General features: G+C 35.5%; 11 protein-coding genes and 2 long non-coding RNA genes across 18 annotated transcripts; 5 read left to right on the forward strand and 8 right to left on the reverse strand.

Moving 5' to 3' along the window:
- Positions 1–418: 418 nt before the first annotated feature.
- Positions 419–20,012, forward strand: LOC127787923 (uncharacterized). Its single transcript, XM_052315995.1, has 5 exons — positions 419–781; positions 11,296–11,397; positions 16,937–17,078; positions 17,239–17,282; positions 19,404–20,012. Exons 1-5 carry the CDS (start codon positions 692–694, stop codon positions 19,620–19,622), a joined length of 597 nt encoding a protein of 198 aa, XP_052171955.1. The 5' UTR covers positions 419–691; the 3' UTR covers positions 19,623–20,012.
- A 309-nt stretch (positions 20,013–20,321) lies between these two features.
- LOC127787921 (mitogen-activated protein kinase homolog MMK1) lies at positions 20,322–37,882 on the reverse strand. Its single transcript, XM_052315994.1, has 6 exons — positions 37,484–37,882; positions 37,271–37,400; positions 32,385–32,522; positions 25,393–25,725; positions 23,983–24,163; positions 20,322–20,842 (listed from the first exon to the last, which is right to left on the reverse strand). Exons 1-6 carry the CDS (start codon positions 37,741–37,743, stop codon positions 20,670–20,672), a joined length of 1,215 nt encoding a protein of 404 aa, XP_052171954.1. The 5' UTR covers positions 37,744–37,882; the 3' UTR covers positions 20,322–20,669.
- A 1,851-nt stretch (positions 37,883–39,733) lies between these two features.
- On the reverse strand, positions 39,734–47,548 carry LOC127787881 (uncharacterized). 2 transcript variants are annotated; one of them, XM_052315948.1, is made up of 8 exons: positions 47,215–47,548; positions 46,163–46,232; positions 45,890–46,049; positions 44,673–44,754; positions 43,564–43,780; positions 42,497–42,561; positions 40,720–40,981; positions 39,734–40,167 (listed from the first exon to the last, which is right to left on the reverse strand). In XM_052315948.1, the coding sequence occupies exons 1-7, from the start codon at positions 47,308–47,310 to the stop codon at positions 40,727–40,729; spliced, it is 945 nt and encodes a 314-aa protein (XP_052171908.1). In that variant the 5' UTR covers positions 47,311–47,548; the 3' UTR covers positions 39,734–40,167; positions 40,720–40,726. The 2 variants fall into 2 exon arrangements, with proteins under 2 accessions (XP_052171908.1, XP_052171909.1); XM_052315949.1 differs by having other exon boundaries at positions 45,890–46,057.
- A 1,445-nt stretch (positions 47,549–48,993) lies between these two features.
- On the reverse strand, positions 48,994–50,011 carry LOC127789122 (uncharacterized). Its single transcript, XM_052317909.1, has 2 exons — positions 49,564–50,011; positions 48,994–49,481 (listed from the first exon to the last, which is right to left on the reverse strand). The coding sequence occupies exons 1-2, from the start codon at positions 49,692–49,694 to the stop codon at positions 49,241–49,243; spliced, it is 372 nt and encodes a 123-aa protein (XP_052173869.1). The 5' UTR covers positions 49,695–50,011; the 3' UTR covers positions 48,994–49,240.
- Positions 50,012–50,597: 586 nt separating this feature from the next.
- LOC127789121 (60S ribosomal protein L5) lies at positions 50,598–54,750 on the reverse strand. Its single transcript, XM_052317908.1, has 9 exons — positions 54,659–54,750; positions 53,623–53,692; positions 53,452–53,543; positions 53,195–53,321; positions 53,002–53,081; positions 52,789–52,902; positions 51,849–51,983; positions 51,592–51,761; positions 50,598–50,919 (listed from the first exon to the last, which is right to left on the reverse strand). Exons 1-9 carry the CDS (start codon positions 54,659–54,661, stop codon positions 50,805–50,807), a joined length of 906 nt encoding a protein of 301 aa, XP_052173868.1. The 5' UTR covers positions 54,662–54,750; the 3' UTR covers positions 50,598–50,804.
- Positions 54,751–61,200: 6,450 nt separating this feature from the next.
- LOC127788626 (endochitinase EP3) lies at positions 61,201–62,445 on the reverse strand. Its single transcript, XM_052317122.1, has 2 exons — positions 62,001–62,445; positions 61,201–61,707 (listed from the first exon to the last, which is right to left on the reverse strand). The coding sequence occupies exons 1-2, from the start codon at positions 62,437–62,439 to the stop codon at positions 61,295–61,297; spliced, it is 852 nt and encodes a 283-aa protein (XP_052173082.1). The 5' UTR covers positions 62,440–62,445; the 3' UTR covers positions 61,201–61,294.
- A 3,139-nt stretch (positions 62,446–65,584) lies between these two features.
- Positions 65,585–68,197, forward strand: LOC127788627 (uncharacterized). The gene is made up of 3 exons (XR_008020437.1): positions 65,585–65,870; positions 67,169–67,295; positions 67,405–68,197. It is a non-coding gene; the product is annotated as an uncharacterized LOC127788627 (long non-coding RNA).
- An 18,574-nt stretch (positions 68,198–86,771) lies between these two features.
- Positions 86,772–107,326, reverse strand: LOC127788721 (uncharacterized). The gene is made up of 10 exons (XM_052317316.1): positions 107,054–107,326; positions 106,244–106,452; positions 105,997–106,105; positions 96,525–96,849; positions 95,834–95,903; positions 95,602–95,669; positions 93,546–93,661; positions 93,341–93,447; positions 91,955–92,094; positions 86,772–87,420 (listed from the first exon to the last, which is right to left on the reverse strand). Exons 1-10 carry the CDS (start codon positions 107,132–107,134, stop codon positions 87,167–87,169), a joined length of 1,479 nt encoding a protein of 492 aa, XP_052173276.1. The 5' UTR covers positions 107,135–107,326; the 3' UTR covers positions 86,772–87,166.
- Positions 87,419–95,352, forward strand: LOC127788722 (uncharacterized). 2 transcript variants are annotated; one of them, XR_008020447.1, is made up of 3 exons: positions 87,419–87,624; positions 91,298–91,454; positions 94,836–95,352. It is a non-coding gene; the product is annotated as an uncharacterized LOC127788722 (long non-coding RNA). The 2 variants fall into 2 exon arrangements; XR_008020446.1 differs by lacking the exon at positions 94,836–95,352 and adding an exon at positions 91,577–91,961.
- A 676-nt stretch (positions 107,327–108,002) lies between the features above and the next one.
- On the forward strand, positions 108,003–119,668 carry LOC127788888 (protein THALLO). 4 transcript variants are annotated; one of them, XM_052317552.1, is made up of 17 exons: positions 108,003–108,158; positions 108,352–108,528; positions 108,969–109,060; positions 109,177–109,261; positions 110,070–110,215; positions 110,449–110,595; positions 110,750–110,889; positions 113,924–114,011; positions 114,407–114,586; positions 115,734–115,871; positions 115,985–116,071; positions 117,400–117,569; positions 117,651–117,789; positions 118,548–118,783; positions 118,962–119,028; positions 119,133–119,201; positions 119,328–119,668. In XM_052317552.1, the coding sequence occupies exons 2-17, from the start codon at positions 108,417–108,419 to the stop codon at positions 119,457–119,459; spliced, it is 2,028 nt and encodes a 675-aa protein (XP_052173512.1). In that variant the 5' UTR covers positions 108,003–108,158; positions 108,352–108,416; the 3' UTR covers positions 119,460–119,668. The 4 variants fall into 4 exon arrangements, with proteins under 4 accessions (XP_052173512.1, XP_052173515.1, XP_052173513.1 ...); XM_052317555.1 differs by having other exon boundaries at positions 115,985–116,062; XM_052317553.1 differs by having other exon boundaries at positions 108,006–108,158; positions 108,382–108,528.
- Positions 119,669–120,198: 530 nt separating this feature from the next.
- On the reverse strand, positions 120,199–124,259 carry LOC127788890 (54S ribosomal protein L51, mitochondrial). The gene is made up of 4 exons (XM_052317556.1): positions 123,925–124,259; positions 121,736–121,815; positions 120,873–120,979; positions 120,199–120,786 (listed from the first exon to the last, which is right to left on the reverse strand). The coding sequence occupies exons 2-4, from the start codon at positions 121,813–121,815 to the stop codon at positions 120,614–120,616; spliced, it is 360 nt and encodes a 119-aa protein (XP_052173516.1). The 5' UTR covers positions 123,925–124,259; the 3' UTR covers positions 120,199–120,613.
- Positions 124,260–127,108: 2,849 nt separating this feature from the next.
- LOC127787827 (uncharacterized) lies at positions 127,109–134,528 on the forward strand. Its single transcript, XM_052315855.1, has 7 exons — positions 127,109–127,444; positions 129,907–129,978; positions 130,060–130,127; positions 131,795–131,942; positions 132,026–132,109; positions 132,622–132,717; positions 134,147–134,528. The coding sequence occupies exons 1-7, from the start codon at positions 127,148–127,150 to the stop codon at positions 134,150–134,152; spliced, it is 771 nt and encodes a 256-aa protein (XP_052171815.1). The 5' UTR covers positions 127,109–127,147; the 3' UTR covers positions 134,153–134,528.
- Positions 128,019–128,947, reverse strand: LOC127787828 (uncharacterized). Its single transcript, XM_052315856.1, has 2 exons — positions 128,637–128,947; positions 128,019–128,491 (listed from the first exon to the last, which is right to left on the reverse strand). The coding sequence occupies exons 1-2, from the start codon at positions 128,881–128,883 to the stop codon at positions 128,274–128,276; spliced, it is 465 nt and encodes a 154-aa protein (XP_052171816.1). The 5' UTR covers positions 128,884–128,947; the 3' UTR covers positions 128,019–128,273.
- Positions 134,529–142,910: the final 8,382 nt, after the last annotated feature.

The raw sequence follows: 142,910 nt of genomic DNA on the forward strand, positions 1-142,910 counted from the left end.
TAGGCTCGAAACAATATCATTTCTCTAAGTTTAATCGATTTAATTAATTCAACTATTTCTAACTCACAAATTGAAATGTCAAAAAAAAAAAAAAAAAAAACTGAACTTTCACAAAAATCAAATTGATCAAAAAATTTGATTGATTTAGTTTAGTTAAATCAAAGTTTTGCATGACACTATATATGGAGAGAGAGGGACATTAATTAATGGGAAATTTACTTTTATGGCTATAAATTTTTTAGGTTTATTTATATTTTTTAAATTTCAAGATAGAACGTTAATTATATGAGTGGCACTATATTATCGTACTAATATCATCTCGCATATGAAATAAAAATTTCCCAAATTTTGTTGGTGAGCTCTCAATCTCTTCAAAAATTTCCCAAATCCTCCCAAATCCCAAATCCAATCCAATAATATTATAATATGATTGGATTAATAATATACCTTTTCAACCGAGGCTTCTAGTTTTAGCCCTCTTTCAAAACCCTAATCTCCTACGCAGTTGGCCGTTCGTTGTCTCCAAGTCCCAACCTATAAATCCGATCTTTCCCGTGGACCTTTGCATTGGGTTGTCAGGAAAAACGAATGCGATTCCAAGGATTTCCTTCTGTTTCCATGCTGAATTTCCCGTTGAATTGAATTTTCTGGGTCATTTTCTCTCGTCGGGGGTTTTCTCCAAGGTTCAAACATGGGGAAAAATCAACAGTACAAAGCTATGCAGAGAGCCAGGCTGGGAGCGAGCAGCTCGGCCCCCACTGAGCAGATCGAAGACGGCATGGTTCGTACCCTTTCATACTAACGCCTCTTTGTCATTTGAATTTCGGACCCGACATCTTTGCTCCGTTATCTTATTATTTGCCTGTAATTGCTTCCGTCATTGTTATCTTTAATCAGAGATTTTTGTTTGTCTCCTTGAGTGAAAATTAGGGGCCGTAATGGGGGAGCTGGACAGAATGCTAGAGTAAAATCAACTCGTGTAATTTTGCTTGCGGTTAGTGAGCGTGTTGGGTCTTCGTGTTTGATTGATTGGTTCTATCAGACTTGTGAAACCGTTTAAAGACCCTTTACAATTTTGAATTTGTTGGCCCATTATCTTGATGAAATCGTGAATTGCTTCTCCGGAAGTCTCAAAGAAGTGAATTCTGAAATCTATAGGTGAAGGAATGCTTCTGATGGTTGTTGCATTCAGCATAATTGGTCTTCTTGCTGGTCACCCATGAGCGTACCATGCTTGTGGTCACAAGTTATTCACCGGGCAATATGCATAGGGTATTTTTTTGGGTTAAAATTTATCTTATAGACTGATTATACCAAACTGGAGCCAAGGAAAGAAAATTCTCAATCTCGGTGTGCTTTGTTGACTATAGGACCGATTATACACTCAATAAATCCCACTTCCTCTTAGCCAATTCACAACCAATAGAACAGAAATAGACTGACAGATATCAGAGGAAATCAAAACAATAACAGAAAGTAAATGAGGCAAGAAGACTTATCCTGGTTCAAGCACTCCCTTAGGATAATATGCCCTACATCCAGACTGCCGAAGACCTGACAGAATCCACTAGAAAGCAATGGAATTACAGAACTCCCTCTCACACACACTTGGCTATCAACTGTAGCCTTCCCTCCCGCGAATACAAGGACCAAGCATAGCTCTCTCTCAATTCTCTCTAGAGACCGTGCAAGACGTAGAAAAGAATGAATGAATGTGCTGATCGGGAACCTATCCGCCTCTATTTATAAGGGATAGAGGTGGTTACAACTGGGGACTAAAATGCAAATATAAGAAATAATGGGACTGCCGGTACTAACTTATAAAAGTTAGTTTCCGTTACATTTTAGACTCATAAAATATAAACATACAAAATTATTCCTAACTACATTCTAAGACCCTCTCCCGAGAATTGAATGCTAACTAATGCAAATCCTAACATGCTTCTTGACTTGCGTTTCTGAGTGGTGAGGTCAAGCTGAACTTTTGGTTCCATTGAACTTTCATTTATTTGGTGACTTGCAATTCATCTTGTAGAGAGCTTGGGTTGGAATTAGATTTGAACTGGTGGTTCAAAGTACAACTTAAATGGAGGCACTGGATCTATAAATTATATTCCTTGGGAGGGACTAGATTTGGTAAAATCAGTCTGCGCTCCTTTAAAGGTATAATGGTAATAGTTTTTTTAAGCAGATGTGTTAAGGAAAGGTTTCTCCCACTTGCTGCATATCGATGTAGTTGATCATATTGGTACTCATTGAGAAGTGTAGCGCACTCTTTGTTTTGATCCCAGTTTATATAACAGTTAATATAGTTCATCCAAGTGTTTTCCTTTTCTATTTAGATGCTCAATAATCAGTAGATGACAAAGTCAGTTAATACGTTATTTCTAATTGATACTCCTTAACCTTTACACTTTTATCATCCAATCTCAAGGTTGTTTGCTGGTATATTTTATTTGAGTTTCTGATCTTCCTTCAAATGTTTAGAGTAGTGTTCTTGGAGGTAAATGCTTGATATTTAGTTTATTTTTGTTGTCTTGTTGGTACTATATCATTTTAGTGCTAATTGCTGATGAGTCCTAGCCGCAACAATGTAGAGGCAATGCAATGGAATCATGCTATTTAGTGTTGTATGGGCTTACAAGGTTGAACAATGTTGTAAGAAGGATTGCCATCTTGGTAGTAGTATCTTTCTTCTAATTGCAAATGATTGTTAGAAAATCTCATGGCCAACAAAGAAACATACTATTCCCCAATTTGAAATTGTACATCTTATATATTGAAAAGCACATACAAAGATATGGATACACACATATATGGATATATACATTGGAGATAAAATGACGTGAGGAAAAACTTGAGGATACGAGTACTATTGGGACTTGGGAGAAAACGATATTTTTATTAGTAAGCAAATTATAGTTGGAAATTGCATAAGGCACAACACTAATATAATCATTATCATCAACTGCACATTATCATAACCAATTTAATGTCGGTGGCACGACATTCATAACGTCAATTGACTTCTAAAAGTCACATTGACCATACAAATCCATGTGAAAGAACAATGTGGCAAAAGTTTATGCTAGATGCCCTTCCTAATGCAACCCTCTAGCGAGGGAATGATGAGGTAAAGTTCTAACACCATCTTTATATTGGATAGTTTCATGAGATAGTGGTGAATGAAGATAAATAACATGGTCATGTTTAATCATATAGTTGATATTGTAAAACCAATCTATGCTATATGGAAACACAACTTAACATCTATTTCATATTAAAAAAGATAAATTCATATGAAAAACATTTAAGTTAATGTATTACTACCATTAAAAAAAAAAAAAAAACTAATTGTCATCAATTGTTTGCAAAAAATGCTAAAATAATAAGTATTCTATGTTTCACTTTCAAGTAAACTCAATTTTATCCAAATCATCACCCTTGGAAATGTCTTCTAGTCTGTTTAACATATATTTTGATGTTTCCTCAAGTCATCATCAGTGGACATGTCACATGGTGTGCATAACATCAACTATTCACCAAAAAAAAAGAACTATTAGAAAAGGTATTCTAAGTTTCAACTTTCAAGTAAACTCAATTTTTAACTAAATTATCACTCTTGGAAATGTTATGTGGTATGCTAACAATAGCATGTAATTATGATAGTTCCCACTTCCCTCAAGTCATCACTAACGAACATGTCAACTGTTGAATCCTTTAGATTCAGCAAGATGTTCTCTCGTTTGTATAGAGAACTTGGCGGGAATTATGTAGGAGAAGAGGTGAATTAGAGAAGGAGGGGGAAAAATTAGAAAATGAAATGAGAGGGAAAGAGAGAATAGAGAGGGAAATAGAACAAAAAATTGTCAAATGATATTCGTTGCTCTCAATGTGGTAGGCCGAGTGTATATGTACTCGGCCCTAGCGGAAGTTAGCGCCAAAAACGATTGCCACTTTTGCATGCAATCAGTCTCGAATCTTCACAATTACAAATCCCTACTAGCTTCTATTGTTTATTACAATTATACCCCACCCCCTTCGGTACACGATAGTTTCCCCTCCCCTTAAGCTAATTATTGTCCTCAAGAATGCTGAGCAAGCTGGCCGCGTTTGGGAACTGTTGGAGGAACTCTGGTAGATACTCCCAAGTATTATTGTTGGAATACAGTGAGGACCACTACACCAACACTTGGGTGATTGGGGCTCCTTGCTGAAAAATCACCCGTTTGTCTAGGATGGCTACTGGAGTGATGGCTGGTTCTTCTTCCCTGAATGGAATGGGAATGGTTTGATTGGCCACTTGGTTCCCAATTGCTCCCTTGAGTAAGGACACGTGGAACATGGGGTGAATGTGTGTTCCCTCGGGCAGTTTTAGCTTGTAAGCGATTGGTCCCACCTTGGCAATAATGGCATATGGTCCAAAAAACTTGGGGCTTAGTTTAGTGACAGGCTGCTTCGATAGAGTTTTTAGATGGGGTTGACTGAGTTTGAGGTATACTTTTTCTCCTACCTCAAACGTTCGCTCACTTCTCTTTTTATCTGTTTGTTGCTTCATCCGGTTTTGAGCCTTGGCCAATTCAGTTTTCAAAGTTTGTAGGATCTCTTGCCTGTTTTGTAGATAGGTGTCTGCGACTACCACCAGTGTTGGCTCCCCCATAGATGGTAGTAGGCTGGGCTTGTATCCATATAATGCTTCAAATGGAGTCATCCCGATGGACCGATAGTGGCTGGAATTGTACCACCATTGCGCCAAGGATAACCACTTATGTCACTCATTGGGCTGCGTAAAGCAGAAACACCTTAGGTAGGTCTGAAGGCACTGGTTAACTCGCTCAGTTTGGCTATCAGTTTCCGGATGGTAAGCTGTGGACAGATGGAGCTTAGAACCCAAGGATTTCAGTAACCCTTGCCAAAATAAACTAGTAAACACCTTGTCCTTGTCAGAAATGATTGTTTGAGGCACCCCATGTAACTTCACTATATTGTCCAGAAACATTCTAGCCACCTCCTGTGCCGTGAATGGGTGGGCCAAGCTGATGAAGTGGCTATACTTGGTTAATCGATCCACCATGACTAGGATGCAGTTCCTCCCCTCTGACCGCGGTAACTCTTTAGCAAAGTCCATAGTTATATCAGCCCATGCTTGATCTAGAACCCCTAATGGTTGCAGAAGACCAGGCTTAGCTACTGATTCATGTTTACACCTCTTACAAGTGTCACACTGCATTACAAACTCCATTACTGATTTCTTTAATCTTGGCCAATAAAACACTTGGTTCACCTTGCAGTAAGTGTTTTGGATGCCTGAGTGCCCCCCTAAAGGTGAGTCGTGCATGGTTTGGAAAATCCTTTTCTTCAAGACATTGTAGTCTCCTATCACCAATCTGCCCCAATACCGTATCAAGCCATACATATAGAGTACCCTTGCTTGCTGTTGTTGTCCAGACTTAGCTGTTCCAGTAACTCCCTTGTCCACGCTCCTTTAGCATAGCTTGCTGTCACCTCTTGGTACCAATGTTGTACTGGTTGCACAATCTCCCTCCTCATAACGCCTGGATAAAGCATCGGCAGCCACATTTTCTTTCCCTCTTCTATATTGAATCACAAAATCCAGCCCCATCAGCTTGGCCATCCCCTTCTTTTGCAAGTTAGTGTGCAACTTTTGTTGAGTAAGGAACTTGAGGCTCTCATGATCTGTTCGGATTATAAATTGCCCCCCTTCCAAATTGTGTCTCCATTTTCCCACTGCCATCGGCATAGCTAACAACTCTTTATCATATGTGCTGGGCCCTTGATGTCTTGGGGCTTAAGCGTGACTCATGAAGGCTAAGGGTTGACCCTCTTGAGATAACATAGCTCCTACGTCGGTTCCACATGCATCGGTCTCCAGGAAAAACGACTTACTAAAATCAGAAATACCCAACACAGGTACTTCGCACGTGGCTTGCTTCAACTGCCCAAATGCATTTTCTGCCTCTTCATTCCATTTGAAGTTATCCTTTTTTAATAATTCTATTAGAGCTTGCTTATCATCCCATAATTCTTCACAAAATGCCTATAGTAACCCCTTAGCCCCAAGGACCCCTTCAAGGATTTGATGGTCGCGGGTTTAGCCCATGCTACCATAGCTAAAATCTTCTTGGGATTAGTGCTAACTCCAGCACTGGAAATCTCATGCCCCAAATACTCAACCTGCTTCTGGGCGAAGTCACATTTGGACCTTTTAATGCATAGCTGATTGAGTTTAAGGATGCTAAATACAATTCTAAGGTGTTTAGAAAAAGTTGGGCTGTAGATTAATATATCATCAAAGAATACTAACACAAACTTTCAAAGATAAGGCTCAAAGATGTGGTTCATTAGGGTTTGAAAGGTTGCTGGTGCGTTAGTTAATCCGAAAGGCATTACTGTAAACTCATAATGCCCATGGTGGGTTCTAAAGGTTGTTTTGGGTATATCAGTTGGGTTCATTCGGATTTGATGATAACCGGATCTTAGGTCGAGTTTAGAGAAAACAGTTGCATGGTATAGTTCATCTAGGAGGTCTTCAATGATGGGAATGAGAAATTTATCGTTGATTGTGATGTGGTTAAGTTGGCGGTAGTCGACACAAAAATGCCATGTTCCATCCTTTTTTTTAACTAAAAGGACGGGGGATGCAAATGGGGTTTTGCTGGCTCGGATTATAGAGTTGTCCAGCATTTATCTTATTAAGTTTTCAATTTTTGTTTTGAGCTTTGGTGGGTACCTGTAGGATCTTATATTCACAGGTTCAACATTTGGTTGTAAAGGGATAGAATGATCTAACGGTCTTTGAGGAGGTAGGTCCTTAGGTTCTGCAAATAGATCCCTAAACTCCATAAGTAATGCATCAAGGGAGGCCAGCTCATGTACCTGCCATAGGTTTGTGGTTGGCTTGCTGTTGGCTGTTAGGCACTGACCCTCTTGTTCTCCTTGTTCCTCCGTATTCTCATTGGTCTCGATCAAAAATAATTGAGCCACTTGGGAAAACTTACACTTCAGCAATTTTTGCAGCCTCTTTCCCTTAATCAGCTTGTAGGACCCCGTTTCCATATTCCCATGAAGTGTAACTCTCCTGCCTCCCTTTTCCAGTGTAACCTTCATCTTATTAAAGTCAAAACTGATAGGACTGATCCTCTCATCCAATCAACTCCCAAGACTATTTGGCACCCCCCCAGCTTCAGCAATCTCAGGTCGGCTTCAAACAATTCTCCTTGCATTGTCCAATAGAACCCCGTGCAGGCTGATCTGTTTAACACCCTGCTTCCATTAACCACCGTAACTGCTAAAGGTTGAGTGTTAGATAACTCGCATTTCAATTTTTTAGCCGTCCCTTCGTTAATAAAGCTATGGGTACTCCCACTGTCAATTAGGACCATGATTGTTCCTTCTTGCACCGTTCGTTCCACCTTGATTATCTTGTTACTCGCCACTCCTTTTATGGCATGGAGGGATATCATGTCGTTGTCTTCCTCCTCCCAATCGTCCCCTACGGCCATCGCTTCTTCTCCTGCGTCTTCTTCAATCTCCCCTCCTTCCAACAAGAGCAATTGCCTCTTGCATTGGTGTCCGGGGAAGTACTTATCCCTGCATCTGTAACAAGCCCCCGAGGGTCTCCTCTGTTCATTGCCTTTGCTTCCTTGCTATCCCAGATTATTAGGTGGTAGTGGTGGCTTTGGGACTACCCTCTGCTTCTTTGTTGCCCCAGATTATTAGGTGGTAGTGGTGGCTTTGGGACCACCGCCTGCTTCCTTGTTGCCCCAGGTGGTAGTGGTGGCTTTGGCATGGTCCCACTCCTATACATTTCCTGTCGTATACATTTCCCTTCCTGGCAGTGAGGAACCCAAGCCGTTGCCCCTACTCTGACTCTTCTGTTTCTTTATCAATGCCTCCACATTTAACTCCTGAAACAGAACACTCTCCACTGCTTCCTAGACCGTCCTGGGCCTTGTCATCTTAACTGCTGATCTGAGTTCCTCTCCCAACCCGCTGATGAAACTTGACACGAAATAGTGTTCGGTCAAATATGGATTCCTACTGAGCATCATCGATTTGAGCTCTTCAAACCAGAGCTGATACTCCTGCACTGATCCCCTCTGTTTCATTTTATTAAACTCCTCAACTATATCCATAGTCCTCTTCTCGCCGAACCTCTCACATAATCCCTTCATGAAGTCGTTCCAGCTACATTCTTCTATCACTCTTGACTATCCTTGATACCATATGTCTCCTATGTCATTCAAGTAAGCCATCGCCAGATTAATCTTCTGCTCCTCGGACACTTGATGTATTCCGAACAATTTTTCACATCGTTGGATCCACCACCGTGGCTTGGATTCATCAAACACTGGAAGTTCCAATTTCAAAACTGGAAAGTTGTGGTGGTTAGAATTGACCTGGATCTCATGTCTCCTATCCGCGCCATTGTTCTCCATTGCCACTGCCCACCATCCTCTGTCCAGAGTGCCAACTCCCGGCAATATCGGTTCTGATCTCTCTCGCAGGGGAAAATCTGGAGACATCTTCATCTGCGCTTGGCTCGAAAACATGAGCATGAACTGCTGCATCTGATCACGCAACATATTGTTCTGTTCTCTCATCTCATCTTTGATCTGATTGCGCATATCCCCACGCAATTGTTCTGAGGCTTTCTCCATCCTTCGGTCCACCACCACTCCAGTCAAATCCTCTATCGATTCAACTCTAGCCTGCACGTCCATCACCGTGGCCGTCACTTGCTGAAGCTGTAGTTCCATTTGCTTCATACGAGTGTCATCCGCCATTAATGAAACTTGTCAAAGTTCGGGGGCCAAGATCAGTGCTCTGATACCAATTGTTGAATTCTTTGGATTCAGCAAGATGTTCTCTCGTTTGTGGAGAGAACTTGGCGGGAATTATGTAGGGGAAGAAGTGAATTAGAGAAGGAGGGGGAAAAATTAGAAAATGAAATGAGAGGGAAAGACATAATTGAGAGGGAAATAGAACAGAAAATTGTCAAATGATATTCGATGCTCTCAATGTGGTAGGCCGAGCGTATATGTACTTGACTCTAGCGGAAGTTGGTGCCAAAAACAGCTGCCACTTCCGCATGCAAACAGTCTCGAATCTTTACAATTACAAATCCCTACCAACTTCTACTGTTTATTACAATTATACCCCACCCCCTTGGGTACACGACATCAACATGGTTTGTTTGACATGTACTTTACATGTGCAATGAGGATGTATTTTGATATGGATTTGACACCCATCTTGAAATGTCTTATGGTTCAAAGCATTAGTCCGTGTCAAAGGAACTATCTAATTTCATTTCAAATTGCTAAAAACATAAGTCATGAAAATTGTTTATCATGGGAATTGTCCACAAATTTTGTTGGTTTTGCATCTTTTGAATAACAATTCCTAGTACTTTTTTGGCTTTTAAACGATTAGGATGAAGAGTGCTTTACTACAAAAATCATAAAAGTGCCACTTAAATTTTCTATTAATACATCAAGTTTTTAGTGCAAGGATTGTCTTCTTTAAATTCTATGAAGCATGAAAGCTTCTATGGAGGGATTAAGAGCTCATTAGACACTTCCAAATGTGTTGGACTTTTGTTTAGACATGTTGTATCGGTTGAGAGTAAAATAATAATATAAAAGATAAGTTAACCTTCTATCTACTAGCATAAGCTTTTACATGAGATGATGGCTAACAATTTAATATGGTATTAGTGTGGGCAAAGATCTTGAGTTCAAACCTTACCACTAACTCAATACTTCATTAGTTGCACGTGTTTTGGACTAGTTATGTAGTGAAGCTAGACCACATGCGAGGGGGTGTGTTGAGGTTAAAATTAATAACATAAAAGAGAAGTTAATTCTCTATCTACCAGCTTAAGGTTTTAGATGAGATGGTTAACAATTTTATAGTATCATTTCAATTTTTCTTGTCAAATGGACACTTCATAGACACTTAGCACAATTTCAACCCCCCCCCCCCCCCCCCCAAAAAAAAAAAAAAGAAAAAAGAAAAAAAAGAAACGGAGTTGAAAATCAAATTATAAAATAAGAATAATGCCAATTTCACATTACTAGCCCTCTTTCCTATCTCACTTTTTAGTTTCAAGGATTTTGAATTTCATGACTTTTGCCTTGTTTATGAATAGAGTTTTTTCAAAATATGTATTCCTCCTTCCTATTTCACTTTTTAGTTTATGAGGATTTTGAATTTCATGACTTTAGCTTGTTTATGAATAGAGTTTTCCAAAATATATTTTAAGAGTTTTAATCACACTTATTCACACTTACTTCGTATTATGTACAACATGGGTTGTTTTGATATGTACAAATAAGATACATAATTTGTTATTGGACTAATTATTGTCTATCCCTTTCTAGTTTAGATTAAACACATAATTTTCTTGTATTTACAAAATTCAATTCCCTTTTTCTTTGTCTTGAAGTAAAACATAAAACAGATTTTTTAAGATTTAATGGCATGTGTTTCATGCACGAATTTGATCCATCAAATATTTAAACCTTAGGAGGGTCATGCGTTTCTTGTGAAAATTATAGGGAAGTTAATTGTCAAGTTTTTTTCTTTTTTGGTCTTTTCCCAATTCCGTTGAGGACCATTAATATTACACTTTGGTCCAATCTGTAAGGGTTTTGTGTCTTGGCTTTTCAATTACATGTGGATTATGTGTTCTCATTCAAATATAAGGGGACATTTTTTTTTAAAGTTATGCTTTTATAATTTGACATACTTCTGTCAGTCATGTCTTAATATTTTTTAAAATTGTCGTGTTTGTGTTTTTGTGTCTGTATCTATGCATCTTAGCATTCAATTAATTTAAGTAGGAGCTTATTGATTAGAGTTCTAAAGAAATTGACATTGAAAGCCCTTGGCAAATAAATAAGTTGTTATACTGTCCTAAATAACTGCTGTAGGCTGTTTAGTTGTCTTTTTACTTAATCTGAGAAAGATCTGACTATTTCCTTTTTTTTTATATTTCAATATAGGTATTCTAGTGATTTTCTCATTTGCTTTCTTCTTGTCTTTTGCACTTTGTAGTAGGAGTAAAGTTCATCTTGCTAAATAGTTCACCATGCTCTTATCTTATCTAGAATTTAAATTATATTTGTTGCGCCTATTTTGTTTTCCATTTCCTCTAATTGCTAGCTTTTGTTGCCGGTGGACTGGATTAGGTGATATAAATGGATAACTAATGTAGTTGTAGCCTAGATGCTTTCTCTTCTGTGCTTTTTCTGATGAGGACTGTCACAGGTGGATGGTTCTTTTCATTCACCAGAGTGGCATGCTGCTCGATTGGCCAGCCTCAAGACTTCTCACACAATTACTTGGGAAGAGTTCAAAAAGAAGCAAAAGGTATAATAAAAAAGTATTTTTGGCATGGTTGTTCTGCTGGTATCCACATTCTGAACCCACTTACTATTCTTGTTCTTCAGTATGAGTAGTCTTTCCTAATCTCTGAACTATTCTTGGAAAAGCTGTACTTAGTTGACTTTTACTTTTAAGTTTCTTCTTCTTTCCTTATTATTATATTTTTTGAAATTCCTCTCTTGGAAACTCACGTCATGTCAGTTGTAAAATGGATGTTTGACCATAGAGCTTGAAACTTTTTTGATCTGGCTCGTTGGATTTGCTGCTTTGGAGCTGTTAAATGTGATCATTCTGCAAAGGAAGGTGAAATATTTGAAATAGAAATAAAGGAATTCTTTTATTCTGTTTAGAATAACTACATAATTGCATGAAGATAGCATAATATCACATCCATCAAAAGGGACTCATCTTTTCCAAAGCATCAACTGCAATTTCATCTTCCTTGAGCAATGAGTTGGTCACTGCTCACTGGAAGCTGTGCATTGTTTAGATTTATTTTTAATTTTCTTTGACAGTTATTTGGTAATTTATTTTCCTTCTAGGGGGCCTTTTTATTCTAGAGAGGGAGGCTTTATTTAGGTGCTTGCAGATATTGGAAGGCTCTCACATGATTGCCTACTGCCTCTTTTGCAGATGGTTATTGGCTTAAGTCTAGGTTTTTGACACATGCTATTGTGCTGTGATTATGAAGCAGTGCTAGATTTGAAAAGTTTGATGATGGAACCATTGGTTCTGTTTGGATGGTGGCTGAAATTGGTACTTTTGACTGCTATAGTGGGTTGTAAATGTGGTCCTTTACCATTCATTCTTAAATCCTAATGGGCTCTCCTTTTGAAGTCAAGCCTATCTAGGATTTTGATGTTTGAGAGAAAATCTGTGGGAAGGAATTGGAACATTTCTCTACCGGTTATCTATTTACTTCTTCTATCTTGTTGGGATTAAGGCTTGTAATTGTTATTGCTGTATCTTGTTGGGTGGGGAACTATGGAAATACAAAATCATGCTAGAGAGCCACCAGATGTAGTGGTCTCTAGCTCTATGGTTGTTATTAGTACAAAGAGGAAATTTTGCATTGTGATTTCTCATTGGAAAAATAGGGGGAGGATTTCAATTCATTGCTTCAGGATGCATGCAACTGCTGGTGCAAGAAGTGTTTGGGTCTTCAACTGACACAGCTAGCTTTGGCAACACTGAAGAGGTGAATATTGTCAAAGGGGTTCCTTGTAGATATGGACTTTTAAGGGGTAAAATTGGACTCTTGAGGTTTGCAGATTTAATGAAAACTGTTCATGTAAGGAAATTTGGAATCTCTCAAAAGATTTAAGATTATATTGTGGATGAGTGGGGTAATGAACTTTTTGCATGAAATTTGGTATGTGGAGGTGCCTGCAAAGATTTGTTTCTCAATTGCACTAAGTTGAAGTGACAATTTCTTAGGCGTCATGAGCCAGAGCAATGTGAGATGTCATTTGTTTGTTTGTTAGTTATGTTATTTTTTTTTTTTTTCTGGGTGGGGTGGGGGAAGGTGGAAATTACCTGCTTGGGAGGTGAGTCTTTTAGGCCTTTCTTATAACTTCTTTACAGGAGTTGCATGTCTGGGACCTTTGGAATTATAGAGGCATGCAAATTTGATATGTGGTCAATGATTTCTTTTTATCATATGGGTTACTGAAGTCCTTAAAATGTTACTTTCTTGTTCAGTAAGCCAAATATGGCAAAACATAACAAAGATAAGTCGATCAACAGGGCCGAGTAGGAATTGGAGTTGACAAGACAAATTAGAGAGGAGTTTTAAGGGAAAAAATGTACGACTTCCTCTTTTGGGTCTTTGCTTCCATTTGGTGAAAACTGAAAAGGAAATAGGGGATGTTACCGTAGAGGAACATAGTTGGGTTTTGGGTAATTTTTAGTCTCTTAGTGTTTGTTTTGTGGGCTTTACATTTTCCTGTTTTCAGTTTCATTTTCATTACTTTGAAAACAAAAATAGGAAATGATGTTTGGGTTCTTATTTCATAAAATTTGAAAACTTCTCAAAAAAAAAAAAAAAAAAAAAACAAGAAATAGGTGTTTTTACAATTTCCATGCTGTTGTCGTTTTCTTCCCCCTCTCAACCCTCCCACCACCAGCTGCCAAGATCACTTGGAAGTCTGCCAGCCACTCGCATGAGAGTCACTGATGATTATGGAGGCCACATTGCGACTCTCATATGCACATTAGAAAAGGTTTTCCTGCTTGTCATTCCATGAACAAAAACATTCTGGTTGCATCTTTCTTTTTAATTTTCAGGAAAACACAAAAGACATTTTTACATTTAAAGTCCCATTTGGATTGTTTGACCAGTAGGAACCAACCTTGGAGTGTCCATCCCCTGCAAATACATAAGGTGCCCAAAAGTAGAAAGAAATCAAAGGTGGACATCGCAGAGCCCAGCAATTTTCAATTTGCAGCATTCGGTGATTCAAGTGGGAAAAAAATCTGTGGCAAGTCAAGGACCAAAGAAAGGGGTTCATTCTACAAACTATGTTCAGAACTCAAATTGGGAAAAAAAGAATTCCAGGTGACATTCCGGAAAACGATGGATGAAACCAAGCAGCAATAGCCATGGGTTTACGTGACCCCTTCATCTTCTGCTCAAATGGTGGATGTGGTGCTTGATTCCCAGCAGTGTGGGAGTTTGGTGACTAACTTTGCCTTTGGAGTCTCCAGTCACAATGATGTGAGCTACTCCTTCGGTGACTTGGGTCACTAGTGACAAGAAAGGTTATGGGAGGAAACGTGAAAAAATAAACAAACTAAAAACTGAAAACAAATAATAGTTGTCAAGCATTGTAGTTTTCATTTTCCTAGATGAAACCAAAGCTGGACACAAAAATTAAAATTGAAAATTGAAAACTAGAAACTGAAAGCTTTGTCAAATGACCCCTTATGTAGTCATCTCTATGGGAGAACCAAGTGATTGATTTCTTTGCATCTTCTATATTGAAGACATTACCTTATCAAGTGGGTTTTTTTTTTTTGGTATTCTCCATGTTAATCTTGAACTTCTGCAGTTGTACAAAAATATATATATTTTTTATTGACTATGATTTAAAAGAGGGCTTCCATGATCTCCAGATTACCACCATGTTAGCTGATGCTTATTTAGTCCCATACAACTATGGGCTCTCAAAAGAGACAGTGATCTTGAGATTGTTACTATTCGCTGATTTTCTTTCCCACGCTGACAGGCTTGACATGGTGGAGGGATTACAGACAGTTGCCAAAGTTAGGCTATGTATAATCTAGTGGGTAGATAAATATGAGAAGTGAGATTTGGAATTAAATCATGGTTTACAATGGCAATATGTATGTGACTTCAATCTTAGTTTCATTTACATAAAGCTATCTCCTCTCACCTTGTTGGGCTGGAAAAAGGAGGGACCTGTCAAGTCCTGTAACTTGCCATACTATGCTTGTCATAAAATTTCATAACCAGCTTACTGGTTGGGTTTTTGAGCACCTGGTTCAACTGAACTCCTGGCAATGAACCTGTTGGGGTTTTGTTATTTGGAACTTATTCTTGTCACCTAGAAAGCTTATTATTATTTTTAAAATTTTTCCTTTAATATCAGTGACACCTACTATTAAGCTATAGATTGGTATGCCACTCTCCCTAGGTAAGTATTAAATTTAATCCTTTACTCACCAACAACTTCCCCTGTAGCTAAGAAGCTTTGAGCAATAATCACATGATCTCATTAATTGCTAAACCTACACTATTCATGTTGTATGAAGTGATTCCAGTTTTAGAAAATCCAGGCCCTTGCTATGTAGTATATTTCTTTGTGCTCATGGTAAATATATTTTTGAACACAAATCCCTTAACACGTCTCTGTGATACTGACATTTAATGCATATTAAAGTTTCCATTAGAAAGTTCCAAAGAATTATAACGAGTACTATCAGAAACACCAATTGCCTCAAAAGTTGATAAAGGGCAAACTCTTCCAGTGGTCCATCATTTTCAACCACATCTTCGAGAGCATGTAACAACCTTTCATTTGCATACTTAGGTTTATGGAACTGTAGATGTTATACATAACTTCCCCATTTTTATTATATATGATACTCCTTTCTTCATTGGCTGACACTTTTAGTCTAGTTGGTTTCTAAGGAAGTATATCTAATGTGGTTATATTTGCATGTAGCTAGCTGAGAGTACCTATATCATAGATGATCAGCTAAAAAGTGTTAAACCTGTCCTCCGTGAAGAGAATGAAGCCAAGACATTAGCCTCCTTTAAGTTTCTTCAGCAGTTCATTTAATTTTCTTATAATATATTCATATTTTCTTCCTTGCTATGTAACCCGATAGTTAAACTGGTGATACCCACTCAGATAAACCATGGCTGTTAATATCATTTTCCGGGCCTTCACTCACCATTGCGTATATGAGGGTATGTACTTTGTAATGGATTTGAAACAAACCAAAAAAACAATCAAAAGGCTTGATTGGTTTGTATAGAAACATATGAGAAATTTATACATAATACACCCTAACTTTTCTCCTATAAATTAGGAGAGAATTTTGGTTCTTTATCCCCTGAAAACTAGGGGACCTATCTCCTAACTTTTAAGAGTAGATTTAACTTTAACTTTTAAACACTTAGAATTATCCATCTGTTTTCTACAACACACGCCTCCTCTCTTTATCTTCGGCCAATTCTTCCTTTTTAACTTCAAATCATCCAACAGGATTAAATCATTAAATCAGTACCTTTTTAGTAGCATTGACCATGATTGGTAAAACATGTTGAATGAGTGGTCATGATTGTGCTGTGTAACCTAGATATGCACAGAGTTCTCCTGTATGGCCACGACTTTACTTGCACACGATCATGGATATGCTTGGCGAATTTCTTAATATGCCAGCACTAAAAGTCTTAGTCAATGAATAACACAATAATCCATACTAGGTTGCCGACATCCTTGTGTTTGAGGGATGTATCATACAGTAGTTTCTTTCTCTATCTATATCTTGAGTGGGCCATACATGCATATCTTAATGCATATGCATGCTACTTTTCTGTCTATGCACATTAGTGGTTCTTTCAGCTCTTGGGTTTTTTGGCCTTGAACCGATACATGTTTCTTCTGTGAGCATTGAAATGTTATAGAATGGATGGAAAATATGATCCGAGCAGCTGGCTACATATTCTTTGTTGAGTTGAGCAGTGCTCAACTTGATACTCCACAAGCACTTTACTTCAACAAGTGTGGGTGGTATACTGGTACTTATGGCCAAATACATGGGGATATATGGAAATATTTTCTGATATTTTATTTTTAGAAATTTAATTTGGCTTATACTTTCTTGGAAAACAATTTTATGATATTTATGTTTATTTTGCAGCAAGTTCCAACACACTCCTTCTGTCCGTGTTCTAGTTTTTCTGGTTTAAATATTTTGCATATTATTTTTGTTTTGATAAGTAAATGCGGTGCTTAGGATATTTATTAGTTCCCTTGGAAATTTTATTTTTCAGGAAGATGAAATGAGAAAGGGGGAGTTAGAAGCAGATAAAGATAGAATGATGCGGGAATATAGGGCTCAGCTAGATGCTGAAAGGGCTGTCAAGCTTGCCAAGGGTCGAAATCATTCAAATAGTAAATCTAGTCACAAAAAGGGTACTTGTAGAACATTCTTGAAGGAAAAGTAGAACACTTATAATTTTCCCCTCCATTCTCTCTTGTTTCTTGCTCTCTGGTTCCTCTCATATACGTGCATGCATAATACATACATATATATATGTCTTCTTCTTTTGACTGTAAATTGTTCTGTGGGCAGATAAAGATAAGGACTTGAAGAAACGTAGCAGCAAAAAGAGAAAGGTGCCGTCAATATCTTGTTATTTATATTTATTTTCCTTGTCTTTTCCAGGGAAGCAGATTAAAGAAAAATTTACATAAATATCTTGAGGAATGGTAATCCAAAATTCATGTGTTTTACAAACATTGTTGTTGGGAATACTTATTAAAAGAGCATCTGTATTTTAAAGTTCCTATTATATTTTTTTAAACATCCAGTTATAACTACTAATTTCATGGTTGGTCGACTATCAGTAGCAGATGGAATGGACCCATATTTTTGGGCTAGATGGCCTGCCCCTTCTCTAGTAGTACTGAGATGGAATTATGTTTAGGGTTAACTTAGGAGGGATAGCCAGATAGGGTGGGCATGTTATTGCCTAGTAAGCCCCAGCATTAATTTTTAGGTAAAACAAGATTTATCATATGCTTGATGTACATATTAAACATGTTTAATTGCATAAACTTTATCATATTTCATATTTTTTGAAGGGCTTGCTTTCTCTGTGTTTTCCTGCAGAATGCCCATATTTTTATATAGGGTTTATGGCTTGTTAAATTTCTGTGCTGGTCTCTACCAAAAGAATTGATGAATAAACCACCTCAGTCCAGTCCAGTCAACTCATTGTAAATCTGCCATTTAGTCCAGTCCAATTCAGGTAAACAAACATTTTACCATGCACAGTCTGGTGCGATCAAACAAGAGATGGTCCATACTGAAGTCTAGTCCCCGCCCACTTAATCAATTCTGGCTTATTCATACCCTCTAACTAGCCTGGGTAAACTGTATCCTATGATGTTTTTCATATCATATGAAGAAAATTCCTACTTTCTGCGTTGTTTACTTGAGAAATCATTATTGCTGGAAGCTATCCTGCTTTCACTGTTCTGTTTTGCATATGTGGTGGGGATTGCAAAATTTACCTTCTAGCGTTGGATAGGCAATTAGCCTTTTCGTGTATGCATTGAAATGAAACTAGAAGCACAGCAGATTTGATGTCCCAAACAGTAGATGCCCAACAAGTCTCATTCTCATCATGCCCTGTCTTGCTCATGCTGGTGGTGTTCAGTTGGGCATGGATTTCCTCTCAGGGGTGTTATTGGGAGAAGATTTGCAACCTGACCCACTTGATTGTCATTTGATAAAAAGTTTTTTCTGCATGTATCATGCACTTGGATGTCTCCTTTTAGATCCATTAAGATGTGTATCATTACATCTGAATGATTGCAGCAGTGGAAGCTTACTTCGACATGAAATATGATGTTACCAATTTCTAATGTTCTCCTTACATTCTAGAATCATGGAAGTGGTATTAGGGAATTTTTATTTGAATAATTAAAAATGGCAGCTGTAGAGTGAATAACAAGCTAGACTTCATGTAGCCAACCCCGCCTAGCAGGGTGAGGCTTGATATGTAGTTGATTAAAGATGTAAACCTACTGCTAAAGGCTCCTGTTTTTTGTAGGTTATGAGGGACACAGCCTCATCCTGTTAGACAGGCTGTTCTTGAATTTTATTTGAGTCAGTATTGCCATTGCTTTTTTTGTATTGACCCCTTTTTCAAGGGAAGAATTTTATTGCTTACCATGATTGAACCTATAGCAGCTTTTTGACTTATGACACTGGTTGCCTCTGCTGAGTGCTGGAAAAGTATTCTTACTTGCATGTGATGTTATCATCCTATATGACTAAGTTTATGTCTTTTGTTCGCTCCTCCCCCCCTCTCTTCCTTTCTCCCTCTCTCTCTTGATGGACTGTTTTTGCACGTGCAAATAAATGTATTCTCAGTGTACTTGTTATACATTGCGCTTATTAACACAAAATGCTTGGCAAAATAATAAAGCTCTTATTTGTTGTATTACTGGGTTCTGGAAGTTAAAAAGTGAAATGTTTTGGAAGTTTCTCTGTAATTGCTCGCATCCTTATTTCCATGGACTAGTAGAAAACAGAGCCCCTTGTGAAAAACATTAGTTGGTTAACATAGTAGCTGTCCTATCTTTTAGATAAGTTCACCTATATCTAGGTAAGTGATGTCTTCTTATTCCTGCTTTGTTTGTTTTCTCTAGTCTTTTTCTGTTATATTACACAAAAGAGACTTGTTTTAGGAATATAATCTGGACTCGCATTGGAACTTTTCTTTGCAGCGTTCAAGGCGGTCTTCCGATTCAAGTTCTTCAAGTTCCTCCTCAGAATCTTCTAGCAGTGAAGATGAGGAGAGGGAGTCAAAAAAATCAAAATCAAGGTCGAAGAGAAGGAAGAAGGAGAAGAAGCGCAGGTCAAGATCCAAACACTCTAGCAGTGATGCGGAAGAAACCGGTGGGCCGGTGCCGCTTTCGAGATTCTTTGGAACTTCCAAGGGTTAAACGTGTGTGCCTTGTGATGTTGTATGTGTTGGTGGTCCTCTTGCCGAAATGTAGACAAGGGATTTTTCTCAACTCACTGGAAATTCGTCGCAGTTTCTTCCCTTAAAAAGATTCATTAGGTCTCTGTTTATGTTACAGTTTCTTTTACCATGAGAGAGGATTTATTTAATGCGTTATGGCGTTGTCTTGGCCTGGCAGGGAAGTTGTCTCATTCGTTGTCCCTGGACCAATGGTAGACGCGGATGGTGTAGTGAGAGTGGGGAGGGAAGAAGTTAAAAAGCTTAGTAGAGGGAGGCAGAGAGGCAAGAGGCTTTTGCCCTATCCTTGAGAGCTCTTGCTCATGGTAGAATTTGATGTTTCAATGCTCTATTTGGTTCTAATTGCAATTTCCATTTTGACTTTTACAATTACAAGATAAAATCTCAATTAAGCAGCTGTCTCCATTGTAGTTTAGCCAAATTGAGTAAAGATGTAAAAAAGAAAACATATTTCTGTTGTTTGTTATTGACATACATTTGCCCCTTTGGTGAGCAAAGCTTGTTTGTTAGTATATACAAATAATACGACTGCGATGAGTCAAGTCTCCTGTGTTGGCGTTGGCCCTTTTCTTCATTAGTTCTTCAATGACTCCTCTGCATTAAGATTTTATCCCTCAAAACACACGACAATATAATTTAATATTGCTAAAATAACAAACAATGAAAGATTAGGACCCCAAGTAGGGTATTATTTCGATCCCACTGTTCTCAAAACTCAAATCTCATCTTCTAGAGACAAACCCAAACACAACATATCAGTTTGATAAAAGATAGGGGTTTGAGCTTGGAAAAGCCCCCAATACAATCAATAGACCAAGTCAGATGTCCACAAGCCTCTAGAGTTGGGTCCGTTATGGAACATTTTTACTTTCAGAGCCATCCATTCATGTTCTGAAGGGGAACACATATGTACATTTAGAAGGGGATCGTAGAATTCATGTAGACGAGGGACACCAACCAAACCACATCCATTGAAAGCACAAAGGAATGTGAGTCAAAGTTTTCGGATCTACTGCTGATAGTCTGGGTTGAATGCAAGTGCTTCCCTGTAAATCAGCTCCTTCATTTGTTCCTCGCTTAGCGCATGCTGCTCAAAGTCGAAGCTGAAAGGAGTTATGCAGGTTGGCTCATCACTTACGTCGTGGAGAGACGTCAGGTAGGGATGTGCCAGTGCTTCCTCCACTGAAACCAAAAACATAAGAAACCCACCCATGGATTCAAAACCATTTTACTGATTCAAGTAGCAATTCATTGAAAAAGTAAAATAAAACAGATAATAGACATTTGCAAATTTAACAACCTTAATGCCGAATAAGGCGACTTAATAGGGGAAAAATAAATGAAAAAGAGTACCAACGAAATGCCAACTATAGAACTGTCCTTTTCAACTTGAGGATTGTGTTTTACACATCTTAGACTACGAACTTAAATGACGTGGGATATCTAGGGAAATACATAGTATCAGTAGTGAAGAATTTTATTTGGCTGTCTTAAATTGTATTTGGGACTAAAGTGGTTGGTTAAGTTTGGCTTTTGTCTGCGTCCGTGAATATGAGTAACAATTGACTGCTGCTGTCAGAAATTTTCTCTCTTTTCCAGACAGGTAAGGTAAATATACAGACGACGAGATGAGGCAGCCTTTAGTGTGCAACAAAAATCTCAGAGAAAACTAAAAGACTGTAGAGAAAGGAATGCCCTTTCTTGCCAAGGGAAAGAGGAATCAAAGAATAATTCCTTCTCTAAGCCAAAAAATCCAACATTTCTCAAATGTCCTACAAATCATTTATTGCCAAATGTGCCACATACAAACGAAAAGATGGAATACTCATTTATTGCCAAATGTGCCACATACAACAGATGGAATAGACAACCAAAGGTGGACCGTATCCTACTTGGGCTTGCCTGCCCCCTTTAGTACAAAACTCTATCGCAGTTCCTTCACCCACTTAACTCCAAAAATAAGGAATCTGGAGAACACTGACGTGGAGAATTTAGTCCATTGCCTGTGGAGAAGTAGGAGTCCAGGTGGCAACTGCTTTTCTCCATAACCTCCACTAAAATTATCTCCCACCCAGCTTGAAAGCCCTCTCTGAAAAGAATCACACCAAGTCTCCAAAGCTGTCTTCTCCCTCACAAAACAGCAGCAATCATTATCTTCAGCCTGTGGGAAACTCCAGCAGCCCGGCTTGAAGTCTGGTAAGAGAAACTTGGCTGCTTTGGATCATAAAAAAATGTTTGGCTCACTTTGAACACCTTTCCTTCGAAGCCTACCACTCATATCGATAGTGCCTTTTCATTGGAAAGACCAATCCAACTTCCCAGGTCCAAACTGGTAATCTTGGGCCCTTGAAAAGGATCAGACCTACCATAACCATGCATTGTTATTTCAACCTCCAATTTATTTGGATTCCTTGTATCCTTCTTTATCCACTATTTCTGCATTTGGCTAGGAAACCTAGAAGCATGTCTCCCCATACCTGTCCCTTTCCAAAGAACCTAACCCCCCTAGATCTCTTTAATCAGGACTGAGGTGTGCAATAATCAGTAGCAGTCTTCTTTGCTAACTCCGGGTGCTCTGCACCCAACTGCTCCTTCAAAATGTAAAACTGCAGCCTTTTTCACCCAAATTGCCTCCTCAAACAAAAATCTACTTACTATGATCTTAATAAAAGTTGGCACCTCATTGGAGCTTACATGACAAATTCTACCCCATCTGAGATGAGCATTGTATTTAGCAACATCAACTCTAATAAAATCTTTGTACTGGTTCCTATTTTCCTTCAACACACAACAGTTCATAAAAAGAAGCTGGTAGCCCTAGAACCCTGATCCACACAAAAGAATCCACCTTGGAGTAGTTTGAACAACTTGGAATCTCACTCCATCTTTCCAAGCTCAGAACATGGCCTATTCCTGAGATCTAATATAATCAGTTCCGCATTCCACCATGAAGATGAATAAGCAATGTGGGCCGCACAGATCATAAATCTTGACAACTGTAGGAGGAACCTCCCACCCAACCAACCAATCAAACTGCAAGACCCAGAATCAACAATTTCCTCTTAAGACTTCAAGTTGCAACCACTATGTCTGTTGCCATCAGAAATCTTGGCATAACTCAACCATTCTGGTAAATTGCAGCTTCTGAAAAAGTTATCCCGGAGACCATACCACTCGCTTGACAATATCACCTGAGAGAATCTCCCAGGCATACCTTACTGCACTCCTCCAGCCATCGCTCTTGGCTTTAGGAAATACATAAATCTAACCACAGGCACCATAGCTAGGTGTCTTTCCTCTTGATTTGGAAGCTGGAGAATCTTGGTGGACTTGAAAGCCGTTCAGAGAACATCCTGCAACAACCCCAGTCTCCACTGAGAATTGGAGATCTCCTCAAAAGCTTTTGAGACCTAGGCATCTCCTACCGAGAGAGACTTATTGAAGGGAAAAAAAAAAAAAAAAAAACTTCGATTGAGATAAAAAATGAACAAACTTCTCTTCTCCTTTCTATGACCAAAAATCAGCTTCTTCTTGTCCTCCAAAAGGTTGGATCTCCTTTGATCAGAGATGAAAATCTGCTAACAATCCTTTCTCATTTCTCTCCTTTCAATAGGTCTTCCTCTCCTTTTCTCCATCTCTCTCTGATTAATGAAAGAGGCATTCACAGTGAAGAAAATAGGGGGTCGCTGGCTAAAGATCTGCTCAGCTGAAGGAAAAAGGGTTTCATTCTCTCTACTGGTATCACTTAAACTCCAGGAAGTTTTCTGCAACCATCACGCATTACCTTTTGATACATTTTGATCAATTATTCATTTCATCCTCTCATGCCTCTGTTTAATGTAATTTTTTTCATTATTGCCCTTGCAGCTATTGGATGCTAAAGTAATTCAAAGTGCAACAGATCCATTTATACAATGGAAATATTCAAAACAATAAAATGACAGCTTGATTTTTAGGGGAATACCAAATTGTTCTCCCTTTATATATCAGTATAGAAAAATTGGAAAAGAAAAAAGAAATGAAAGCATCAATATGCTTTCTTTAACTAGCAAGTGTAAGATATCTTGAGGGTATCACCTCATTACACCTATTATTTAAGTGTGGAAAGTTAAGCGGATATTCCAGGCTATTTTACCAGGTTTAAGAGCATCCAAAGGAATAATCCACATGTTGATGTTAAAACTATCATATAGAAAGCATGTGAACACCTACAACTATATTAAAAGGCATAAAATTCAATCACATACTTGCACATAAAAGCTCCTTAAAATGAACCTCAAAATTAGACTTCAACATGTGATGGGGGCTTCAAAAACTCATACCTGTAATTCTCTTTCTAGGATCAAATGTTAACATCTTCTCAACAAGATCAATAGCTGCGGGGTGGACATGTGGGAACTTTTCAGTTAATGACTGCCGGTTGTAAGGTGGAAGTTGCCTAATGCATCTCTTTGCATTTTCATTTAAAAATCCCAAATCAGCCTCTGATGGGGTGCCAATCAGCTGGAGGTTGTGGCAATCATCAAACATGCATAAAAGGTGAGCAGGCATTAAATTTACTAAACTATGGTGGCTTAAATTCGAAGACTTTAATGATGTAAAACAGCTTGCAAATTGAAGATTCCTTATCTATTAAAACATAAATAACCATCCATCCATGAAAATCTATTTAAAATGTGCTGGCAAGAAGAAGAATCAATTTAAGATTTTGTTACAGAAATGATGCTTGTCCACTAGAATTCTGAAGAACTATTGCAGTCCATGATCTGCCTCATTTTATTTTCTAGTTGGGACAAAAAACAAATCTGAGTCAGACAGAACAGAGGCTTGATCTTGAATTGGATCCTAAATTGATGGGATCTAGTGAGCTTATCCATGTAGTTATGCAGATTTCTATGTATTTTCACCCAAGGTGAATAAATCCAAAAATAATGACTTCATCAAACATAGGGCAACCAAAATTGGCAAAGAAAACATCTTTCTGCTAACATGCCAAAGAAGTTGAAGGGCCTTCACTGCCAAAAAGGAGAAGAAAAAAAAAATGATTTTAGAACATGAAAAATCAAGAGCAAGAACGAAACAATGTGCTGTGACAGCAGAAGATCCTTAAAAGAATATACTGAAACAAGATCTTTTTGGGCGTATTCTGCAAATTCTCATGTTGCAAAATAGATTTCAATATAAAGCATGAAGAAAAAAAACTATCGATCTTGACCCCTTTCTTATGGTAATTACCTTGGCATAAAATTGCATATATTAAACTTCTTGCAGCAGGATTAATTGAATAAACATGCCATGTCTAAGAAATTCATAATTAATTGCACAAGAGGTCTCTAAAGCCTGAAGAAAATGAATGAATGCAAACAGATTTGGTGATTTTTGTCTTCTCTTTTTTAATTTGGGAAACATGTTTGTGAAAACTGATGCCTTTGCTTTTAACATGTATACATTTCATAATGGAGTCACCAAACATTATTAAAAAACACACTATAAGACTGATTTAGGGAAGAATTGTGCATTGCTAAATATTTTTGCATTTTAAAAAAGTTAAAGGAAAGACAAGCCACCAGTAACAATTTTTTTCCCAAAAAAAAAAAATAATAGCTTGTAATCCCAGATGACAATGGAATAAGTAAAAGGAAAGAAAGCCATCTGCAACTGAAATGAGAGAATCAAGAGATAATAATAGCTTAATTTCAGATGACAATAGAACAAACTAAGAATACATTTACCTCCATAAGTAAACGTAGCTGGTGCACATGATCTCTACCAGGAAATAAAGGCTTCCGATCCATCAATTCCATGAATATGCAACCTACTGACCATACATCAATTGCAGTGGTGTAATCTGAAGAGTTCAACAACAGTTCAGGTGCCCTGTACCATCTTGTAACAACATATTCAGTCATGAAATCTGATTCAGATGTGACACGGGCTAGTCCAAAATCACATATTTTCAAATCACAATTGGCATTCAGTAGAAGATTGCTAGGCTTTAAGTCCCTGTGCAGAACATTTGCAGAATGAATGTACTTTAACCCTCGGAGGATCTGATACAAGAAATACTGCATGGCAAGATTGAACTTGTGATCAGAGATATTCAGGGTTACTAATATGGTGACTCTCAAAAGTATCAACCACAAATATATCATAAAAGAGGAGAGGGGCAAGGAAGCAGAAAAATAAGGAAAGGGGAAGAGAGGAGGGAGAAGAAAATAGCCAGAACAGCATGGGATAATTATATAGTTTATAGAATGGGGACTAATACAATTCTGGAGGATATAATGTTTCAATCCTATGAAGTATCTATTATTACTGGAGAATTGGGTGTCTTTGAACTTCAAGTACTCATGCACAATAATTTGGCAAATAATACAAGTTTTGGGAAATAGCTTCTGCTGTATTATATGGGATAAAGTATAAAAACCTTGTTATTTTAGGACAAATAAATGTGGTCAAGTCAAGAACAAGCAGGGAACAACTTTTTGTCTCTTTTTCATTGAAATGACCAAAATGTTTCCATTTCCTTGTAATTGACCCATACCTTTCTTGAGAAAACTGATCTTCTGCTACTTACACAAAGCATGCCAAAAACTCACCAAAACATTATGAAGCAATGGATTTGTTCAGCAATAAGAGGAAAATCTAATGACAGTAATTTTTGACCATTTTATTATAAGAATGTAGTCAATCACTGTATACAAATTAAAAATTCTGAGAAGATGAAAAGTAGAGAATAGAAATAAACAACAACATATCAAGCTTTCAATCCCACTAAGTGAGTGACATAAATTCTAGCTCACCAATGATCTCTATCTATGGTCATATCTTCTGTAAGGTTCTTGTGACTTGTGTCATCCTAAGAGTTTTCTATCAAGTTTTTCATGATCTTTCTATACCTCTTTGTTAAAGACTTGTTCCATTCAATACACTATCCTCACAAAAGCCTCTGTTGGCCTTCTTCTCATATGACCATATCATGTTTCAGGCTTCTTATATCTTCAGTAGGAACCACTTTGATTTTACCACAAATAACCTTATTTTTTTATTTCTATCTTGTATGCCTACTATAACACTTGAATGGGGGTTTCCAGAGGAGTTGGATGAACGTTGAGGGAAGTAGAGAAGAGAAATCATTGGAAGAAATCCTGCTGTCCATTTCTTGTTCATGGCATATGGATAAATCCTTATTCTCTGTTCTTATTATTTATCTTGTTCCATTTTTCTCTTCAAATTGGTTTATTCATCATATTTTAATCTTTTTCTAATTATTGAATTAGCAGGACTTCTTTAGTAGCTCATGAGATAGACATCAAGGCAGTCTAGTTTCTCCCTAACTTCTATAGTGGCAGAGGACCCTAAACAATTTCCATTCTTGGGCAATTGTAAAAGAAACAAATGCACCAGGCAAGCCCCTTCAGTTTATATATCCAGTGGCTTGTCAATAAAAACTTATAAGAATGGCTGCAGCAGCACCAGTTTCAAGGTATCGTCAGACTTGCATTGCTTAAATGGCTAGACAATAAAATGAATGATAAGAGGAACAAAGAAGGTATGGTAAGTGTCAGCAGATATGGTTTCCAATATTATAGATTATGATTGATTAATTTATTTATAAGGAAGAATTTTATTATCCTTCTTTCATGACATGGTATTAGAGCCATAGAAGCGCTAATCCAGCTTCGATCATAGCCTGTTCTTCCAATCTTCCTTTGTCAGATCGTCCCTCTTTCTTCTCCTTCTCATCATCATGTCTGTTACGCATGATCCTATACCCGAATCTGGAGATTCTAGCCATGCGATTGAGGTTCCATCTATTGAAACTCAGTTTGCTGGGACTCATGGCAGTGGTATAGGGGGAGAATTACAAAACCTTCAAATAGCTTACCGGTTGAACGGTAAAAACTACTTAAAATGGTCCTAGCTAATCCGCACCTTTCTTAAAGGGAAAGGGAAACTCAGCCACTTGTTGGGAGCAGGGCCTAAGGAGACAGATCCAGCATTTGGAGCATGGGATGAAGAAGACACCTTGGTGATGTCTTGGCTTTGGAACTCAATGGTTCCAGAAATCAACGACACGGTTATGTTCTTGACTATGACTAAGGATATTTGGGATGCAATAAATCTCACCTACTTTAAAGTCCGTGATGCAGCATAGATCTATGAAATAAGAGCGAAGGCAGCAACAACTAAACAAGGAACAAGGACCATCACCGAGTATGCTAACCTGCTGCAAACACTATGGCAAGAACTTGACCACTACTAATGCTTGGTGAGGATGCAGCTCTACACAAACGATTTGTGGAGAAAGAAAGAATCTATGATTTTCTAGCCAACCTCAACCTCGAATTTGATGCTGTAAGAGTACAAATCCTCGGTAAGGAGGATTTATCTTCCTTGAATGAAGTTATATCTTTGATTAGAGCAGAAGAAGGGAGAAGGGGTGTCATGCTAGAAACCTCTTTTGGAGAAGGTTCTGCCCTAATCTCCTTGAAGACTAATAATCTTGGTAGAGGGCCTAGAGAAGAAAAGAAATCAATAGATAAGGACTCTTTGTGGTGTACTTTTTGCAAAAAAAACCTAGGCATACCATAGATAAGTGCTGGAAGCTACATGGAAACCACCTAAGGGAGGACCGATGAGAAGTTCAATGCAGGGACAGGGGTACATGGCCAATTCCTAGTCATCTGAACCAGGAGATTCATAACAAGGAGAGGTTCAGGAGCTAAAAAAATCAGAAATTGACTGACTGAGAAGTTTCTTGGGATCCCTTGACAAGAAGTCTGACAAGGGCACCTGTTTTCTTGCTATCACAGGTAATACTTCTTCTTATTATTCTCTACAAGCTTCAGAAATTATGCACCAGAATTCTTGGGTCTTAGATTCTGGTGCCTCGGACCTCATGACTCATTTTCCTCATCTATTTATCTCCTATTACCCATGTCCTAGTTCTAGAAAAATCACAATGACAGATGGTTCTCTCACCACTGTTGCAGGCCAAGGGAATATTTTCCTTCATGAAAATCTTACTTTAAAAAATGTTCTTCATGTTCCCAAGCTGTTCACCAACCTAATATCTATCCAAAAACTCATTGAAGATACTAACGGTCATGTCTTGTTTCATTCAAATATCTGTGAGATTCAGGAGTAGGGCAAAAAGAGGATGATTGGGCTTGCTAGGGCTAGAGAAGGACTCTATTATCTTGAGGAACCTGATGGGCAGGACAAACAAGGATTTTTCTCTTGGGTGTCATGCCTAGTTCAGTCCAATTCAGATCAGTTTTGGTTACACCATTATAGGCTTGGTCATCCTTCTTTTCATACCCTTAAGTTGATGTTTCCTGATTTAGCTAGAAATCTAGAAATAAAAAACTTTCACTGTGCTGTGTGTGAGTATGCAAAACATAGAAGAGTGTCTTTTCCCTTGTCAAATAAAAAATCTGATTCTCCCTTCTCTCTAATCTATAGTGATATTTGGGGTCCATCAAATGTCCCCAACATTTCTGGGGCAAGATGGTTTGTCATATTTGTTGATGATTGTACTAGGGTTGTTTGGCTTTATTTGCTGAAAATAAAATCTGAAGTTAACCAAAATTTTCCAGCATTCTATAACATGATTCAAAACCAATTTGGTGTAGGGATAAAGAGATTTCGATCTGACAATGCTAAAGACTTTTTTAATCAATCCCTCTCACTATTTTTTCAGAAAAAGGGTATTATACATAAATCCTCTTGTCCCTATACTCCCCAACAGAATGGAGTGGCAGAGAGGAAAAACGGACACTTATTAATTGTGGTTAGAGCCCTTCTTTTTCATCATTGTGTCCCTAAATCCTAATGGGGGGAAGCAGCACTTATTGCCACTACTCTCATTAATAGGCTTCCTTCAAAAGGCCTAGCATTTTGTAGTCCAATTCAACTCCTGATTGATTATTTTCCAGATTTTCACACAACTAGTCATTGGCAATCCAAGATATTCGGGTGCACAGCCTATGTCCATATCCTTGCTGTCAATAGAGGAAAGTTGGACCCTCGTGCCCTAAAATGTGTGTTCACAGGGTATTCCCCAACCCAGAAAGGGTATCGTTGCTATCATCCCCCTACCAGAAAGTTTTTTGTGTCTGCTGATGTGACCTTTGTTGAGAATGAGCCTTACTTTAAAAATTCTTCTGCTCAAGAACAACATTTTAATCTGTCCACTGAGGAGTATCCTTTCATTCTCTCAAACCAGGACGTGTTATCATCTCTTCAACCACCTACTGATCTGCAGGAATCTCTAGGACTGACATCAGGAGAAAAGTCCCCAAATACTCCTAGACCACTACAAGTATACTCAAGGAGGCAGAGGCCGGAACCTAGTCCTATGCAAGCCTCAGCATCCACTTCTAACTCTACTCCAGTTATAGATGAGAAAGGCACTGACAAATTAGTCTCTTTTTTGGAAACCTCTCCAGGTAATTCCATCTCTAACTCCTCATCTGTTTCTGTTTTTGATAAAGTTAACCCTATTTCCACAACTGATACATCTCACAGTGATCTTGATTGGCCTATTGCTCTTCGAAAAGGGACAAGAACCTACACTAAACATCCTCTACATCTTTTCCTCTCATATTCTAAACTCTTCTCCGCTCATAAAACCTTTCTTAGCAATCTTCATACCATTCTCATTCCAAAAACTTTTTCTGAAGCCATAAGGGATAAGCATTGGAAGGATGCCATGGAAGCTGAGATGGCTACCCTTGACAAAAATCAGACGTGGGATTTAGTCCCATTGCCTAAGGGGAAGCATCTGGTGGGGTGTAAATGGGTTTATACTGTGAAATACAAATCTGATGGGACCTTAGACCGATACAAGACAAGATTGGTGGCCAAGGGATATACACAGGCGTATGGAATGGATTACTTAGACACCTTTGCTCCAGTAGCTAAGCTCAACACAGTTAGAGTGATTCTCTCATTGGCAGCTAACCTAGATTGGTCTTTACATCAATTTGATGTCAAGAATGCATTTTTGCATGGAACACACCAGGAGGAAGTCTACATGGACGTCCCACCAAGCTATTCTGCCACTACAAAAGACCTTGTTGTTTGTCGCCTCAAGAAAGCCCTCTATGGCTTAAAACAGTCACCCAAGGCATGGTTTGGAAAGTTTACCGGTGTGATGCTTCGTATGGAGTATCAGCAAAGTCAGGGAGATCACACTCTTTTCTTCCACCACTCGGCCACAAGGGGAGTCACAGTTCTGCTTGTTTACGTGGATGACATAGTAGTCACCGGTAACAATGAAGAGGGCATACAACAGCTACAAGAATGTTTGGTAAAAGAGTTTGAAATTAAAGATTTGGAGAGGTTGAAATATTTTTTAGGGATAGAGGTGGCTCATTCCAAAGAAGGTACTTTTATCTCTCAACAAAAATATGTAGTGGATCTCCTCAAAGAAACAGGGCTTCTCGGTTGCAAAGCAGTGGAAAATCCCATTGATCCCAACCATAAGCTAAGTGAGGCATTAGAGGATGATTTGGTTGATAAAGAGGCCTACCAAAGGCTAGTTGGGCGATTGATATACTTGGCTCATACTTGGCCAGACATAGCATATGCCGTGGGAGTTGTCAGCCAATTCATGCATACCCCAAGGGAATCTCATCTTAAAGCTGTCTATAGAATCCTACACTATTTGAAGGGCACACCTGGGAAGGGCATTCTATTTAAAAAAAAGTGAAGCTATGCTACTAGAAGCATACACAAATGCTGATTATGCAAGATTTGTGGTGGATAGAAAATCAACGTCTGGCTATTGTACCTTCCTGGGGGTAACTTGGTCACATGGAGGAGCAAGAAACAGAATGTGGTTGCTCGGTCAAGTGCTGAAGCCGAGTTTCGATCCATGATCCTAGATATGTGTGAGCTATTATGGTTAAAAATATTATTGGAGGATCTCAAGGTTGGGTGGACAAAACCTATGAGACTCTATTGTGATAACAAATCAGCCATTAGTATCGCACACAATCCAGTTCAACATGATAGAACAAAGCATGTTGAAGTGGATAGACATTATATAAAAGAGAAATTGGATAGTGGGATGATTTGTACGCCCTATATCTCCTCGGGAGATCAGCTTGCAGATATGCTAACCAAAGGCCTTCCAGCAGCCATGTTTAAGAAGATGACAAGCAAGATTGGGATGACGGATATCCACTCCCAATCTTGAGGGGAAGTGTCAGCAGATATGGTTTCCAATATTATAGATTATGATTGATTGATTTATTTATAAGGAAGAATTTTATTATCCTTCTTTCGTGACAGTAAGAAAAAACTCATCTCTAGAGAAACTGAGTATTCTGGCTGTTGAAGGAAGAGTTATCCATGGAATAAATACAGTGTTAGAAGACCAAGAAGCTTCTTGTTGCAATTACCGAAAAAGATAAGACCTTTCTTTTCAAACTAAAGTTGGTATAAAAACAGAAAGGTTAAAAGACATGGAAGTACAGAAGATAGGATGGTTCTCTCATTTATCAGAAATAAGGCCGTGGAGAGAGCACCATGCAAAAGTTAGATTTGCATGGAAAGCCACTGTTATTTGAGATTAATCTTCTGTTCAAATGTTTATTCCATATAGATGTTCACAATTCAAACCACATCAAACCTCAAGCAAGGCACTAAACAATTATCATATTGAATAAATCAAGATAGAGCTTCTGAAAATGCTACACATTGCAAGTAAAACCTGGCAGTGCTCTTCTGATAATGCTTGAGTGGAACGAATAATTTGATGGAGATCAGTGTCCATAAGCTCATATGCAATGTAAACATCATTAAATGATTCCCTTTGGGGAGGTGGTATTATGTCTCTGATTGCAACAACCTGCATGGCAAGCAAGGGGTAATAGTAAAAAAGAAAGTCCCCATTTTCTCTTCTTCGCAATCAGATTCTAACAGAGTTGCATCAAGCAATAGCATCTATAAATTCCATCCCAGTAGCCCAGAAATCATACAGAATAACCATATTGCTATGGTAAGAGTTTCTTTTCCCAATTTCTAGTACGCTAAGGAGGTGAATCTTACAAGTGAACATAAATAATAAAAAAGACACCACCATTCAACAAATCAGTTCAAGTATCATAAGCATTCATACAGTAATTGTTATGTAATGAATTAAGAGATGAGGCATCCATATTATACACCAAAAACAATCCCATTAGATGTCACTGAAAGGTTGCAGAAGTTATAAATTGATTTCCTAAATGTGTATCAGAAAGAAATTCAAATACCAGTTAGTGGATCAGATTATTATCTGCATGAAAAATTGGGAAAGGTTGTCTCAGAATAAGGATGCTTGAGTTGTTTAATCAAGCACTCTGAGGAAAATTGCTTTGGCAATATGCTGGTAAGAGGGGCAGATTTAGGAAAGGATGGTAGTTTCTAAGAATGATCACATGTGAGGAGACTGGGATTCCCTGGAGGTTTCACTATCTAATGGAGTGGGTTTCCTGAAAGGTATTTGGAGGTGTGTAAGGATACCGTGCAATTCTTCTTTAGCATTGGAAATGAAAACAGTCCTTTTTAGGAGCCATTTTTAGTATGAAGAGGCCTAGAGGTTGTCTCCAACTCTTACTGGCTCTGTGATCAACAAAGTAGCTTCAGTAGCAAATTATATTAGAAGAGCAGTGGTGAAGAACCAGATTGAGAAGAGCAAAACAGAAGGCAAAGAAGATAAAAGACCCAAGTAAGGATGATGCAGGAGCATATTCCTTGATTTATTAATATTTTTATTTTTCTTATTTGTTTAGCTACAGTTAGTATTTATATTATGAGCTTTAATAAGTAGTCATGTGCCTAGCAAGTGACTTTTTAATAAAGATGGACGGTTAAGATTAGAAAGCTTCCTTGTAATCAACATTTGGGATTTACGACTGTTGCACCACTAGTATGAATACTCTTTTAAGACACCTTGTAGACAGCTATATTATTCTAATTTCAATATTTTAGGTTTTCTTAAACCCTCAATTCCATATTATTTTTCCAACTTTGGTCTTACACAGTTTTTATCCCTAAATCTGCACTTGTTTTTCTGTCACTTCATCTCATACTAGTACTAGATCAAAGTGGTATCATAGAAAAAAGATCCTATAGTTGTGTTAGTTTTAGCTTGATAGCTATGGTTGGATATGATAGAAGACATGGAAAAGGCAATAAAAACCCATAAACAGAATTGGTTGATATGCATGTACAATTGAAGATTCGTCACGAGCTTTAGCCATATGAACATGTGGGAAACCTATGGAGAATTTGGTAGGTGGCCACAACCCTTTTGACATGACAGATGGTGGTCTTGAGGTGAACTTGAAGATGGAGATAATGAATCCCCTTTTATGATTAATTTTGTGATACCACTTTGGTCTTGAGGGTGGCATTTTGTGGTACCACACAATGAATTTTCTTACAATTATTCAAGGAATAGGAGCACTACTAAGACACCATTCAAAGTTGCATATAGGTTGAAAACTCAACAACTGCTTGGCCTAGTGCCTTTATCACATGAAGCTAAAGCAAGTACTGATAGGAATGCTTTTGCTGAACATATTTGGTGGATCCATGAAAGGGATAGAGCAACTTTAAAGGACAACAATGAGGCTTCTTCTTCAGCTGCTAATCAACATAATTGAGTAAAGGAGTTTAAAAAGGAAGACTTCATACTTGTGCACTTGAGGCAAGGATGGTTCCCTCAGGTACTTATCGCAAAGTCAAGTCACAAAAATTAGGGCCATGTGTCAGGGATTAAGGAAAATAAGCTCTAAGCCTACAAATAGACTTTCCATATGATTTACAAATCAACCCAATCTTTAATATTTTTAACCTTTTTCTTTATAGGGATTTGGTGGTAAAGTGATTATGATTGAAGATCAAGTGCAACACTAACCAACAATGAAAGAAAATGTTATTAAAGATGTGTTGGATGTCAATGAAGAAAAGTCAAGGAGGGAAAATCGATGTAGAAGATTTTTTATGAAATGGCTAGGTACACCAACTAGTGTAGTACTTGTGTTATAGATGATGAATTAAAGAGGATTGATCCAAAAATTGTATGTTGAAATTGCCAAAATTTGTTCATTGGAGTTGAGTTTCTTTTCAACTTGAGGAGATTGATGCAAGAGCTTATTCGTTGATTTTTTAGTATTATTATTTTATCTTGTTTGCTTATCTATGGTCAGTATCTATATTATTTTCTAGTAAGTAGTCATGTGACTAGCATGTGATTTTTTTTAAATACAGGTGGGTGGCTAAGATTAGAAACCTTCCTTTGTGATTGACGGCTGGGATTTATGACAGTTGTAACATTAGTATAAATAGTCTTTTAAAACACTTTGCAGGCAGTCATATTATTCTAATTCAATGTTTGAGGTTTCTTAAGCCTAATTCCATATTATTGTTCCAACTCTGATCTTACACTAGTTTAGCCATAATTCCGCATTTGTTTTGCCATCTCTTTCTTTCACACTATATTGACATCAAGGGACCAACAGGGGAAGAGAAGAAGAAAGACAAAAGAACAGAGAGAAGAACAAAGAGAATGTGTTAGAATTCACATTGGTCAAAGAACAAAAAGAAAAAAGTTAGATACCAGTGACATGCACCAACTAGGATAATAACACCATGAAATAGAGATTCAAAGGTGATAAAAGAACAAGAAATAGGCTAAAATATATACACTATTTGTTAAGGCATATGTAGCATTTGCAATGGCCTCAACAAAAGATTGTTTTGAGTGAGGCAACTAAAAAAGAAATAACTCCAAAAGTTTACAATATGTGATTGTGATGATGACTAGTTAGTTAAATTAAGTATGCTAATAACTATTCAAAATCTATTCTAGATAACATACTCCTTCATATTATTCCTCTATTACACAAAGATTGGAAGCTTTCCCTTTTCATTTGCCCCAAAAGTTTGTCCTTCAAAAAAGATAAAACATTAAATTTTATGCCTATTCGTGGACAAATATAACAAGAGAGAGCTGGTGAGCATATAAATCAAGATAATACTACAGAGTGATAAGATATCTAGGATCATGAAGTATCACACTAATTCATTAGTTGCAAGTCAAATATCTTGATAAAACAACTCATGCGTGAGAAGGCAATATGACTAAGAACATTATCATTACTAAATAACAGATAAGATTCTGTATATATCTCTTTGAAAGGGGATCAAAATCTTCTTCAATTATCATGACTTAACTTGCATTTACAATGTGATGATATAGGAATAGCTATTGTAATAGTAGAGAAATAAGGCACTAACCTAGGTAAATGGATGAGGGTTTCACGCAAGAAAGGAATAGCGTAGCTTTTGAGGGCACTAAGTGCTATCCATTGCCCTAAAGGCGCTATCTTCTTTCTTTTCTTTTCTTTTCTTTTTTTTTTTGTGTGTGTGTGGTGCTCAATGTTTGTTTCATTTCCTTACTTCTTTTGTTATTGTCTTAATGAGTTTGTTTCAGTTTATAAGCTTCTTTTCCCCTCTTGTACAAAGTTCAGCCCTTGGTAGTGCTTCATGATATGCACTCTTTGTTTATCCAAAAAAAGAAGATGAGCATGTCTTGGCAACAAGTGCCTTGCTCAAGGTCACGCCATGTAGACAAATAAAAACTTTAAAGAATAAGGTGTGTCTTTAGTTGAAAGGTGGAGTTTTAGGCATTAGATTGTATAGTTCAGAATGTAGGGCAGATAAGTACCAACATGTGTAAGAAAGGGAAGTTTTTAGAAAGGGCAGACAAGACTTTTTCATGGAAATCTGGAAACTGCAGTATCCTCTCAGGCTTACATTTTCAATCTGCTCTACTCTCCCAACGCCATCCCCACATGAATCATTAGTGTAGGAGTCTTGAATTTTTCGGGGCGCTCAAGCTCTGTTCCATCTTCTTATCTTCCTTTGCTCACTTTGTTGATCTTGATAAGTTGTTATAATTTGTAAGCTTCTTTTCCCCTTTTATATATGGCTTGTCTCCCGTTGGCAGTGTGTTTCATGGCATATACTCTTTGCTTATCCAAAAAAGAAGTATGTGTGTCTAAGCTAAAAGTGCCTTAGTGAGGTTATGAGGTTATTCACTTGTGATAAATGAAGAATCAAAGTAGTCACATCCATTTTGCAATCTCATAGAAAGATGCAAAATTAGGAGCTCACTCTGCAGGCAATTCACATCTCATGTTCCTATCAGCAGGTTAAGGCATTGATTAAGGTCAGAATCAAGTAACTAACGATTGAGAAAAAAATTGTTGCTTTATTTATCAAGAAGATACCACATAGTGGGATAAAGGCTGGATATGTTGTTGTATTTATCAAGAAGATTATTAAAGAATCCAAGATTCCCTCCCAAGTCACGTTCACTTGAAAACTTGCTAACTCGTTCTGCTAAGAATGATCCCAGATAGCTAATACACACACACACACACACACACACTTTTATCCAAAGATATTGCCTAGGAAAGCCCCGGCTACTCTTATGGAAAATCGAATTTACGTCCCATTATGACCTTTAATTCCTAAATAGCAAGCAAACCGAAATAGAGTTCCTTTAGCAGAAAACGCGAATGTAATTAATCATCACTCACTAACGTTTTCATGATCCATGTGGCGAAGAAGCTTGATCTCGCGGAGAGTCCGCTTTGCATCGACTCTGTTATCAAAAGCATTCGCAATCTTCTTAATAGCAACATGCTCGTTCGTCTCCGAATTTAAAGCCGAACTGATCCAAACAAGGACATAAAAGATCACACACGAGTAGGCCAAATTCCCCCCAAAAGGAAGGCAAATCTTTTAGAGGAATACCAGACTATGCCGTAGGCGCCCTTTCCGATGGGCATGATGGGAGGCTTGTACTTGGAGGTGACCTCGAAAATGTTGCCGAAGATGTTGTACTGGATGAATCGTCCGCCGTGGCTAAACGCCGCCTGGATGTGCTCGATTCCAGCCGGCTGAGGCTGAGGCTGAGGCTGCGGCTGCGGCTGCGGCGGCGGGTCAGTGTTGGGAGGAGGCGGCGCCGCCTCTGACATGACGGTGTCGTCGGAAGGCTGATCGGAAGCATCCATTTCCGAGCCCTAGCTTCACTCTCTCCTGGCTTTGGCTATGGCTGCTGCTGCTGCTGCTGCTGCTCTATTTTCTTCTGGTTTGGAGGGTCAAAACAAACAGATCCTAATTCTGCACAACTGGGAATACTCACCCACCTCCCTCCCCCTTATTCTTTCTTTCTTTATTCTGTTAGTTTAGTTATTTTATGAGGATACGTTCTCATTATAAAACAATTTTCTTAATTCCAAAAATAAAAAATCCACTTCTGTATTTTTTACCATGTATTTTTAATTTTTTTTATGATAATTTAAATTTTTTATTATTTTAATTATACTTTTAAACATACATTTTTAAGTTAAATTAACCCATTATACTTTCGACTTTTTTTTTTTTGTAGTAATCTAAAATTTTTATTATTTCGATTACATATATTGACCTATATTTTTAAGTTAATTCAATTTCTATATTTTAACGTGAACAAAATATAATATGTATTTTATCATATTTATCTTTTTTTATATACATAAAAGTACAATAATTAAATTGACTCGATAATGCAGATGTAAGAGTGTAATCGAAACAATAAAAGATTTATATTGACACACGAAAGAAAATGTTAAAATATAGAGATTAAATTAACTCTAAAATCAAGTTCAAATATTTAATTGAAACAACGAAAAATTTAAATGAATACAAAAAAAAAATCATAAAAGTATTAAGGATAGAAATACAAATTTGGGCAATAAAAAATAAATTGGAGTAATTGTTTTTTTTAATAAACTATTTTATATGATACAAATATAAGCAAATTGATAGAGTTAATGGTGAATTACAATTCATGTTAGTCAACTAAGAATTGAGACTAAATATGTCATTATTATTAATATTTGTGGCAATACTATACATCGGTATCTTGCACTTTGTGTTATATCAATATAAATATATAAGACATTAATATAATATGTCAAACTTTAGTGTTTAAATAACATTTTCGATATAATAAAGACTATTTTAACTTATTATCTTTACTTTTTTTTTTTAAGTAAATATAAATAATTGCAAATGATAATAAAAGTAATCACACAAGAATTCGTGCGTAACCTTAAAAGAGACTCTAACTGAAGTCCTAAAAGAAATCATTTTATTCCCTTTTCACTAGATTGACTTCCACCGGTTATTAGCATTTTTTTAAGTAAATTATATTTGGTACCCTTGAGATTTAGTTAAATAACAATGTGTGCCCTTTATGTTTTAAAAATTATACTGACATCCGCACTATAAAATCTTTTTGTAATCTATAATTATATTTTTGTTCCTAAAAAAATGTCTGAAATGGACAAATGATTGTGTGTAACCCTTGAGGTAGCAAACTCATGTATGCAAGCATAAGTCAAATGGAAATGTCAAAGTGAAGACTAATAATTGCATATTAAGTGAAATTTTTTTATTAAAATAAAAATTATTTTTATAAATATTTTTCAAAATAATACTTGCCCTAAGTAATATCAACTCTAATGCGATGAGGTGAAAATAATTAAAAGAATTATCCAATCAAATTCTAATTCAATTAGAAAGAATACAATATATAATGTGTTAAATTATTCGCGTCTCAAAATTAGGTGTTAATAAATCCATTGAACTATCCATATGACTAAGAGCCATTATAACTCAAGTACAACGATGCAATTATTAAGGGCGCGCTCTACCACTTAGCTAATAATTCGTCGTCCGAGCCTCCCATTAGGTGCCTATATTATATATGCCAAAAATGAGAAAAACCCCATCTATTTACATAGTTTTTTTTTTTTTTTCCTCTAGTTGAAAAGCACTCTTGTCAAGAGCATTTGTAATGCAATGGGATCGATGTCAGTGCCTAAACCTATGAACACCCTGCCTAGAGTGTGTTTAGTTCAACTTTCGTGCCAAACTAAAACTTGACACAAAGACCAACATGCTTTCACCTGTAGGGGATAGTACACAAGAAGCAAGCAACAAACTAACCAATAGACGTCACCAACAACAAAGCAATCTTGTATATGAACCAAAACATGCACTACATGAACAAAATATATTGCAAAGAGGTACCCCTTACAATATACATGAATAATGGAAAATTTTATTTGTACTTTTACCGAAATTCAAAAGAAAAATGTCAAATGGGTGGGGGTCGCCCTTGCCTGGCTCACCATACGAGCATAATGCCTGCCTGCACCTATAATCGTCTCAAACAGCACAAACATATCATGGTTGTACACTGAAAATTTATGAAACATTACAACTTAACTACATAACTGGTAAATTGTTACAAACTCGAGCATTGCAGGTTTAAGCCTCATTACGCACACGCGTGCGCCTCAATCATCTCGACCACAGGACTGCCGTAAGGCCATCTCAGTGGAGTTGAGATTGTTGGCAGAATTTGAACATGCAAACAGTAGTCACGCCTGTTACGAGAATTAAGCATCAGCTTAAAACAGCAGGAACAACAATAACAAGCCTCAATCCTACCACTAGCTTACGTCAGCTATATGAATTCTAGATCTCAAATCATCTCTATCAAATATCAGCTTATATTTTTCTAGGACAAGGTCAAATCACAACTTATAATTGTGTCAAACCAATATTGCCCCCTATCACCACCAAGCAAGCTAGAAAAGATGCACTTAGCACAAACAAAAACATGGATGCTGGAAACCAAATCTTTTGAGGTTTCCCTAATGTGGTTGTCCATTTAATCAGTTAAGAAGGTTATGTTATCTAGAAAAAGAGGGTGTGGTGTTCAAGGCGCACAAGGGTTGTCGCTTTGCAAGAGTCGGGGGAGAGTCAAATTTGTTCACAGCCTTCCGTTGTTTCCACAACTCAAGCTGTGACCTTATGGTTGGAGCAACTTTTACTTTCCCATTGTTACCAAGGGTCACCCTCTTAAGAGGTTATGTTCTCTAATTAATTAAATTCATTGAGTCAATTAGGGCATACGAGGAGATTAGACTACTTACCGGGAGACTACCATATAAATGCAGGTAATACATAAGATGGAAGGGCATTGTATTTAGAAGCAAGAGCCTGGACCGAAGATAAATCTGCTTCTTCTCCAAAGTCATTAATTCCAAGTTCAGTTGCATGGATACCACCGGTTATAAATGCAGATTGTATCCCAGCTATATTAGCACCCTTTATGTCATGGTGAAGTGAATCGCCCACAGCAATACAATCAACAGCATCCACACCAGCCATGGCCATAGCTGATTTATAGATTTTCTGGAACATAAAGACAATTGGAAGAAAAATAGTAAGCAAGGATAATGATGACAGATATTCTAGCTAAAAGCCAAACATCATTTCCATGTACGGTCCTCCGTTTTTCTACCTCCAAGGTCAAATTTTCACTGAATACATGATAATAGTGATGGAATCTCTTAACATTTTCTCAAAAATCTTAAGTATAGGTCACCTTTACAGACTCAAGAGTATATTGTTCAGTTTCCTCAAGAGCCCCTCAACTAGAGTCTGTTTGCCTGTCATCAAAGACAGCTAGAAACACTTTCATTGACGACGTAGTAGCAGATCTTGATTAATAATAAAATTATGTGATCACAAAAAGCTATAGATAAAACATAAGGTACAAGTTAGACAAATTTTGAGAGATTAATATTGAAAATAAGAGCCACCATTGAATGTTATTTACAGTCTGGTCACTGTACCAAGGATAAAAAATATCATTTACAAAATCTGAAAATGCACGGAACTATTTGAAAATAAAACCTAAAACTCAGGGGACCTCCCCTCCATTTTGAGAAATTACAATGACCTTTGCTTTTTAAAAAGTAGAATGACTATTTTACCCCTGCATTTTTCACTTCTCTCTCACTTCAGAGAAAATAATAAAAAAGAAAAAGAAAAATAACAGTAGTAGCCAACAACAGCCAACCACCACCATGAGCGTCGCATCACTGCGTGAACCCTAGCAATCCCTGGAGCTCACTTGCATGAACCCCAGCAATTGTTGGGGTTCATCTTTGAGGGGTACAGCGATGAACAACCCCAACAATTTGCCGGGCTTCGTAGCAGATCGCTATGGTTCTTCATCAATGAACCTAGGTTCAAGTTCAACCCAAGAATTTATTTAAAAAAATAAAAAATAAATAAATAAAAAACTGAGAGATGGCAGGGGGAAGGAACCAAGATGAATCTGGGTTCCGTCCGTGGAGGAACCCAGAACGGAAGTACCCAAGGATCTGGGTGAGAGAGAGCAGCCGCAGCCCGCCGGTGAGGGGAGGTTGCTAGAGAATGTGGGGGGGGGGGGGGAGGGGGGCAGGGCATTTTCCAAAATTTTACGGCAGTTATCCAATGGCAGAGGGTTAAATGTACTGAGTTTTAAACCTTAAGAGAGTTTGTTATAATTTCTTAAAATAGAGGGGAGGTTTCCTGAATTTAGCTTTACCTCAGGGGAGATTACTATAATTCACCCTAATTTTAATTCAAAAAATTTTCAAGGATTGCTGATCATAAAAAAGAATAGTATTACAATTGTCACATCCGTTTCACGGCAGCAACAAGGCCATTGTAAAAAAAAAGAAAAAGAAACATTTAGGAAGAGTTATATTGGCTATTTGCATTTGTTTTTCACAAAAAAAAAAAAAAAAACTAATTTGGGTGAAGGGATACAATTGGAACCAGTTGGAACCAATTCATGCATAAGCCTCAGAAAATACTTTCAGATCTTTAAGAAGAATAACATAGGATCAAAATAATGATATGATCTGACGAACTCACCTCATCAGGCTTGCCCATCCATTTTACTTCCCCACCAAGTTTTTCATACTTTGCTGCCAATGTACCTACCAAATATGATTACATTTTTTCATCAGGAACAAAATTTTGTAGGGGGCAGGGGAGGGGAAAGAAAAGATACTTTAACATGCAAGAACTGAATAACAAAGAACTGAAAGTGCCTTTATTTTTATCTTATTATGATGTGATGCATGAAGTTTCTGTCAGGTCTTAGGATCTGACAAGGCTAATTTGGGTGAAATTCAAGAGAAATTAGAAGTAGAGAGAGAGTTGGGTAAAGAATCGAGAGAGAGAGAATGAGAGAGAAAATGAAAAGAGGGAAAAGATTCAATCTTCAATTGCCTGAATCCCCATCCTCTTACAACTACCCTCTTATAGGGTCCCTAACTACTCTTCAGTTATAGTAACTGAAAAGCCAAACAGCAATGTACCCGCCAGTGCTTCTAACTAATTCACAACAGTAGGGATAACTGCCAACCACTTCTAACCAATCTACAACAATAAGCAACCCCCCAATTACACATTTACCCTTCCAGAGAACATTCATCACAGACAGCTAGGGTTGTTAGCCGGCAATTAGCCTAGGGTTGTGACAGTTTCTTCTTTTCTTTTTCAATTTTCTTTAGGGTTTACCTTAAGAAAAAAAAAGGGACTTTCGAAGTTCTAACTTCCAGAGAACTACTTTTTCCCATTGGCACATATGCATGTGTATATATATTATATAACACACACATATATATAGATGAAAGAAAAATAGAGATTTGTCAGATGCACAACAGAACTGTGATGATGTGCTTTGAACAACACTAAGGAGGTAAACTGGCAGCGACAGAATGTGAGTCCATAAAATGACAAATAATTGTGATCATTTCCTATGAGTATCATAGATTAGGGGAAAAAATGGTTTCAATAGATTGTTAGTTATTCAATAAATAATTGCATAAGAAGACACTTGGATGGGTGAGGTGAAGACTATCGTGAGACATTCATTACTTTCTAACTCTATAACAGAAAATTAGAGATTCCTCGAAAGAACATAATTGCTTTACCAGGCATGACACGTAGAGCTCTAGCCTCAACTGTGACAAAATCTGGATTGGCCACAACCATGGGGATATTTTTAGCTGCACACTGCTCCAATATTTTCTCAAGGGCTTCAAGTTTCATGGGAAGGACAGTTCCAGAAGAAAGGCCCAAAGCTTCAGAGCCATGGGCCAAAATAAACTCAGCTTCTTCAACATTTTCCACTACTCGTAAACCAAGGTCCTAAAGCAAGAAATTTACATGGGAAAATTGTAATTAGTAACTCACATCTCCAAGAAAGCTGTCAATGTTGTAATTTGATCATTCATTTATTCTTAAGTTGCTGAGGTACTTTTTATTCTTTGGCATATTCTTTGCTTATGTTAATCAGAACATGCAAATGACGCTTCTTTCAGTATCCTACGGTGCTTATAGTCCTGATGATTGATGAACTCAACCTTCTGCACGTTTGAGTGACATCGGGCAACGCAAACAAAAGAGATGACATAGATGGATCTGTTTGAAGGCATACTTACATTGTTGGGGTTCTTTCCTAACAGCATTTGACTTTGGGAACAGTGGCAAGTTAATATAACAGCTCTGGTTCCAAAAGGTCCTACAATCAAGTTCTTTTAATATGTGTTTATTACCATTTTTCATTTGTCGGGTGTACTATACAGTGCACCTTTATTTAGTATATACACTACACATGAGGGACTGTTTGGAAGCCTGATATATATCATTGGTCTCCTTTTCTAACAGTTTTTAAGTATTTGGGACCTGCAGTGACCTAACAGCATTCTTCTATAAAATGGACCATGTGGCCAATCAAATTTAACCTGAATGATAAGAGGGCAACTTTTCTCTCTCTGTTCCATAACAGGACAACTGCCAATACGTTGTTGCTATTTCCTTTAGTTTCCCAAAACTGAGTCCCAAATTTTTAGTTAGCCAGGCTTTATTTATTTTGAGAACTAGGCTAAACAAGAAATTGGGGCCAGCAAGCTTCTATAAAGAAGCGGGTAGCTTAACCTAAATTGTCATGGACCTCTAAAGAGTATTGATCCAACAGTTTACCCACTGTAGGAATAGAGATTCTCTAAATATTATCTGAAAGGTCTTCCATTCACCATACCTCAATCGAGATAGCACCCCGGTCATTCCATGTCATATGAATGCAGGACTGTCCAAGTGCTGCAAACCAAGCATCAGGTCTCCTGTCCATGGTTATTGCAAGGAGGAGTCAAATGCAAATGAAAAAGTACTACTCCAGGAAATATTTCACAGAAATATTATTGTTCAACAATGTGAGAGTGAGCCCATAATTCATTAATAGATTCTCAGATACTAATGAAAGCAGTTTTTCCTTACCAAAACCATGGTATTGCACACAAGTTTAGTGGTCTGGAATTATGCAATTAAATATCCACAAAAATTAAGACAAGTTAAAGTTGAAATGGAGTTCAAATTTTTTGACAGGCTGATCTTTCAGAAATAAATGTGACAGAACTGCTTTCCTACTGAGAATATGCCTATTAAATTTGAGGTTGATAATTTTTTCTGCAAATGAATAAGCATATTATTAGCATTGGTATGAGCAGAATAGCAGTAATGCGTAAGTGAAAAATATTATATATCAGAGTTCAACGAACTCTAGGACAAATTGGACTGACAGAGAATAAATAAGAATTAGAAAAGGGAGAAGAGTTGTTTAAACTTGTATTTAAAGATACTTTCTTTCAAGTATATAATGGTATCAGTATTACAAATCAATTTTTTTATATCTTAAAATCTATCAATAGCATAATCTTCAGGTGTTTGTGCATTGATACATATGCCTATGGTATGGAATTTTGGGGCAGTTAAACCTAGAAAAATGAATGAAACTGATATGAGAATGTTAAGGGGGATGCTAGAAAAACTAAGATAGGAATAAGAACAAACAAAACTATGACATGATAGAGTTTGCATCCATTGGAAATAAAATGAGAGATGTTAGATAAAATGCTTTGAGCATGTATATGAAGAACAATTGATGCCACGGTTGAGATAAGCAATAATCTTCATGTAATTGGTTCCTCAAAAGGGCCAAGAAAAAACAAAATTAACTAAGCAGAGATCACAAAGAATGACACAACGCATTCTGGCTCAACCAAAGTTATTTGATAAAGTGAAATGGAGAATAGGAATCCAAGTATCCAACCAAGTAGCTGATAAGGGTTTAGTTGAGTTGAGTTACAGTAAGAATGTAGGCAAAAATACTCCTTTATACATAATTATGAAATATATGACTGTCACTGGCAAAACAAAAGGGATGACAGTGGCAATTGTGATGATAATATAATGCCTAACCTTTGAAGGTACTGATGGGTCAATTCTCCACTTGTGATGGCTCCAGAAAACAATGAGGGATCAAACCCAAGGCTTTTCATCTTTTCCATGGTTACTGATGCACGTCTTGAGGAATTGCTGATTATCACCATCTTGGCACCAGTAGTAGCTAACTTTTCCACTGTTATGCTAACATGAAATATCAAAGTTAAAACAATTTATGGAGAAGAAAGCAATTGACAGATACCTGAAACAAACTCACAAAAATGCTAAAGCTAACAGATGAGAACATACATGTTGAAATTGCGCCTGGATAAGGTTGTTTCCCATCGTGAAGAACTCCAAACTGGTCTAGAAACCATGCCTGCAAGTCCATCAGCATAAAGAAAATGAAATATCAGTACAAGAAATCATATTAACTGCAGTATGCTCACAAGCAACCATATTTACCCAAAATACATATACAGTTGTCGAAGATGAAAGACCCTGGGAAAAAATCACATGATGGCATAGAACAATTTACAATAAATTTTGATTTGCTAGGATTTGACGGAACAAAAAATAAAATGAATCTCTTGATATGCATGAAAAGCAGTCAGATTTTGAAGGAATTAATAAAATAAAACTTAATTATTTTACTTCCCATGATGATTTTTATTTAATGTGTTTGCTTTATAATCTCCAACGGAAGACAACTACTGTCAACCTATCTCCTGTCTCATGTTCAACAACCATCATCAATTATCAACTTAATTGGAATCGATGAAAACGTTAGTTTGGTTGAGTGATGTAGAAAATTAGATTCAGATGTGGTTTCCTTGGTCATTGTCTTTTTATTGTACTAAAAAAAGAGCTAAATATGTAACTTGTAACCTATGTTTCATATTATTATCTTTGAATGTGACATATGAGTTCATTTAAATTGATATTACATTTACTAATGGAAGTATATTTTCGTCTATTTAATCAGTAGAACTCTTCAACATACAGCATTGCAGATAAAGTTTCGCTTTTAAGAATCCCCATTAAACCAAACAAAAAAAACAAAATCCTTTATTCTGAATACAAATTAGTTACAAAGTAAAAGATAATTCCTCAGAAATCATTTTTTGTCCTATTCCTAAATCCAATTACACAATGATTAAACCAAATCCACAAATTACCCCATCAGATTGAATTACATCAGGAAAATGCCCTAACTTAATACTTCAACGGGACAGAAAACAAAAGCATGCCAATCACAGACAATGGAATGAGCTGCGACCCAAAATCTGCAGAAACAGAAAGGCATGTATACATATTGAGGCATTGATTATCTGGGAAGATAAATATTGCCGAGCTTTTACCTTGAAACGGCGAGATTCAGCAAGTTGTTGAATCCCATTCAAGTTCTGCAACAGCTGGGCCTCTTTCGGGGATGAAATCCAGCCTCGCGCCATCATTTTTCCTTTCTTTTTCCGAGGAATTTACTCCAATACAGTTAGAAACAGAGAGGATTCGGAAGAATTAGTGAGAACAAAGAGAGAATAACAAATGGCGGTGACTGTTTGATAACAATCCTCTCTTGACGTGTGCAGTAAAAGAGGCAACTTTATTTCCGTTCTAAACAAAATTTCCGTTCTTACTTCTCCCCTGAGGCCTACGCTTATGGTTTGTATGTCGGTCTGATTGATACGTGTTCCGCCCATCAGGTTACATGTAGTAGGCCCGTATATAAATAAGAAAATATTATTTGTACAAATAATTAGATTATTAATAAGATGGTCGAATATATCAAATGATAAAAATACCTCACTTAATTTATAGATTTACCACCCCTACCCTTTGTAGCCTCCTCTCCCTCATCTACCATGGTCACCTCCAACAAACTTTGTCTCGCTTTATCTCATTACCGACCATCGATGCATCATCTCGTCACCTTATAAAATCGTCGCTATATCTTGTTGTTGCCTCGCTTTAATGCCTCACGCAATCGTCGTTGCATCATGTTATCGCCTCCCACACAACATCTCATGTCAATCGTCGTTGCACCATCTCATCGCCTCGTCACTATCATCTATGGATGAAGCTCGGACTTCTTCCATCTGCTCAAACTTCATTCTTGATCATCAAGTTTGTCATTCCATCGATACAAATAATACGGTCCATGCAAGTATTGCTTACCCCCTTGTGATTGTTCCAAGTTCTCTCTAGCATGTGGTGAAATTTTGTTCCATGTACGTCTACATGATAATTTGCATTGGCTCGGGAGAGTTAGTTGAATTCAACATCAAATAGGATCCTATGTTACACAAAAAAAAAAAAGCAAAAACCCGCCTAAATTAAATCATTATTTGCACTCATACTTCACAACTGCATTTATATAGTGATTTGCAATTAAAAAACCTTTCTCACCTAAATCGAATAAAAGAACCCCTAACGGCAGAGTATGTGATGTGATTGGAACTCTAATTTTTGGGGGTTAGGGTTTGATTTAGAGCAAACTTAACTTAATTAACAGAATATAAAATATTGTTAAATACCATTTAGACAATATTCATTGCAAAAGCCAACGTAATCTTAAATTAAAAAGTATAACAATTTATTTAATTATTTTAAAAGCAGAATAATTAACTTGACTCCTAATCAAATTATACAAGCTAATTTAGTCCTTTTTGAGAGTAAAGTAAATATTTGGTGCATTTATTCGTATTTTCAATGATAATTAATCTCTAACAAATAATATAAAAAACCCACTCACATAATCACTAAAGAAAACTATGGACTTGATTTTGATAGTTTCGTCGTTAAATTTTTAATTATTTATAGGTGAAATAGCAAATTTATAAAACGATTGACACAAAACGATCTTTTTAAACATATAATAGAAGAAGGAAAAAAAAACTATTATCCAAAGTTATTCAATATGATGTATATCATTGTTATTTCCCTTATTCTTAAACATATGAATCTTATTGATGAATAACCACTTAAAACAATCAAATGAGGTAAAACTCAATTTTGAAAAAAAAAATTATTTGGTGTCCTTAGAGAGGACATGATAAAACACATGTCATATAGTACGGTTATATCAATTATTTTTCATTCGTTCGTTGGTCACCCACCATCTCATAAAGCATTTCAAATATTGAAATTTTATCTCATTATCCACTTGGTAAAGAATTCTATTGTTTGTAGCTTTGCATAGATTTATATTGTCTACATATAATTTCTAAGAGGGAATTAATATTACAAACCCTAACTTAAATAATATAAGATAGATACATTAATGATAAGAATGTAGATAACGATTTATTGTCATCTCATGAATCTAAACATAATAATAATAATAATCATAATAAATCATCTAACGTTGGACCAAAATATATATCATTATTCATTGACGGTAACAGGCTTCCCTCTTTCTCTAAGCTTGGCCACCTCTTCCTTCAAGGCCTCCTTCCGCTTCTTGCTGGCCAACACTTTCGCCTGAAGCGCGCTCAAGCTCAGGTCCTTCTTCTCCTCCGCCGGCGGCGGCGGCGGCCTCCTTCCGGCGGCACTCGCTCTCTCCTCCCCGCCATTAACAACACTGTTCAAACCCAGAACTGCTCCGGCCAGGCCCCAGGCGATGCTCCTGCACGCAACACCCCAGACCCGACACATAATAAACTTAATTCATCATATGATTTCGAAATACGAAATGCGAGTGAACCTGCCTGCGGTGGAGGAGCGGTGGAGACGGGCGGAAATGGGCGGCGCCCTTAATCTTCTTGGTGGACGGCGGCGGAGGGGCAGTGGAGATGGGCGGGGCCGCAGCGGCAGAGGCGGTTAAAGATTGGGCCATCATTGAATATGGGATTGATTGAGGTAAATGGCATGAATATATGTGATGTGGTGTGGTGTGTGTTGCTCCCCCAACAACTAACTGGATTTGACCATTTTGCTCAAGTCAGTGAGATGCACATGCACTGTGAGGGGGGGGATAGAATAGGAGTTGAATTCATGGAAAATGAGATCGCGTTGTGGAGAGCCGATTGGTCAGCCCCAGATAAGGCTTTGCACTGGTGGGACCCATCCTTCCCCGCCATCTGATGGCTTGCATTGAGTAGATTGTTTGGAATCTGATAATGGATTTTAAGAATATGCTACTACTTTTTGCTCCCACCCCAACCCCAGCACCCCCCAACCCCATCAGATTGATCATCACTCCCACCACCCATGTCATAATTGCCAAACTACTATATACCCATATGTCCCTGCCCTCACTACTCAGCCATCATGGACCAAAGGAGCTTTTATTCATGAATCTTGTATTCTATTAGTTGTGGAAAAGGAGGATAAGAACCAGTTAAAAAAAAGAAAGAAAAGAAATAAGAGTTATAATTGAAAGTGCACTAGTTGGTTACATCATTTACCCTGGATCGGATAGAGAAGACTTTGAAGATGAATTCACACTTGGCCCTCTCTTCAACAATAGAAATGGCCACCAACCTTAACAAGATGAAACGGAATTACAGGACTTACTAGTCACCGATCTGATCTGGGTTGAGATGGAAGAAGGCCAATGAACGGGAGAGGGACTGGGATCAAAGGGCTACAACAACCCTAACAAGTTCTAAGAATTTTGATGTATTAACATCAATATTAAAGTGTGCAAATAGCACGTAGCTATGACAACAATTACTAGATAATTTCCTACATGTGCATGTTTTGCATAGCCTACCACCAAGGATTCAACTTGGGCAAAAAGTCCAACAAGAAATTGCATCGCATAACTCTTAAGAAAGGAATCCATGTCTAGTTACCATCTAAATAACCAAAAAAATTCAATCCAAGCTGCAAAATTACCCAAAGGGAAAACAGATAAAAACAAAACTTGTTAGGTTTCACAATAATCTCAACGAGCACTAGCATTGGCACCAACACATGTTTGGCTTTTATCTTGTGAGCGCATCTTTCACTCATCGTCGTCATCATCGTCCTCGTCACCTCCTGCTGCTGAGTTGAGGGCATTCAGACGTTCAATCAATCTAGCTTTCCTCTCCTCGTATGTCAGCTTCTTCAAGTTGTATCTGCAACACAAGGAGCAATCACTTAAATCCTGTGGTGGACCATGAATCATAGACCAAACTAAGCTCTTAACACTAACTGAACCAAGTCAAGAAAGCTCTCAATCTTCACCCAAAGGGTTTGGGGAAAAAAAAAAAAACTCCCAATCTTCTGGAACCTACAGGGGAACTGCTAGCTTAACAGCCAAACGAAGATTTCCCAATTTTTGCATAGCTTTGGATAGTTGAACAAAAGATATAACATTAAATAGAGCACAGGAACCCAGGGGAAATCAAGCAAATTCAGCATCAGCACCAGAAGAAAGGAGATTTGGATTAAATATCTTTTTGTTAGAATATCTTTTTGATAGAACGGGGTCAAGGAATTTTCATTTTATCAAACCCACTAGACATCGAGTGCAAGTTAGTTAAACGAGGACAGTAGCCATTGGCCACAATCATTGCCAGAATTGATACCAGCAAACTCAATTTTCCAATACCGAGAAAAATAATCACACAGCCAACTACAAGAAATATAAAAACACAACTTTTAATAATGCAACATTGACATTATTGGATTTATGAGTTTTTCTTTGATGAATGAATAGATATAAATGAGCCACACTATTTTGTATGAAATTTCTAAACAAAAGAATTTTTTTGTATAGCATTAACCAAATTATAATTTATGCTTACCTCTTGTGCTCCTTAGGTGGCTGTTTCTCAGACTTTTTCTGAATGGGGTCTGCCCGGATGGCAGCATGAACTTTCTTGTACATCTCCTCAATACTATCTGCCTCAATTCCCCTTTTAATGTATTCACTAAAATGAGACTGGTACTTTTCTGGCTCGTCTTCCATCAAAGTCTACAAACAAAAATCAAAACATCAATTTCAAGACTAAAACGAAGCCTCATTAGAGAGATGCACAACTTCTTCGTATCTCAACCCTACCCTCATATAAGCAGCAATATGCCCACCATAAATATACTTGCGGTGGACTTCAGCATCAAGCTGCTTAGAATCCTTAGAGAAACCAGCAAACCTCTTGTCACTGTGAGGAATATCTAAACCACCGTCCAATGCTCCCTGGAATTACAAGTGTCAGTACAGCAACAAGCAGAGCAGGAAAATACAGGGAAAACACACAGGGATAAACATTGAACAGCAGCAGTAGCATTATACTGAACTACCAAACAGAGATGCATGTCACTTAAACCAAATATTGCTGCAAGTAAACATAAATGCAAATTTCTGGAAGCTATAGCCAAACATTCAAATCAGATAACAGTAAACATTAATCATGAAATGGCAAATGTAAAAATAACACCTAAGGAGTCCAAGAACGGCTTAGGACCATAGAATAGAGGCCTTGATCAGAATACAGTACAACTTATTGAAATGTGTCTTACAAAATTGAAGGAAACTGACTCCATAAAACTGTCAGGTCATACTAACTAGTCAAATACAGAAACATAATATGAAACAGGAGAGTACCATGACAACACTTCTGTGATGCAACCTTTCAGAGATGACAAAATAAGCATAAATAAATTTTAACTTATTAGAAAATGATATAATGCATGAAGGATCAGCATGATCAATTATATGTTTATTCAAGAAAAGTTAAATTAGATGACAGAGGAGGCCTCCATGGAACTCTTAGAAAAAAATACTCAAAAGAAAGGAAATCATATGACAAAAAAATAGCAAAACCCATGGTGTAATAGATGCAACATGTACAAAAGACCAAAAAATGAATCAAGAGTCAACGTCAGCATTTTGTAATAATTATAGAACTATACACATCACGAAAAACAAACACATCTTGAAAATATCATTTGAGTTTAAATACATTAGCCACAATATTTTGCACCCATGGGCATGAAAATACCTTCAGAGCCCCAAAGACACGATTCCCAGTTGTCGTTTTAATTAGACCAACATCAAGGAGAGCACGGAATGGCCTCCTATCTGCTGGCTCAACTGAGTAATCCTCTCCAGTTGCCTAACAACATTAAAATATATGCCACAGTAAGTTTCCTATAACAGATAGCAACAAAGAGCAACATGGACGTATCTGGTACTGCATGCACATCAAGCATACCTCCACATTGCCCTCATACTCATCATCCATCTCGAGCATCTTCAAGACACGGCGGGCCAAGAGAAGTCCAGTGCAGTAAGCTGGACAAATCAGTTGCCAGTATCATCCCCAACAACAAGAATCAAGAGGCCAATCACTCAAACATACATAGGAACACACACAATAAAATGAGGATACAAGTAACTTGCAATACCTGCAGCATAATTAGTAAGACCAACTTCAAGACCATAACAAGGGAGCTCACGGGCATATGCAGCAGCAAGAACCACATCTCCAGCAATGGTAGCAGACGTTACTTGGGCAATAATATCCTTGTTTGTCTAACAAAATTATTAAGACTGAAACATGGATTATATGGGAAAATACAATCAACACCAAAAGCAGAATGAAAAAATAAACATGCCAATAACAAATAATAGCATATCACAGCCAATGCAGAATTAAGGATACAAATCGCACTACAAAACGGTATTTTGGAGTGTTATATTTGTTCTTATCCTGATTAATAAGGCGAATCCTGGCTCGGTAATCAGTCTTCCCCTCTGTAAAAATAGTTAGTTAACATAAGAAATACCAATTCCGGAACCCATTTTAATTAATTTACAATGAAAAAATTAGTACCTCTCCTTCTCTTAAATTTGACTTGAAACCGCTTGAAGTATGCCTTTGACTTCTGAGCTTTGACAAAAGCCTGAAAGGATGAATAAAAGTAGTTGAGCATTCTTTTGTATTGACGTACGCAAGAAAACAACACTTGCAAGAGTATGGAATTGTTTCCCCAATGAAATGAAACGTTCATAAAAGGAAAAACTATATACAAATTGAACACTGAACATAATGTAAATGCACTCATTGGTAACATAATGTAAATGCACTCATTGGTAACAAAACAGTGATGATGAACACTGATTATGAATTAAACACAACTGCACAAATGTTGAAAGGTACAATAACATAAGCAGAAATCCTATAAATACAGGAAGAGTCAAATTCGGATTTTGGACCACTTCAAAACAATTTCCTCTTCTTTAAAAGCAGATTTAAAGTATTCTCATCTAAATATGTGGCAGAAAGAAAAAGGGCAGACAAAAGCATAAGAATACTACAATCGAAGTCTGAAGATAAATTTCTGATTTTTTTTGGGTTGAGCCCAAAAATGATAAAAACGTCAATTTTTTGGGCAGGTTATACAATGTGGAGATGCAAGTAATTTCATTTTTGTTGACATATCAGTTCCAAGGACAGTACTAAACAAACAAGTAATTATAAAAAATGAAGAGGCACATCACTAAGTTGCATCAAATCAGAAAAGGAGAGAACAAAATGGACAAATAAAAGCCAAAAATAAATGCCCCAAACCATGGTTAAACCGGCAAGACAGATTTGGATTAAATAAAAGGAACGAACACAACCCATCTTTCAACTACTGGAAAACAGCTTAGTGTTTGGGTTTCAGGAAATCTGAGGAAAACAAACTCATACGCATACAACACCACGCGGAAACATACGAGATGGAAACCCTAAACCCAACTCCGGTTCCGAAATCCCTCGACTAAATAAAAAACATAGCATTAATCCAACACGATTCCATTCGGAAACAACGAAGCAAATGAACAGATATGGAGATTAACAGCGACAAATGATTCAGAGAGCTCACCATCGTGCAGAGAGACGCGGATACTGCGAACTACGCACAAAGAAGAGAGACAGTGAGCCGTGAAAATATATATATATATAGGCAAAACCTAGGTTTGTTTGAACTATTAAATGACATAAATACCCAAGATAAAATTTAATATAACTATTTTGTCCAAGCCCATGGACTTGGGCGATCCAAGTCCGGATCAAGTGGGCCCAAGCCCATCAATCAAACGTGCAATTCAACCAATTTGTAATTTCTCAAAATAAATTATAAAGTAAGAGCAAATCATTCTAATTGTAAAAATATACTTTTTTATAATTATTGAGTATAATTATACTTATTATATAAGTAAACATTATGATTTCGTGTTATGAAGCACTTAAATGCCTCAAGTGTATCATTTCGACGTTTTAAAAATATTTCTTATATCAAAATGTTGAGAAATATTAAAAAAAATATTTTTAAACCGTTTTTACAATTTCAACAATATTTCAAGACTGTTTTGTAATATTAAAAAAAATGTCCAAAATACATTTCAAATTTAAAAATATTTTTCCATCCACGAAGATATTAGAGATTGAAATAATTTCGTCTCTAACTATATTATGTTTAATTTTTTAAAAAAAATTAATTAGTAAATCACATTTCATAAATGATAAAAACTTATATTTATGTTTGTTGGAATATATTATAGAATTTATGTTTATTTTTTATTAAATAATTATTTTTATATTTTTTTAATTAAAAAATATAGTTTCAAAAAAGTCATTATAATTTTTTTTTATTTACACGTTTCCACATGTTTTTATTTTCTACTTTTTTGAAAAATGCCATTTCCATACTTTTTTAAAAATCATGATTTTATTTTATATAGCACATTAAATAAAAAATATAAATATAAATATTATTTAGACACTCAATTTTGATATTTTTATAAACACTTTATATTGATATATTGTATTGTATTCCTATCAATACAAATATACAGAATATCAGTAAAAGTGTCAAACCTAAATGTCTAAATAGCACTTTCAAAATAAATAAATAAAGACATTTTTATGGAAACGTCTCTAGTAATCTCGAAACATTTATTTTTTTGGATAGTTCAGTTGATTCTTTGCACATGTTGAAACATTTATTTTTTTGGATAGTTCAGTTGATTCTTTGCACATGTTGGAGAACTTGAGAGATCGTGAAGTCTCATGGATTCGATTTTGTCTTCGTACGAAATTATACATCAAGTGTGTGACTGCACTCTCACCCTGCAATTAAAACATAATAAGAACAAATCATAATAAAACTTTTATATTTTTTTTATTTTAGTGAGAGGTTTATACTCGCCAGTGTACGAGTGCAGTTGTAGTCCAAATTTAAATTTATATTTTCTGGATGAATCCAGGTCGTCCACTAAGAGATTTATTTATGGCAAAATAAAAAGAATGTCACACACACGCACACGCATTTGGACAAATTGGCAACAAGATTTTTTTATGAGTTTTTTTTTTTAGACAACAGATACTAGAAAATAAAGTAAGGTAGAAATTGAAATAAACATTAAACGTAAAAATATGAATTTGGATAGTGCTTGAGTTAAGACAATTTCAGTACCAACCCGTTGATTCCCAAATTTTAGCATAAAAAATTAGCAACATTAATTTAATTTCAGATATGAGGGTTTGTTATTAAATGCAATTAAAGATGATGATAGTTCTAGGTTAAGCAATCCCCATACATGATATGCGAGATTCTAATTTAAGCAACCACCATAAATCCAATTGCAATTAATACACAAAACAACTAAATTAATCATCTGGGTTTAGGTATGATAGCATTTCCAGTTCTAGTAACTCTCATACATGGCATGAAAGCTCTGAGTTAGGCTTACGCTCTAATCCAAACCTAGTGATTTTTTAATAATTAATACACACTCATACTGAAATTTAAATTAATGTTACTTATTTAAAGCGCAGCTTTCTTTGGGAATCATTGGCGTTGGACACTGTCCTTGCCTTAACCCAAGATTAGATTTAACTACTAATTTTTATTTGAAAGTTAATTGACATAAATTTAAATGACGTAATTTAAATAATAGAATTTAAATGACAAGAAATTTAAAGGCATAAACTAACCGGCCATTTAGGCGGTGGATAATTAAATGACAAGAATAAAATTACAGAAATTTAAAGGCATAAACTAACCGGCCATTTAGGCGGTGAATAATTAAATGACAATAATTAAAATTGCAGAAATTTAAAGGCACAAATTAACCGGCCATTTAGGCGGTGAATAATAAAGTAATAATAAATGACATAAGAATTTAAAAGAAGAAAGAAAAAAGTAAGATTATAAGAGAAAGTATTAAAGAAATTGAGAAAGAACAAGAACAATTCTCAAAGAGATAATTATAAAAAAACAACTAAACTTTTATTCAAGAATAATAATCACACTTACAAATGCAATCAAGTGATCTATTTATAGGCCACAAGATGCAATACAAACCACACAATTTCAATTATTCAACTAGACATAATTATATCTAATGGGCACTCACACACTTAAAGTTAAATGGATTTTAGCTATAATACACACCTAATATTAAATGGATTTTAGCTAAAATACATACCTAATAAAGCATTCATAAAGTTAAATGGATTTTAGCTATAATATCCACCTAATAGTTAAATGGATTTTAGCTAAAAAACACACATAATAAAGCTCTCACATAAAAAATAAAAATAGATTTCTATAAATTGGTTTTTAATCTTCATTAGGATTAAAAATAATCCTTGGGCCTTCTCCAAATAATATCTTCCATGGATTGCTCAAATTGGGCCTTAATTCTTCATGGGCTTGAATTCTTCATGGTTTTGATTTCTTCATGGATTTGAATTCTTCATGGACTTTAAATCTTCATGGGCTTGATTTCTTCATGGATTTGAATTCTTCATGGACTTTAAGTCTTCATGGGCTTAAATTCTTCATGCCTAAAAAAAAATAATAATAATTTAATGTTATTAATAAATTATATATTATATATATGTATTACACATGGCACATATATATATATTATATTATATATATATATTATATGTATGCATATAATGATGTATATGTATTATATATAATTTTATATATTATTATTATTATTATTAAATTTTACTTTAAAATTTCATTTCATTCATTCTTCAATTTAAACTTGCATATAACTATAAAATATATATTAATATCTAATTTAAAGTATTTTTAAGATCAAAAGAAGAGTATAATTATAACAAATTTTTTATAAAATTAACCACTAATCAGTGTGTCTATCTAAAAAGACAAATCTTGAGTTTCGGCCCTCATCTGACTTCTCAAAATATTAGGTTGCGTTCTCTTTACTATTTTTAAGTCATTTTTAGTTTTGAATTTTCCAAAATAATGAAAACGCGTTCTCTTCGTTGTTTTTAAAAATATATTTTTGAAAATAAAAAAAAAATTGTAAAGAAAACTCAAAACAACAAAAAGTTATTTTGAGTGTTTTCATTCAAAACAAACTCTAAACTCAAAATAAATTTATTTATTTATATTTTATTATTATAATAGGAAAAAATATTACAAAATTTATTAACTTTAAAATGTATATATTTTTTAATAATATATTAACATTAAATATTTATAATTTATTGAATAATTAAATTTATTGAATAAAATATTATTAAAAATTATTTTTAGAATTTCAAAGAGAACGCGTTTTCAAATTTTCTATTTTGAAAAATAGTTTTTTAAAATGATAAAAAAACGTGTTTTTAATTTTCTAAAAATAGACTACCAAAACAGAAAACTAAAAATAAATTCAAAATTCAAAACTAAAAATTGAAAAGTAAAGAGAACGTAGCCTTAGTTTTTAATTTAGAATATAAATATTTTTTGTGTTTCAATATTGAATTATTATTTTTACGATACATTTAGTCACATAAAAAAATAGATAAATTAGAAAGATAAATTAATAAAGTCATATGAGTCAAAAGGAAAAATTCAAATTCCCACGCACGTTATATAACTTTATTTTTATCTTATAATATAAAAATATCATTCTAATACAAATAAATTTATCTTTTATAATTTTCTCCTTGACATTTTTAAATATGTTGTATTAAATATTGAACCATTCGTGAGGGGTTTAAAATCATTTTCATGCACGACAAATGCAATATATGATTCTTATTTTAATTATTTTTATTTTTTACCAATTCTATATTTTTGTTTATCGACTTTTACTTCTTTTTTTTGTCTATAATTTTTTAGTCAATTTAACTTGTGTACTTTAAATTTTTTTTCTTGTATCAACCTGAACTTTTTGTTGTTTCGATTATAGTCTTTAAATTGCATTTTTGAGTTAATTTAATCGTTACACTTTTATATATAAAATATATATATATTAAGTGAGGTGACAAAGTACACCTCACACTTAGTTCACGCCAGATATACAAGTGTTAAATTGACTCAAAAATATAGATCTAAGCGTATAATTTAAATAATGAAAAGTTTAGTTATCGTATGAAAAAAAAAATCAAAGCATATGTATTAAATTGATTAAAAAATGTAGGTCAATGGATGTAATTAAAATAACAAAAAATTCAAATAATCACACAAAAAAAAATATAAAATTATTGGGCCAAATATATAGGTTTGAACTTTTTTTTTTTTTCAACATGCGGTTCATACCCTCAAAGAATGAAACAAAAATTTTGATCAAAATTGGTCAGAATTGTAAAACAAATAATTAAATTTTAATTGTATTGCTATATGTATGTATATACAAATTTAATAGGATCGGACAAGACTAAACTAGTTTAATTTAGTTCAATCCCTCTCATATATAGTTCGGTATTCAATTCAAAATTTTGTCAATTTCAATTTTGATCTAGTCCAAATAAGGGTTAGTTTGTTTAGATGGGGATTTATTGAACACCCATCTAAACAAAACTTAAGTGCTAATTATTTATAAAACAAGAATTAAAGTGACAAAAGATGATCTTATAGGATAAAATTAAATTTTATTTAAAATTTTATATTTCTTAAATATGTTACAATTGATTGCATTCGATAGTTGTTTTTAATTTTGAGTTTATTTAAAATTTGTTCGATTTGTAAGAATAATATTAGTTTATCGATATATTATTCGACGATCAAATCGATCTTAATATTAAAAATAAAGTAAAATAATAATATATGATAAAATGACTTACATATCTTTTAAAATTTGCACATTTATATAAGTATGTTATGAGACCGGAAAGTATTATAATTGTATTAAGTGGACAGTCAAAATTCAACCAAGCCAATCAAGAAAAGTAAAAACCCAAGTCTTTATTTTTAATTATTTTTATTTTTTGTTTCTATACTTTTGTATTTTTTTGTCTATAATTTTTTATTCAATTTAACTTGTGTATTTTATTTTTTTTTTCATGTGTCAACCCGAACTTTTCATTGTTTCAATTATAACCTTGAAACTGCATTTTCGAGTTAATTTAACCCTTACACTTTCATGTATAAGAAAAAAAAAAAAGAAGATTAAGTGAGTTGACAAAATGCACGCCACACTTAGTTAAAGTCAAATATTCAAATGTTAAATTGACTAAAAAATATAAGTTTAGGCGTATAATTGAAATAATAAAAAATTTGGGTTATCGTATTAAAAAAAATCAAAATATATGTATTAAATTTATTAAAAAAATATAGATCAATTGATATAATTAAAGTAACAAAAAAATGCAAATAATCGCATGAAAAAAAAAATTATAGGGCAAAAAATATAGGTTTGAACTTTTTTTTTTTCACACCCTCAAACAATGGACGTAAAATTTTGATCAAAATTGGTCAGAATTGTAAAATATATGATTGAAATTTTGATTGTATTGCTATATGTATGTATATACAAATTTAATAGGATCGGACGAGACTAAACTGGTTTAATCTAGTCAATCCCTTTGATATATAGTTTAGTATTCGATCCAAAATTTTACCAATTTTAATTTTAATCTGGTCCAAACAAGGGTTAGTTTGTTTAGATGGGGATTTATTAAACACCCCTAATTAAAAGGCCTTTGATTGTTATTAAAAAAATATAAATTCATTTATATAAAATGGTCCAAAACTTAAGTGCTAATTATTTTTAAAACAAGAATTAAAGAGACAAAAGATGAGTATAAAATTAAATTTTATTTAAAATTTTATATTTTTTAAATATGTTACAATTGATTGCATTCGATACTTGTTTTTAATTTTGAGTTGGACAATATTGATCTCTCGATATATTATTAGACGATTAAGTCGATTTCAATATCAAACATAAAATAAAATAATAACACATGATAAAATAATTTATATATCTCTTAAAATCCAAATCCCTATTGAGATGAATTTCATCTTAATATAAATATCTTATGATACATATTGTCTCTAAAAACATTAAAGAAGAGTATTTTTATCGTTTGAGACAAAGTATTTCAACAACAAGTTTTGAGGTCATGAGATAAAATTTTACTTATTTTTTAAAACGAAATATATAAAAATTATTTTAAATATTTATTTTATTGGTATAATTTTATGATAATAATAATAAAATATTATGCATGTGTGTATATAATAAATTGTAAACCCTAAACCCTAGCAGTAAAGATTAGCGCCCGGATCTACGCCGAGTTGGTTGCAGTAATCCTTGAAATAGCCGACGCGAGCGTTGACAGTGTCCGGGTTTGCGCCGTCGCACTCGAGGGCGCCGTTGATGGCTCGGATGGTCTCGCCGAAGCCTTTGCCGGAAACAATGGCGGAGTGGCAGTTGTTCATCCAGAACCAGAGGGCCGTCTTGAAGGAGATCAGGGGATCGTTGGCGACGAGGTCGGGGTTGTTGAGGCCGTCGAATCCGATGCTGTTTCCGGCGGGGCCGTAGTTGAAGTTCCAGGAGAGCTGGATGGGGCCTCGGCCGTAGTAGCCCTTTCCGGCGACGCAAGGATACTGGGTGTTGGTCTCGTCGCAGTAGTCCTTTGAGGCGCCATCGATCTCCTCTATATAGCAGAAATCTGCACGTAATTGTTAATACATACATTAGTGGATTCTTAAATTTATTTTAATTAATTTAATAAATATTAAATATCAAAACCCAGGAAAAAAATGACCTTATTTGCGTTTTAATTTTTTTTAATACGAACGTCGGACTGAATTGAAATAATCAAAATTTATAAATTGAAAAATTGAACCAAACCATCCTACAGTTTGAATAAAATCGAATTAGTAATTTTAGTTGATTTAATTTAATTATTATTTCGGTTAGGACAGGTAGTGATAGAAGAGAGTGGAGGTTGAAGAGACTTACGTCCGGTTTCATGGGTGACATGAGCGAAGAAGGCGGCAATCTCACGCTTCGAATCATCCACAGATCCCTCCCTACCAAACAGACCGTACGAATCCGTCGCCTCAAGGAACGTTGCTCGGCTGTAGAAGCTTTTTCCGGCGCAACTCCCGGCCGCCTGCCCGATTATCCCGTCAAAGAATGCCTGCGTCACGATGTCCGACACACTCACGCCGTTGCCGGCGCTAGGCGGCGACTGACCAGTGCAAGGCCCCTCCTGACACCCCTTCCCGCAGTAGTCCTCGCCAGTGCCGCAGTACCCGTACTGGCTGCAGCACAGGTCGGCGGCGCAGCCACAGTTCTGGCCAGCTGCCGGCTCCAGCAGTGCTCCGGCCAGCAGTCCGGCCACGACCATCACTCCGAGCAGGCCGTTCATTTTGGTGGGATGGAGTAGACGGTGCATTTCAGTGTGTGGTTGGAAGCTCCGAGTGGAGAGATATTTATAGTGTTAGAAGGAAATTAATATTTTTTATAATTTTAAAAAATATTTATTAATTAATATTATAATAATTGATGCATTAATAACTAAATCTATATTTTTACGTTTTTTTTAATTACTCGATTTTATTATTATTTTAATTATATTATTTAACTTAATTTTTAAATTAATTTAATTAAAAATATAGTTTTGGGTGTTGATAATAAATACATAATGTCGTTGAATTAAGGGTGTGTTTGATAATATGAAAAATATATAAAAAATGTCATATCTAATGAATTGAATTTTATTTTGAGTGTTTGATATATTATATTTTTTATGAAATTAAATTTTATGGTACAATCATTAAAATATATTTTATAAAAAATTCTATCTTAAAGGAAATAATTTTTATTTTTCATATAAATTAAAAAATATTTTTTTTTTTTACCTAAATCCTATCAATCACACCGCACCCTATGAGAACTGAAGATGCCGAAGATGCATGTATCTTCTTGTCTAAGGTGGGAACGCGTCAGTCAACTTTGGGCGCGCAGTCAATGTAGTGGAGAAAGGCTAGGTCCGGTTCACAACTCAAAAGGTCGAATTTGACTAAGTCAACCCTGTTGGTTTCTAGAAGAATATGCACTTGGGGGTATTTTAGTAATTTTAGTAAGAACAATTGTATGTGTGTATATATAAATATTTTTTGTAATACAAGAAATTTGAAAAGTCATTATTATACAAATAGCCTTTAACTCAGAATATCTTACCATATCTAAAACTAACAATCCTTTTATATTCTAATCAGTATAACGGACAAGTTCAAATAGAATGAAAGTTTGAAGTTTGGCCCCTAAGTAATTGTACATTTTTGTATAGATGTTTGTCATATGTGTTCGGGAGTTTGAAATATTTTAAGATTGTAGATTCGATTTTGTCTTCGTATAAAGTTATGCAATCTCATGTGTTTATTTTAAGGGGTTAGGTTCCAAATTTTGACTCACAAAAAATTTGTCCGTATACCTAGATTAGGTCAAGGCAGATCATAAATTTTAGATAATATAAGATGATGTGAGATAAAAATTTTCTATAAGAAGGGACCTCTAAAATTTTACATATTACAAATATATATATATATATATATGTTGACGCAAAGCCGACCCTGGGCCAGGGCTACCAGGGCCACAGTCCAGGGCCCACAAGTGAGGAGGGCACAATTTTATTTTTAAAACTTATGTATATATGTGTATAAAAAAATAACAAATGAAGTTGCCACTTGTACCCTGTCAAAAGAAGATTTCATTGCTATTTTTATTTTGTTGGTACATGTGATGATTATTTTTACTTCGATTAATTATGGAGGATAAAAGTAGGGATGTCAATGGTTCGGATTGGTCCGGTTCTATAAGAATCTAGTAACTGAATCATTACATATATAAAATCAAGCTATGACCAATCCATCACACCGGACTGGTTTCAATTCGATTTCGGTTCTATCTAATTAACATTTAACTTCTAAACATTTTCACAAAATATGAAATTACAAACAAATTTGTTAATTAAAATAAACCCAAAACTTCATTAATGCTTTAAGTCTTGAAATAAAAGTAAAACAAAATAATTCATACACTATCTCATCAAATGAGATTACATCGATTATTTAGTATAACAATAGCGCATAAAAGGTTATAAATAAAAAAGTTCATGAATCTCGCTAGTCTCGTAAGAAGTGATACAATTTATGCATATGTATATATATATACTTAAAAATTTATAATATATATATAAGTATAATATTGGTTTCGGTTCGAACCATGGTTTGAAAAAAAAAAAATCAGTAACCAAACTAAATATATTGGTTCTTAATTTTTTAAAACCAGAATCTAACCATTGAACCAATCCAAAAGGCATGATTCGGTCCCATTTGGTTTGGTTTGGTTTAGTTCACCGATTTTTTGATATTTTTTGACAACCCTAGATGAAATGAAGATTGATCAAATCAAGAAATGCTTACGGAGATTCGGGAGGAAGTATGTAGACTCAAATATGTTGTTTTCGTTTTTTAATACAATATTTACAATGCAAGGTATTCTTTTTTCTTCATTTGGGGTTTTGTCCAATTGAATTTTCCCCAAATAAGGATTTAATGAGGTCCCAAATTATTTTTTCTTATCTTTTGTAAATTCTTATAATTTTAATAAAATTTATTAATTAATATTTTTTATTTTTTTATTTAATTTGTATAAAAGGGTACACTTGAAAAATTTTGACCCAGGCCTCCGAAAAACCAAGACCGACTCTGTGTTGACGTTTAGAATTAGTTGATCGTGATTTGTAGGCCTGCTGTGAAGAAATTAACACACCAATGCAAAAAGGAGGAACAAATGCAAAGACAAATGATAAGTAAGACAATACGCAGGGGAGTTTTTACTTGGTTCGACTAGAACGATGTTTACTCCACGACTATTCTTCAGGTATTTCGGCAGAGTATCAGTATTGTATTCCTCTTGTCCTCTATTTACCATGAAATTTTGATCCCTATTTATAGTAAGGGGTGTTTACAATTACACAAAATCCGTGAAATGGGAGGATAATGACAAAGGGGACAAAAGGTCCTCATAAATTCCATAAAAATGAGAGTGGGGCTCCGTATTACCAATAATTTGGTTTGCTTTACATAAAGTAGATAGGTCTCGGTCTCTGATTGTTCCGTGGGTTTGTTGTTATGCGAGTTGAATGGTTAGGCCAACGAGTTGTAAGTATCGCTAGGAGCTCGGGTTTCAGCGAGATGTGATTTTGCTCTAGCAAGGTCGGCCTTGGGCTTGTTGGGCTTTGGGCAATTGGACTGATCTACTGAGCCATGCCCAGTGTATAAAAAATAATGCGAAAAATACTCATAATAATATAAAAAAAAAAATAATCAAATGTGGGGACTTGGAAGAAATGGATAGAGGTTTGGTCGACTGGCCATTAAACCTTATGAAATGTATGATTTGAGAAAAAGTCAAATGCATTTAATCAACTTTCTCCATCACCCATCCTATAGTTGCTTTTACCTTTTAAAAAATAAATAAATATTCAAGTAGAAATTACCATTTCAACATTTAGAATACATACAATTTGTAAAGATCCCAAAAAAAAAAAAAAAAAAAAAAAGAAACTAAATTAATTAAATTAATTAAATTATATATATAATAATTAATTAAAACAAAAAAAAAAAACAAAAAAAATATAAAAAGAAAAGGGGGAGGCGCTCGGCAGCCCCCCCCCCAAATCAGAAAATCTCTCTCTCTCTCTCTCTTTTATTTTCTCTTGATTTCCTCTCGGATTATCTTCGATTCCAAGCGATCCGGCCGTTCGATCGTTGATCCGACTTCGCTTTCACCGTTAAAGTGCCCCCGATCTACAAGGAGGTAAGTGTTTTGGCTTCATCCTCTCTGTTTTGCTTGTTGTTTTCGTGAAATGAGGCTTGAGGCGCGATGGGGCTTGTTGGCCGAATGTTTGAGGTTAGATCTACGAAGATCCAACCGTTGGATTTTTGTGATTCTTGGATATGATGGTCGGTTTGCTTAAGAGGGTTGGGTGGCGGTCTTGGATCGCTGGAAATCGCCGGCCACGGTGGCCGGCGACGTTGGCAGTATTTTTTCTCTTTTTGGCCGAAACTTCGACTCTAGATCTACGAAGATCTAGCCGTCCGATCTTTCTCATTTTTTGGTATGTTGCTCTCCTTAGTGTTGCGCACCTCGGGGTAGTTTCTGATCGTCGAAAAAATGGCCGGCGGCCGGCGAACGGCGACGGCCAGATTCGCCCCTATTTTCGGCCGAAAATTAAATCTCAGATCTAGTAAGATCTGACCGTCCGATGGGTTTCATTTTAATATATGTTGATATTCGTGGCGAGGGCTTCGTATCGGTATATTGGTCGGCCATTTTTGGCCGGCCGGCGGCGGTCGCCGGCGGTGGCAGTGTGTTGGAAAGAAAAGAAAAAAAAAAAAAGAAAAAGAAAGAAAAGAAAAGAAAAGAAGAGAAAAGAAAGGAAAAAGAATAAAAGGAAATAAAAAAAAAAAAAAATATAAGGAAAAAGGAAATGAGGGCTTTTGGGGTTGGGCATGTCGGGTTAGGTTTTAGCCTAGGATGGCGGGGCCCGATTGGGTTTTAGGATGGCCCAATGTGTTGGGCATGACTGACCCAGTTGTGGCAGCCCTTGGGCTGGCCCACTCGGCTTGTTCTCCCTTGTCGCTTGTCCGGGAACCTAGGATGACTTGGTTAGGTTGGTCCTACTCGGGATATCGATGTTAGTTTAATTTGGGTTCTCTTTAGGTCTCCTAGAATTGGCGATATGATTGGCGAGTCATTTTGTTGATCGGAGTCCTAAGGATGAAGCCCTATTAGACGACTCGAGGCCGAGTAAGACTGACCCTGAGTGCGTTCTAGGCTAGCCTATGATGATGACGTGGGTTTATTTCGAATCCTGATTTCTGATGGATTCCTTTTATCTGAGGCTAGAATATTGCAATTTATTCCTTTTAAACCATTTATTAAATTATTAATTAATTATTAAGTTTTCAAGAAAATTTATCAATTTAGTTATAAATATATATATGTATGTATTTTTGATAAAGGAGGAATTTAGATAAAAAAATATATTATCTATATTAAAAGAAAACTAGTTTATGGGTAAATATATATATATATATATTATGATATTGCAGCCTATAAGTGGGTGTGTAGTTCCACTATACACTTACGCGTAGCAAGCAAAGCGAGACATGATGACGTAGTCGATGGCTTAGCTCGACGAATTCCATGACGCCAGATTTGAATATTGCGCGGGCCAAGGTACCAAATAATCGATTTAGGGTGTTAGGCAATGGTTAGGATTTTCGGTAATTTCTTTACGTCGTTATTCTTGTTACCTAAATGTGACACCCCATTCTATTTATTGTAGGCTCAGATTCTCAGGATTTTGTTCGATCTTCTCCCCAGACTCGGACTTGAGTCATCATTTCCCAGGCGAGTAGACAGGATATGTTATGATTACCTTATATTATGCACGTATATACTGTTTTATTCATAAATATTATAACCTTGTATAAATTTTTATATGCATAACTCGTACATGATTTTTATATGCGGATCATAGAAAAATACTCTTAAATGTTTCTAATTTGCATGAAATATTTTCATCCTACTGGGAGAGACATAAACTGAAAGATACCCTAATTGATTTCTTGTTTTGAGAATGTGAATTATTGAATGATATGGTGTATTTTAGGCACCACATGAAATGATAAATGATTATGACTTGTGCATAAATTAGGGTATTATTTGCATTATTATTAGAGGACTATCTAGTAGATTCCCTGGTGACTCACAGCAGGAAAAGATCATGGTACTGTGAGGCTTGGCATGCCAAGGCCATGAGAGACACGGATAGTATGTTTCAGCACTGCTATCACGTGGGCCTTTATGATGATATTGTGTGATGATGATGTATGTGCCGATATATATACTTGTGTGCATGTGTATATAGGCGTTAGGCCAGTTTCTACTAGTGTGTCCTCAGAATCAGTGCATGCATCTCATACAAGAGTATAGGGGACTTGGGTGGTTAGGGAACAACTTATGGGGGTTGTCTTTAAGCACCTATTTTTCCTACACTATGTTTTCCTTTGAAATCTCAAATTATTTAACTTATGGTTTATAATTCCACTGTTTATACTGTTATTACGTTATTATACTCATGATGATCATCCTAGCATTTTATTGTATACTCTCCTAGTGGGCATGACATACCTTATACTCGCGAGTCCACAAGACTCACCTCGTTTTATTAAAAATATTTTCAGGGAATTCTCCTTTTGATTATTGGTCCAGCAGATCTTCTGGTATGATGTCATACCCTCTTTTGATTTCGGATGTATTATAGGATGCTCTGTGGAGACATACCCATGTTGTAGAGTCTGATGTTTTGTCTTTATTTTTGTTGGCACATAATTGTGCCAAGGGCCCGAGATACGGGATCGGATATGTATTATTGACAGCAGTGTGATAGATATTCTTATTTTGTACAGCTGCTGTATATGAAATATTGAGATATTATGTTAGAAGGTGAATTGGTATTTTATTCATGTTCTAAATCTTGTCAGTAATATTGTTTTATTCAAATCGAGCTAGAGAAGAGGCTTACTAGTCCATTTTGGGGCCGCTGGGCCTAGGGATTAGTGCCGGTCATGACATACCAGATTTCGGGTCGTGACACAATTACTTAAGTATTTGAGTAAAATAGCGACGAGATAAAATTAATGTTAAAATAAAAAAGTGATGAAATTAAATAATTTCATCTCATATTTGATTAAAAAAAAAGAGAGTATAATCTAAAATTATACTAATCCCACGATTGATATATTAAATTGTAAATGAAGTATTATTACAAATTAATTTTGTAATTTTATGAAAAAGATTTTTGACCATTTTAGAGCGTCAAAATTTGTCGAATTTTAAAATTTTTCACACAATGAACATATATATAAATATATATTATAGAGATTGTACATATTACATAAGTATAAAAAATTAAATAGAAATTCATTAAGTGATGTTTGACAAATATAATTTATTTTTCAATTTTATTAAGAAAACTAATTGAATATTGATAGTAACATAAAATTAGGTATTTGTCCATCACGAAAATTCAGCGAGATGTGATTTTGCTCTAGCGAGGTCGACCTTGGGCTTGTTGGGTTTCGGGCAATTGGACTGATCTGCTGGGTCATGCCCAGCGCATGAAAAATAATGCGAAAAATACTCATAATAATATATAAAAGAAAAATAATCAAATGTGGGGACCTCGAAGAAGTGGATGGAGGTTTGGCCGACTGGCCATTAAACCTTATGAAATGTATGGTTTGAGAAAAAGTTAAATGCATTTAATCAACTTTCTCCATCACCCACCCTACACTTGCTTTACCTTTTAAAAAATAAATAAATATTCGAGTAGAAATTATCATTTCAACATTTAGAATACAAACAATTGCTTAAGTATTTGAGTTAAATAGCGGCGAGATAAAATTAATGTTAAAATAAAATAGTGATGAAATTGAATAATTTCATCTCATATTTGATAAAAAAAAAGATGGTATAATCTAAAATTATACTAATCCCACGATTGATATATTAAATTGTAAATGAAGTATTAGTACAAATTAATTTTTTAATTTTGTGAAAAAGATTTTTGACCATTTTAGAGCGTCAAAATTTGTCGAATCTTAAAATTTTTCACACAATGAACATATATATATTATAGAGATTGTATATATTACATACGTATAAAAAATTAAATAGAAATTCATTAAGTGATGTTTGACAAATATAATTTATTTTTCAATTTTATTAAGAAAACTAATTGAATATTGATAGTAAGATAAAATTAGGTATTTGTCCATCATGAAAATTCAGCGAGATGTGATTTTGCTCTAGCGAGGTCAGTCTTGGGCTTGTTGGGTTTCGGGCAATTGGACTGATCTGCTGGGTCATGCCCAGCGCATAAAAAATGATACGAAAATACTCATAATAATATATAAAAGAAAAATAATCAAATGTGAGAACCTGGAAGAATTAGATAGAGGTTTGGCCGACTGGCCATTAAACCATATGAAAGGTATGATTTGAGAAAAAGTTAAATGCATTTAATCAACTTTCTCCATCACCCACCCTACAATTGCTTTTACCTTTTAAAAAATAAATAAAAATTCGAGTAGAAATTACCATTTCAACATTTAGAATACATACAATTGCTTAAGTATTTGAGTAAAATAGCGACGAGATAAAATTAATGTTAAAATAAAAAAGTGATGAAATTAAATAATTTCATCTCATATTTGATAAAAAAAAATAGTATAATCTAAAATTATACTAATCCCACGATTGATATATTAAATTGTAAATGAAGTATTATTACAAATTAATTTTATAATTTTATGAAAAAGATTTTTGACCATTTTAGAGCGTCAAAATTTGTCGAATTTTAAAATTTTTCACACAATGAACATATATATAAATATATATTATAGAGATTGTACATATTACATAAGTATAAAAAATTAAATAGAAATTCATTAAGTGATGTTTGACAAATATAATTTATTTTTCAATTTTATTAAGAAAACTAATTGAATATTGATAGTAACATAAAATTAGGTATTTGTCCATCACGAAAATTCAGCGAGATGTGATTTTGCTCTAGCGAGGTCGACCTTGGACTTGTTGGGTTTCAGGCAATTGGACTGATCTGCTGGGTCATGCCCAGCGCATGAAAAATAATGCGAAAAATACTCATAATAATATATAAAAGAAAAATAATCAAATGTGGGGACCTCGAAGAAGTGGATGGAGGTTTGGCCGACTTGCCATTAAACCTTATGAAATGTATGGTTTGAGAAAAAGTTAAATGCATTTAATCAACTTTCTCCATCACCCACCCTACAATTGCTTTTATATTTTAAAAAATAAATAAATATTCGAGTAGAAATTATCATTTCAACATTTAGAATACAAACAATTGCTTAAGTATTTGAGTTAAATAGCGACGAGATAAAATTAATGTTAAAATAAAATAGTGATGAAATTCAATAATTTTATCTCATATTTGATAAAAAAAAGAGAGTATAATCTAAAATTATACTAATCCCACGATTGATATATTAAATTGTAAATGAAGTATTATTACAAATTAATCTTATAATTTTATGAAAAAGATTTTTGACCATTTTAGAGCGTCAAAATTTGTCGAATTTTAAAATTTTTCACACAATGAACATATATATATATATTATAGAGATTGTACATATTACATAAGTATAAAAAATTAAATAGAAATTCATTAAGTGATGTTTGACAAATATAATTTATTTTTCAATTTTATTAAGAAAACTAATTGAATATTGATAGTAACATAAAATTAGGTATTTGTCCATCACGAAAATTCAGCGAGATGTGATTTTGCTCTAGCGAGGTCGACCTTGGGCTTGTTGGGTTTCGGGCAATTGGACTGATCTGCTGGGTCATGCCCAGCGCATGAAAAATAATGCGAAAAATACTCATAATAATATATAAAAGAAAAATAATCAAATGTGGGGACCTCGAAGAAGTGGATGGAGGTTTGGCCGACTGGCCATTAAACCTTATGAAATGTATGGTTTGAGAAAAAGTTAAAATGCATTTAATCAACTTTCTCCATCACCCACCCTACACTTGCTTTACCTTTTAAAAAATAAATAAATATTCGAGTAGAAATTATCATTTCAACATTTAGAATACAAACAATTGCTTAAGTATTTGAGTTAAATAGCGGCGAGATAAAATTAATGTTAAAATAAAATAGTGATGAAATTGAATAATTTCATCTCATATTTGATAAAAAAAAAAGAAGGTATAATCTAAAATTATACTAATCCCACGATTGATATATTAAATTGTAAATGAAGTATTAGTACAAATTAATTTTTTAATTTTGTGAAAAAGATTTTTGACCATTTTAGAGCGTCAAAATTTGTCGAATTTTAAAATTTTTCACACAATGAACATATATATATATATTATAGAGATTGTATATATTACATACGTATAAAAAATTAAATAGAAATTCATTAAGTGATGTTTGACAAATATAATTTATTTTTCAATTTTATTAAGAAAACTAATTGAATATTGATAGTAAGATAAAATTAGGTATTTGTCCATCATGAAAATTCAGCGAGATGTGATTTTGCTCTAGCGAGGTCAGCTTTGGGCTTGTTGGGTTTCGGGCAATTGGACTGATCTGCTGGGTCATGCCCAGCGCATAAAAAATGATACGAAAATACTCATAATAATATATAAAAGAAAAATAATCAAATGTGGGGACCTCGAAGAAGTGGATGGAGGTTTGGCCGACTGGCCATTAAACCATATGAAATGTATGATTTGAGAAAAAGTTAAATGCATTTAATCAACTTTCTCCATCACTCACCCTACAATTGCTTTTATCTTTTAAAAAATAAATAAATATTCGAGTAGAAATTATTATTTCAACATTTAGAATACAAACAATTGCTTAAGTATTTGAGTTAAATAGCGACGAGATAAAATTAATGTTAAAATAAAATAGTGATGAAATTGAATAATTTCATCTCATATTTGATAAAAAAAAAAGTATAATCTAAAATTATACTAATCCCACGATTGATATATTAAATTGTAAATGAAGTATTATTACAAATTAATTTTGTAATTTTGTGAAAAAGATTTTTGACCATTTTAGAGCGTCAAAATTTGTCGAATTTTAAAAATTTTCACATAATGAACATATATATATATTATAGAGATTGTATATATTACATACGTATAAAAAATTAAATAGAAATTCATTAAGTGATGTTTGACAAATATAATTTATTTTTCAATTTTATTATGAAAACTAATTGAATATTAATAGTAACATAAAATTTGGTATTTGTCCATCACAAAAATTCAGCGAGAAGTGATTTTGCTCTAGCGAGGTCGGCCTTGGGCTTGTTGGGCTTCAGGCAATTGGACTGATTTGCTGGGTCATGCCCAACGCATAAAAAATGATGTGAAAAATACTCATAATAATATATAAAAGAAAAATAATCAAATGTGGGGAGCTGGAAGAAGTGGATAGAGGTTTGGCCGACTGGCCATTAAACCTTATGAAAGGTATGGTTTGAGAAAAAGTCAAATGCATTTAATCAACTTTCTCCATCACCCATCCTACAGTTGCTTTTACCTTTTAAAAAATAAATAAATATTCGAGTAAAAATTACCATTTCAACATTTAGAATACATACAATTGCTTAAGTATTTGAGTTAAATAGCGATGAGATAAAATTAATGTTAGAATAAAATAGTGATGAAATTAAATAATTTCGTCACATATTTGATAAAAAAAAATATAATATAAAATTATACCAATCGCATGTTTGATATATTAAATTATAAATGATATATTCTACAAATTAATTTTGCTATTTTGTGAAGAAGATTTTTCGACCTTTTCAGAGTGTCAAAGTTTGTCAAATTTTAAAATTTTTCACATGATGAACATATATATATATATATTATAGAGATTGTATATATTATATACGTGTAAAAAATTAAATAGAAATTCATTAAGTGTTGTTTCACAAATATAATTTATTTTTCAACTTTATTAATAAAACTAATTGAACATTGATAGTAACATAAAATTAGGTATTTGTCCATCATAAATTCAGAAGAAAATTAAGCACATACCTACCATGGGGACCTCACAAAAAGTGGATAGATGTTTGGCCAACCTACCCATATTGAGACCTTAGAACAGGTTTGGTTTGGAGCCAAGTCAAATGTATTTATGAGATAAGATTAACATTATATCTAAATAATATATTAAAATATAAAAAAATATTGAGAAGGGAGAGAGAATGATTTTATTTGTTTATATATGTAGGGATAAAATTATCCATATAATCTAAATGCTTAATTATGCTAAAATGAAATTATATAAAACATCCTCCATATATTTCATATAATCCACCAAATATAATATCATCTTATCCTATATTGAATGAAATATTAAGTATAATATAATCACATAAGAGGACAATACCATATTTTAGAACTCATACCAATCAACCATTAGTTATTTAAAACACTTGTGAAATGCATTAGGGGCACAAGCACCCTATTTATCAAGAGAAATAGTTGGTAGATTGATATATATAATGGAAGTGTATCATCATAATAAAATACAAGAAACACATAGTTTAATTGGTATATTATCATACAAAATGAAAAATATATATATATTTTCCTAACACATACAGACACTTTTGATTACAGCAACCAGCACTATTGATGTTGATGATATTTCAACATTATGCAACTTCAAAATCATTGGATCCAAAAGAGCTCAACCTCTCCACTACCCACAAATGCATGCTCTCTTAAAATTGAAACTAAATATTCAAAAGGTTGACTTTGACTAGTCAACCCTGTTGGTTTCTAGAAAAATATGCACTAGGGGGTATTTTAGTAATTTTAATAAGAATAATTATATATGTATGTATATATATATATTTTTTGTAATGTGAAAAACTTAAGGGGGGCATTAGTACATAGTGGCCGCAGACTTAGACTAACTCACAATCATTAAAATTCACAATCTTTCTATACCTTAACTTATAAAAGCGACAAATTTGAATGGAGCAAAAGTCTAAGACTTGGCCCCTCAAATAGACAATGACAGCCGTAGAGTTTTGTATAAAAACATAACAAAATTCACGACATTGCAATATGTGTGACGAATTGTATGTGCTACCCCCACAAGATTTAAGAACAATGATATTTGTCCAAATTAATAATCTTATGAAATATTTAATATCTTGTTTTAAAGTAAACACAATGTTTTAGTCTTATAAAACTCTATCTGTAAGCACCCCCGTCCGGATATCCCAATCACTCGGTCTATCCGAACGAAAGCGGTTACATAAACGAAGAGAAATAAACACAAGACAAAAATACCCTGGCATGCATACATAAGAAATAAAATACAACAGTGGAAGTAAAACGATATATATGCACGCCCACAAGTACCCCGCTAGAACAGCGATCAAGGAGTATATAAAAATATACAGACACCTGTGCCAACAAATAAAAGATACAAGGAACAACCCGGCACAGTAAAAAATGAGAGACAAAACTCCTAACAAAACATCAGAGACAACGGGGGCAAGCTAAATGTATACCCTACCGACACGGCTGGCTACTAGGTGGAACGATCCTCGCCCTCGGCCTTCGCTTTACCCTTACCTGGAATGATGGAAAGTAAGGTGAGTCGCAAGACTCAGCAAGTTATAAGAAAATGAAGGATATACAGTAAATAGAGGAGAATGTCACCCCAAACACCGTCCCACACATACACACAAGTCATGAGACGCAACAATACAATAATGCAGCATAATAAAAACACATACCGGTCCTTGGGGCACACAAAAGACACCTGGCACCCAAGTTCCATACCAACCTGCCGATGTCCTGAAAGGCAACATAAATCTCCACAAACCTGTGCGTGTTGTCCCGGGTCGGTACTCCCGACACCCGGGCCATAGGCTCCCTCGGAACGGTACTCTCGTCCGAGAACTAAATACTACCAGTAACCATGCAATGCACATAACAATGCAATGACGTAGTAAGCATCAACGTGATACACTGGCGCCCATACATCCAGGCATCAGGCCATGCTCCGCCCATATAGTAAATCACACGCGATGCATATGCCCGTGCTGGATGCATCATAGCCAAACTAGGATGTTCGTGACCAAGCATAACCAGATCATAAAAACCCCAACATGCAGCTCGTACCCTTGTGCACACCAAAACATGCAACAAGAATAAAATGATACTAGTCATGCTATAATCACGTAATGGCAGAGCTAGTCAATAGTGTTTGGCATCGGTCAACGGTCAGTGAATAGGAGAGACCAGCCAACGGCCTAAGATAGATCGTACAATAGTCACTCCGTCACCGAACAGCCGATCCTTGTCCCCATTGCTCAACCGCTCTAGCCTATGAACAAGCAAAATCCATAATAATACCCGACAACTAAAAACCTAGCCCCGGGTGAGTACGACATCATTCCCACAGGCATGGGGGTGGCACAAACCCCCGTAGGTAACCAACGAATAAAATCCTCGAGACTAGTTTAATAAATCAAATTTTAAAACAAACATTTAAAATTTCATAATTAATTAACGGCTGAAACAAGCAAAGAGAGGTCAAATAAATTGACAACGAAAGAAACGTTGAGAAAGGCATAAAGAACTTGTCTTTACGAAGATATCCTTAGGCTTGATTTGACCCAACGCGGTAAAAATTATACAAACTGCAATATCCCAATAATTTGCCAAAATTAATAAAATTGGACACTAAACAAAATTTCGACCGTACAAAATAGTTATTACTAGCTTTTCTACATACTTGACAATTTAAATCCTCAATTAAACTGGATTTAATCTGAATTTTCCACCCAAAATCTCACAATTTCACGATCACGCACGCACTGGCTTTTCCTAATTTATTTGCTGCTTCTGCTGGTAAAAGAAACGCCCGAAATCAAGCTTAAATATGGGCAAAAATGAGCAGAAGGGGCGCGGCCACGTGGCAGCGCTGGAGTAGCTGCTGGGGAGGCCACCGCCTCACCGAAACGACGTCGTTTCAGACGCCCAGAGGCTGAATAAAATCAGCCTCGCATGCACGCAACCCCCCCAGCGCGGAATCGATCCCACGACCGCCCCCTCGCCCGTCTCGTGCGCGAACCACTTGCGCCCACACTCACCTTTAACCATATCGCGCAACCATTAAATTTAAAGGGACCTTTGGTCCCTTTTCCTGAAATCGCACCAGCCCCTCCAACTTCCATTATTTACACACTCACTCCCCTTTGTTAATTACACTGACGCCCAAAACTACCGAAAATCACACAATTTAATTTATTTCAAATTTTTTTCTTATTCCAAAAATATTCTAAAATATTATTTAATTACCTTAATTTCTTATTTTTTTAAAATCACATAATCTATTATTATTTATAACAAGAAATTATTTTAATATTCATTTTAATTTAGATTAACACAATAACTCAATAATTAAATAAATTTGCTATTTACGGGTCGCTACAAATCGGTGTACATTTAGCTTGCCCCCGTTGTCTCTGATATTTTGTTAGGAGTTCTGTCTCTCATTTTTTACTGTGCCGAGTTGTTTCTTGTATCTTTTATTTGTTGGCACAGGTGTCTGTATATTTTTATATACTCCTTGACCGCTGTTCCAGCGGGGTACTTGTGGGCTTGCATGTATATCGTTTTGCTTCCGTTGTTGTATTTTATTTCATATGTATGCATGCCAGGGTATTTTTGTCTTGTGTTTATTTCTCTTCCCTTATGTAAGCGCTTTCGTTCGGATAGACTGGGTGGTTGGGATATTCGGGCGGGGTGCTTACAATGTTGGTATCAAAGCGTCATTGAATCAATTTGGAGGACAAGTAACTATACACTAAGGCTGTTAAGTAGTGTTAGGTTGCGTCTTTAAATTTCGAAATGCGTTTTAATTAATTTTGGTTATGTAGGACTCATGGACGCACGCTGTGGACGAGGTCGTGGTAGATCGCTGGCACGAGGTAGAGGGCACCTTGTTCCTACTCCTAAGGTACCGGCGACAGGTACATGAAATGAGAGACAACTAGGGCCTCCGGACATGTATGAGACATTGGCAGGTATCTTACGGGCCCTGGATGTACCGACGACATCACAATTACGTCAGAAACGCAGTCATGATGGTAGGACCACTACGGCCCAGGCGTCACATTCAGGTATGCCGGGAGCAGTGGCTGCACTCTCATCCTGCAATTAAAATACAATAAAATTTTTATATTTTTTTTCTTTATTTAGGTGAGAGGTTTATACTCGTCAGTGTACGAGTGCAGTTGTAGTCCAAATTTAAATTTATATTTTTTGGATGAGTTCAGGTCGTCCACTAAGAGATTTATTTATGGCAAAAGAAAAAAATGTCACATACACGCACACGCATTTAGATGGATTGGAAACAAGATTTTTTTTATGATTTTTTTGATAATAGATACTAGAAAATAAAGCAAGATAGAAGTTGAAATAAATACTTAATGTGAGGATATAAAATTGGATAGCACTTGAGTTAAGATAATTTCAGCACCAACCCGTTGATTCCCAAATTTTAGCGGATAAGGTTAGTAACATTAATTTAATTTCAGATATGAGAGTTTGTTACTAAATGCAATTAGAGATTATGATATTTCTAGTTTAAGCAATCCCCATACATGATATGCGGGATTCTAATTTAAGCAACTACCATAAATTCAATTACAATTAATATACAAAACAACTAAATTAATTATCCGGGTTTGGGTATGATAGCGTTTTCAATTCTAGTAACTCCCATGCGTGACATGAAAGCTCTAAGTTAGGTTTACGCTCTAATTCAAACCTAGTGATTTTCTAATAATTAAAACACACTCATACTGAAATTTAAATTAATATTACTCATTTAAAGCGCAGCTTTTTTTGGAATCATTGGCATTGGATACTGTCATTGCCTTAACTCAAGATTAGATTTAACTACTCATTTCCATTTAAAAGTTAATTGACAATAATTTAATTAGCGTAATTTAAATAAGAGAATTTAAGTGACAATTAAAATAGCAGAAACTAACCGGCCATTTAGGCGGTGGATAATTAAAAGACAAGAATTAAAATTGTAGAAATTTAAAGGCAGAAATTAATCGGCCATTTAGGTGATGGATAATAAAGTAACAATAAATGACATAAGAATTTAAAAGAAGAAAGAAAGGAAGTAAGATTACAAGAGAAAACAAGAGAGAGAATAAGAGCAATTCTCTAAGAGAAACTCTAAGAACAAAACTAAACTTTGATTCAAATAATAACAATCTTCTCACAAATGCACCCAAGTGAGCTATTTATATCCCACAAGATGCAATACAAACCACACAATTATTCAACTAAACATAATTATATTTAATGGGCACTCACAAAACATTCACCTAACTAATGGAAGAAAATTAGGTAAAAAACAAAAAATACCAAAGACTTTAGGTGGTGAACTACTCATAAGAATACAAAAGACTTTAGGTGGTAAATCACTTATAAAAAAAATACAAAACAAAGAAAAGTCTTCTACAAGTTGGGCTTTTGTTGGGCCTTTGTGGTCTTGGACCTTTGGTTGGATTCTATTTGATAGTTGGACCAATTGCACTTGAAACATCTTCTAGACTCCATAATTGGCCTTTGAATTTGAGCAATAAAAATGGGTAATCCAATGTCTTCGATTATGCCCCTAATTAATTGTAGAAGCCAACTTCCTTGCTTCATCTTGAAATAATATATAATACGAATAATTATTTACTTTAAACATAAATATAAAGCCAAAATAGGGATATAATTCATTAGGATATAGGAAATATTGACCCTTATCAAGCATGGGATAGTTTCGATGCTGTGTTGCTTAAAGATTTTATGGCCCTACGTCCACCAGAGTTTAGTGGAGGCGCTGACGCGACAGAGGCCGAGGATTGGCTACTGGTAGTGGAGAAGCATTTGCGATCTATAGGCTGTGCAGAGGCCCGTAGGGTTCGACTGGGGACCTTTCTGTTACAAGGAGATGCCGAGCGATGGTGGGAGACCACCAGACAGCGATATGGTGATGAGGGCCCGACATGGGCATAGTTTGTCGTGGCATTCAATAAGACTTATGTACCTTCTTGGATCAGAGAGTAGAAGGTGTTTGAGTTTATCGAGTTGTAGCAGGGGAGCAAGACAGTTACACAGTATGAGACTGATTTTATGGCATTATCTCGTTATGCTCCAGAGTTAGTGACCCTTGAGTCTCGCAGAGTCAGCAAGTTTTAGAGGGGGTTGCGATCAGAGATTCGCCATGCCATGGCTGGTATCGAGGCACCCGACTTTCCTACAACTGTCCAGCAGGCCCACGCGGTTGAGCGGGACCGATTGGAGGCTCGATTGAACCAGTTAGTCATGAAGGGCGCATGGAGCACCAGTAAGAAGAGAAAGTGGGATGCGGACGGTAAGAGTTTAAGGCTTCCACCGTGCCGACAGTACGGGCAGAGACACCAGGGATAGTGCCACGATGTACGTTGAGTCATGTGTTATCGCTGTGGTCAGCCGGGACATTTGAAGAGGGACTGTCCACAGGGGCCTAGATTGGCTACACTGGCCTCACCAGCTACACCTGCCACAGGGCAGTATATCATTTGCTTTCGTTGTGGACAGAAGAGCTATCGAGCGAATGTGTGTACCCAGCCAACACAGATTGGAGGGCTACGGACTGGAAGTGTAGGGTCCAGGCCAGCTCAGAGACAGTCTACACCTAGGCCGCAGGGTCTAGGAGCACCATTACCCCTACCAACAGCACAGCGCCTAGGGCCTACAGAGAGAGTACAAATGCAGGGGAAGGCGTTTGCGGTAATAGCTGTCGAGGTGGTTGAGGGCAGTGACACTGTACAAGGTATACTTTCTCTCTATGGTCACGATGTACGTGCCTTATTTGATACAGGTTCTACCCACTCTTTCATAGCACCCCATATGTTGCATAAGATCCTAATCCCGTGTACCCCCTTACCATATGATTTGTCTGTTTCGACACCGGGAGGGGCGGTATTGTTAGGAAATGAGATGGTCAGGGACTGCGAGATAGGGATTCATGACCAGGTATTTTTAGGGGATCTCATTGTTTTGGCGATCCAGGATTTTGATTTACTGTTGGGGATGGATTGGCTCTCACGGCACTATGCTCGAGTTGATTGTCATCGGAAGGTAATTTCATTTGAGTATCCGGGGAGACTAGCTGTTACATACCGGGGTGTGAAAACAGTGGTGACTATGCCGATGATATCAGTTATGCACGTCGAGAGGCTTATACAATATGGGTGTGAAGTCTATTTTGCATTTGTGATCATGATAGCTGGGGAGAAGAAGGAGTTGGCTGCCTATCCTGTGGTGCGAGACTTTCCAGATGTGTTCCCAGATGAGTTACCGGGAGATTGATTTTGCGGTCGATCTGATACCAGGTACGCAGCCCATTTCCAAGACTCCTTATCGCATGGCTGCCAATGAACTAAAGGAACTTAAGGTACAGTTACAACACCTTTTGGATAGAGGTTTTATTTGACCGAGCACCTCACCATGTGGGGCCCCAGTATTATTTGTACGTAAGAATGACGAGTCTATGCGACTGTGTATCGATTACTGACAGCTTAATCAGGTAACAATTAAGAATAAGTACCCCCTACCTCGTGTGGATGATTTACTGGATCAGTTGCGTGGTGCATCGATGTTTTCCAAGATAGACTTGTGGTCAGGTTATTATCAGGTGCAAGTCAGAGATGAGGATATTGCGAAGACCACATTTTGTACACGTTATGGGCATTATGAGTTTGTGGTCATGCCATTTGGGCTAACCAATACACCTGCAGTGTTTATGGATCTGATGAACAGAGTGTTCAAGGAATATCTAGATTCCTTTGTCATAGTTTTTATTGATGACATCCTGGTCTACTCACCGAGCCTTGAGATACACGAGGTGCATTTGAGCATGGTTCTGCAGAAGCTCAGGGATGAGCAGTTATATGCAAAGTTTTCTAAATGTGAGTTTTAACAGACCCGAGTTGTATTCTTGGGACACGTGATCTCAGGTGAGGGTATCTCAGTAGATCCAGAGAAGACCAGAGTCGTGATGGATTGGCCGAGACCGATGACAGTGACGGAGATTTAGCGTTTTCTTGGCCTTGCCGGGTATTATCGATGATTCATAGAAGGCTTTGTACGGCTTGCATCACCCATGACGAAGTTGACAAGGAAGGGCGCCAGATTTATTTAGGACGAGTCTTGTGAGAGGTCATTCCAGGAGTTGAAGCGGCGTTTGACTTTGGCGCCAGTACTGACGATACCCAGAAGTGGTGAGTTATTTACTGTATACAGTGATGCCTCATATGCAGGGTTGGGATGCGTTTTGATCAGGACGGGCGAGTGAATGCGTATGCATCTAGACAGTTGAAGAGGCACGAAGAGAATTACCCTACACATGATCTGGAGTTGGCGGCTGTAGTATTTACGTTGAAGATTTGGAGGCATTATCTTTATGGCGAGAGAGTCCAGATTTACAAGGATCACAAGAGCCTTAAGTACCTCTTTTCATAGAGGGAACTCAATATGAGACAAAGCCGTTGGTTAGAGCTGCTTAAGGATTATGACTGTGAGATCCTCTATCACCCAGGTAAAGCTAATGTGGTTGCAGATGCATTGAGTCGCCATGGAGCATGGAGCATCAGTTGCAGCTATGATGGTGTAAGAATAGTTCTTACTGGAGTAGATGAGTGACCTTACCATCTCAGTGACACCAGACAATCCTACACTCTATTGTGCTGCCATGAGTATCCATTCGGATCTAGAGGATCAGATTCGTGATCGACAACGACAGGATGTGGAGCTTGGCGAGATCATGGCTGATATGGAGAGATTTGGGCCATTGGGGTACAACCAGAGGGACAATGGCTTGCTATTGTTCCGTGGACGGATTTGTGTGCCGAGTGACAATGATATCAGGCAGAGGATCCTAGAAGAAGCTCATCGTTCTCCCTATACTATCTATCCTAGGGCGACGAAGATGTATCAGGGTTTACGGCGTTAATATTGGTGGAGCGGCATGAAGAGGAGCGTAGTAGAGTTTGTATCGCGATGTTTGGTGTGCCAGTAAGTCAAAGCTGAGCACCAGAGGCCCGCGGGATTGTTTCGACCTTTATTTGTGCCGGAGTGGAAATGAGAGCGTATAGCTATGGATTTCGTCTTGGGATTGCCGTGATCCAGTCGGGGATTCAAATCGATATGGGTGATTATCGATCGGTTGACTAAATCAGCACATTTCCTACTCGTCAAGAAAACCTATCCTATTCATCAACTAGCTAAGTTATATATTGACGAGGTGGTGAGACTGCACAGAGTACCAACTAGTATTGTGTCAGACAGGGATCCTCGGTTTACCTCACGATTTTGGGAGGCATTGCAGAGTGCTATGGGGACCTAGTTGACTTTCAATACAGCCTTCCACCCTCAGACCAACGGGCAGTCGGAGCGGATCATACGAACTTTGGAGAACATGCTCCGTACCTGTGTACTGGATTTCCATGGGAGTTGGGATGATCATCTGTTGCTAGTGGAGTTTACCTACAATAATAGCTTCCAGGCCAGTCTTGGGATGGCACCTTTTGAGGCGTTGTACGGGCGATCGTGTAGATCATCGCTCTGCTGGACTGAGATTGGAGAGCGAGCATTGCTTGGACCGGAGTTGGTACAATAGACGACAGAGAAGATCCAGTTGATTCGGGCTAGGATGAAGGCAACTCAAGACCGTCAGAAGAGTTATGCGAACAGACGACGCCGGGATTTGGAGTTTGATGTGGGTGATCATGTTTTCCTTCGAGTCATGCCGATGAGGGGTGTTCGGTGCCTTGGAGTATCTGGCAAGCTGAGTCCTCGCTATGCGGGACCGTTTGAGATATTGGAGCGAGTCGGATCGTTAGCTTACCGGTTAGCTTTACCCCCTCAGTTAGCCCACCTACATGATGTCTTTCATGTCTCGATGCTTCGCAAGTACGTGGCAAATCCCGGGCATGTTATTGATTACCACTCACTCGTGGTGCAAGAGGACGCCTCGTACATCGAGTTGCCTACTAGTATTGTGGATCGGAAAGAGAAAGTGCTCCGCAACGGTACGATTCCCTATGTGAAGGTCCAGTGGCAGTGACATACCCCTGAGAAGACTACTTGGGAGCTAAAGGAGGACATGAGGCGACTTCACCCTCAGTTATTTGCCTAGCTAGGTACGAATTTTGGGGACAAAATTCTTTTAAGGGGGGGAGGATTTGGAGCGACCCGTAAATAGAAAATTTATTTAATTATTGAGTTATTGTGTTAATCTAAATTAAAAGGAATATTAAAATAATTTGTTATTATAAATAATAATAGATTATGTGATTTTAAGAAAATAAGAAATTAAGGTAATTAAATAATTATTTTGGAATATTTCTGGAATAAGAAAAAAATTTGAAATAAATTAAATTGTGTGATTTTCGGTAGTTTTGGGCGTTAGTGTAATTAACAAAGGAGGGGTGAGTGTGTAAATAATGAAAGTTGGAGGGGTTGGTGCGATTTCAGGAAAATAGACCAAATGTCCCTTTAAATTTAATGGTTGCGCTATATGGTTAAAGGCAAGTGTGGGCGCGGGTGGTTCGCGCGCGAGACGGGTGAGGGGGCAGTCGCGGGATCGATTCTGCACGAAGGGGGGCTGCGTGCACGCGAGGCTGATTTTATTCAGCCTCTGGGCGTCCGAAACGACGCCGTTTCAGTGAGACGGTGGCCTCCCCAGCAGCTGCTCCAGCGCTGCCACGTGGCCGCGCCTCCTCCGCTCATTTTTCCCCTATTTAAGCCTGATTTTGGGCGTTTCTTTCACCAGCAGAAACAACAAATAAATTAGGAAAAGTCAGTGCATGCGCGATTGTGAAATTGTGAGATTTTGGGTGGAAAATTCAGATTAAATCCAGTTTAATTGAGGATTTAAATTGCCAGGTATGTAGAAAAGTTAGTAATAACTATTCTGTATTGTCGAATTTTTGTTTAGGGTTCAATTTTATTAATTTTGACAAATTATTGAGATATTGCATTTTGTATAATTTTTACCACGTTGGGTCAAATCAAGCCTAAGGATATCTTCGTAAAGGCAAGTTCTTTATGTCCTCCTCAACGTTTCTTTCATTGTCAATTTATTTGACCTCCCTTCGCTTATTTCGGCCGTTAATTAATTTGGAATTTTAAATGGTTTGTTTTAAAATTTGATTTATAAAACTGGTCTCGAGGATTTTATTCATTGGTTACCTATGGGGGTTTGTGCCACCCTCATGCCTGTGGGAATGATGTCGTACTCACCTAGGGCTAGGTTCTTAGTTGTCGGGTATTATTATGGATTTTGCTTGTTCATAGGCTAGAGCGGTTGAGCAGTGGGGGCAAGGATCGGTTGTTCGGTGACGGAGTGACTGTTGTACGATTTATCTTAGGCCGTTGGCTGGTCTCTTCTATTCACTGACCGTTGACCGATGCCAAGCACTGTTGACTAGCTCTGCCATTACATGATTATAGCATGACTGGTATCATTTTATTCTTGTTGCATGTTTTGGTGTGCACAAGGGTACGGGCTACATGTTGGGGTTTTCATGATCTGGTTATGCTTGGTCACGGACATCCTAGCTTGGTTATGATGCATCCAACACGGGCATATGCATCGCTTGTGGTTTACTATATGGGCGGAGCATGGCCTGATGCCTGGATGTATGGGCGCCAATGTATCACATTGATGCTCACTATGCCATTGCATTGTTATGTGCATTGCATGCTTACTGGTAATATTTAGTTCTCGGATGGGAGTACCGTTCCGAGGGAGCTTATGGCTTGGGTGTCGGGAGTACCGACTCGGGACAACGTGAGCAGGTTTGTGGAGATTTATGTTGCCTTTCAGGGCAGCGGCAGGTTGGTATGGGATTTGGGTGCCAGATGTCTTATGTGGACCTCAAGGACCGGTATGTGCTTTTATTATGCTGCATTATTGTATTGTTGCGTCTCATGGCTTGTGTGTATGTGTGAGACGGTGTTTGGGGTGACCTTCTCCTCTATTTACTGTATAGCCTTTCTTTTCTTATAACTTGTTGAGTTTTGCGACTCACCTTATTTTCCATCATTCCAGGTAAGGGTAAAGCGAAGGCCGATGGCGACGATCGTTCCACCTAGCAACCAGCTGTGTCGGTAGGGTGTACATTTAGCTTGCCCCCGTTGTCTCTGATGTTTCGTTAGGAGTTTTGTCTCTCATTGTTGACTGTGCCGGGTTGTTCCTTGTATCTTTTATTTGTTGGCACAGGTGTCTGTATATTTTTATATACTCCTTGATCGCTATTCCAGCGGGGTACTTGTGGGCGTGCATGTATATTGTTTTGCTTCCTTGTTGTATTTTATTTCTTATGTATGCATGTCAGGATATTTTTGTCTTGTGTTTATTTCTCTTTCTTTACGTAAGTGCTTTCGTTCGGATAAACCGAGTGGTTGGGATATCCGGGCAAGTGTGCTTACACTATCAATAAGGTATTTTTTTAAATATTTTTTATATATTAGATAAAATATAGTAATTAATTATATTAAAAAAATATAAATTCATTACCTCTAAAGAATAACTAATTTTTGAAATAGTTTAACCTTTAAACCAAAACTCACCTGTTTAAAATTTTATCTAAAAAAATAAAATTTATATAATTATTGTTAAAAATCATCTAATAAACTTTAAGAGATGATATATTTTATATACGTATAAAAAATTAAATAAAAATTAATTAAGTAATATTTGACAGTTATAATTTATTTTTCAACTTTATTAGGGAAAATCAAAAACTCTAATTGAACATTGATAATAACATAAAATTATGTATTTGTCCATCACAAATTTAGAAGAAAATTAAGCACATCCCATGGGGACCTCACAAAAAGTGGATAGATGTTTGGCCGACCTACCCATGATACCTCAGAAAAGGTCCGGTTACCATATCTTAGGACTCATACCGAGCAACCATTAGTTATTTAGAGCACTTGTAAAATGTAGTAGAGCACAAAACACTATTTATCAAAGAATTAATTAGTAAATTGACATATATAATGGAAGTGTATCATAATAAAATACAAGAAACACAGAGCACAATTGGTATATCATCATACAAAAAGATAAAAACAAACATAGTTTCCTAAACATACAAACACTTCTATTACAGCAGCCAGCACTGCTGGTGCTGATGACATTTCAACATTCTGCAGCTTCAAAACCACTGGATCCAAAAGAGCTCAACCTCTCCACTACCCACAAAGCTCTCTGAAAATTGAAACTGAAGATCTAAGTATTTAGTTTGCTTCGCTTGAGAAAGAAAGAACAAACCTGCATTCTCAAGTATTCATTATTCCTCATGTCATGACATGAATCAATTGCTTGGAGTAGCTCCCACTGCCAGACACATGTATATCTACCCAGTTTTCTGATTGCTTTTCTCATCCTCATACCCCGATGCCTTCCCAGTCCTACCGATGAAAAATGGCTCCGGCATGGCTTTTTCACCTTTAATGTCGAGACCCTGAAAAGATCGGCCAGCAAAGTATTCTGCCCCGGATTTAGGCGAGCCCTTGACCACAGATCGGGGATCCTTACCAGCCACCCAAAGAGCCTTCTCTGTTGTTTTAGCTAAAGCAAGAGTTCCATCTTCATTTTCTTCCATAGTCTCTGAGAAGCAAATGCACATTCAAATATCTGGTATTAGAGATTCTTTATAAACGTGTAATATGCCTAAGAGAATAGCTACGGTTTCAGAGCAAGCGATCAGCTCAGCATGACAAGCTAAAATTGGGCGATGTAGAGTTTATCTTCTACTTACGGAAGAAAGAGAGGGAAAAGGGTTGTTCATTGAACAAATTTCAGCATGTGAAAGTAAGGCTTTTGCATTTTCCTAAGGAGTGATATTGCTGATGGATGATTGTTGAGTTTGTTTTGTTAGTGGCGTCAAGTTCAGCTTTTATGTGCATGGGCAGGACTTAGCGCCCTTTACTTTCTTCTAATTTAATACATATAGGACTGGAGATTGTCCAAGTGACCTAGGTTGCAAAGTATTGTTTCTTGGCTACTTCCTTTTTTTTTGTTTTTGTGGATAGTTTTAATTTATTGAGGTGGTGTGATCGGATTTTCATTTGGGATTGTGTATGCTAAAAATTAAAGGGAAATCAAATTAGCAGGATCATTTACAGTAAACAAGATTCTCAGGAGAGAGATGAAAGGAGAGATGTGAGACAATTGCTGAGAAGCTTAGGCCTCTTAAGAAAGACATAAAAGTGGAATAGAGAGGTATATCAGGAGATAAAGATGAGAGTTCATATTCAATTGGAGGAGATAGACATTTGGTTGGGAAGGAAAGGAGGATAGTTATTCCCAAGAAGAGGAGAAGGGGATGGGAAGACCAAAGGAGAGGTTGAATGTGGTGGTTTTTGTTTTTTTTTTGTTTTCTGTTTTGGGAGAGAGAGAGAGAGAGAGAGATCTCACATCAAAGAGCCAAATTCTTTCCAAGATGGCAAACACACAGAAGATCCAATCACATAGGGAGTCCCTCAATAGGGAGGAGATGACAAGAGGATATCCCAGAGCTGGTTGTCAATTTCTATAAGCATTTGTATTTTAAGCCAGGTATCAATACATTGTTGGAGGGCTTGAGTCTTGTCAAACTTTGGAGAACAATAAATGATGGGATGAGCAACCTTTTCAAGAGGGAGGTGCTTGATGTGGTTACAGGGAATTAACACAGAAAGAGCTCCGGGTCATAACAGTTTTATGATGACCTCCTTCCAGCACCGTTGGTGCATTGAGAGAAGTGATGTTATTATGGCCATGATTTGTGATTTATCAGAACAGAGAATCTGAGAGTTCAAATGCTTCTTTTAAAGCTCTCGTGCCCAAGAAAGGGGCAGAGGTGGAATGGAAAGATTTCAGACCTACTAGCTTCATTGGATGTGCCTATAACTTGGCCAATCCTGCTTGATGAGGTCAGAAATTGTGATCAACTATGGTTTCTAAATCCACAGGAAGCTTTTGTGGAGGGCTGCCAAATCCTAGATGCAATTTTGATGGCCAATGAGAGGAAGTTCTAGGATGAAGAGTAACTTTATAATCATTTTCCATTGATAATTGATAAGATGATGTGGTGAAACTAAAATTCAAGATTACTTTTGGCAAAAATGGCCACCATCATGTTCCAAAAAGGGAAGAACGGATAAAAGAAAGAATTTTTTATGAAGAAGAATTCAATTTTTTTTTTTTTTTTTTTTTTGTTTAGGACAGAAAATGCTCAGTTTCTGGAAAAGGGGGATATAGGATTAATTTGGTTTCATCGTGATTTTATTTGAAATTGGAATTTGGTCTTCCTCAAGCAAAGCTAAATTCTTATTAGCAATCATGGAGGACAAGTATGCTAATCTTTACCAACCTGATATAATAGAGGTTCTTGGAGAGTTTTTGTTATAATAGAATTTCAGATTGCCTTTTATGCCATAATTTATTAATTTTGCAATTTTTGGCATTTGCCAGGAATTTGTTTGGGAAATTTCCAGTCCAGGTTGGTACGAAAAGAACCATATCCAAGTATACATCTTCAGCATGACAGAAAGTTCAGCATGACAAATACGACATTGAAAAGAAGAAACATCTTGAACACATTAGGGTCAAACAACTGAATATAATTTCTATAAGATATGCCGCTCACTCTCATAAAGCATATAACTGTGGCAGGAGCAAGTCATGTGCCAAGCAGCAAGCAGTTGGCATCAGTTGCTGACAGGATCAATTACCACAACTTCCTGGAATAGGGAGTTGCTGAGTTGGCTTTGTCTGCATTTGCAAGGCAAATGGTCATGTTGAGGATGAATGTCTCCCAAATGTGGGGAATTGCCCCTAAAAGCAGTTGGGGGGTGTCAACTGCTTTGAACTTCCATGCAATTGTAGGTTTGTAGATAGGGAGGAGAGAAAAGCCACAGGATGATTCCTTGAACATTCTACAGGGTCAACTCTTGTGTACTTTGGATGAGTTTCCTACATATATGCTTGTGTTCCTTATCTGTTGCCATTCGTGATAAGTGTGCAAACCTCATTGGTTGATTGACTAAGTGCAGATTTACTGCCATCACAGTTGAAAATTTTCAAGTGGAAAAAGTAGCCTACGACACTAGGAGACTTTCTCAATTATCTTATCAGCCATCTTCTCTTTGTGAAAAATGCTATTTTATTCTATGGTACTTACCAGTTGAAGTCAAACTATCTCATGTGCATGTAGTTATGCAAGTTGTTTCGAGGTTGTAGGCTAATCTGGGGAAAATAAGATCATTTCAGGTGGGGAATGTAGAAGAGCCGAAAGACAACCTTAGGTATAGGATCCGGTCCTCTTAGACTTGTTAGTTACATTTGAAATTGGGTTTTGCTCCAAAGCTAGAGCAGTTGGTCATGGTGTTAAGGGAAGCCAGAGCAATATGTCTGAAGAGGGAAGATAAATTGTTTTCAGTGTTCTCTTATCCTTCCAACATATACTATGCATCTTTCTCTTATCCTTCCAACATATACTACGCATCTTTTTCCTTCCCGTCTGTCCCCCAATGTATTGCTAATATAGTGAAGAAGTTTCAAAGGAATTTTTTTTTGGTGGGTTCAGTCAAGTATTTAAGTATCATTTCATTGGGTGGGGCAAGGTTTTAGTCTCTGATAGTGAATTAGAGCTTCTCTTCTATCTTTGGAATTCAAATCCTTGAGGAAGCTACTTGACTTTCTGCAAAACCATCCAAGATTGAGGCAGGGGGAGGACAGATCAGTCTGGAAGCTGTCAAGTAACAGATCATGTTCTGTTCGCTAGTTCTATGTGGTCCTTAGTGACAAAGTTAGGCTTTCCCTTTGCAATTATTGTAGAGAAATAAAGCTCCTCCTGGGGTCTTGTTTTATGATTGAACTGCATTGCTTGGCTTCATTCTTACATCTGATAATTTGAGCAAATGAAGTCTTAACTGGTGCTTTCTGTATAAATGGGATTAAGAGTCCGTAGATCATTTACTTCTGCATTGTAAAGTGGCTCACATTTTTTGGAGTTAATCTATTTTGAAATAATAGTGGGCAATGCTAGCTTCAATGAAATTTTTTTTGAAGAACCATGGAGTTGAGCCTGGTATATAGAAAGGCAGGCTTGAGCTTGGAAAAGTATTCACTTTTGTATTATGTGACAAATTGGCAAGAGATGAATCTGATAGCCTTTGAGGGTGCTGACACTCAGATTTGTCACTTTAATAAAGCTGTTCTAGCTTCCCTTTTTTCATGGCTTTTCCCTTCCTTTATACTGTTTTGTGTTTTGTTCAATGACCCTTCTCAGTATGTAGATTGCTTTGGTTCCTTGAACATGGTCCACCACCCTTTATGGTGGTTCTTTTCTCAATACATTGTCACTTATAAAAAACAAAAAGGGTGGCGTTCTTGCCTACCAATCACAGCGGTGTATGCATTACAGATTTGAAGCTAATTTGACAAAAGAAGTGGGGAACTTTTTTGTTTGCTCATCTAATCGATCCTTATGCGGTCACAGGGGCCTTCATTTCTTTGGAAAGGAGTGTGAAGAACCAAATGCTCTTCTCAAGGAAGCTTTCTTTGGGAGGAAGGAAGCTTAGAAGGCAACTATCATTATGATACTCCATGAAAGAGGAAGAAGACCATTCTAGATTGGTGTTACACAAAGCAAGAAGGTAAGACTATTTTTAACATCATTGCTTTATTGTCCTAGAGCAAGGCAGCTGAGGAGCATTCTCTTGCATCTCTGTGGAGTTAATTGGTGATGTAATCTTTGGTGGTTGCACTTGTATTGTAGGAGTTGGAATTGTCCGATGTGCAAGTTGAGGAAGTTTTGGAACATATGTAAAGTATCAACTCCCATTCTTTGAACCAACCTATGCCCAAACAAAAATGAGTTCATCACTATTTTAGGGAGGGAGACAAGTCCTATAGCTATCGATAGAGAGGAGTTCCCAGTTTTCCTGGATGTTGGATTTTATTTTATTTTTTGGGTATTGTTTTGTAGAATTTTTGGATGACTTGCCTTAACAGTTAGGAGTTTTGGTAAACTTCTAGATGTACATGGTTTGGCCCCTTCTTAAGGCAATTGGTCTATTGCTTCCCTACATAATCACTTACCCACAAAAGGGAAAACACTGCCGCAGAAACTATGCCAAAAGAAGACAAAATTTACCTTCCAGGTTAATGTCTTCTACATATCCACCTCGAAGGAATGAGAAACGTGCTTCTTCCATAGGCTGTGTTTCTTCCACAGGACATGAAGTCATTAAATCCTGAAAGTCCATTACATAAGTTCCCGTCCATTGACTTCCCCTGGGGAATAAAAATTAAAATAAAGAATAAGAGGAAAATATACTTAGCTAGATTTTGATGAAATACAAAAAAAGTACAAACAAGGTAAAATATCAACATGAGTTTTTGGAAAAACACCTCCCCGTTCCCCAGGGCCATGTAATCCATATATTGTTTAAGGCCTATATTCCAGTCTCCAAGTTTGGCTCTCCAATCAGGTTTCAACTTTTTATTTCATTGTCCAAGAGAGTGCTGACATGAACCACTGGAAAAGCCATCTATCATTGTACCATTAGCCTCAGTCTAAGGATCAGAACCTGATTCCCCATTTTCACTTTGATTTCAGATATGCTATTCTGAGCATTTTGCAGATTTTCTAAGGTTTGTCAGGCTATTTGCAAGGCCTTACATGTGAATTAAACAAATACAGGCCCTAAATGAAAATCACCATAACTCCACTGCAATAGGAATTAACTTTTGAATTTCAAATACAACCAAAATCATGGACACAAAGATGTATCCCAAAATCAGAGTAAACAAACTTTTAACAGAACAAATAGAACAACAAATCAAAATAAGCAGATAGCTAAGGAACTCTAACCATGAGCCAGACAATCTTGTAGTAGTTCATGTTTCTTATATTATCAATTATGTATATATCCAGATTCAACAAACTATGCTGACCAACTTTCGTTTGTCAAACCACAGCTTTCCAATGCCATGCATAAAAGCTCCGAGTTAGTTTTTAAACACCATATTATGTGATAATAGAAACATTTCAGAAATATGAAATTTAGCCATGCCCCAGAATCCTTAAGCATTAGAATTAGATGTATTCAGCCCTCACACATGCCTGCACCCAATAATCAGAGCCAAGCCCAAGAAACATAGAGCCACTTCATAGATTTCTGGAACAAACATATCTTCTCCAGAAGTTCTAGGATGTAACATCCCTATAAGGGTTTTGGCTCCCAATTAGATCAAATTAGAGAAATATGAAGGAGGAGTTGTTGGCTTCATTCAGATGCTTGTGGAAAAAAAAATCTAAATAGAAGACTACTGCCAATACTGAGAAGGCTTATCAGATCCGGCAAATCCACCATGCACTAATTCCTATTTAAGAAACATTACACTTATAAGCAAGCCCTAGTCAAAATGATCACAACAAAGCTGCCAATATACAGTTCAAGATAATGAATGGATTGAATGGAAGTTAGCAAGAGCTAACTGATTGTTTAAAGTACAACATGGATCTTTCTAGCAGTACCTGCTGAAAGCTAGCATGGCCTCAAAAGGAGTAATAACAGGAGCTAAGAACTCTTTGCTATCCAAAAGAGCAGTTTGTGGACAAGAAACATAAACAAAAACATCACACTGTCAAATGCAGAAAAAATGGTCAGTGGATGCACTAATATTAACATAAAGTCAAGTGAAAATAGAAAATTTATCAGTCACGCTGCACCAACGTCTACCTCAGGAAAGTTGGCAAGTTTTGCAGGATTTGGTCTTCCCATAACAAGAGTATAAGCCTTCTTCCCAGCTCTTGTGATCAACTCTTTCATCTGATGAATCATGTGCAAATAACCAGCTACATAAAGAGTTCCAAATATAAATGTCACTCCATATGCATAACAAGAGAGATTAATAGTCTGAACTGAACTAACCAACTAAAATGACAGATTGAGTAAGTCCTATCAATTTTCCCGGGGTCAAAATCAATGAAAGCAATCAGCAGATAGAAAATAATAGAGCCAAAACAGCAATGAAAAACAAAACATAATAACCTTGTACCAGCAGTATGATCTGATAATACTCGGAAATTATTATAAAATACTGTCTTTAACTTTTCCTGTAAGAAAAGTTTATGGATGTTGAGAAATTTGTGTTTTGATTTAATGAGAAAATGTTTTTAGTAAATTTGGTTCAATGATGATGACTAAAACCATTTGAAATATTCTTCAGTTTGATAAGATTTTAATCTAGTATTGTTTACAAAATAATCGAGTATGTAAGAAATCAGTAAAGCTTTCAAATATAAGTCAAACAAGTAAGCCATGAGAGTAATCGAGTAATGCTCAATATATTTCAAAGATAATCGATTGCAAATATAAGAATAATCGAGTAAAGATAGGATATACTCGACTATCTAATACCTGTACTCAAATATGTTATGCAACTTTCTGTTATCTTCATTTTAATCGAGTAAGGTATTTTTGATAATCGAGTAATTACCTTGTGTACTCAAGTGAATCTGTTTGATAATTGAGTAATCTTAAGTTCAAGAGTTTGGGCATCTTTTTACTAGAGTGAAGGAATTTTATTAATTGAGTAATCTTATTTTTGTACTTGAATGAGTTTTCTATATAATCGAGTAAATATAGTCTGAAATCTGGCTGAGTCTCTGGACTCAAAATTAATCGAGTAATAATTCTTTATACTCGAGAAAAGATCGAAATTAATTGAGTAAACTAAGCTGAGTAATCACATGGATAATGTATCTTTCTAAGTTTTAAAAAATAATTGAGTAATGAAATTATCATACTTGAGTAAGCTTAAAATATACTTGAATGCATAATCCATCTAATCGAGTAAGGTTTAAAATTAGTCAAGTAATGCTAAAATATACTCGAGTATTTTCTGTCAGAATTTGAAAAATATAGCCGTTACACTGCATTAAATGAAGCCAGTTTCTACTTTCAGTTCATTAAATGCTATTCAGACAACTTGTACGTACTTTTGTGAATTATTAGCAATTGTTTAAGATTTGTAGAGACAAAAAAGGCAGTTGTGACACAAAAAACATTCCAATTGTTTAACGCAATGTCAGCTGCATTCAAGACATGAAGCCTATAAATAGGAGAAGAAGCTGGAAGAAAAAGTTGACAACCAAGCGACAAACTTTATGAGCTCAACTTCTCTCAAGCAATTCTTGATCAAATCCTTCTGTTTCATTCTAAGAGAGTGTGCTTTTCATTTCAAATCTTGTAACTCTCTACCAAGAGAAATTTCAATTCCTATTGTAATATCCAAATTTTTTCTCTTAAGAAATCCTTTCGCATTATTTGTGAAAACTTGTAAAGGTTAAGCCTAAACTTTAAAAGGCATTTGGTTGTGGTTGAGCCAAGTGTTAAAAGCCAACTTGTATTGGTTATAGTTAAGCCTGTTTAAAAGCTACAAAGTAAAGGTAAAAGATTTGTTGTTTGCCAAAATCGTTGGTGAGAAACCGAGGTAGTGGAGTAGGCTTTGCAAGTTGAACCACTTTAAATATGTTGTGCTGCATTCTTACATTCTTATTTACTTCATTTTTTAAATTATTTTTTAAAATGGTGAAAAAGCTTAATTCACCCCCCTCTTAAACTAGCTGTTTCAACAATGGAGAATTGGAGATATATCAACTTCATAAGAATAAATTCCATAACAAATGTATTGTGTGTGCATGTTTAATTTTATTTTGACAAGTATAAAATATAATAAACAAAGTGCCTTTGAAGGGGGTGAAATGCACATCATTCTCAGACAGCAACATACCTACACCAAGAGTTCCCACTAATACCCCAACAATATTAGCATCCTTTGCTTTCTCAATGAGGTAGTATCTGCATAAACATCATTAAGGACATAAAGGGCACCACAAGGCTAAAATGCATAATCAAATTCAACAAAGAGGCAAACACAAAGGCAAATAATGCCATGCCATTTTCCATAACATAGAATTTAACTTTGAGAGGAAGAAAACAATGAGCATATGGTAAATTACTACCTGCGCTTGAGAATCCTCCTCTGATGTGATACATCAGTCACCAAGCAATTTGCAACTGCATCATATCTGACTGAGGCAAGTGCCAAGAAACAACGAAACAAAGGGACAAGTTACGTAGATAGAGATCAAGATCTACCTTTCATTCTCCAAAAGTAGTGACAGTTAAAAAGTGTAAAAAGGGATTGGAGAAGAGAACAAAAGCAGCAACCTGAATGCAGTCTTTTGTTTGTTTCACAAATAAAGATAAAGGGAAATAACATTGAATACCAAAAAGATGGATAGAGAAGTTAGCAGCATTTGTCTGTAGTAGCATATTAGTACAACAACACCCAAATCAACTTTGTACCAAAGAAGGCCTGAATTATATGCAGAAAAGCAAAAGAACTCAGTTATACTGTCTCATCTTACATGCTACAATCACCATGCACACTTCAAGGAATGCATCTTTAAGCAATGCACAAAGAATCAATTGTTCTAGGGCTGTATCTACATGCAATAATGCAAATGTGCAGTAGGTGACATAACAAAATAATAATATAACAATATTGGATCTTCAAGCTTGGTTCCATAATGGGACTTCCCAAAAGGAGAGAAAGACCCATGAGTGGGATAGAGGGACTCAGTGAAAAAGAGAGGATAGTACAGAAATGCTTTTGTCTAGGTTTTCATAAAAAAAACACGAGATTAGTACCTATCTCACATCCATTGAATGTCATGACAACATTTGCAAAGGCTTCATTCTCTGCACCAACCCAACAAAGCAAGTAGTCCTCTATTCTATGTCCATTGGGCAGGCTCCAACACAAGCCTCCAATTCTATATTGTCTACTGACTGTGCCACCAGAACCTTGATTGGCATTGTCATTCACCCCCAGGCAGCCATTAGATGTTTTGGAATTTTCCAACGGATTCATAACTGAACACACAACATCAGCGTAATACAGACTGGATGATTGAATTACCAATGCTTCCCTAATATCCTGTCTAGCATATGCATATTCCAATCCATAAAGAACCTGCATTCAAGGAAGATAATTGAAAGAAGAAAGAAATAACTATTAGCTACTACAGCATAATTCTATTTACTTATATCTTTATTTTGGTTGGTTACCAACCACAGCAGAAATATAAAGTTATGTCTGTGACTGTAAGCTGCATTGTAGAAGTACCAAGGTTCAATACTGAAACAAATTATAGATCTTTCAGCAAAGGCCAGCACATAAAGCTGAAGGAGAAGGCAACTGCTGAAAAGAAGAATATACATATTTAAAAGAATAAAAAATTGTAATTGTTGATAGTAAAAATGATAATATAAAAGACCCTCTATCTAACAACTTAACCTTTTAAATTAGATAGTGGTTAATATGTTAACATGATATCAGAGCAGGCAAAGGTCTTGGGTTCAAACATTACTACTAACCCAATATTTAAGTAGTTGCACATGTTTAGACCAATTATGCAGTAAAGCCTAGCCACACATGAGGGGGCATGTTGAGAGTAAAAATAATAATATAAAAAATAAAGTTAACTCTCTATCTAACATCTTAAGTTTTTAAATCAAATGGTGGTTAACATCTTAACAGTAATCAACCACAATTTTGTAAAGTGTTCTTTGTAATCTTATAAAAAAAATTAAAAAAGAAAGAAAGAAAGTTTGTTGAAAATTATGAATTCACAAGCATTTAGATGCCACGTCGAACATTAAGTCTGTCAGACTCTGATTTGCATGAGAAAGGATCAACCAAGTTTAACACTGAGAATCCAATTACAGCCAAACTACTTGAAACCAAAAGTAAAGAGCAATAAACATGGTACAAGAAAACTAATAACTACATGCAACCAGAATCCAAAGGTTATATTACATCCCATGTGACACATGACAGCCTCATTTAAGGTGAACAAGATGTTTGACAACCCCAACAGAATTCTCTCTATGTGATCTTCACACGGCAATTTCACATTGCATTTGCATTTTGTATGTAAAATTATTATATATACCAGTTGATAACCTAGAAATCAATCCCAAGGAACCTTAGTTCAAAGATCAGAAGGTCAAGCCAGCTGCAAGCCATGAGAAACAAGGGAAGGATAGAGAGCTATAAGGGATCTGGTTTGCAATTGGCAACAATCTTAAATGTCAAAAAGATGTATATAAACTCATCAGATTCCTGGATCCAAATCAAATGAGTTCTTTAAGTGACATATTGTTAAGTTTTGGAAAAAAATAACCTTACTGTCTCAACCTTTCATTCACTAGAAAAGCTTGATTTATACAAGCTTCTTTACAAAAATAGGAAACAACTAACTTTAGGAAAGAATCCTAGAATCTATACAATTTAGGATACAACCAAGATAGGAAACATAATCTAATCTAGAGGATACAATTTTTCTTTTAGGAAATAATATATGCAATCAATCAATCTAAGAAACATATATAATCAATCACCAATCAATCATCAATCAATCAATCACCAATCGATCATCAATTAATCAATCACCAATCAATGATTGAATCATCAATCAATCAATCATCAATTAATCAATCACCAATCAATGATTGAATCATTCCATATCAGCTGTTGACACTCCCCCTCAAGATTGAGCGTGTATATCTTCCATCCCAATCTTGTTTATCATCCTGTTAAATACTGGTGCAGGCAGGCCCTTAGTTAGCATGTCTGCTAACTGATCTTGGGATGAGATGTATGGTGTGCATATCAGCCCACTATCCAATTTCTCCTTGATAAAGTGCCTATCTACTTCAATGTGCTTTGTCCTGTCATGTTGAACAGGATTATGAGTGATACTGATTGCCGATTTGTTGTCACAGTAGAGCTTCATAGGCGTAGTCCACTCAATCTTGAGATCATTTAAAAGAATTTTTAGCCACAATAATTCACACATACCTAGAGCCATGAAACGAAATTCTGCCTCAGCACTTGACCTAGCCACCACATTTTGTTTTTTGCTCCTCCACGTTACCAAATTGCCTCCCAACATAGTACAATATCCGAAAGTAGATCTTCTATCTACAACAGAGCCTGCATAGTCTGCATCTGTGTAGGCCTCAAGGGTCATAGATTCTCCCTTTTTGAACAAAATGCCTCTTCCAGGTGCTCCTTTTAGATAGTGGAGTATTCGATACACAGCTTTAAGATGGACTTCCCTTGGGTTATGCATGAATTGACTAACCACCCCCACAGCATAGGCTATATCTAGCCGAGTATGGGCCAAATATATCAACTTTCCAACTAGCCTTTGGTAAACTCCCTTGTCAACCTTATCTCCTTCTATAGCTTCTCCCAACTTATGATTTGGGTCAATGGGTGTGTCACTTACTTTGCAGCCTAGCAATCCGGTCTCCTTTAAAAGGTCTACCACATATTTTTGCTGAGATATGAATATGCCATCTTTAGAATGAGCCACCTCTATTCCCAAGAAATATTTTAATCTCCCCAAATCTTTGATTTCAAACTCCTTTAACAAGCACTCCTTTAATTGAGTCATCCCTTCTTTGTCATTGCCGGTAACAACAATATCATCTACATACACAATTAACACAGTTACTCCCCCCTGTGGCCGAATGTTGAATAAAAAGAGTATGGTCTCCTTGGCTTTGTCTATACCCCATGCCAAGCATAACACTCATGAATCTCCCAAACCAAGCCCGTGGGGACTGTTTCAGTCCATACAGGGCTTTTTTTAGTTTGCATACAACCGGCCCTTGTGTGGCTATTTCATAACCTGGTGGTATTTCCATATATACCTCCTCCTCTAGGTTACCATGTAAAAATGCATTTTTCACGTCAAATTGATGCAATGGCCAACCTAGATTAGCAGCTAACGAAAGGAGGACTCTAACTGTATTTAGTTTAGCCACCGGTGCAAAAGTGTCCAAATAGTCTACCCCATACACTTGTGTATATCCCTTGGCAACCAATCTTGCTTTGTACCGATCTAGAGATCCATCAGACCTATATTTCACAGTATAGACCCATTTACAACCCACTGGATATTTTCCTTTAGGCAATTTTACCACTTCCCAGGTCTGATTTTTTTCCAAGACTGTCATCTCAGCTTCCATGGCATCCTTCCAATTCTTATTCCCTATAGCTTCAGAAAAACTTTTTGGAATAGGGATGGTTTGTAGGCTGGTAAGAAAGGCTTTATGGGTAGGAGACAACTTAGAAAAGGAAAGAAATAGGTGTAATGGATGCTTGGTACAAGTTCTTTTCCCTTTTCTTAGAGCAATGGGCCAATCAAGGTCATAGGTATCTGGTTGGACAATAGCTTCAGCAGATTTTGTAGAGCGCATATGAGTCATATCAAGAGAATTGGTTGCATGAATACCTGGTGATGACTCTGAAATGGCAGGATTGTCAGTATTATTCCTGCTTGTAGAGACCGTAGGACTAGGACTTGTAGAGGATGCAGGAGCTTGCATAGGACTAGATTCGGTTTTATTCCTCCTTGAGTATACCTGCATAGGCCGAGGAGTAGAAGGTGAAGCTTTCTCAGGTGTCATGTTTTTCGAGTCTTTCTGTTTAGGAGATGGGTTCAAGGATAGCAGATTAGGGTCAGGAAGAAAGGAGGAATCCCTATTAATCAAGGTCTGATTTTGTTCTAAAATAGTTGATGATCTGAAGTACGACTCATTTTCAGCAAAGGTAACATCAGCAGATGCAAAATATTTCTTTGAGGGAGGATGATAGCATCGATAGCCTTTTTGTGTAGATGAATATCCAATAAATACGCATTTTAAGGCACGAGGATCTAGTTTCCCTCTATTGGCTGTTGGAATATGAACATAGGTCGTGCACCCGAATATCTTGGGCTGCCAATTACTAGTCACATGGAAGTCAGGAAAATGACTCATCAATAGTTGAATAGGACTTTGAGATTCTAGGGTTTTAGATGGCAATCTGTTGATAAGAGTGGTGCAGTTAGGGCTGCTTCTCCCCAATAATGTTGAGGGACATTATGGTGAAAAAGAAGTGCTCGAATAACAGCTAGAAGATGACCATTTTTCCTCTCGACCACCTCATTTTGTTGAGGAGTGTAAGGACAAGAAGACTCATGAATAATACCTTTTTGTTGGAAGAAAGCAGATAGAGTGTGATTGAAGAAATCTCTAGCATTATCAAATCTAAACCGCTTTACATTTACCCCAAACTGAGTCTTAACCATGTTGTAAAAATTGGGGAAAACATGGCTTACTTCTGACTTGGCTTTCAACAAATATAACCACACCACTCTAGTACAATCATCAACAAATAAGACAAACCATCTTGTCCCAGAAATATTGGGAACACTTGATGGACCCCAAATGTCACTATGGATTAAAGAGAATGGGAAATCAGTCCTTTTATTAGAAAGAGGGAAAGAAACTCTTTTATGTTTGGCAAGTTCACAATCAGCACAATGAAAGTGACTAAAATCCAGACCTTTAGCTAAATTAGGAAACATTAATTTGAGAGTAAGAAATGAGGGATGACCCATTCTATAATGCTGTAACCACATCTCATCCTCGTTGGATTGAGCTAGGCATGACATAAGAGGAAGAGACTCCTTCTTGTCCGGCCCTACTGATTCCTCGAGGTAATAAAGCCCCTCTTTAGCCCTAGCAAGCCCAATCATCCTCTTTTTGCCCTGTTCCTGTATCTCACAGACATTGGAATAAAAAGATACACTGCAATTAGTATCCTCAATAAGTTTTTGAACAGATATAAGATTAGCAAATAATTTGGGGACATGAAGTACATTCTTGAGGGTTAGGTGATCATTGAGAAGAATATCTCCTTGACTAGCAACAGTAATGAGTGAGCCATCTGCCATTGTAATTTTTCTAGAGCTAGGACAAGGCTGATAGGAAGTAAACAATTGTGGATGAGATGTCATGTGGTCTGAAGCACCCGAGTCTAGGATCCAACAATGTTGGTGTAAAGTTTCTAAAGCATGTAGGGAAAAAGTGTAGGAAGCAATACCTGTGAGAGCAAGAGAGCTACCTTTTTCTGCCTTTTTGTCTAGAGATCCCAGAAAATTTTTTAGTCTTTCAACTTCTGCCTTGTTGAGTTCAAGAGACTGTCCCCCATGCTCCAATCCTCTCAGTTCCAGTTGCTGACTGTTGGCTGCTGCTATATGCACTTGACTCCTTGCTGGTCCCCCTCTAGATGGCTTTCCATGGAGCTTCCAGCACTTCTCTATGGTGTGCCTAGGTTTCTTACAAAAAGTACACCATAAAGAATCCCTATCCACTGGTTTCTTTTCATCCCTAGGGCCTTTGTTTTGATTATAAGTTTTTAAAGACAATAAGGCAGAACTCTCACCGGAGATAGCTTCTAGCATTACACCCCTTCTCCCTTCTTCTGCCCTTATTAAGGAGATTACCTCATTCAAGGAAAGTAAATCCTCTTTGCCAAGAATCTGCACTCTAACCGCATCAAATTCACTGTTGAGGCCGGCCAAGAAGTCATATATCCGCTCCTTTTCAACAAATCTCTTATGGAGTGCAGCATCCTCACTACATTTCATCTTCAAACATTGGTAGTGATCTAGCTCTTGCCATAGAGTTTGCAACATATTTGCATACTCCGTGATGGTCTTCGAGCCTTGTTTGGTTGCTGCCACCCTTGCCCGTATTTCATAGATTTGGGCTGCATCTTTCACCTTGGAATAGGTCAAGTTTATGGCCTCCCAAATATCCTTGGCTGTGGTCAAAAACATGACAGTGTCACTAATCTCTGGAACCATGGAATTCCAAAGCCAGGACATTACCAAGGAATCTTCCTCGTCCCATGTTGCGAACGCTGGATCACCTTCTTTTGGGCCCGTTCCTAACAAGTGGCTAAGCTTCCCCTTCCCTTTAAGAAAGGTTCGGATCAGCTGTGACCACTTTAGGTAATTTTTCCCGTTCAAACGATAGGCTGCCTGGAGAGACAGCAATTCTCCTCCCAAGGTCCCATTTTGAGTTCCAGCAATTGGAACTTCTAAGGTATGGCAGGAATTGGCTGTATCTAATGTAGGTTCTTGGACGGAAGACATCTCTTGGCCAAGATTCAAATGAAAAACGAAAGATGGGAAGACTGGTAAGGATAGGCTTTGTAGATCCCAGAGAATTGTAGAACAAAAACAATCCCTAGGGCTCTGATACCATGTTAAGTTTTGGAAAAAAATAACCTTACTGTCTCAACCTTTCATTCACTAGAAAAGCTTGATTTATACAAGCTTCTTTACAAAAATAGGAAACAACTAACTTTAGGAAAGAATCCTAGAATCTATACAATTTAGGATACAACCAAGATAGGAAACATAATCTAATCTAGAGGATACAATTTTTCTTTTAGGAAATAATATATACAATCAATCAATCTAGGAAACATATATAATCAATCATCAATCAATCAATCACCAATCGATCATCAATTAATCAATCACCAATCAATGATTGAATCATCAATCAATCAATCACCAATCAATCATCAATTAATCAATCACCAATCAATGATTGAATCATTCCATATCAGCTGCTGACACATACGGTAGTCATCATCACAAGGATAGCAGAAGTCCATCAACAAGAATGACAACAACATATAAAGCCTTAATCCCACTGTGGGGTCATCTACACGAATTCCAGCTTGCCAATATCACATCACAAGGAAATCAGATGCTGATATGGAGTAACGACCTTAACTCTTCTAAATAGCAATAATTGGACTAGCTACAACTAATATTCACAAGTTGATGGAGCTGTGTGAAACATTCTGCATCTAACTGCCAGCTCCACTGCAAGTTTACTAATATATTCCTAAACGGGAATGAAAATAAATTAAAGAGTTGAAAGTGAATTTGATCAAGTCTTTGCACTGGATTAAATGTTAATGGTAAGCACAACCAAATGGGGAGGCTACTGAAAAGGATTTAACGCTGGCAGAGTAGGATGCTAGAGAGGGTATTATGGCTTCTAAAAGAATTTGTAGAGTATTAGGCTTCACCTCAAGTTAGATGCAACTCGTTTTGGGGGGAGGGGGGTAAGTGCGTAAGGCTTAAGTCTAGACAGTGACAATAGGAGAGACCTCCTATAGAAAAGGATGTGATAATAAGGCTAGCTCCTCGAATCAAGATAAGGTCAGAAGAAATATGGTGGTGTCATGGGTTCATACAATTTGTTACAGGACTAGAGTTGAATACATTTAGAACAGTTCTTTACTATTTTGGAGACCAAAAGGAAAAAATTAAAGAAATTCAAGATTGTAGACCTACAATCCTTATAGGAAGGGCCAACAAGATTATGGCCAGGATCTTTGCATTGTCTAAAAGTTATGGTAGAAAAAGCAGTCCTTGAGATACCCTTGTAAAAGGGAGGGAATATTGGAAATCAGCGGCTAATGATAATGCAGACTGCAACATAGGAAGTAGAGTTGGGGGCTATCTACAGTGACAATCATGAAAATTGGGAGTTTCTATCACATCCCTTGATTTGGGATAGATCTTTGACAGAAGTTTGGAACCATGGATCTCTGGCTAATGATAATGCAGACTGCAACATAGGAAGTAGAGTTGGGGGCTATCTACAGTGACAATCATGAAAATTGGGAGTTTCTATCACATCCCTTGATTTGGGATAGATCTTTGACAGAAGTTTGGAACCATGGATCTCTAAAAATGTTCCAACAGTTGAATTGTCAACATGGGAGAACGACTCTTGTACATGTAGGCTTCTCTAACAAAAGGGAACCTTAGGCAAGGAAATCCATTTTTCTCCCTTTGTTTATCTCAATGATAAACTCTGCCTATGGATTGAAAAATCCCCTAAATAGTTCTAGCATTGAAGGTATTCTTGCTTATCATAGCCAATCAAAGCCTCAAAAAAAAGAAGAGAGTTGTGTTAAGTACCTGACAATCAGTGTAAAAATCATCAAATCCTTCATCATGAATTCTAGACAAAAATATTATTTGGTTTGGGTGTAACTCTCTTAGCAACACACTGTTCTGCCCAAGTGTAGTTAAAAAAAAATTAGGGCTGCCTCATCAACGCCAGAATGTAGTGTCAAATTTGCAAGAGTTCTCACATTTTAATGAATGAAGGCAAGTCCAGAAGCTAGTCCGGGAACAGATATTGAGGATTGGAACATAGTGGTAAAAAAGAAAAATTAGGGCTGCTCATTGACACCCAAACGTAGTGTCAAATTTGCAAGAGTCCTCACATTGTTATGAACGAATGCAAGTCAAGAAGTTAGTCTATGACCAGATATTGAGGATTGGATCATAGAACATAGAAACTTTTAGGAGAGAATCTGCGGAAGTGGCGAATATGATGATCAAAAGAAGAATCAATATTATTTTGCCTTCAAGAGACAAGATGGAGAGAAGGCAAACAGAATGATTGGTCTGAGAAAGAAATAGAAACTTTGGTGCTATCATTATGGATAAGACTTTAAAAGAAGAGGTAGTGGATGTGAAAGGTTAGAAGACAGAATTACCAGTTAAAATTGTTCCAGGAGAAGAGACTTTAAATATTTTCAAGATATAAGCACCAAAAGTTGGATTACGCAAAGGGATAAAGGCAAAATTTTGGGAAGATTTAGAGAGGTTATTGGAAGAACTACCTAGAGGAGAGAAAATCATTATAAAAGGTGATTTAAAATGGTCAAGTGGGTAGAAAAATGAATGGGTAATGGAGGTTATGGTTTTGAAACAAGAAATTATAAGGGAAAAACCATTTTGGACTTTGCGACATCATATGATCTTACAATAGTTAAAACCATATTTAAAAGCAAGATGAATATTTGTTCACATATAAAAATGGCTCATCAACTACTCAAATAGATTACTTTCTTATAAGACAAAAGGATCGCATATATTGTAAGGACTGCAAAGTTACACTAGCAAAGTGCCTAACCACTCAACAAGGCTTATAATCCTTGGCATTCATATAAAAAATTGGAAGAAAAAAGGATGATAAAAACAAAGCCCAAGAATCAGAGGATGGAAATTAAAAATAAACTGTAAGTTATAGCAACAACATTAGCAAAATATACAATAAACTGTTTGTTCCCATTTATCTTAACAATTATAATCCCACTTTCATTAAATTTTATTATGTGCCACAGAAGACGATCATGAAAACAATAGAAAACCAAAAAACTAATAATGTAGCATACCAAAACAGGCTTGCTATGCGTCGATGCATATTCAGATAAATCCTTTGCACAGTCAGATACACTAATTGGAGCTTTCCCAAAAACAAATAATGCAGGAAGAGTTGATGTTCTGCACCACCACAGAGAAACGAATGTTTAAGAACCACAGGAAACATATAATCTAACAAGTTGAACAGCTATGGAATTATTAAACCTTAATACTGCAGACCATCAAAGTTATCAAAATGAAAAATTGATTATTACTCACCGGCTGAGACATGTATGTCCATAATGAATGACACAATCCGCATTAATGTGAGATGCCCCAACCTCATCAACACAACAACTGCCATAAGTTGTATCCGCCATTACATACAATGTGACATCCTTATCACTTCCATTGCATTCACCAGAGTGAAGCTTATCACGGATGGCACTTAAGACTCTTGTTGAATCTTTCAACAACTCATCGGGGAACTAACAATTCAGACAATAACTCATTCAGATAGCCAAGTACTCAAAATAAAACAAGCAGAAAAAGCTCAAAACAGTACGGGTGAGCATAAGGTTCTGAATCTAAGACTTTCCAGTGTTTGAATCAAAAGAAAATTACCCATACAGAACATTTGAATCCTATATGCTACGCTGAAGCACAAGAAATTTAAGACACGTGAATTATGGGAAGATGAGTATTCACGTTCTAAATACCAAATCAAAAACAGAAAATAAAACATGAATACGTAAGTAAAGGCAAATCAACATGTATTTAGCATTCAAACATAATTCTAAGACTTTTTTCTCGGGACCTCAGCCAGACAAGAAATTGTAAATACTAATATTTCTTGAGCAAATCAAATATAGAAAGGGAAACAAATAGAGAACAAAAGAAAACCGCACTGGAGCAAAAGTAATCACTATTAGCTGAAACATTCGCCGCTAAATGATCAAAACAACGTATGGATTAATATTTCCCATTCTTTTTCCCTTCCATTTCCTTCGATTGCTCTCTTTTTCAAGTAACTAAACGGATGGAAAACTGTACATAGATTTATGCCCGTATGAGAGAGAGAGAGAGAACCTGGAGAGCAACCCTAGTGAAGTTGTGAGTTCGAATGAAGGTGACAGTGCGGCCAATTTCATAATTTTCCTCCAAGTCCATGGCCAGAGACGACGGAGCTCTTCTTCAGAAGAAACAAACCCTCCACGCTTGGCACAAATATATATATATATATATATAATCCACGCATCTACATAAACAGAGAAAGCAATCGCCGGGGACTTGTGCAGAAGCAGTAGTGGCCGGCGCCTTTGGCGGCGGACGGGGGAAGCAGGGTTTAAGGTCCGTCGGTTTTAAAATTAAGTATCATTTTTATAAAATTTGTTAATTTTTATAATGTAAAATGACATTGTTGTCAATGATTATTTTTACCATTTAATTATATATTAAAAGGCCAAATGCATAAATTCATTCCTTTTAACTTTTACAATTTTTTTATCATAATACCCTCAAATAATACTTTATTTGATTCTAAGTACATTCTGAATAATATAAAAATTATGTAATTATTATCATAAATATATAATAATTATTTAAAATATATAAAAACTTGTACAATAGAATAATTTATTTTATTTTATATATTATATATGTTGCAAAACACATTAACACTATATATTTTTTTTAGAGAATATATATTTATTATATCTTATTTTTTAAGTTCAATTATTTATTATTAATTAATTTTATTATAATATATGTATTATAAAAAATATATTGATTAATTAAAAAGATTAAAATTAATAAAATTAGATATTATAATCCATTATTTATGTGCATATTTTTTATTTAACTATTTTTTTTGAGTATTTTAATATCATGTTATGTTATAATCATTATTTTTAATTATTGTTATTTAAAAAAATTATAAAATAGAAAATATTTAAAAAATAAAATAGATGGAGTATATGTGTCGAAAATAAAATAAAATTAGTTTATACTCTAATTTGTATGATATATAATAATAGTATTGTAAGTTGTAAACCTAGACTAGACTAGATTGTGCCATGTCAATTTGAATTGCAAATTCACAAAGCAATTTCAGCCTGCTGGAAGTTTGGAGCAGCTAGAGAGAGACTCATCGCCGCCGCCGCCGACCGCCGCTGCATCCTCAGCTCTCGTCAAGGTATGATTGTGCTATTTTGGGACTTTTTGCTTATCTGTGATATCTGCTATTTTGGAACTGGAGCCCGAGCCGAGCTCGGACTATGTTAGGCTCGACTCGAGCTCGAGCCTGAGCTCGTATTTGCCGAGCCGTCGATTGCAACACAGCAAGGTTTAGGGTTTCTTCTCGTTAATCACTCTCTCACACAAAGCAGCTGCTTCCTGCCACTCGCCAACTGCTGCAGTCTCTCTTGATTTTCTTACTAGTAGCTTGGAGGGCATGGGTAAAGAAGGCAAGAGGGGAAACAGAAACCCTTTCAAACGAAGAAAATCAACCCACCTTGAAGATGTTTCTGTCGCAAACAGCATGATGGACGATGAAATCGATGCCTGTGAGACCCCCATCCCTCTGTATCAAAATTATTACATTTAACCTCAATTTTATTGTCCAATCATTGGTGAAATTTGTCTCTCTGGTTGTCCTAATGAAAATGTGGGTTTTCAGAATTTCTTCTTCGTGTAAATGCGTTTGTGAAACTGTTTTTGGGAAAATTTCATGAAAAAGTAGTTTATTCCAATAACAAAGTAATTAATCTTTCAAATGTCTTATTTGTGAGTGCTAAAATCGAAATTCTAGGAAGGCCCAATCAGTAACGTGGTTGGCTTTTAACTCTAAATTATTTTCTTGCCATCTTCTTCTCGGAGCATTAAGCAAGTAATGTGTTTTTGTGTCCAGTAAAGTGATACTCTATGGCTCCAAGACCCAAATTATGAAATAAGTAACCTAAATTATTTACTTACGGGTTTTAATTTATTTGTTGTGTGGTCACAGTTCACAATCAGAGAGATATTGTTCCTTTGGACATAAATGACGACGTGGAAGGATCAGACGAAGCTGATGAGCACCCTGTACTGGATTTCGAGGTTAGAGGCATCACTGTACCTTTGCTGTAAATTTTGCTGCTTCATATTGTATACTTCAAGAAATTTTCCTTTTTTTTATGGTTGGAAAAACTCATTCCTTGTGTTGCCGTGTATAGGATGCTAATGATGACGAGGAAGACAATGAGAATGAAGATGATGACACTGAGGATGACACGCAGCTTACAGGCCTTGCTGCAAAAAGTGAGAACTGTACCTCATAATTTTTGGATTGTATTGTTCCATTGCTTTAGAATGTCCTTGTGCACTATTACTACAGATACTGGTTAAGTTTTTTGTTCTACATTGTTAAAATGCTGTTATGATATTTGCAAGTTGAAAATTGTTTGTTCTTGAATGTTACCATGGATCTCGATATGCCAAATTGTTCATCGTGCTGTGTCCTTGAATGTGATTATGAAAACGATATGCTGCGTTTTTATATCTTTTCTTCTTCCTTTTTGTATTTTTTTCATAAATCTCTAAGGGAATGATATTACGTAACGTGTAGGTTGTAAACTTCAGCTAAGAATGCCTCTAGTTAATATGTTCTACTATCCACGGTGTTTCTCTTAACAACCATGATTTTCAAAGGCGTTACCTTGATGAGCTATGGAAAAATTTGGGAATGGACTTCAGCATGAGATAATGTATTTTGGTATTATAACAAAGTCCAATTGCCTTCCCTAGGTTAGCAATTACACAATTATATGCAAGTTGAGGAAAATTCAATTGAAATTTACAGAATATTACTACTGCTCAGCTTAAGTTCACTGCTTGAACAGCTTTACTTAATTTCTGTTGTTACATTATTTTCGGAGTTGCATTTTGGGTTGCATGATTATGTTGCTCTATTGATTTAGAAGCAACGTATTTTTCTTTTGCCTTCCTCCTTTCCTTTCTTGCCTTGATTCTTTTTTTCTTTTCTGTGGACTGTTTATTTAGTTTCTTGTTCATCTTTAGCAAGTATTTTTCCCCGTGGACTAATTAGTGTATTCTAACTGATTTCTAGTTGCAAGGCAACAAAAATATTTAAAGTCTAAGATTGGCGGTGTTGAGGATGAAATGCAAGATGATGTTGAAGATGATGAAGAAAAAAAGGCAGTATGGGGTAGAAGAAAGAATATATACTATAGTGCTGATAATGTGGATTATGAGGTGAGAAATTAGTCTGTAAATACAGTGTTCCATTTCTGTTGTTTTTTTCCCCCTGGTAAGTAATATGGTGTTTCATTTCATTTCCACTAAATAGTATGTTAAGCAAAAGTCAATATTCCTATAAAGCCGACTTCTCTATCTAGTTATGGACTTTTAAAACTTTTATAGTTTCCTTTGTGGGTTGAGAAATTAACTTTGTACTGAACTCAAGTATTTTTACATATATTTTACAGCTGCAATCAAGTGATGATGAGCTTCTTGCCGAGGAAGAGGCGGAGGTTATGAGATTACAGAAGGAGAGAGCCAAGTTATTAACAATGGAAGACTATGGCCTTGAAGATGTTAGTCTAGAAGAGAGTGATGGGGAGCCAACACTGGGGGTAGGGCTTCCATATCACCTTTATTTTTATTGGTTGCCTTATCCTCTTTCTCTAAGGAACTGAAATTTAGAACTGGAGATCGTGGGCCTGGAATGACTTTGACCTGAATTTATTTGGATAATGCAAACTGTGGTCAAATTCTACGTTATTGCAGGAATTTATGGGTAAAGGGAAATCAAAATCAAAAGCTTCACTAGATAAAAAGGCTCACATTGACCCTGACGTAGCTTACGAGAAAGTTGAGAAAGACTTGAATGCTTTGTCAAAGGAAGAACAGATGGATGTTGTGTATAGGTGCGTATTTCTTTTCTGGTTTGAACTGTTAGGGTAAACTACCATACGTATTCTAATCCAATATTGAAAATTCTTGTTTACATGTAATTATTATAATGTTCAAGTGACATGAACTTGAACAACTTTTGCTCAATGCTTATATATATTGGTCAAATAAAAGTAATAGGTGTGAAATTGAAAGAAGATGAGTGCCTGAAAGCCATTTTAAAACCAAATGAGTGGCACCACATTCTTAGAATGCAATTAAAATATGTTGATACCTAGGTAAGCCCTTTTCTTTTCTTTTCCTCCCTCTCTATCTCTCATCCTTTTTTGTTTTAGCAAGGATTTTCATAATTCTGTAGGTGGAAGCCAGGAATTTAAATGGCTCAACCAACAAAGTAGAAAGCTTTCTTGCTGTTTTTCAGCACCAACTTATGTCCCTGGTGGTTCATGACTTATCTTAATTGAAGTTAGAATGCTACATGACTACACTTTGTCTTTAAAGTGTAAAATCATAAGCAGTCGGGGTAGGCATTATGTTTCAAGAGTGCTGGTGAAATTCTGAAGAACGGAACAATATAAGACTCTTGGAAATTTATCTTAAAAGAGGAAGGCTACCTTATATCAATTCAAAATTTCACCTTGCAACAACTAAGGTGAGGCGGTTTGAAGGAGAGAAAAAAAAATGGCTATTTTGCTTACAGGACAGTGTTTTAAATGGGAGATTAGATTTCAGAAATAAGAGCAAGCTCGACAGCGAAAGATTTTATGTTTTCAGAATTCTTATTTCAAGGTATTGTATTTTCCAATTAGTTAGGAGACTTTTACAGCTTAGTTTTATTTCCCAAGTCGTGCCTTTTGAGTTTCATGTCTTGTTTGGGAACCGTGCAAGGTACTGCGGTTTTTTCTTCCTCCATATTGTCTATGCTTCTTGGCCAACCAGACTATTATGATCTTAATAGGAAATGTGTCTAGGAGGCAGAAAGCAAATAGCATGCAAGCTGTGGCATAACAACTATTACCAATTGTTTTTCTTTTTCCTTTCATTTCAAGGAGAATGTGAAGAAATTTACTCCAACATTTGATGGATCTGCATAAATCAGTTATAATTACTATTATAAATCCTTTCTTGCCTTTTTGTTCTCAAAAATTGAAAACTTGTCCATTTTAGTTAAGGCTAGTGAATTCCTTTTATTAACAAATTACAAAGGGAACTTCTAGCAATAATTTATGCTGTTGATGATAGGAAGTTGAAGGTTTGAGTTCATTTAAGGCATGGTTTTTTCTTCCTCCAACTTTCCATTTATTTTAGAGTAAATTACTGAAAAAATGCTGAAACTTTGGTTTTGTTTCAATTTTAAAACGAACTTTGAATCTTTTCAATAATACAAAGGCTTTATGTTTAGTTTCACTTCTTTACGTACATTCTATTCTAAATATATTTGTTTGGTTTATGTATGTATATGCATGCACATTTATGCATAAAATATAGTTTTCCCAACTCATTATCCACCTGGGTGTTTAATGGTACAACCAAATGGAGCATTACAGTAATATAAAATTGAAACTAAACACAAAGTTTAGTATACATTTGAAAAAATTGAAAGTTTGTTATAAAGTTGAAACAAAAGCAAAGTTCAGTATCTTTTTGGTAATTTACCCTTTATTTCATCTATTTCCTATTCTCCATCTGTCTTTTGGGTTTTCTTGGAATATTGCCCAATATCCGTTCCGTTTCATGCTTAAGGCAAAAGCATTGGAGTCTTGAGTTTACTAGTTAAGCTCATACATGTATCATATCTTTCATACCCATAGGTAGTCAAATTTAACTTGCCATTGCTGTACCTATGGCCAGTAGTCCACCCTCTTCCACCTCTCAGCATTAATTATCTGAAGAGAATAGCAACTTGTCGGATTTTGCGCTGCTTTCTTCTTCAGTCCTGTTTCTGTCACATTGGACAATTGATGCTTGCTATTTGATGAATTTATTTCTCCCCCTGGCCTTGGCATGAGACTGACTGCTTGAAGTTTGGTTCTGGTAAACAAGCCTGCTGAGATAGTTCAATTTAATTATAGATAGATTAATTGCACATCTTCCGTAAATGGGATGATAGGACAAAAGTAGTCCTGCGCACAGATAATGTCACTCTCAGGGTACAGGATCAAGTTGTCAAATTTCTGTACGTTCTTTGATGTAAACAACTGAAATAAAAGTGTCCTCTATTTACTAAAAGGATTAATGAAAATTTTAAAGTGCAGATTTTGTCAATAATCTTATTTTTTAAGAACATTAAACAGCTATAGGACTTCATCCTTTTGTTAGAAGATCATACTCAACTGAAACTGCACCTTTTTACAGGGGTAGAATGAAGATAATTCTTCTTCCTTTCAATCTTTGGTTAGATTTTAGTTGCTAGAATATGGCCATATTTTTAGTGATTTAAATTCTTTAGTAACTGTTTGGGAACAAATTGAGAGAGTAGTTGTTGTAACAGGTTTGATTTGGTGTTTCATATGCTCTTAGATGCTGAGAGCAGACCCTGGATTGGAGTTCCTTCAACTCACTGCCAGTAGGTAGACAGTGAAGAAGAACCAGCTGTCAAAACATCTACTTGTTCTGCATTCATATTGATTTGGCTTTAGATCTTTACAATCATCTTACACAAATTCACATAGTCCACATGTATTTCTTCTTACATGATGAAGACTTTCTGGAAACTGCAAAAAGCCTCTTAATACTTTTTGAGGTCTTCAAAGTTGTCCTAGTTCTCAAAATATGGAGAGGCGGGGATCTTGAGTGGCTGCATTGTGTCAAACAAAGATGTGACAAGTTACATTGGATGTTTGTTTAAATATTTGTTTGCTAATTCAGTTCTGTGATTTGCAAGGCTGTGATATATGATATTTTCAAATAAATCTTGGAGGGAAAAAATGGAATTCAATTCACAAATTACAGATATCTTTTTTCCTTTCATTTTAATTTTTTTCATTCTGTAACAAATAGGAACTGATGTTACGTTTATAACTGTTATTCAATTTTGTTGTGCTATAGTTCTGCCCCAGAATTGGTTGGTTTGCTGTCAGAGCTGAATTATGCACTTGAAGAGCTTGAAAACAAAGTTGATCCACTTATAAGCAAGGTATACTGTCCTGTGATTAGTCGTCAGGTCTAAATCATCTAGTATTTGCATATATCTGTGTGAAGGATGGCTTCAGATGCATGTCCCATTTGGCATTTGATGGGTCAGTGAAAACTTTCTATTGTTGGATTATTAGATCAAATGTACATTTCTTGTGCTTGTGTTTTAGATTAAGTGCACTTGAAAAATTTTCAGAATTTTAATTGATATTTGATTTCAGAGGATTATTTCAATTTACACAGTATTGAATACCAGACAAATAGGTTCTCATCCACTGCACATGATTATGAGACTTTATTTCTCCTTTACAGTTTTGGATATGAATTTCCCTATAGGCATAAATTTGTTTGTCCCTCAGCATTTGGTGCTAATAATTACTTTCATATTATTTAAAGGTTAGAGAAGGGGGAGATAAAAAGGCAGGTGGTATGGATTATTTGGAGGTGAAACGGCTCCTGCTGCTGGCATATTGCCAAGCTATTATCGCTTATCTTCTTCTCAAATCTGAAGGTTTCCCAGTTCGCAATCACCCTGTCATTGCTCGCCTTGTAGAGATAAAGAGCTTAGTGGACAAGGTAATTGTTCTTCTTAGCTGGCTTGAACAGCTGTCTACAATCTCTTATTAACTTGATGAAATGATTTTCATTGCCAATATAATGCTGCCGCTGAGTTTTCCAATAGGGACGAGTCTTAGTAGTAGTAGTGAGATTGATCCTTTGTGATTGGAAGGTCACTGGTTCAAGTGGTGGAAACAACCTTTCTGGCCAAAAAAAGGAGGGAAGGCCTCGTGTAGATAAGACACTCCCCTAACCCTCTCTGAGAAGCCTTGTGCACTGTGAATGCCCTTTAGTGAGTTTTTTATTGAGTAACATGAAATTTCTTTCAACCAACCTTGTGTAATTGGGAAGACCTTTTCTGGTGATGTTTGGATGATTGGCTCTACCACTGGCTGGGACATTGTACCTTCTTGTTTCCATGCACAACAGGCCTCTTGCTACAATCTTTGAATCATTTTTTATGTATGCAACCTTTTTTTAAATTTTAGCTTTGAAATTTTCTTTTGTAATATTTTGTTATTGCATATGGGGTAACAGAATGTGACCCATGCATTCCTTCATTTTAGTATAAAAAATGTTACATATCAGTTAATTAGAAAAAAATTGTGTATTGTCCCAATTCAACCTATTGTTATAGCATGCTGTTATCTCTACTACATAGGATTTTCTTTCAACCAAAATATCTGTAAAACAAAGAAAGGACCCTTCATGGGGGAAAATCCTGTGCAAAAACGAATGGGACTGACATGGCCACTCTACATAGGATTGCTAAAATGACAGTAGATTCATTCACCTTTCCTATATTTCCTTTCTTCTCATAATTTTAGTAGCTGAGAAAAATGTTGATTTATCATGTCATTTTATGGTAAAATTGTGCCTAGTTATTGTTATTGTTAGATCAAAAAGTTATGCCCCCTAGCTCATGAAAGCACTGGTGACCAATTCTTCTCCTAATTAATACTGTCATTAGAAATTGGTTGTTATTGACAAACCTCATCTTTCTCATATGATCACACGTAACCGTGTCCTATCTTCCTTTTTTTCTTTACTTTTCCTTTTGTGCATTCATGAGTATGAGAAGATTACATGCTTCAAAGCAGTTCCTGCCATTTTATGTTCTAAATCTTAGAATTTACCTCTGGTTGCTTTGTGCTCCACTTTGCAGATGAAACAACTTGATGAAAATCTTCCATCTAAACTTGAGAATATGTTGAGCGGGAGAAATCAGACTGAAAATGTTGCACCAAAAACTGATTCTTCCATTCATTCGGTTTCATTTGAAAAGCTGGAAGCAACAATTCTGGTTAGTAGCTTGTGAATCTCTATTTTTCCTTGTAAATTATTTGTCTGGGGAGATTTTTTTAGTTGGAGATTAAATTCCGTTTCTTTTTTTATTTACACGCCATAAAATTACAGCCACATGAAGCAGGCCAGGTTTTAAAAGTGGATTCTATGAAGGATAATGAGAACAAAGAGAGAAAATGCAAGCATCTGGTGAGTCCTGTATGTTCAATCTGCAATGTGTCTAATTCTTTTGTTCCCCTTTTCTATTCATCCCACTCTCTTGCTTATCAATAAAATGGTTTCCAGCAGATATTGCAACAGCCATCACTATCTTCCTCTTCCTCCCTATAGTTTGTTTGCCATGATTTTCAGCATAATTTCCAAGCCATACAGGCTTCCTAAAAATGCTAACAGGATTGCTTCAGAAGCACCCGGGTATGGAAATGAATATGTAAACAAACATTGGATACGGTCATTTAAAAAAGATAAATGAATACAGATACATGGCAAGGACATAGTTATTAATACCATATGATAATGATGCTTGGAAAGCAGTATCAAAATAAGTTTGCTCAATGCCATTTTGTACCAGCTTGCTTTGGTCTTACTAAGATTTTTCTAGTTGTCTTATTGGCTATTTGTGATTTTTATTTTTATTTTTTTTCCAAATTTTCTAATTTAAACTTGTGTTTTTAGCATATCAATTAGAAATTTAGCGTTTCAAGTCATAAAAAATGTTATGTATCATTATCTCTTTATATATATTTGCACTATATTCTGTATGTATAATTAAAATTTTGCTTCATTGGTTTTTTATATGGATTTGTATTATCAATGTGACTTTTAGAAGTCAATTGACGTTATGAATGCAATGCTATTGACCCTAACTTGATTAGGATATGATGTAGTTAATGATGATGAATTCTTATAATAAAACACACAGCTTAATCTTTATCAAAGACATCAAAATTTCTTCATTAGAATTAAAAAGTAACCACTTAATATAGAAAATTCTTAAACTATACATTAAATAACAAATAAAAATTAGGATTACTGGAAGGATTTTAACTTGTATTTTGGATGTGTAAGTAATAAAGATGAGCTTTATGTCATTTTATGTATGTGCCTATATTTGTAATGGCATTGTTATGTTATTCTAAAATGATTCAATATTAAACAAATGAAAAATTCATAATATCATATTATGTAGATTAAGTTGTAGAAAATAACTAGCCAACACCTAGTGGGCTTATTGGCTTAAGGCTTGATATATGCGTGTGTGTGTGTGTGTGTGTGTGTGTGTGTAATGGTAGGAGTATGCAGATTACATAGGAGAAGGAATTCTATAGTTAATGAAATTATTTAATATTGATCCTTCAATCAAAGAGGATACTTGAGAAATGGAGAAATAACATTTTAGTGCCCATTTATGAGAACAAATGACACTATGGGGATTGTTGTCAGCTTCCTACTTTATTTTGTTTCTCCATGTTTACAGCCCAGCTATAAGCCATATAGGCTAACCCGGAGTTAATAAAATGTTGCAGAATGATCAAGTTAGTAAAGAGAGTGCTGAAATGCTAAAAATAAGAGCTGCCCTTGAGGAAAAGTTGAAGCAGAAGGGTATTTTCAGTTCAATTGCATCGAAGCCCAATAGGGTGAACCCCGATAAGGTGCAATCTGATAGGGTTCAGAAACATCAAAAACCAATTAATAGGTATCACTTTGTGCCAGATCGCTGCAAAATTTTATATTTCTTTCCCGATCTAGGATTAATTCTGCAACTTGCAATGGACAGACAACTTGAAACATTAGATGATTTTGATGATGATGCTACTGAGCCAGAAAGAGGCACTCATGGGATGCGCAAGGGGAATGTTAGTTCACCTAAACTTTCCCAGCTTATAACACTTCACACTCAGAGGAATAAGCCAAAGGTACATGCCTTTCTGTCTTCTTGTACGCCTTTTGATAGTATTTGCTAGTCTATTTATAGCCTTAATATTTGACTTTGGCTTGCACATAATCAATTTATTGCTCCCAGATTTGAAGCCTTACTGTTGTGAAATGTCGTCCAGTTTATAAGAACACAATAACTGTTTTCGTTATAATTTTCTAGTCTGGTTTGGGATCAAGCTTGTTTTCATGCAATCTTGTGATTTGAAACAAAGATCATATTTGTGTTTTGAAATGACCTTGGTAAGAGTTGATTGTGCTGGATATTTGAAACTGCTTATTATTCTTTGACAGTTTGGTAATGAGTGCTCGTCTGCCTAAGGTATTTAATGTTCTGTGCTCTTCTCCTTTAGGTTTAAGAGTTAGATCATATGCTAAATTCCAAAAATTGATTTAGATGGTGATTGCTCACAATAAATTTCTAGGAGGATCAGGACTTGCACAGGTTTGTCACGTTGCCATCTGCACCCCAGTGGTGAGACACAGGCACTTTGATCGCCTGATGTTTAAATTGGTTCTTGGACACCCTATGCAAACCTAGTACCTACTATTACTTTTGTTTGGCCTTGTGCCTTGTTTCTATACAACCTGTTGGTTGTCTCTGGTCAGGTGGCAAATGTTGTTCTTGTTCTTTGTTTTCTTATTTTCTATCTTGTAGATTTAATATAATTGATTCTAGAGGATCAGGCAGTTGATGGATTACAGCTCAAAATCTTATATTTATGAACCTCTGTGACAGGTCTTTTCTGGCGACTATGATGCACCTAAGCGGGATGATATTGGAGAAAGGCGAAGGAAGCTTGAGCTCCGGGTTCTTGCAAGAGCTGGAATCAAGCCCACTGACGATGATGAAGATGAGCCCAGCAATATGCAGATGGGCAATGCCGAGGAACCATCATCCGAAGATGAGTTTTACCAAGAAGTGAAACAACAGCGGGCTGAAAGACTTGCTGCAAAAAGGGAGAAGTATTCAAGGTTTGTTGCTTTGGTTGTTTTAAAAATGCATGAGAATTATTCTAGCACAAGAACTCTAAGCATGTTTGCGGGCATGCAGTTGTATGAGCTTTCTTATTCTGCTCGGTTGAGAACACGTTGGTGTTCTCCTAGTTCCTTCCGATCATTTTTTTGACCCCAAAATTGCTTTGATTTTCAGACCCGTGGCAGTCCCATCTGTGCCCGAAGAAATCCCAGAAAATGGGAAGCGGCCAATTACTTATGAGGTAAGAAGCCCCGTGACTGGCAGCAAGCTTGCTTTGGTATATAATTTTCCAGCATTTATATTAATACTGGAAGCCATATATTTTGGTGTTTACCACACTACTAGATGGAGAAGAATAGAGGACTGACTCGTTATCGCAAGAAGCTGACGAAGAATCCCAGGAAGAAATACAAGGTATTTAGTGCGAATAGTCAGCAACTTTTGTCTTTGTGATCGCATTTTCACATTATCATGTTACTCGCTCCATGATATTTGTTTTGCTGGCTCACTTCCAATTCTTTCGGTGCCTGCTGCATGCAGTTGAAGCACCAGAAAGCAGTGGTGCGACGAAAAGGGCAGGTGCGGGACATCAGGAGGCCTACTGGTTCGTATGGTGGGGAAGCCTCTGGCATTAATGCTGGAATCAGTAGAAGCATCAGATTCAAGTATTAACGTAAAGTCCATTTGTTCCATATCCATTACATTCAACTTTTCCGGGATACCCAGATGGGATATCTGTTTCAAATTTTGCCCCTTTTCCCCCCCTTCCATTAAAAGAAAAGAAAAACTAGGGTTTTAGGTGAGCCATTGCTTTTCGGTGTTTCAAAATATTTTCTTCTCTGAGGACGTTGAAAGTTACAGATTTTCCAGTGTTTAGAGAACCAGAAGACTATACCAGAAAAACCGAGAACTAGTCAACGAACCGATCTAGTTGGCAACAAAAAACCGGATGTTGCAATACTAGGGTTGTAAATAAGTGACTACTAGGAATGTCCAAAAACAAATGAAAACATAATAACCATTGCAGGGCAAGAACAAACTGATCTAGTGGCGATGGAATGTTTATGGGTTTGGGTGGATTCAAAAACTGGCAAACCGAGATGATTGGGTCAGTTGGGTCTTTTTTTTTTTTTTCTCTCTCTCTAATTTAATACAAATTTGGTCAAAACATTCGGGCCGTAGGCCAAACAAAACTGATTAGGTTTGCAAATGACCCACGTAATTTGGTTGCATAAGATCATTTTTTGACTATGTTTTTAAAATGACTGCAAATCTTGAAACCGAAACCCAACCTGATTGTGTCCAGTTTCGATTAAGCTGGCTTGATTCGAAATTATAGACAAGATCATCACTCGGTTCGGTGCATACAAAGTTTGAACCAGCTCGAACTCAAGTCAACAAACTCGAATGGTTGATGAACCAGGCAATTTGCTGAATGTTTTTTAACAAACTCGAATAATCCCAGTTCAGAATAGTGAGCTTCTTAGGGATTCTTTTGGTAAATAGTTGAAAAAAACAAAATTTTTATGTTTTTCAATTCATATTATAAAATTAGAAAATTAAAAATTCGAAGGAAACATTCATTCCCAGTAACAGGAGCCCCTAAGAAGCTCACCATTCCTAGCAAATCCAAACAGACCACAAAATCCTATGCTTTTCTAACAAAAATTCTCCTAAACCGACAATGATACCAACCCAATAAGCTTTCTCTATTCAAGGGGCAGCATTAGTTAGAATTTAGAAACACTTGAATAGGACACAGTTTGGTTCTCCATTTTCAGCAGAGCCATGTTTTGCCAAAAACCAAGAAAAATGGGTTTTGAGCCTCAAAATTTCAAGTCAGTTGTCCACGTGCCCTGCACGCTGGGGTGCTTGGTGACGTGTCTCGTCTTCAGCTTCACCACTTTCCTTCCCAATGCATTTCTCAGTCTGGTTGTATGGAGGAATATATCTTCTGGTGGCAAATTTTTCACACAAATCACCCTCTGGTTCTTGTTTTCTGCCATATTAAATGAAAGAAATAAGGAAATGTTGAGGCTTCAGAAAATACTGTGTTTGAGAGGCAGAGAGCCGGCGATTTCTTACTGTAAAAGCCCTTCAAATGTGGGTGTAGGCCACGAATGAGCTCAGTCACAACTTCAAGTTGAGGATTGTTCTCTTTAAATGCTGGCAAATGAGATTCCATAAATGCCCTACAGCATGAATACAAGATTGTTCATTTCCATTTTTTATTTTCAGTACTAGATAAATGATGGACCGCATGCACAGATCAGTCGTGACGATACAAACTAGACACATTACCCATGAACAAGACACTCAATTTGTGACACTTGTAACACTCGTACATTGCATTGATGTGCATAAAATACAACACATCAATATACTAGTGCCGCCAAAAGTGTCGCAACTGAAAGTTAAAAATAGCATTTCCAAAACAAATTTAGATAACTCAATATGCTCCCATACCCATCCTCTTCAATACATAAAAGAGGGGCATTCACCTAAGGGGGAAAAGATAACAAAAAAAATAACATGACATAAATTAAGAAAGGGTACTGCAACACCACAAATCTGCTTGTATTTTTATCCCATCGCTTTATCACGTGTGCATGCAGAATAAGCCAATAGTTCTGTAGACTTCCCATATTTGTGATAAAATAGGTAATCGGCTCTTATTGGGGCATGCTAAAGGAGTTAATAACTCTAGAGCAACTCCCGTTTTTGTCTAAAGGGGGATCATAACTCTACCCTTTTGATCAAGGGAGGTTAGGCCTTTCCGCGTGTATTCAGTAGTACAGTTTATTTCTGCTCCCTTTTTCTATCTACAGGAACCTCTGGTTTCCTGCTTTTTCTTTTATGCGGAGAGCGACTGATAATGAGGTTCTTTCTACATACTTTAAAAAATACGAGCTGATTGATAAACAAAACATGATTATAAGAAAGCTTACCTGATACCCCTGCTACTGCCTCCCCAATCACAATAGCTAACAATTAGCTTCTGGAGTTGCCAAACACCTCTTAATGCCATCTACATACCAAAATTATGAGTAAACCAGGGGTCTAAAGAAGCCAACAAAATACTAGTTACTGTCAACAAATTTCAAGAAATGATATCTTTATATAGATCACAAATCATTTGTAAAGGAAAAGGAAATAATCTGGCATGAACAAATTATTCTTGGACTTGGCCTTTTTACTTAATTTGAAATTGAGAATTATGGCATGATCATATATGATTTAGTGCTTCAGATGGTCCTATTATTAAAAATTCAAGAGAAGGTACAAAACTTAGTGTCACGACCCCAAGAATTAGGAAGATATTTTCTTATCTTATTTTCAGTTGTTATATATTTAATTAGTTTATTTAATTAGCGGTTATATTCTAGGAATTACAGTTATGGAGAAGTAGGGAGGTAGTGGAGTGATTTAGGAGCAGTTATTGATAGTGGAAGAGTGGTAACTGGCACAAATAACTGTTGGGTAGCTTCTATATAAAGATGTAACCCCCACAATGCCAAGATTATGCATGAATTATCAAGAAAATTATTGAAGTCTCTTTGTTCTCCCTCAATTCTATCCATTTCCCCCCCCACCCATTTCTCCCAACTTTTCGTCGCATTCCTTTCTCATTTCAGTCTGTTCTCCCTAATATTCTATTTGTTTCCCCATCAATTTTTGCTATTTCTCCCTCAATTTTCAGTTCAATCTTCTAAGGAAGCTGTCAGGAAATAAGGAGTGTATTTTCTCAATTTTATCCGATGGGTTTATGTCTTATTGTTTTTATCCTTCATTTGTTGGTTATTCTTTGATTATTCTTATCTGGTTGTTATGGTCAAAAGCGGGCTGAGTATTATCCTTATCTTCTTGTTCAATTTCAGATTAGGTGGTCAGATAGTGTGCCGTATGTTTTAGGAAGTGGATTGTTAACCCTCACAACTGTATTGAGTCCTATTTTTCTTGAAATAACACAATTTTTCTTGATTAAGTTTTATCAGAAGCATCAGTTAGGATTAGGGTCCTGACATTTAGGTACCTTTGGAACCATTTCTAGAATAACTTAAAAAGCACATGAAAGAATCTGAATAATATAATTAACAAGGAAAATTCCAAGTTAACTGAGAGCTAAATAAAAGCACAGACATGTATATATACATACGCACATCCATGCAATAGATATATATATTGATAAGTAAGATTAAGAGTATAACTAAAGGTACTGAAAAGGTACAAAAACAACCTTAAGGAAAGCATGGCTGTCTACAAAGTAAGTTCATCAAGAAAGAGGCAAAGCAAGAAATACCAAAAAAGAATCTTTCTTTTACCCAAAAAGGAGGGAAATGAGTAAAAAATGCCAACTCTATATGTTGTTGAAAGATCTTTTTTCTTTGCACCCAAATACACCACCACAGAAGAACTGATAATCCAACACACTAACCTTTCATTCAAAAGCTCCTCGGCCAAGTATATAATAAGTCTAGAACCATCTGCGGCATTGCCCAACTAACTCCAGAAAAAGAGAGAACTAGATCCGAAAGCTGGCAAGCCATTGGGCAATGAAGAAGAGGGTGACCCGCCGAGTCACCATCCTCCTTACACAGGAAATATTGGTCCATTAAGACATGCCCTCTCTCTCTCAAGTTCTCAGTGGTGGAATTAATTGTAACTGCTTGAACAAACAAAGAAACTTAAATGCGACCTAGGTCATACTTTCTAACAGCCTTGAAACCTGCAGTGCCTACCATCTCTATATGCTTCGTAAAATGATTAAACGCATAATTAGCACCTTCAGATAAGCGCAATACCCAATTCTCCTCTCTCCCCCCCCCCCCCCCCCCCCCTTTCCATGATGGACTCGTCAACAAGTAAAGCAAAGAAAGCCAAAGTTTAGTCATGACTATTCGGATTTGAGTTAAATAAACTATATGACAAATGCAACTATAAAAAAAATCAACCTTAAATAACAAATTCAGAAAAAAATTACAACAAATGCAGCAAATACAACAAATAATCAAACACATCAAACATACAGCAACAGTTAAATAACAAATCCAACAAAAATACAGCAAATACAGCAAAAAACAACAGTTAAGTAACAAATCCAACATAAATATACAGAAAAAAAAAAATTCAAAGATACCTCTCAGATGCAACGGCGGGCGGAAACCGGACGGACGCCGGAAACAGCAACTGCAGCGACGACGGACGCCGAATACAAGGGAGGGAAATCGATCACCGGCGACGGACGAGGGCTCGACAACGATGAACGCCAGAGATGAGGGAGGATGATCGATCAGCTTCGACTATCAAGGGTACGACGGCAACGAACGCCGGATGCCGGAGACTGGGTTGGAATACCGACCGGCGGCTTGAAAGAGGAGATATCTGCGGCAGCGACGGCGACACGATGCCGGAGATGATGGGGGCCGACGGAAGAGAGGAGAGGAGAGAAAAGAACCTGCCGGGAGAGGAGAGATGTGGGAGGATAGATTATTTTGCCCTATAATATGGGGATACAGCTGGCAATTTGTGATTTTTTAAGGGTAAATTGGTCTTTTTATTTAAGCTAAACCTTACTTCTGCTCTTTAAAAGTCTTTTTATATATATTTTTGTCTCTGGTTTTATGTTTTTTTTGTATTTTTTAATTAATTTAATTTTTATATTTTAATATTTTTTTATGATAATTTAAATTTTTTATTGTTTCGATTACATTTTTATAAGTGTATTTTCAAGTAATATGTATTTTATCATCTCACTTTATATTTTTTTTACACATAAGAATATAAGATTAAATTAAATTAAAAATACAAGTACAATGTGTAATTAAAATAATTATAAATTTAAGTTATTACGTAAAAAAATATCAAAATATAATGATTAAATTAATCATTAAATTTAATTGATCAACCGAAAGTTCATTGTCACACTTTAATTGATCAAAGTTGACCAGCATGTTTTACACTTTTACTATACAGATATATCTCTAATATTACATAAGTAAACATTATGTTTTGATGTTATTATCACTCGTATAGTGTACAGGGGTGTTTTGGGGAGGAAGAGATGGCACGCACCCCTTTCATTTTGCTTGTATCAGGTAAACGTTATGTTACTCGACGCAAATAACATAACATTCTTGTATATATATAGAGAGAGACAATAAAACAATCAAATACTTCTTCTTCCAAAGTACTTCCATCTTGATAAAAGTCAAGTTGGTTCGTTACTTTTCGATTCTTAATCCTAATTACATATAATGATCTATTAATCTAAAAGTTTTGTAACATAAACTCTAAAAAATACATTAACAATTAATTCTCACCAAATAATTTATTGTTTCTATTTAGCACTAAATTATGAAATGATACTTGCTATATAAAAAAAAAGAATAAACATGTGTATTATGTATTTATCATGTATATTTATTTATTTATTTTATATATTGATTGGGGCGTGTAGGATTCAAAAAATGAAAATGTTAGAGTTAGAACAAAATTTATCTTAATTTGGTCAAATTTTTTTAACCCAATATCAAATCAATATACTAAAAAATCGAACTAATCACATTGATTCGATTTAGTTCTGTTATCAAGTCTAATCAAATACATAGATATCTATAACTAAACTAATTATGGTCTCTCTCTATATATATATCAAAAAAATGAAAAACAAACTTAATCTAAAGAAGCCTATAAAAACTAAAATGGAAAATTGAAACAAAACATGTAAATCTTTTGTTTGATTTTCATATTGATTTTAAAGTTTCAATTTTATCATTATCTATTTATTTAAAAAAAAAACGTTGTGATATGTGTTAACATAAATATGTTAATATTTAAAGTGTCTTTGCCGACTAATTAAAAAGTTATATAATAACAAGTAATTAACAAATTACGTATAATTTTACTTGAAGTTTTGTAATAAGACAATTGATGTGTCATATGTAATTTTTTTTAAAAAATCAAAAAAGTAAAAAAATCCAAAATAATTTTGTGACGGTAAAAATGTGTCATTTTTTTTTAAATGAGTGACATTTGAAAATCTATTAAAAAATTATGCGAAATGGATAAACATTATTCATAAAAATCATGATTCTGATGAATCTCAAAATGTCAAGATAAACGTTATTTACAGAAAGTTTATTTATAAATAAATATGTGTTCATTCAATAAAATGTATGTATTTGATATTAATTTTAATATAATTTTTAAATTTGTAGTGTCCTATTTAAATAACTCCCTTATTTAATTAACTAGTTAAAATTTTAAAATATTAAAAATAAGATATAATAAATACATATTATTTAAAAACAATGTATAATTATTCGCCTTTAGCCAATTTCTCATATGTGCGCAATTAACATTATCCTTTAATTTTTTAAATTTATTGTTGTTGTTGGTTGAATATAATAATTAATTTATTAACTAAAAATGTCGTCGCTAAGTCGTTTGGACCCTATAAGATTGAGAACGATGAGAAAATGTAGGGTAATTTTCTTGTAAATACTTTGATATTTAAATCATACACTAAAAACTTAAATATCGTATCAAAACTAATATCATATACGAATTTATTTTGAAACAGATGTTTATCTATTTATAAAGGAACATGAAGCTTTCTAAACTTTAGTAGAATTAAAATTCTTATAGATAATGTCAATCTTAATATTTTAAACATCTGATAATTATGATTATTGTGAATAATATCTATCGTTTTTATATAATTATCGACCTTTAGCCAATTTAATATGATCAACATTACCTTTTAGTTTATAGTTTTTCAAATTGATTGTAATTGTTAAGAGTTTAAAATATTGTTGATAATTTGATATAATTATTTTTAATTTTAAAAGTAGTATTTAAATACTTAATTATAATATTTTTAATAACACTAATGTATTAATATATTATACATTTACATCTACATATTAATGCATAAAAAGCGTTGCGAGGAGTGTTCGAAAAAAACATTTTTCTTTAAAATATTTAAAAATAAAAAGTAAATTAATTAATTTATTAACAAAATTTTATAAACAGAATGATGTTTGGTTATAGTATAGAAGGGAGAATATATATAAAGAAATAATTAATATTTTGCTAGACCGGAGGCGTGAAATGTCGACTCTGCCCCCCTCTCCCCATTTGGATTGGGGGGGAATATTTAGCTTCCCAAAGCGGTAAATAAAGGCAAGAAGCAGGGGTATTTCGGTTTAGACAAGTTTGAACAGGTCTCTTTCGAAAATTCAGCTCTGGCCTACGGTCCAAGCCTTATTTAAACTCAGCCCCCACTGGTTTTACTTTTTCTCTTCTTCTTCTTCTTCTTCTTCCATCCCAGAGAGAGAGAGAGAGAGAGAGAGAGAGATATGGTGGATGATGCGGTAGTGTGTGTGGATAGGCTAATAGCCTCGGCCTACTACGAGTCCGAGAACGAGAGAGAGAGGCTCTTGGGAGATGGTAGTGGCGGCGAGGAAGTAGTCAGTGAGAAGCGTGTGGGCGTGGCTTCTCTGAAAAGTGATTGCGGAGCGCCGGCCCTTCCGAAGAGTGGCAATGGCGGCGGAGGCAAGTGTTCGTCGGAGAAGATTGCGAGGGAGTGTAGGATTTGTCAGGAAGATGACGAGCTTCAGATGGAGGCTCCGTGTGCCTGCAATGGCACTCTCAAGGTCTCTCTCTCTCTCTCTCATATGAGAATTGATTTGTCTGATTTTTGTTGTTTGATACGCTTGTTGCTGCCTTGCTGGAATAAGTATCGTGTCTGTTGCTACCTTCTAATGTGTTCTTCTCTGGAATTATGAACATTCTCCGTCTGTCTTAACCTTTTTCCCTTGTTTGGAATTTAGTTTTCTTGTATTCTTAGGAAATAAAGTCAACGCACTGCGGGAATATTTCAACTAAAATTTACATCCATTAAATGTGATTTTGTTCGTTCTTTTTTGACTTTTTAGCTCCGCCTATTCGTTGCCTCTATTTTCCAACCTCTCCCCCTAGTTTTTGTTTGATTTTTTTTCCTTTGTTCTGACAGTTTCTCTGCCTTCTCTCGTCATCTAGTTTTTCAAATACTTTTTGAAGTTAATCGGGTTTCATGAATTACTTCATCCATTAAGTTATTTGATTTAAGCTGACCACTATTAAGGCTTGGTGTCGTGTTTGTTGTTATTGCCTTATTGGGTTTCATCGATTACTTCCAAAGTTCAAAGATGCCTATTTTCATATGAACTGATCCATTATCAGTCAATGGTCATGGTCCTGTAATTTACTATTTGGTGAAGTGATTACATATTTGTTTTAGATATTTTACATGCATCTTCATTGAAAGGGGAAACCAAGCGTATGAGTGAGGATCCTATTTGTACACAACCTTTCTCCCCCTTTTTTTCGGCAAAGAGTCTGTTTCCATAACTTAAACTCATGACCTTCTAGTCACAAAGGAGCAGCCCTGCCATTGGTGTTCTTCACTTCAATGAATTACCTTCATTGGTTGATTGCATTGGTTCACCTTTTTATTTGTATGCACCTTGTTATGTGTTTCTGCAAGGTGCCATAGGTTTGACCAGTGTAGTCAAAGGCGAGGAGGTGCTTGCCTAGGTGCTCAGGCGAAGCAAGGTGCCATGGAAGCGCCTTGTGTGTTGCCAGGTGAGGCCCTTTTACTCCGGCTCTGCTTAGGTGAGCACCTCTGATGAGATGTCGAGTGCCGCAGGCGCTCGCCTTGGCTGGAACCAAGAAAAAACAGAAAAAAGAAAAATGAAAATGAAAATGAAAATGAAAGGTTTTCTCCAAGAGTCAGAAGGCTGCATAATGTCATGGAAAATCTAATAGGAAGAGGAAAGATGAGAAATCAAGTTGAGAGAAGGATACCTGAGCTCGTTTCTCTGCTGCAACATAAACTGATAGAAAGAAGAGTTGTTGGAGGTCGGTTAGAGCCGCCAAGCACCGGAACCCTTAGCCTGTGGCTGACCCTTTTGGCAACTTCTCTCCACTGGCAGGCTTGTTTGTGATAGGTGATGCTCCGGTGGTCATCCCTCCTCCAATCTACCTCTTCAGTCTGGTCTACTATGGATCTAGGGTTATTTGCTGACTTTTTGCCACTTTCATGCTTTTCCATTGCTATTATAGCCTGTAGTTGTCGTGCAAAGGAATTGCTTCTTGTTTCTGTGTTTTTTATTATTATATATGAAATATTGTTTATTTGTTTGCTTTGCTGAAACAGTGCTTGTTTGTTATATAATATTGAGCATGTGTTATATTGCTTAAGATTGATTGTTTGTGTTTGAGGGTATTTGAGATGCTCTACTCTTATATGGATACCTGATTGTGTTTTTCAAATTAAATATATTTATTATTAATGTTTTTTGGTCAATTTAGCACCTCGCTTTGCTCAAGTGAGCGCTTTTTTGGTGCCTGGCACCTTAAGAGTGCCTTTCTTCCCCGACTACCTTGGGTTTGACATGCCCATTGGTCCCTTTCACTTGTTAATTATTTTCTTCTGTATGCCCTAGAACTTTTGGCACAGTGATGTTTTGAATTATGCCAGTTGCTGTTTGAAAAATTGAGCTAGTTTTAGAAACGAATATCTCATTAATATAATTAACTAGTGGATTTGGTGATCACATAGTTTGTCTAGTGGCTCTAGCCGATATCCTTTTGTATAATGCAACCAGGATGCCTCCATTAAAGCACTTGGGATAAGATTACCATTTCATGTTTCTGGTGTTCTATTCTGTGTTAGATGGAGTCTGGGTTTTTATATATAATTTATTACACCTAGTTTTATTTTTTATCACCATCTATGTGCCTGGATAAGGCTTCGACAGTTCTGCTAGTCCATATTAACTATTAAATGTTATTATTCACTAAGCAAAAAAAGAAAAAAAAAAGATGCATTGCTTTCCTTGTTATTTGTCGTTTACACAATTTTATATGTAGATATTTGTGTGTATTACCTATTATTTTATTTTAATTCAGTTTTTATTTCTTCATCCTTGCCTATTGTTATTTGAATATGTGTATGAGTCACACAATTTATCAATCTGCTCATCACGGTGTCTTTGGCATTCCAAAACTTGTTATTAGATTGGAGATTTTTAATGCCTTCTGAATTTGGTATGTTTTTTTCTCTGCCATATAGTTTGCTCATAGGAAGTGCATTCAGAGATGGTGCAACAAGAAAGGTGATATCACCTGCGAAATTTGCAATCAGGTTGGAACTTTGTGTTGTTACTATCCTATATGCTGATCATATGTGACTTGAAGAGTAATATTGCAGTTCATCTCTTAATAGGTCTATTCTCCAAACTACACTCTTCCACTAACAAGAAGCAATCCGGAAGTTATGGCCATTGACATTAGGTAAATGATGGAAGCTACATCACACCTGCAACTTTCCCTTTTTGAACTTATTTAAAGATGTGTGGTTGTTCTGGTAATATCCCCTGAACTTTCCTGATAATGTATTATTCCTCTAGGCTAGTCCTTTAAGACCAGATTCATTTCATTTATGTAGAAATTATGTATTAGTAGCTTGATGCCCACGTGGCAGAAAGATAAAAGTCTGGAAATTTGTGAATGGTTTTGAACCCCCACATGGTTGTGAGACTGCATATTTTATTCTCCTAATTGCCTGTGTGATTTCAGCTTGCAAATGGAACACAAAATGGGCTTTGCCAGATAATTTAGAAATTTGAAAGAGAAGAACATTGAAACCTCAGTGGTTTGAATGGATCTTTTCCACAGCCCCTATGTACAGCAACTACTTGACTATTGGCACCTTGCTTTATTTTGAGTTTTTATAAGCAATCACTCGAACTTGAGCTTTGAGTAACAGTTAATGAGTTTGGGTTGTTAATTTTAATAATTTGCATACAAGTGTCAGTTAGCAAGAAAAAAAAAAAAAAAAAGCATAGAAGGGCCTCCAGAAGGTGTCCATCGAATAACCAAAGGAATGGACCTTACATCTTATACCACTTGTAACACCATGAACCTTCACTTAAAAGTGCTAGAAAAATTTAGCTCGTCAATTAATATAATATTTACTTGTATAATAGAATAGATATCAAGGCTGCGGTATATTAATATTTGGTCCTACACTCCTGCTGCCTAGTGTTGTTGCTTGACTGTAAATCTTACGTAGATTTTGAGTATTGGATTATTGGGTCTTGACAAACAGCTCTCTTTTAGGTCCTAGCATCCTTGTTAGTCAACAATCTCATTTTAGTATAATTTTGACCCAGGTCACACTCTCTTGGCCTGCACTCACTTAACAAGGGTTGGGGAAGAGTCATTTTGTATGCATCTTTTCCCTTGCCTATTTTTGTAAAAGAGGTTGTTTCTATAATGTGAATCCATGACCTTTTAACCACAGAGCAACCTTAAAGTTGCTACTAAGGCTTACCCTCAAATATATTGTTATTGTAAAGGATGAAGTATACATTGTTTTCACATGTACTTGTTTAATGCATATTCATTATTGTGCACACGCTGTGTGGATTATTGTCCATGTTGGCATGTTTTCATGGCGTAGCCACATATCAGTGTTTGTAATGTTGGAGATTGAGTGCCAACTTCCAATTGATAAAGTCAATGAACTGGCCACTGTCATGGGAAAAACGCATATGTTACTGTCAGTATTGTGCAGAATATGTTTCCTTGCTCTCCCTATAGATTTTCCTGCAATTTAGTTGAAGATTAAGCTGTGGTGAACCAAGCTGGTAAGCCAATGACTTGGTCATTCATAGGTATAGACTAGAATATGGACTTCACTTGCTTTATCATGCTCTGTGGTGCAAAAAGAAGGTGAACCAGTTGTATGGGTGGTCATGCCAAAACAAAATGTTTGAATAGGATTCTGGAGATTTCTTCAGTTTATTCTTTTATGGTTGCACTACCTTCTTTTAAGTGTAATGGACTATAATTATGTTTTATTAAAGTAAATTTGGTTTCTTTACATATTAAGTGCTGCCATTTTTAGCTTCATTATGATCTCTTTTTTGGCGACCCTCTTCCCCCTGTTTCCTCAGGCAAGCATGGGCACCTCATATTGACCTGCGGGATCCTCATTTTCTGGCTTTAACTGCTGCTGAGCATCAATTATTGCAATCGGAATATGATGATTTTGCTGTTGCAACCAGTAACAGCCTTGTCTGCCTCCGCTCTGTGGTTGTCATTGTAAAAATCCAACCTTCCAAATCCTGTGAACTTTTATTGATTTTGCTTTTGGAATAAGGAGAAATTGAATTTTCTGTGTGCAGTTGATGTTAATGTTATTTATTCACCAAGTTCTGATGATCACTGGAGATCTGTGGATGGTAGAGGAGTTGTCGGCATTCTTCACTGTAAGGCCGAAATGTTGCTTCCACTTGTAGATTTGCATGTGTACATGGACAGGAAAATAAACATGATCTCACAACACCTGTTGCTGTTTACCTGACTCTTATCCTTTTCAGATTAGATTTGTGTGAGTGAGAAAATGGGGCATGGGAAAGAGGGGTGAGCCTGGTGGCTGATAGATTATCTTCACCCTTCTACATGTGAAATTCCCCTTCGGGATCTCTTGGTTGTTGCTCATATTTGGAGAACTTTAATGAGTTGTAAATGATGATTATTGTGCAAGTATGATTTTCATGCGCTTCCCCTTAATGTCCATATAGCACCTTAGAATATCTCTAGCCAGGATGTTAATTGTGTATCAATACCTTCTTCTGCATACACGTACAAAATTACATATTCATAATTACCCCTGAACACTTGCTGAATGTTGACTGACAGATTATAATTGGAATTTCTATTCACTTGATTTATATATTATACTATTAGAAGGGAAAATATAACATGTGTGATTTTTCAGTTCCAGGTTTCCTTTCTTAAGCTTGCTGGATTTCTTCTACCATGCTTTGTGATGGCACGTTCATGTTTCATAATACAAGTCTGGAGGAGGAGGCAGGTTCGTCTCTCTCTCTCTCTCTCTCTCTCTCATGCTTTTCACATAATTTCCATTCTTTCATTGATTTCTTCAATGAGGGAACAAGGCTCTGCAGAGGAAACTCCCTCCTGCGCCCTCCTTCGGGGGGCATACCAGCTCCACAGTTTGAAACAGTTCTTTCATCATTTTTGAGTATGGTGTGCTCATAAAATATTAACTTGATGCAATGATTAAGCTCCGGCTGCACTCCAGAGTTTGAAACCAACAATGTAAAACCATTGTACAAAACGAATTTTTTGTTGACTTATGAAATTATTGTGGAAGAGACTAGATGGTGTTTGTCAAACTATAAATTACAACATGAGAAAATGGACATCGTGCTTTATTGGTGCTTTGAATGTTAAACTTGCTTGACTTGTCATCTTTGGATTGTGGTGTTGAATGCATTTAAATTTGAAGGTTCTTGAGCAGTTTCTCTGAATTGCTAATGCTCACAAGTTTTACTCTAATGCTTTTGCAGATCATTCCTTCAGTACATGCCACTGTTCATTTCTTTATCAAGTGATGATACCTTTTAGTCTATTCTTCTCACAGAAAGGATTCAACTCTATACTAATGAAATAATCAATGGGAAACCATCATGCTTATAATCATCATCATCACCAACAGGACCTTAGCCTAACCAAGTTAGGATGGGTGGCATGGCAGTCGATTGATTTGGTGACTTCAAAAGTTAAATTGATAATACAATTCCATACAAAAGAACAATGTGGCAAAATTTAATGCTGGATGCGCTTCCTAACACAACCCTCTAGATAGGGCATAATACTTATGTTTATGGAAAAATCTTGCTCGGATCCTTGGAATTTATTTCCATGTACATCTGAAAATTCCTTGTTGCAACTTCTGGCTTGTTGGGGCAATCCTCCTCTTGTATTAATTTATTGGTTACCATACCTATGTTAGATGCTAAAAAAAGGGTAATTTAATTTAGCATGATGTGTGCTGCTGGTTTTGATTGCATGATGCCATCCAAAAACAAATGCAGAAGCAAATATTTTACTGACTTTATCCCCATTCTACAAACGTAATGCATTATACTGCTGGAGTATCATATTATCTCATGGTTGTTTGATATACATATGCTATTAACTCATTTCTCTTTTCCAAAAATGTGGAGCCTACGAGAGTATATCGCAGTAATGTCAACGGTATTGTGTTTTTTGGACAAGCTGCATTGTCATTGCAATATCTGCGGTACTTTTCCTGTTTTAGGCATGACAGAACCCACAATTACCAGATTAGGAGCTGCATTGATATGAGAATTCATTTCTCTAATATACCACAATTGGTTTAGCTTTCACTCCTTTGGTTTAATCTTGGTCAGTCATGACAACAGTTTAACTTTCTTTCATTTGGCATTTTGTGATTCAGTTTGTTATTTCTCCAGGGATAGGAAGGGAACCAGTCAGATAAGATCTGCAAGCCTTTCGCTTTCAGCCATCGCGTCCAAGTCCTCTCCATCGGCAAGCGCTTTTGCGTACTACCGTTCTTCTATCTGTAATTTAGATCAGAAGGCAGCACAGGCTGTGAGAAAATTTAGTGCAGTAAATCCTAGTAGGCTCTCTCTTAACCTACCTATGAACTCGATTGATAAATGTAAATGTTGAGTTCATTAGGCTTTTTAACTTTGTGTTTTGCTTTTGCTGTTTTGGAGATGCCACTTATACTGTCAGACATCAAGTTGTTAACTGGGCACAAACTGCCCAGGTCCTTGCATTTAAATTCTCATGGTTGGATTTCAATAAGAAGAATGTCTACTCTTTGTCCCAGTCTGGTGTTAAGATCAGCATAGCTTATTTGGTGAAATGGGTACTAAAACTGTTTTCAAAAGATCTGTTTCCAAACGTCTAAGAACACCAGTGTTTTCAGGGTTTTGGTCGTCATTTTTATTTCAAAAATCAAGGTAAAATCAATGTATGGGAAATTCATATTTTTATCTATATATTTTCATCTTTTTTTTTACATGGCTACTCAAACTTTTCATTGCATTTTCGAGTTAATTTAATTTCTGTATTTTGATATTTTTTTTTTCATATAGCAACTTGAATATTTTGTTGTTTTAATTATACTTCTATACTTGTATTTTTAAGTTAATTTAATTTCTATATTTTGGTGTGTAAAAAATAAAAAAAGAGTTAAATTGACTCTTCTCATTTTATCATTTTTTATTTTTATTTTACACATCAAAGTATAAGGAATTAAATTGATTCGAAAATGTAAGTACAAGGGTGTAATCAAAATAATAAAAAGTTTGAGTTATTACATGAAAAAAATGTCAATAAGGGTTAAATGAATAATGTTATTTATCTAAACTGGAGATTTATTTTCAATATAAATAAATAGCATTACTCGAGTTAAATTAATTCGAAAATGTAAGTTCATGAGTGTAATTAACATAATGAAAAATTTGGATAATCATAAAAAAAAAAAAAATTGAGAGTATAGAGGCAAAAATATAGGTTTGGTTTCAAATGTATTGTAGATGGCAAGTAATGTTAAAGTATTTTCTTTCTAACAAAGAGTTTATAAATTGGAGTTGTGAAAATAGTTTCGAAAAGATGATTGGAGTTTTCTTTCCAATTCATTTATGAAGTTAATTGAGGATTGGGATGGAGATAACCCTTAAATATGTCTGACCTTTGTAATTAAAGTCTTATTGGAAAACATTGATAGCAAGATATAATTAGATGTGTCATGCATTCATGGTATCATACCATTATGGAAAAATGCTAACTACTTGTAGTCTCTCTCACCCTTGCATTTGAAGGTTTGGGACTTTCATAAATTCTTGAATGAAAGTGGTGTTCATGGGTGGGTAAACTTAAAATCTAAGGGACTGTTTGATAATATATATTTTTTATAGAAAATGTGTAATATCTCGAGAGCCCAGAGAAGTTAGTATATATTGAGGATAGTGTAAGAAAGGAAACAACACTAGCTGTATACTTTTTGGGCTGAATGTTGGCAAAGAACTCCTAAATTAAGCATGCTTAACCTGGGGTAATCCAGGGATGGGAGACCCCCCTGGGAAGTTCGCGTAGGTCCATTAGGGTAAGTTGTTCCGGTCCTTCCTATTGCTCGATCGGGATGTTACAAAATGTCTAATTATGTGTAATTATTATACATATTTTTTATAAAAATAATCAAACACTCTTAATTTTTTTATGAAAAAGTTGGTGTGTGGTACAAGCATTTAATTTTTTTTTTTTATGAAATTTATTTTCTAAAAGGGGTGGGGTGATTTTTGTTTTCTAAGCAATCATTAGTTATAATTAAATTTTAATTAATATAATCAAACACACCCTAAATTGAATCAACTTGATTTTGTCAGGTTAAATAGAGTGTTTTCGTTTAAGGTTTTGTTCTATTTTTCGAACTCAATTGAGTTGGAGTTGGGCCAAAGTTAGACCATTAGGCTTATTTTTTGTTCTACTCCATCTTAGTAATATAAATCTCTTTTTTAAAAATATCTTATTTTTCTAAGTTATATTAAGTTAAATATGCTTGCTTTGTCTAAGGAATTTATTTTTTAAGAAATTTATGTCAAAGTATTATAAATTTGAGTATTTTGGTGCACTAAAGGCATACAAATTTTGTATAATTTTTAGACTTTAAAATGGAGACTTGAGTTGGATTGGTATAATTTTATTTTATTTTTTTTGTAAACAAGAGTCTTATTGAAAATAACCAAAAAAAAAAAAGTATATAATTTTAAAATAGGGTATATCTCGAGACACACAACGAAAGACCAGACTAGAAGATTTAAATAATTAATAAAAAATATACAATTCTCCTAATGTTAAGAAAAATATAGTAAATTTTTATTAGCGTCGTTGGTCCGATTAATTTGGGTCTAGATGTATATAAATCATGAACTAACTTATGCTACTGTCAATATGGGTTTGGATTGAAAAATTGAACCGGTCTAAATCGAAAAAATTGATTTGATCTAAGATTGAATCTTATTGATTAGGTTTTTGGATCCAATTCCTATCTAGGTGAAAATTAATTATATGTATATATATATTTTTTAAAATTTATATTAAATAGAAAAAATTATCTATTATCTAATTGGATGAGATTAGTTTGATTCTATTTGATTTGAAATGATTGCTCACTTCTACTCGCATCATCTTCTTTAACAAATGCTTAGGCCTAACATAAAATGAAAAGGCATGTAACTATGGGTGGGTAACTAAATCGATCGAATTATTCAAATTGAATAAATTAAACCTTTTTCAAAAATTGAACTGGATCTATCGAATAAGTCATCAAAAAAAAAAAAAAACAAAGGGCAAGCAAAATCTGATCCAATGCATGTTAAAAAAAAAAAAATGAACAAAAGGCACATTGCCTTCTGTTTTATTGAACAGTTTATTCTTTTGCCCAATTTTTTAAATTTTAATTTTTAATTTAATCAAAAATGATATAATCTTTGATATTTACATCGATTTGATTATTTCAATTCTTTTCAATAAGTGAACTGAGCACAACCAAAATAATAAAAAATTTTAAATTCAAATCAAATTGGTCTATAAATTGATCTAAATTGAATCGTCAATTTCAATCAATTCGATTCAATTATTTTAATTTAATTGAAATTTTACGCACTCTTATATATTACATTGAATATATTTATATATATGTATGACTTATAATGGATATGTGATATAAGATGATCATATGATATTATATTAAATATTTTCTTAGTTGGTAGGTATTCGCTTGCCAAGCCTAGATTGAACCGCCAATTGACAATCTTCTTAGCTCGTTTATTGAAAAAGAATAATAAAAGTAGTTATTTATCATAACGTTAAGGGATTGAGTTTGTTTCTGTGTGATTATGGATAATTTGCAAATATCCACACTCACTTATTCGATCTGTCCAACTTGAGGTGTGGTGGGTCGTGGTTTATAAGGAAAGTGAGACGTTTCAATTGAAAACTGTTGTAACGAGAACTCTTCGATTTTCACGATAAATTACATTTATTAGTATTTTTAATAAATAAAAATAATTACAAATCTTAATTTGGTCAAATCGACTGATCGTATGAATTTCAAATATAAAAAAAAATTATATATATATATGATCACAAAGGAGAGAAAAAAACACTACCACCGAATTGGCCACAAAAGATAAGTAGCATTAATTAACAATATGATCTTTCAACAAAGAAGGGACACAAAAATCTTGTCATAGGAAAGTGGGAGAGAGATAGCGTTACTTTATTTTCAAAATTATGAGTAATTAGTCGTCGCATATCTTTATTTTTCAAAAATTGAATTAGATCGATCGAATAATTTTTTAAATTAAAAAAAATAAAAATAACAAAGTGCAAGCAAAATCTGATATGACGCATGTTTGAAAAAAAAAAAAGAAAAGGGAACAAAAGTCACCTTGCCTTCTATTTTATTGAACAGTTTCTTCTTTTGCCAAATTTTAAATTATTAATTTGATAAAAATGATATAATCTTTGACATTTCAGTCAGTTTGATTTTTTTGATTTTTTTCAATAAGAAGATTGAATAGAACTGAAATAATTAAAAAACTTAAATTTAAAAATTGAATCAAATTGATCTACAAATTGAACCAAACTAAACCATAAATTTCATCCACTTCAGTTAGATTATTTTAATTTAATTAAATTTTGTTCACCCTTACATATAACATTAAATATATATATATGATAATATATAATGGGTATGTGATATAACATGATCATATGATATTATATTAAATATTTTCTCCGTTGGTTTGGAAGAATTCGCTTGCCAAGACTGCCTATTGACATTCTTCCTAGGTCGTTTAATGAAAAAAATAATAAAAATAGTTGTTCATTGTAAACTTGAGAGATCGAGTTTTTTTTTTTTTTTTTTTATGTGACTATAGATAATCTACATATATTTGTGAGGGTAAGATCTAGGTTTCGACTCACAACTCACTCATCTGATCTGTCCAACTCGAGGTGTGGAAATTCAAGATTTATAGGGAGGGAGAGAGAGAGACGTTTCGACTGAAAATTATTGCAACGAGAACTCTTTAATTTTTATGATAAAAAAATAATTGTAATTGTTTTCTACATTCATTAGTATTTTTAATAAATAAAAATAATTACAAGCCTTAATTTTTTCAAATCCATTGATCATATGAATATAAAAGAAATTATTATTATATATATATATATATATCACAAGAGATAACAAAATAACACACCCTATTGAACACGAAAGATAAGTAGCATTAATTATTGAAATGATCTCTTCACAAAGAGGGGACACAAAAATCTTATCATAAGAAAGAGAGAGAGAAAGAGTTGCTTTATTTTCAAAATGACGAGTAATTAGTCGTTGCAAATCTCTATCTTAATATGATGTAATCGAGAAGTTTGTGAATATTTTTTTTTATAAAGAAAAAAAGAGAGCTAATTTTAAGAATAAGTTAAAATATCACCTCAGATTATTAATCTCGTACCCTTTTAGGACGTCACTGAGAGTGTCATTAGTCCTTTCACTTAAATGCAAATGTTTGGTGATTTGATGAGAGATTAAGAAAAGATTAGGAGAATAGTTATGAAAGTGGGGTCAGGGCATTGAGAAAGGGGGAATACAACAAATGGATTGGGGGCAGGTTTTCTTTGGGGAAAGCTCCTTCCTTTGACAATGATACCATCCCATGGGGCACCCCTTCTAACCCCAAAAAGTCCTTTTGAATTCTCCAAGACAGATGTTGACTCATCAACCTTTGACATTATGAACCTACTCCTTTAAAATATATATATATATATATGGGCTCTCTTAAATTAGAAATAATCCCCAAAACTAATGATAATGATAATAATAATAATAATAGTATTTTAAAACAAAGATCCCGCGCTTATGTTTGTGGGGGCACGCGTAAACTATCATAAAGGATTGATAGTGCTAAATAGAGTAAAAAAATGATTAATGAATATAAGATTTAAGTGATTCGATTACATTATATTATTGATATTTATGGAGAAAGACGAATAATTTCATTACAAAAAAGTTAAAGTAATATAATCGGACAAATTTTACAAACCCCAATATACCTAATTACTCACTCACTCTCTATTGAAAAAAACTACTTAATAGAGACGATATACCATCTCTATTATTGTCGGTATTTTTTAAAAAATAAAATTATTTAATTTTTGGGTTAAATTTTGATAATGAGTTCAAATTTAATAAATCAAGACTTATTTTATCAATTCTCTCGACTCTTAATTCTCTCCTTGCTATTATTTTTTTAAGAATTTTGATAATTAAAAAAATAAAAAATGTGAGAAAGGTATTTTTATAGTTTTGAGAGGGTGATTTGACTTTTCAACAGCTGCCATTATCAACCAGCTGTTTGAGGACTAAATAAGGGGCAATTGGACATTACATTAGTCATTAGCATCCAAAACTTAAGTGATTATCAAAATAAAAGCTCTAATTTCTTTGAGGGGTCCCCAAATTATATATATTTATTAAAAGCGAGAGAGATAAACATGACGATCAATGACATTTATGGGTTAATAATATAAATTTATATTAATTTAGAGTCAAAATTAATCATGATCGAGTTCGTAAAATTAGACTGAAAATTGACCTAATCACAAAAAAAAAAAAAAAAAAATGAATCATGTCAACCCAATTAAAATTGGGTTGAATTAAGAAAAAATCTAGCTATATTGAACTAAGTACACTAATTTGGTTTAGTTCTTGAATCTATCTAAACCCATAACACCTCAAATGTTGAGTACGAGACAAAAATGGTATTTGAACATGAATTAGATATCTTGTGTGTCTATTATAATTTGGGTCCCATTGGATACACTAGAGGTGAGGTAAATTTAGGTCAAGAGTGAGTAGGGGACAAAAATGATATTTGAGCTTGAGCTAGACATCTTGTGTCTTTATTATAATTTGAGTCCCATTCAACATGATACATAAAGGTGAGGTAAATTTAAGCTAAGATAAACCTTTCTATACCTTAAAGAAGTGAGATGATGAACTAGATATCCCATGTATCTCTATTATAATTTGGGCCCATTAGACACCCTATAAGTAAGGTAAATTTAGGCTGAAATAGGCTTTTCTACACTTTGAAGAAATAAGAGACACAACACAACAAAAGTGTATTGTGATCGATTGATGAAAAATATGTCATGTCAATATTTAGGGGTTGAGTATTCAATTGATTCAATTACTGATCTAATCGAAATGAAATGAATTGTTCAAATCGAATAGACAAAATTTGTGTCTAAAATTAAATTGAATTGACCAAATATATTCTTAAACTAAAAAATCAAAAAAAAATCAAACGGAGAGAAAAAAATGAAAAACTTAAATAACAAACTACAAAATAATATTATTTTTAATATTTTAGTCAATTGGGTCATTTTGATTCTTTTCAATATAAAAGTTAAAATAATTGAAATTGTTAAATTTATAAATCAAACTAAATAGGCCCATAACTTAAATCGAATTAAATCCACAATTTCAATCGATTCGATTATTTCAGTTTAATTGGATTGTTGCTCACTCCAATCAATATTTGTCTAGATGGATAACATTAATGAATGTGACGTGAATGATTAATACTATGATAGTTTAAATGAGTGATCAGGGAGTCAAAATAAGAAATAAATGCATAAATTTAAAGTCACTTTGGGTATAAATTTGACGCAAATCCAACCCATGTCCGGTGCCACCATTTCCGTAATTAGTCTTATAAAATAATTCAAAAGAATAGTCTTATTATACGAAATATTTAATAGGTATTTGTATAGGTTTTAATCATTAATTTTAAGGATTAAAATTAATGCCATCACATATTAGACATTTTAGGTAGTAAGACTAACAAATCATACCAAGTAACATTGTCACAATCACAAGGCTCAACTCTTTGGAGTAGCGCATATGGTTCCCCGTATATATTTGAGGGCTCAAATTAGAGATTAAATTTGTCTCTATGCAATTGTCAATAATCTACATATATCTACGGGGCTAAGGTCGAAGTTCGACTCGTGACTCACTTGCTTATCTATCTAGTTCAGGGTGTGAGAGTCTTAGATTTTTGGGATAGTGGGATGGTCCCGACCCAAGATTATGCAATGATTGGGAACTTTCGTGTTTTCTATTTAAATAATGTTTGTTAATCAATATATGGAATGAAAAATTTTAGATATGAGAAGTATTTTGAATGTTTGTCCTTTTCAATGCGTTTGTTAAACTTATTTGACATTTTTCATAATAACCTTTACGTGACTTCTTGTTTCACTTTCTCCAGATAAATTTATCTAATATTTTATAAATAAGCCAAAATTATCAGTATGCTCCTTGTAAAATAATTAATGTCATATAGTTTTACAATTTTAAAAATTTAAATGAAAATAAGACTTATTTTTAAATTTTTATTTTTATTTAAGTCTTATTTATTTTTTTCACCGATTTTTAAAATTTAAATTTCTCTCTTTATATATATATATTATTGTCTAATACAAATTCATTTCATGAATTTTTAAATTATTTTATTCAATTTTATATTTATTATTTATTATGAAATATATATTTTAGTAATTTTTAATTATCTATGTTGAAATATTGTAATTCCACCAATAATTATTTCTACTTACTAAGTCTTTTTAGAATCTATTTTTAAACATAGATTTAGAAAATAAAATACTATTTTTTATTTTTATTTTTTAACATCATAAAACACTATTTTAATAATAAATTTATTGTTAATGTTAACATATAGTTTTAAATAAATTTGGTGATAGGGATATTTTGATAAATAAAAAAAAAAACCCTTATCTTAGTGCTTATTATATGCATTTAACAAACATATGAGGAAAAAAAGTACAATTCTCGATAAATTCTAAAAAATTTAACAAAAAATCTGATATAAATCTTGAAATGTTTCCTAACTTTAGTTTGAGTATTTCATATTTTGGTTCAAAATGTATTTCAACATTATTTTAATACTCCCTTATCTTACTCATTTTAACAAATATTATTTAAAAAAAATATATATATATATATATTGATTGGTTCGGGTTGCATTTTGTTTCCAAATATGTCATTTATCTTTTATAACTTTTTATATTGTGTAACACAAAACCCCTACACTTAATTAATGGTTC

Source organism: Diospyros lotus, chromosome 13 (assembly GCF_014633365.1).
Source record: "Diospyros lotus cultivar Yz01 chromosome 13, ASM1463336v1, whole genome shotgun sequence".
NCBI lineage: Eukaryota > Viridiplantae > Streptophyta > Magnoliopsida > Ericales > Ebenaceae > Diospyros > Diospyros lotus.

What these genes read in the sequence shown, in the direction of transcription:
- LOC127787923 (XM_052315995.1), top strand. Translation starts at nt 692, where the DNA reads ATGGGGAAAAATCAACAGTACAAAGCTATGCAGAGAGCCAGGCTGGGA. An exon ending in AGCAGATCGAAGACGGCATG is followed by an intron (nt 782 to 11,295) that starts GTTCGTACCCTT and finishes GGACTGTCACAG; the next exon opens with GTGGATGGTTCTTTTCATTC. An exon ending in GTAGCAGCAAAAAGAGAAAG is followed by an intron (nt 17,283 to 19,403) that starts GTGCCGTCAATA and finishes TTTTCTTTGCAG; the next exon opens with CGTTCAAGGCGGTCTTCCGA.
- LOC127787921 (XM_052315994.1), bottom strand. Translation starts at nt 37,743, where the DNA reads ATGGATGCTTCCGATCAGCCTTCCGACGACACCGTCATGTCAGAGGCG. An exon ending in GGCGCCTACGGCATAGTCTG is followed by an intron (nt 37,401 to 37,483) that starts GTATTCCTCTAA and finishes TGTTTGGATCAG; the next exon opens with TTCGGCTTTAAATTCGGAGA. An exon ending in AGCTACGTTTACTTATGGAG is followed by an intron (nt 24,164 to 25,392) that starts GTAAATGTATTC and finishes CACAACCTCCAG; the next exon opens with CTGATTGGCACCCCATCAGA.
- LOC127787881 (XM_052315948.1), bottom strand. Translation starts at nt 47,310, where the DNA reads ATGATGGCGCGAGGCTGGATTTCATCCCCGAAAGAGGCCCAGCTGTTG. An exon ending in TCCAGGCGCAATTTCAACAT is followed by an intron (nt 46,050 to 46,162) that starts GTATGTTCTCAT and finishes TTAGCATAACAG; the next exon opens with TGGAAAAGTTAGCTACTACT. An exon ending in GGGGTGCTATCTCGATTGAG is followed by an intron (nt 43,781 to 44,672) that starts GTATGGTGAATG and finishes TTCTTGCTTTAG; the next exon opens with GACCTTGGTTTACGAGTAGT.
- LOC127789122 (XM_052317909.1), bottom strand. Translation starts at nt 49,694, where the DNA reads ATGATGGCCCAATCTTTAACCGCCTCTGCCGCTGCGGCCCCGCCCATC. An exon ending in CCACCGCTCCTCCACCGCAG is followed by an intron (nt 49,482 to 49,563) that starts GCAGGTTCACTC and finishes TGTTGCGTGCAG; the next exon opens with GAGCATCGCCTGGGGCCTGG.
- LOC127789121 (XM_052317908.1), bottom strand. An exon ending in ACCGTTTTGTAGTGCGATTT is followed by an intron (nt 53,322 to 53,451) that starts GTATCCTTAATT and finishes TAATTTTGTTAG; the next exon opens with ACAAACAAGGATATTATTGC. An exon ending in TCTTACTAATTATGCTGCAG is followed by an intron (nt 53,082 to 53,194) that starts GTATTGCAAGTT and finishes TGATTTGTCCAG; the next exon opens with CTTACTGCACTGGACTTCTC.
- LOC127788626 (XM_052317122.1), bottom strand. Translation starts at nt 62,439, where the DNA reads ATGCACCGTCTACTCCATCCCACCAAAATGAACGGCCTGCTCGGAGTG. An exon ending in TGTCACCCATGAAACCGGAC is followed by an intron (nt 61,708 to 62,000) that starts GTAAGTCTCTTC and finishes AATTACGTGCAG; the next exon opens with ATTTCTGCTATATAGAGGAG.
- LOC127788721 (XM_052317316.1), bottom strand. Translation starts at nt 107,134, where the DNA reads ATGGACTTGGAGGAAAATTATGAAATTGGCCGCACTGTCACCTTCATT. An exon ending in ATTCAATGGATGTGAGATAG is followed by an intron (nt 95,904 to 96,524) that starts GTACTAATCTCG and finishes CACTTGCCTCAG; the next exon opens with TCAGATATGATGCAGTTGCA. An exon ending in GCCATGCTAGCTTTCAGCAG is followed by an intron (nt 92,095 to 93,340) that starts GTACTGCTAGAA and finishes TTTATTCCCCAG; the next exon opens with GGGAAGTCAATGGACGGGAA.
- LOC127788888 (XM_052317552.1), top strand. Translation starts at nt 108,417, where the DNA reads ATGGGTAAAGAAGGCAAGAGGGGAAACAGAAACCCTTTCAAACGAAGA. An exon ending in CTGATAATGTGGATTATGAG is followed by an intron (nt 110,216 to 110,448) that starts GTGAGAAATTAG and finishes TATATTTTACAG; the next exon opens with CTGCAATCAAGTGATGATGA. An exon ending in TTGATCCACTTATAAGCAAG is followed by an intron (nt 114,012 to 114,406) that starts GTATACTGTCCT and finishes TATTATTTAAAG; the next exon opens with GTTAGAGAAGGGGGAGATAA.
- LOC127788890 (XM_052317556.1), bottom strand. Translation starts at nt 121,815, where the DNA reads ATGGCATTAAGAGGTGTTTGGCAACTCCAGAAGCTAATTGTTAGCTAT. An exon ending in GGCAGTAGCAGGGGTATCAG is followed by an intron (nt 120,980 to 121,735) that starts GTAAGCTTTCTT and finishes TTCATGCTGTAG; the next exon opens with GGCATTTATGGAATCTCATT. An exon ending in ACATTTGAAGGGCTTTTACA is followed by an intron (nt 120,787 to 120,872) that starts GTAAGAAATCGC and finishes TTAATATGGCAG; the next exon opens with AAAACAAGAACCAGAGGGTG.
- LOC127787827 (XM_052315855.1), top strand. Translation starts at nt 127,148, where the DNA reads ATGGTGGATGATGCGGTAGTGTGTGTGGATAGGCTAATAGCCTCGGCC. An exon ending in CCTGCAATGGCACTCTCAAG is followed by an intron (nt 127,445 to 129,906) that starts GTCTCTCTCTCT and finishes TCTGCCATATAG; the next exon opens with TTTGCTCATAGGAAGTGCAT. An exon ending in CCTGCGAAATTTGCAATCAG is followed by an intron (nt 129,979 to 130,059) that starts GTTGGAACTTTG and finishes ATCTCTTAATAG; the next exon opens with GTCTATTCTCCAAACTACAC.
- LOC127787828 (XM_052315856.1), bottom strand. Translation starts at nt 128,883, where the DNA reads ATGGAAAAGCATGAAAGTGGCAAAAAGTCAGCAAATAACCCTAGATCC. An exon ending in CAGCAGAGAAACGAGCTCAG is followed by an intron (nt 128,492 to 128,636) that starts GTATCCTTCTCT and finishes TCTTGGTTCCAG; the next exon opens with CCAAGGCGAGCGCCTGCGGC.